At 47.7% G+C, this 143963-nt stretch overlaps 1 protein-coding gene across 1 annotated transcript; it reads left to right on the plus strand.

Annotated features, from left to right (window-relative positions):
* The first annotated feature begins 47074 nt into the window (after positions 1-47074).
* On the plus strand, positions 47075-113841 carry PDIA3 (protein disulfide isomerase family A member 3). The gene is made up of 13 exons (XM_069625174.1): positions 47075-47409; positions 69081-69159; positions 69344-69461; positions 70049-70156; positions 71850-71970; positions 73189-73308; positions 73427-73552; positions 90039-90221; positions 90401-90509; positions 90805-90933; positions 101365-101444; positions 109294-109351; positions 113571-113841. Exons 1-13 carry the CDS (start codon positions 47249-47251, stop codon positions 113679-113681), a joined length of 1503 nt encoding a protein of 500 aa, XP_069481275.1. The 5' UTR covers positions 47075-47248; the 3' UTR covers positions 113682-113841.
* The last annotated feature ends 30122 nt before the right edge of the window (positions 113842-143963 follow it).

The raw sequence follows: 143963 nt of genomic DNA on the forward strand, positions 1-143963 counted from the left end.
ATATTGAATAATAGTTCTATCTGTTCAAATACTTCATTGACAAAATGTGGCCCATTATTGGATCTCAGCACTTCACACACTCCCCATCTTGGAAAGACTTTGCATACTAGAAACTTTGCTACACAAGTGGCATCACGGCGTGTGCACGGACCTGCTCGATCCACCTGGAGAAGGGACACACCGCCACTATCAGATACCTGCATCAATTAAACACCTGCAGCATGTCAACATAATCAATATGTAAATGCTGAAATGGATAATTTAGTTGAGGAATTAACCTCTAATCGTTCTCATTGTATGTCCAGCGGTAAACAATTGACATACGATGCAGTTTACTACATACAATGCAATGTGTTCTAACAAATTTGGAATTAACCAGTCTTCCGCAATCGTTGCAGCAAGACTTTCCCTAGCTAAATGCGCAGGGTAATGCAGCTGCTCAAGCGCGATCTTTAATAATGCTACTGGCATCACTGGCTTTCCAGTGCTGTCCTGTTGCCATAATGATTCTGTGAGGGATAAGGAACACCGCCTTTGCTTCCATAATTCCTGCTCTTCCTGTAATTAAACCCTTCTTGTACTACCATAACTCTAACCACATTCTCTTTTACATTTGGTGTATCAAAGCTTGAAATATCTGGAGAATATGCAACCCTCTTGGCTCCTGCATATGCAGCTTCGTTCCTGCAAGAAAGAGTATGTTCACTTAGTGTGACCTGTGCACTTAATGAACGTTATGGCTACTGGGAGTTGTAGTGTTTTAATAAGCCTGACTAATAAAGATGCTTTCTGCTCTGGAGTGCCATCCGCACATAGGTAGCCCCTCCTTTTACAATGCGCTAGCCCTGTGTGTACGGTTGACGTCACATAGTCGGAGTCACTGTACACGTCACTTCCTGACCTTCATGTTTCTCAAGCGGGACAATGAGCGCTACCAATTCTGCTGCTTGCGCCGAAAAGTGGGACGGTAGTCTTGTACTTGCTATCACTTCAAATTCCCCATTCAGTCTATGCCTTACTACAGCTGCACCAGAATGTCTTTGCCCACTAGTCTGATAAATTTTCAAAGAACCATCAACGAAGAGAATTTCTACTCCAGCCAAAGCATTTTCTTTCAGACAAGGTATATCATCATAGAATTCAACATAATTAGTGCAATCATGCGCATGGTCACCCTCTGTCACTGGCTCAGCTATAAACGTGGCATCATTCACTATTTTACATCTGACAATGTTGATCGTTGGGTTCGAAATCATTACTTCATAGGCAGAAGCTCTCTGGGATGTCAACGTTCCTTTGGGTTTCTCTAAAATGGCAAACAAAGCATGCTCCATGAAGAGAGTCATAGAGCAGCCCATTACAATGCTTGTGGACTTGTCAATTGCGAATGCGGCAGCTGCCAATGACCGTTCACAAGGAAAGTGTCCTTTCATAACTGGGCCTAAAATCCCACTGTAATATGCTAAAGGCTTGTACCCCAATGTGGTCCTCTATGTACGCACTTCTGTCATGACTGTCCCATTCGTACGCGAAAATAAGTAAAACTCCTCAGCATAATTGGGAATCCACAAAACAGGAGCTGGTTAAATCCTTCCTCCATTCTCTCAGTCCATTCTATTGTTACCTTGTCCACTTGTGCCTTCTTTAAAGCCTGCAAAGGGGTATTGTGTACAAACTGTAGTCAAACACCCAGCCACTAACATTATTACATAGTCCCAAAAACTGTTGCATTTGTTTTACTGTGTGCGGTTTTGCGGTTTTAATAATTGCCTCAGCCCTTTCAGGTGTCACCTTCTTTCCATCATATGAAATCAACTGTCCTATCTATAACACCTCTTCCTAACAGTACTGCAGTTTCTCCTTGTCTACCTTGTATCGCTTGTCTGCTAGGATAGTCATTAACAGAATCGAGTCTTATCTGCACTCATCTTCTGTAGTGCTACAAATTAAAATGTCATCTAGGTACTGTATCACTATACTCTTCAAATCAACATTGCTAAATCCATCTGTAGGACTCTGTTGAAGATCGATGGAGACTCACAGTACCCTTGAGGCAAACGGGTATGTTTCAGTCGAGTTTGGTGGAACGTAAATGAAGTCAAGTCCTTGTGCAACGGGATTGAGAAAAATGAATTTTTCAAATCAATCGTGAAATATCAAGCTTCCACTGGGATACTGCATATTATCGTCACTGGATTAGGAACTAAAGAAAACTCTGCCTCTATCATCTGGTTAACCGGCCTCATATCTTGTAAAAATGTCCACGACCCTCCCTTTGATTTTTTAATCGGATACACTGTGGTATTAGACAATGATTCTGATGGTACCAGAATGCCTTTTTTCATCAGTGCTGAAATGGTCTTGAATATACCCTCATCGGCCTTTGAAGACATGGGATACGGTCTTGTTCGAGTTAAAAATTGGCCCTGGCTTCAACTTTATTTTGACTTACCATATCCCTTTTAACAGACCCATGTCATAAAGGCCTACGGTCCAAAGGTTGCTTGGTAATTTGCCTAAGTCTTCTTCAAAAAATGCTGAACGCTTTCTAATTATCGCCATTTGCTGTGGGACTTCCCTCTTCTCTATTCTTATACAGTATGTGATGCTCATAAAGCACACCACTTCGTCGCCTGTTTGGTCCTCTTTAACATTTCATCATCAGTGGCATCAGTCAGTCTGTACCCTTCTTCGAGAGCTATCACTGTCCTTCATGGTCTACCCTTATCATCTGTTACTTCAAGCATTGACATTTCCCTTAGAACTATGCTGCTTCTAGCTCCATAGGGATAGTATATCCTGCTCTTGGTCCATAGGTATCTGTGGTCTAAACAAACATTTGTCAGGTATCCTCACTGTCTTTCCCACTAAGCCAGGTAGCCATGTCAGTAGAATGCTCACCCTATACAAGAAATCCTCCGCCTCTACTGGTACTCCTCGCAGAGCCACTTGCCCTGTGAACGCCAGTATAAACTCACCCACATTTAAATAGTGTAGTCCTGGTGTGGAACACACTATTCCTTTGTCAGTAAATTAAATCGTCATGTTACGTTTTGTCATCAAATCTCTTCCCAAAATGTTAACTAGTGTCGTTGTGAATACAACAAAGGAGCAGATGTCACACACTGTCCTATAGAGGCTGGTAATTCATCAGTAAAATAAACTCGACTCGTAGCTCCAGAGAACCCTTGAGCATTCATGGCAATCCCCGACATTGGATATTTTTCCTCTCTTATACATGAATGAGTAGCCCCAGTGTCTACTAGAAAAGAAAAAGAATTGCCTCCTATCGTCACATCGACTCTTGGTTCCTCTTGTGGGTCTGGTGTTACTGAAAGTACTGAACACTTCAAGTCACCATGTGAGCTGTCTTATTATGGATACATGCATACCCCTGTACCTGTGAAAGGATTCCATCCCAATACAGTGGCATATCCTATTCTGGGTGTCAACACTTGTCCTGTGTTTGCATATTGTTGTGTCTGCATGGGGGCATGTTGCGACTGCCCTTGCAGTGGATTAATTTGCACTTGCTCTGGTTGCTGTGTCTGTTGCATTTGCGGCGCTTGTGTCTGATACACTGTCTGGTCTTCGGCAAACCCTTCCCTTGTGAATTGGCCATTCAGTACATTCCCTTGGCTCCCACATGTGTCCTGTCATCCCACAAGTCCAACATACAGGAGGTGCTCGTCTAACAAGTCCTCCTTGGTTAAATGTTCCCTGTACATTTCGATTCTCATTCTGTGCATTCTGGAACCCACCTTGATTGTTTTGGAATCCACCCCTTCCTCTATGGCCCATACTTCTGCCTCTTGGAATGAACCCATTCCCTCCTTGGTCCATCGGGCACTGATTATTCACCTGTGATGTACCCACTGTCCGCTGCATCCGAAACCCTCCTCCGGGTGTCAATACCGCCCCTTCTATGGCATATTTTGACAATTTCTTCTGAACCAATGTAGCTTCCTCAGTTTTCCTAGTCTCATCTTTCTTCTTGTTTTTCTCCTACAACAGCTGACATTGATGCAATATTGTCAACTGTATCTCAGCCCATGGTTTGGTTTCCATTCCCACCTATTTCTATATTCGTCTCTGTACTGGCTCGGGCAACCCCTGACATAAAATATGGTAAAATAATGCCACTGTTTTTCCCACAGCTCCTTCATTTCAAGTTGCCAACAGTCTTGAATATCCTCAATGTAAGCAATAGGGTCTTCATATTCCTTCATCTTACGTGACATAATTACACCCATATCTGATGGGTAAGGATACTTCACCCTGAGAGCCCTCCATACGTCTGCTCTACAGTTATTAAATGGTGCTCCGTCACGCGCTGTGTTTTGTGCTGTCACACCTGCACACCCTGCTCTCCTCTGTATGTCATCAGCTCTCTCTCCAATAATGGCTGCCAAGAGACCCTTAATGTCCCATATGGCCAATTTATTTCCTCCTGTCATCTTTTCTAACTTGTATATCCATTTCCCAGCACCCGATATCAGACTCAGGAGCTTGCACCTTAAATTATCCTTGTCCATCTGTGGCCAATATACTGTGGTCTTGCTCTCCCTTTTTCCAGTAAGGGAAACTGTGCAAAGCCTAACCTGCAATTTGCTCCCATCGTGAACCTATCCATAGCAGGGACTATCTTTCCTGACCATCTCCTTGAGGGTAGCAATCTAAATCTGCTCACATATGGCGGCAATTCTCCCTTTTCACTATACGACCATCCTCTGCGACGTTCTGGATATGGTATGGGATCTGGCGTCCTATCCTTAGGTTGCTCCAAATCCGACCATCTTACTTCTTTGTCTGACTGCAGGCTGCTATCTGCGGCACATGCATGTCGTTCCTTTCCCCCAATGAAGGATTCTCTTTCTTCATCTGACATTGAGTCCCCAACTAGTGTGACTCTCATCCCCATTACCCTTTTCTAAATTCAGTCTGCTTAAGGACAAGGCTCTATGCTCAAGACAAAACAGATTTTCTTCTTTGTTTCGTGATTGAAATGCTGGGATGCATCCCCTTTCCTGCCACGTTTATAGCTGCTACCTCCCTTTAATTCCTTATATGCCTTATCAATCCTAACCCCAATGCTTCCGATATCAACGTTTCCTTCTTCTAATGTTACTCTAGGTGCCCCTAGCCTTGCTTTCTTTAATAGAAGAAACTCTTCTATTTTGTTCCTTCGTATTGCAGTACATGGCCCTACTGGCTCCTTCCGAAAAAAGGCTAACAGCCTCAAGATCCCGCTGTCTCGTCCTTCGTTCTAATTCTTCATCTAGTTCCCTTCATTTTCTCACCTCCCATCTGATTCTATCTTCCTCCTGCCTTCTTTCTTCCCTTCTCACTCCTTCCCATCGTTCCTCCTCTTCCCTTCTTCTTTGTATTCTTTTGTCCCTTAATATCTGCGCTTCCTCCTCTTCTCTCCTCCTTTCTCTTCTATCCTTATCTTCCATCATTCTCTGGCTATTATCATATTTTCGTTTCTCTTCTGCCCTTGCTTCTTTCTTTTGTTGCTCCTCCTGATACTTCCTTTCTCACTGCTCTCTGCTCTTTCTTTTGTGTTCGCCTTCCTTCAATATTTTTTCTCGTTCTCTATCTTTTCGATCCTGTACGTCTTTGTCTTCCTTTTGCCTTACTTCCCAGATGCTTTTCCCATCTAGCTTCAGTAATATCTGTCCTCCCATCCATTTTTTCTGTACCAGCGTTACCTCGTCAGCTTTATCTTTTTCTCCTTTCCATCCATCTCTTGATCTCTCTTTCTATTTCTGTTGACAAAATTCGATCGCTCACTCTTTTCTTCTTTGTTTTGTATGATCCTAAATATCTCCTCTTTTCTCTTACTCTCCTCTGGACTATTGTCACTGCTATAAGGGGGTGGTTCATATATCGGATTACTATACCCTGCCACCACTTTCAGTTCCTTTAATGGATACAACAAAACTTCTTCTGTATAAACGCCTTTCATTTCAGGCGAGGTAAGGGGAGCTGAGGGCTCAACACCTTCTTCCTTACACTGGCTAAGCATCCACTCCTCGAGTGGCGGATCTTACCTCTCTTCCTGGTACATTTTCCAAAGCTCTAAAATAGCTTATCTTTTCTCTAATATCTTCCCCTTGTACTTTAGAGGAGTGTCTCCCATTGTGACAAGTCTCAATTGACTGTCAATACGTGCCAGATTTTATAAAACGGCTTTCACTGCTTTTTAATACTTTTTAAACAATAAATATGAGCGTGCCAACAGTCTCCGCTCAAGCCTCTAGTCTCGAAATTGCCTATCTATGCCTTTGGATTGGTACCAACCTCTCCACCAAGGTATCACCTTCTGAATTCTTCTCAACAATAATTTCAGTTTCTACTGCCTCACACATATACAAAAAATTTGCTGTGATCACCATTTTTTTCTCCTCGCATCTAATCAATACCCTGTCACAGGATTTAAATAATCTCCTTATATGAACCTGTTCATACGTAGCCTAGTGACTCCAACTAGAGTGTGAGACAACTTCTTCTGAAACACTCTTGAGCCAGGACTCGTTAGGCGCTATCTCTATCTCTTCACACAATTTTCCCGTTACATTAAAATTACCACAATCCCTCCCCCTTAATTTGCCATTCCCCTCAATCTATTCACCAATCAGTCGTTTGACACGTGGCCCTCAGTATCGTCTCCTCTTCCATCCGACCACTTTCGCCTTCCGTCTGCAAAGCGCCTGTGGAAACCAGGTAGGGATTTCGTCAAAGAGGGACCATGCCCACCGTCTCGATTTTCTTGCAAGTTTTCCATTTGGCCACTCTCCACAGGAAACTCTGCGATCTTCTGGCTAAATGGCAGAGGATATCCAATTGTCCAAAAATCTGGAGCTAACAGGTCGATGGGTCCAAACCATCCTCTTCTACCACGTGAATATAAGGTCCTTCATATGTAAAATGTCATGCAGCAGATGGGATGCAGAGTAACTCTTACACCAAATAATCAGATCGACTTAGGAAGGTGGCAAAGTCCAATTTACTGTTTTAATATTAATTGTCTAAAACACGGAGTTACAACAGACGTTGCACAGCAATTTCTCTCAACGCAAATCACATAAACACAGACCTTTATAGCAAAACTTTGTCATAAGTGACGTCATACTACGTGGCAAATAAAAACCTACGGGGGAGTGTGGTGTGCTGAAGGGGAACATCTAAGTTTACTTTCTATAAGAGGTCGGGTTGTGATAGGACATCTACTGTCTTGTGGACAACTTACGACTGCCTCTAGCGCAAATCATCCTCAACACTTATTAAGTACACAGAATACTATTGACTCTAAAACTATAAGGCCCTTAGTTATATGGCTTTCTACAATTGGTTTGCACACTCGTGCCATGTCTGGAACATGTGGCTCTCTAGCAGCATGTGAGCTCAGGCCCAGGTGGCAGGAGGTGGACTTGACTTTACCTCCCCACCCAATTAGCCCAACAACTCTCATCGTCCATGCCTTCTTCATGTAGAACTTGGCCTTGCAGTATACTCTGGTCTCTGGGTATATAAGGGAGTGAGGGCGTGCTCTTATCATAGTTCAAGAATGCATGCCCAACTCTATTTTCATCCTCGACTCAAGTGACAGGAGACTGTACTTCAGCCTGGTTTGCAGCATTTAATTGTTGTCTTAAATGAACAAAACCTGGCACTCATAGTGTTCTTTCTTTGCACCTTAACAAGGAATGATTCCGCTTCTCATGTTTGCTGCCTTTGAGAATACATAACCGGCCTTGGCTTGCTCCAACTTTGATATCAGGCCAAACAGCTTCATTATTTGAGTCTGTGATCTTCAGCTAATTCTTTGCTGAGAAACACAGCTCTTGATCCTTCTTTCTCTGGGGGTCTGAACTTACTAAAGTTTGTGACACTGATGTCCAGCTTCTACATAATGGCGGCTTCGCCTACAGTCTATTCACCACGTATAGCTAGCTTCTAAGATCACTTAGTCTAATCGCGTTGCTGCATCTCATCCTCAATACTTATTAAGTACACAGAATACTCTAAAACTATAATATATATATATATATATATATATATATATTCATTGAACGGCTTGCATTTTCTGCAGTGCGTCACACACACACATGCAATCTTCTTTCGGCATAGGAACGTTCACTCGGTTCCTTATTTCGTCATCAGCTTATATAAGGTCCATACATCTTCTTATTATTTTCTTAGTGCATCACTCTCACTTCTTGTGACGTCACCAGCTTCTCTTTCTCTTTATTTTATATCCCTTCTGGGATCTCTTCCAAGAGATTGTTATCTCTTCGGGCATACATCTTGTATGGATTTCTCAGTGGATACCTTTTCTCGAAGATTCTCTGAGGAAGAGTCAAAACCGCTGGTGTCAAGCATGGCACAATTTCAGGCTTCCAACATATAGGCAGTAGGGGGCGGGACTTACTGCAGAGGCATTTGGCTGCTCCTCTACAGATGCCTCTGTTATAGGCTTAGGAGCAGTACTGCCCCAGGTTAGCGACGGATTAGAACACCCTATCCTATTTGCAAGTCGCAAACTCTTCCCACGTGAATAAAATTACATTGGCCCTCATTACGACCCTGGCGGAGTGGGTTTACGCCAGCGGTATTCGTGGCGGACCCGTCCGCCCTACTACGAGTTCCCGTAGCGCCATGGAGCCTTTCTCCGCCTGGTTTTTCCGGGCGGAGAAATCCATGGCGCTACGGGACCTTGTTAATTACGCCACCGTAGTTTACGGTGGCGTAATTAATGCCTTCCCCACTCCCATTATACCCTATGGGGCAAAAATGGGAATGGGGAAGGGTAAAATGGGGATTGGGGATTTACCGCCCCGCCAAGGTCGGAATGGGGCGGAAAATCCGCCAACCTCCATGGCGCTATCGGCAGCTTTCCGCCGTGCTCCAAGGTGCATTTTGCACCGCGATTTCCGCAAGGGTCGTAATGAGGGCCATTGTGTTCGAATTAGAGTCCCTGGCTATCAAGTGGGCCATTATCCATCTTAGATACTACCTATAAGGAAGAAATTTCACGCTAGTTATAGACAACTCACCCCTAGTTTGGTTTAGCCAATGCAAAGATTCCAAACCTCAGGCTATGTGATGGTTTCTAGGCCTACAACCCTACTGCTTCACTGTGGAACACCGAAAAGGAAAAGACCAGGGGAATGTAGACTTCCTTTCCCGGTTCCCCTGTGAGGCAGATGCGGCTTCATCGCACAGAGGAAGGGTATTTGAGAAACCTAAAGGTGTCTCACCCACTAGTCCCTGGAGATCTATCAACCAGGTGGCCAGGACACAGCCATCGCTATTGGATCCAGTTCCTGGTAGTGGACCACTCGGGGCGGATCACCTGGATGGGGGGTCTTCAGGGAGCAGAAGTAGGGCACCAGCGGTTGAGACGCGGTACCCCCTTCCTTCTAACTCTTTTCCCCTTCCTACCAGGTAGGGGACTTAGAAGTGCTCATTCGAAGGACTTTGTCTGCACCCCTTTTTTTGTGTTGAAACTACAAGTACCAGAAGGCCCTAGGAGAGGGCGGCATGAGGTGTCAGAGTGGTCCTATAAGGGTCACATCAAATCCCTTGTACAATTGAAAGTCTCTGACCCATTGCCAGAGGAAAGCTAAGGGAAGTAAATCCTGCATCGTGAAAAGCAGAGAACTGTGCAATTGGCAAAATGTGAACCCGGTTGAGGGATTCCTGCGAATCGGGGTGATACATGGTATACCCGTGAACATTGCGTTGATATTAAGAGTGAAAGGCCGTAGTGAACTAGATGGAGAGAGGCCCATGTTGAAAGGAAGATCTGAGCCCGGTGGAGGGAGAGTCTAGGGGCGAAGAACAAATGCCCAAGGTGCAAGATCACCGAAGGAACTTTTGTTTGTTTTTTGTTTTGATCCAGCAGGCCGTCAAAGGGAAACTTTGTGGAAAGAGAGTTGGCCCCTGAAGGTTCTGATATCGTTGAATGGAATTGGGAGCCTCGTGCTGGAGAGGCCAAGCAGTGGGCTGTGCTCCGGCGTCCCCCCTTGTCCTATGCTTAAAACGTGGAGAAGGGAGACTCCAGCCATACCATCCTGATTTATCATTTTGTGAACACTTCTTTCTTGTGAGCATTATCCCACACTCTTTTGTAACTTAGTGGTATGGATTGGCAATCATTTTTCTTGTAGTATCGGCCCTTTTTATTTGACAAGACGCCACTAGGCTTGCCTTATTATTATTTGATGGTTGTAGCTTGCTCCATTTTAGCATTAGGTTTAGATTAGGCATTCTTCTCACCCATTCATACAGTGTAAGAAACACCCTTCAACTGTGATCACTTGTGTCTGTCTTTAATGTTGCCACCATGTGTTCCTTACATTACCCACAGTGACATTGTTCAAGTTCCTAATTGGTTTCACAGACAAGGGGGTGTTGGGGGGGTTATTAGATCTTGATAAGGGAGAATGACTGTGGGCAAGGGAGTTTAATTTTGAATAATGTATAAATACCTCAAGGACTTTGTGCTCCTCCCTGGTGTAATACTGCGTCTCACCTGGGGCATTTCCCCAAGCATAACCCCGGGTTCCCCTACCCAGGTGATCCTCCCTCGCTCATCTGCCCCCAGGGCTGGGATCTGAGAGCACCAGTCCTTCCCTGGCCACCTGAATGAGGGATTCTCAAAGTCTACTTGGGAGAATACCCTCAGGTTTCTCATAGCCCTCTCCCAGTAGGAGAATGACCAGGCTTGCTGGAATGAAACCTGTGAAACCGGCGAACCAGCCGTGGGGCGCGAACCGACAATCAGAAGGAGAATAGCCCTTGCAGTCCACCCGGTACTGCAGACGACCACGGTGGTAGCGTGAATCATAGATGCCAGACACCTTAAATTCTGGGCCCGAAACAGTGTCCACAAGAGCGTGACAAGGAAAGGAGTGGCTAAGAAACTGGTCAGGTACATCAGGTTTAAGTAGGGACACATGAAAAACAGGGTAAATCCTGGACCAGGAGGCAAGTAGGTGAAGCATGAAGGCAGCTAGTCCTCTGGTGGCCAAAACCTGAAAGGGTTAAGAAATATCAGTGCACACCAATATTCGGTCACTCAGTATGTATAGGTCAGTCAAACATGGATCCATCTGGATGGAACCCAGTGTGTCTATATTGGATCATGTTTCTACTGTGATATAAATAAATACCTTTTCTAAGAGTCTTCTAGACACCCTCATGCATAAAATCGGGAAACAAGTTTCCGACTGGAATTCCAACATCTAATGTTCAACTGAAAAGTGCCAAGAGAGTATAACCTAAAAACAGAAGGCCCCGCATCAATATGTGAAAAATGTATGGCTTAAGGACAGAATCCAATGGCGATATTCGCTAACATCTTCAAATCCCATCTATGCAATTAATAACGCAATGACCATCGACAATCAACATTCAAGAATGTGGATACGTGCAGATGTAGAGGCACTCACCCCAGCGGCAAAGCCTCATTAAACTTTTCTTATCCGCTCAATTATAGCTCGAGGGGAAACATAATTCTACTTTTTGAAGCAAGATCAAGATGTGCTGTAAGGATTCTCACTGCTTTTCATCTGTAGCTCTGGAAGGGGTAAAATACCTAATGCCAAACCAGTAGCCTAACAGCATGCTACTAGAGGTTCCAAAGTAAACGTAATTTAAAGTGTTAATATAAATTACGTAGTGTCAGTCACCCCCATCTGCTAATGGCCATAGCTTGCTATGTGCTCAATGGCGTCTGTCTCACTGATAACAGCCTGAGCTGTATCAAAGGATTGCCAAACAAAAGGCAGTACTAAAAAAAGTATGTCTACAAGGGCACAATGTAATCCATATGTCCCGTAACATTAGATAGTGTCCCAAAAGTAATTGTAAGAAGTCTAGGAAACAAGTCGTATTGCTTACCTCTATAGTTAGTAGAACGCTCAACAGCGTGCAGAGGCATCAGTAACCAAGGCTAAAGTGAATGCTGCTAGCTGGTCGCGCCCACCATACTGGAAAAGTATAAGTAACTTCAAGTGCTGAAGTTAAGAGGAAGGACTAAGCATAATCACACCTGAATCTAAAATCGGGCTCCATCTTAGAGTGGGGTTTTCAACTGAGCCAAATTCCGCTATGAAGAAGGCAACAGGGCTGCCCCCTCGGTGTGGCTGACACTACAGCATGTATGTCCAGTGAATAAAACCTATGTTTAAAAAGTGAGCTTCAAGTATGTCCACAATCATATAGGAACTTAAGAGCTATTATGCAAACGTGAAAAAAGACGTGATCATGTTTCACAAAGGGCATGTTTTCAATTAATCCCTACAATCCTTCTTCCTGCAGTAACTAAACTATAGGTCACATCAAGTTGGCTCACATGTGCCTAATCACACTGACTCCCATTAATCGACAAGGGTGGTATGGTGCATATTCATCCAATCCATTTGTTACCCAGGTTCATGGCAGTAGAGTCCACCTAATCCACTAGTTGCCCAATTATAGGCATACAATACCATACAAACATTCATCACTAATTTAACAGTGACACGCCTTGACATTAAATGAAGACAAAATGAAAAAGGGGATAACAAAAAGCAATTCAATTAAATCGGGCAGCATTAAATGAAGACAGCATATAGATATTTATTACAAAAAGCAATTCAATCAACATTCCTCGTTCAAACCCTTCGGCTGAATAGTGTCTAACAAGTAAATCCAGTACATCTCCCTTTGTAAAAGCAGGGGGTGCTAGTTGCCCCCTCTCTGTGGACGTTTCACAACCTCTAGTAATTGGAATTTTAAATAAGCAATTGTGTGGTGTTGCTCAGGGAAGTTTCTCGCTACCGGTGATCGATGATTGTTGGATTTGTATTCTGTCCATTGTTCTTTTGCAAATCTCATTCTCTGCCCTATGTGGAGTTTCCCACAAGGACATTTTATCACGTAAAGGACGCCAGTGGTGAGGCAGGTTGCAAAATCCCTCAGTTTAAATTTCTTTCCCGTCGGACCTGTGCGGCCTTGATTCTGCAAAAGACACCGTTCCTTGTGTGATGAGATGTGCATCCGAACTGAAGTGTGTTCTATTATTGGGCCAGATACTAATGGTGAACCTTCAACTCCTTTCACTGGGATGGAGACTTCCTTAGATGTTCGAGGTATGTAATTCTTGCTGGCCCATTGATCATCTATGAAGGCGCCAGCTGGTGAACCTTCAACTCCTTTCACTGGGATGGAGACTTCCTTAGATGTTCGAGGTATGTAATTCTTGCTGGCCCATTGATCATCTATGAAGGCGCCAGCTGCACCGCAATCGACTAATGCAGGTATGTTGTATATCTTGCAGTCAGGGAAGACAAGCCTTATGTTGAGAATAACTATGGAGTCTTGATGAGAACCGATAAGGTCAGGAGATTCATGAGACAAGGAACCAGTCATTTACCCGGATCGTGGCTCCCCCTACAATCGTGAGGAAGCGTTTCCCTGCTGTCTAGAAGGAGCTATGGGACAGTCCCAGACTAAATGATCCTTGGACCCACAATTCATACATAAACCCAAAGATCTGTGGGTTCTTTCATTGGCAGACAATACCCCTAACTGTATGAGCTCCTCAGGGTCCGTCAACCTTGTGGTGGAACGGGAAGGAAGCTCAGATAGTGGTTTAGAAAGTCTGCCAAGCCAGTGGCGTAAACAGGGTAAGGCCTGAGGGGCAAGGTCCACCCAGCGCTGTGTGGGCATTTACAGATATATTTGTCAGTGCAGTGGGCCCAACTACATTAGCTTCAGGCCCCATTTGCTAGACAATCCTGGCTACGCCTCTGTGCCACGCTTCCTTTCCGAATGACGTTCTTGCAGACGGTAATTGAGCTGCATAGTTACTGAAATCATCTCTGCCAAATTGGCCCAACGAGGAACTCTATATATTTCATCCTTTAGTTCCTCCGAAAGACCTCTCTGGAATAGGGCAATCAGAGCATTGTCTGGCAAAGCAGTATCTGCAGCCATTTGTTTGAACTTGGTGAAGTTTGTCAGGATGTCTCGAGATTCCTGTTTAAAGTCCAGGAGATGCTCCTGTGAGGACACAGTTATCCTACGTCTTCAAACATCATGTGGCCTGCCCTGTCCCTAGCAGCGGGAAAGAAGGCATTCTTGAATGCAAACTTGACAGTGCAATCATCTAAATATTCTTTCAACTTATGTGGGTTACCATCGGATTTACTGCCGGCTAGGGGCCCCGAAGGTACCTCAGGGCTCCGTGAGAAGTGCACTAATGAGTAAGAGACTGCCCTGCTGCCACTAATTGCTGCATCTGATCCATAACTGCACTCTTTAAATGGGCGTTGCTAACTGCTCACTGTTATATCAGATTGCAACTAATGCAATATGGCAGAGTGTGACCAACCTGATCAGAGGCCGAATTGCGGACCATGATAAGCTTCCCCAAGGACCCTTGCAACTCTCCTTCCCAGATACACAGAAAGAGGGAAGCAGAGGTCGTAGGCAAACCCTCTGGGGGGAGAAACCCCTATTGCCATGTTCAATGAAGTTTCAGCAGAATTGTAGCCTTTTCTTTCTCTCTTCGAATGCCAAAGTCAGTTCCAAGCCTTCCTATGTGTGTAGTGAGAGTCCCGGTGCCACAGTGGAGCATGGAAGCACTAAATAGACAGCGAGAGAGGAAAGTATACTGCTGCCGAATAATGGTCTTTTCGGCGTATGGAGCGTAGCGTACCAGGAGTCTAGAAGCAGATGGAGTGTGTGTGCAAGGGAAAAGGGCCGTTCTGAGGCATTCCGTTCCTGACGCTAAAGAGAAAAAGAAGATAAGATCAAGGAGTGAGCTGGAAATCCATGAGATCTGTTAGTAGAGAGGATAGAAGAGAGCAAACTTACGAAGCATCTTGGAAAGGAGTAGCAATGCACCACAGACATCCCGCCGGCTGCATATAACTTGTTCTGATACAGGAGGAATGTAGAAGCAGGAAGGAGGCAGCATCGCTGTCAGAAGCTAGACCGGCACACGGCATAGCGGCCGCCATCTTGGAAAAGGGACTGAATATGCCACAAATCCCTTTCCATCTGTGCCAAACAGAGCACTGGCGAAGCCAGGGTGTGACAGCCTGCAGGTGAAATCTGCTCTTCCTTCACTCTGGCGTCCCTTCTGTGGTCACAATCCTAGTGAACTGCCAGCCTCATGCTCTGCTTCTTCATCTGCTACTGATGCCAACCTTCCAGCTCCTGCTCCAGCTTCTTTGTACTGCTCCTTCCTGTTTCAGCCTTTTATGCCCCTCAGGTGGGTTAATTGGCCTCAGGTGCAGGCCTATAATATTAATTGCCTGACCCTGGTAAAGGCTGTTAGGCCTGCTTGCCTGTCCTTTATCTCTGCATTGCTCTTTATCCCTTTTCTTCATCACAGTCCCTGAGGATTCTGGGACTTTTTAAAGAAATTGGATTTTCTTATCTTCCTTGGTTGGCAGAAGGGCAGGGTTACGGGTGAAAGTTAAAAAGGGGTTCCTCACAGTCTTCCTGGTCTGATTCCCCCCATGTGATCCTCCCACATTACACCACCCCCAGGCACATTAGGGGGGTCCCAGAACAGATTCCTGGGGGGAATCCCATAGGATTCTCCACACCGCCCTCCTTGGGCCTCCGGAGGCGCTCCGGCTAGCTCACCCCTCTGATGAAATCGTCTCTCTTGGGCTCACAGGGATCACTGGGAAGTGCGCCTGCCGGCACTAGGACCTGGGAGCAGAGCAGCAGGACTATGATGTCTAACAGCACCAATCTTGTGCGGGAAAAAGGATCACTAACGACTCCTGTGGATTGGTGAACACTTCCTTAGTAGAAAGCAATGACAGTACAAACACAACAGCAACACAAGACACACATTCTGAGATTCCCCGTCCCTCCAAGCCCCCCAGCCTTTATACCCACCAGGGCACATGCTTTCCAATGTAAAGGGTGGTCCCAACAGGTCACGGTTGCACACTAAATTCATCCTGCTAGCAAAGAACAACACCGCATTACATCAGCCTTTGACCCCCGCTGTGCCCTTGCATATAGGTCTGTGTTATCAGTGAGGTCTCCCTGTCGTGACTCAGTCAAGGGGTCCACACTCCTTAAGGATTCCCAAATGCTTTCAGGCGGGCGGGAGCGTTAGCAATATGATGACTTCTGCTCCCCTGTGCCACCTTTCTTAAGAAAGCGGAAGCCTATATCCCACTTGCCTATGCCAAAAGGGAAACACATCGGAAGTTAGAGATGAGAAAGCGAGCATTTCAGCAAACTAGGCGAGAGGTTTTCATTGCCCGCATGTGGCATTAGTTAGAAACACTGTTTAAACATGGGAGGTTACAGGGCCTACTCATTACAGTGCCAGGCACGGGGAGTACATAAAAATGTTAATTTCCCAATCTTCCTCCAAATTTCGAAGTAGCATTTTGTTATGATGTGAAAGGGGGAATTGGGGTTAAACAGATCTGGGATGTGTATATGACATTAGCCATGGACACGTATCATTTTAACTGTAAGCTTGAAGAAACTTAAAAAAAAGATTAACAACCCTGGTGAAGCTAAGGCGATTGGCCAAATACAGTGAATTTGGATCAGCCACAGTATATGAAACTGGCAGGAGGACAGGACCATGCAATATCGGTAAACAACGTGGGTACTCATTGCTAAAGCTAAAACAAACCTTTTTATGAAAAAGGGCACGAGGCCAGACAAGCTCTTAGTAATCGGACTGATGGCTGGAAAAGAAAGGATACACTTGGGCGATCACAGCAAGAGAGGACAATATAACAATAGAGTATTAGGAGTAAGCCACTCCAATGCCAAAATAATACCAGAAGTTGTATTTGGGGGAAGGAATTCTGTGACCTATAATTGCAACAGAAGTCATTGCTCAGGGCCCAAAAGCCTTCACATTGTACTGGACAGCATGTTATAGCAGAAAGGCTTTTTCCAGATCGTATCCGGCAGTTAATTAACTGGCACATTCTATTAACCGCCCGCCTCTCCTATTGCCAGTAAAAGAACCATTCTGTTTTTTTTCTATTTTAAATGCTGGGTAACAAAGTTTCCATGCCGCATAATCGACTTCCTGGTTGGTACAGTTCTTATAAAACAGAGCAAAAAGCACGAGACATGTTTTTGTCTGTCCTTTTTGCTCTGTTGATTGGCTCACTGCCATCTGGATAATTAGCGCTCAGTTATCCTGCAAATTGCTTATCCGGCATCGTTTGGGTCGTAGTGATGCCAGATAACAAAGCTTCTACTATAACTTTCTTAATCTAACTTACTTGATATATCGGCAAAACCCGTGGGATCTGGGCAACTGTTTTTGGGCGACTGCCATGTTATGGCTAAAAAATCTGAGGCCAGAATTTCAGTGAGTATAAAACAAGGAGCGATCTGGCGAACTGTCGCTTCAGTAGCCCTGCAGCACACGCAATACAGCTCTTCTAAAGAAATGTTGACCGGTTTTAATGAACTTTGCCTGTCCTCATAGGCCAAGATCTAACTGGATTCATCGATAGAGACTCAAGCCAACATTTAGAATGGTCAATGTGTAGGCAGCCTCTTGCTCATCGAGTACTGGGGAGGGTGCTGAGAGGAGGGAATCCGATCAGGTGATTCTACTGTTGGGGTTGATAATGTGCAAGTTGGTGGTTAAATCTTCTGCGACCTTTCACCAAATACATCTTCGTATGAGGATTGTAGAGCTGCACCCATGTTCGGTGAATGCAGTCGGCAACGTTACTTTATATGTTGGTAATTGAATAGTTTAATGCAAACTTAGCCTGTTATCCCTTTGTTGAGTTCCCAACTACTTGAGACCTGGTCAAATTTATTTTAATTTGGCGAGTGGAATTAGAGGTATTCACTGTCCCTATGTATTGCGAATCTATGTTATTACTATGTTATTACAATGTTATCACTATGTCGGGATTCCAGATTGTTTGTGCACATCTTTGAAGAATTAATTACACAATTTAAAAATAAAAAAAGAATGTTCAGTGTCTAATGTACAGATTGAAAATGCCAGCATCCGCTGTTTCTCTGCAAGCTGAGGAAGCCTTTCATCGGGTGAACGGGCACCATGGAATGACCGTGATGTTTGTGGTGTATGGCTTGCCTACAACACATGAACTTCTGCCAATTACCATAAGCTTCTAGCGAGAGTACGTGAGAGGGGATTTATTCTGCCACTTTCCTCCTCTGGGGATGAGCAAGGCAGGTACTACCTTCTTTCACCTATGCGCTGCAGCCTCATCATAGAGCCTTGGGATGAACACATCAAGGAAAATAAAAGTAATGCTGGTATTTTGTTAGGCTGTCGGCCTCATAAATTAGGAGTATTTGCAAATAGTGTGCTTTCTAATACAGCAAACGCTGCTGATGTTTTACGAGAGATAGCTACACCATCCTCAGGCTATGAAGGGTTCATCTATAGTTTGATAAATTGGAGGCTGAGGATACTTCTCTAGCTGGGGTCTCCAACTCATAACCCAACTGAGCTGGAGGATTTAGAGAACTGTGAGCGCAAAGAGAAGTTGCCTGAGCCACCATTGTCTGCAGTAACTATTGGTCTGCAGTAACTCTTGGTCTCCAGTAACTCTTGGTCTCCAGTAACTCTTGGTCTCCAGTAACTCTTGGTCTCCAGTAACTCTTGGTCTGCAGTAACTCTTGGTCTGCAGTAACTCTTGGTCTTCAATAACGGTTGGTGTGCAGTAACTCTTGGTCTTCAGTAACTGTTGGCCTGCTGTAACTCTTGGCCTTCAGTAACTGTTTGTGTGCAGTAACTCTTGGTCGCCAGTAACTCTTGGTCTGCAGTAACCTTTGGTCTGCAGTAACTCTTGGTGTGCAGTAACTCTTGGTCTGCAGTAACTCTTGGTCTGCAGTAACCTTTGGTCTGCAGTAACCTTTGGTCTGCAGTAACTCTTGGTCTTCAGTAACTGTTGGTCTGCTGTAACTCTTGGTCTGCAGTAACTCTTGGTCTGCAGTAACTCTTGGTCTGCAGTAACTCTTGGTGTGCAGTAACTCTTGGTCTGCAGTAACGGTTGGTGTGCAGTAACTCTTGGTCTTCAGTAACTGTTGGTCTGCTGTAACTCTTGGCCTTCAGTAACTGTTGGTGTGCAGTAGCTCTTGGTCGTCAGTAACTCTTGGTCTGCAGTAACCTTTGGTCTGCAGTAACTCTTGGTCTGCAGTAACTCTTGGTGTGCAGTAACTCTTGGTCTGCAGTAACTCTTGGTCTTCAGTAACTGTTGGTCTGCTGTAACTCTTGGCCTTCAGTAACTCTTGGTCTGCAGTAACTCTTGGTCTGCAGTAACTCTTGGTCTGCAGCGACTCTTAGTCTTCAGTAACTGCTGGTGTGCAATACCTCTTGGTCTGCAGTAACTCTTGGTTTTGGCACACCTCTGAAGTGCCTGTTACTGCTTCCCATGGGTGCAGTACCCAACTCCCTTCTGCTTCTTCACCAATTTTACTAGACTCTTTAGACACTGGTGCAGGTTTCGATTCACCTATTGTGGTTGATATTACAAGCTCTGACTGTCGGCGCCACATAAAAATCAGGCTAAGAAGAAATAGAAATCTACAATTAAGGCAGCGGCCATCGTGATGAAAATGTCTACGTATTATTGTTAACCGTATTGCTTCTGAAGAGTGTCTCCAGCAGGACTTTCCTATAAATGATGGTGATGAAGATACATCTGCTATTGGCACCAAGTCTAAAAAACGAAAAGAAATAAGAACTTGGGGAGGAAAAGGTCCGCCAATCAAATTCTCTATGTAAAGTCCACTGTTGATGTGGGCAGAGTTACGCATTACTTTAACCCTATCACATTGTCTAAAACATCAGATGAATCTATGGTTGCTCAACTTGATATGTCAATCCTATCTGTAAATTGAGACTGGACACTGAAAGTGATGTTTGTATGCGGGTCAGGATAATATGCATCCTAGTGATGGTCATGGTAGAAGATTCTCACAAAATGACTAATCCTGAACAATCTGGCACTGCTCAACATCTAACCCCCTGAAAATCACGTTTAGAATCACTATTTCCAGCCTCTGAATCTGTCCTTCTCAATAGATATAACGTATTATCTTCATCTAATAACATTTCAGCGCTGCGAATCCTTGACTCTAAGGATATTGCTTTAGTTCAGTTTGTTGATGATGAGCATACTCATCGTGTGTGTTTACATTTTAAGTCTCGAACAGTGGTTTCATTACTGTGGGAACAACTATTCTTTTTATAAATCTTGTTATCAAGTTGCCTAAGGAGTAACCTTGAGTACAACAACCCATACCTTGTCATTGGACATGTACGTTTCAGGGAAAGCAATACATTTCCCTTATCATTCAAAAACACACATTCCTTCATGCTTTCCCACTGTTAAAACCTTTTTTGACATACACTATGCAAAACTCAACATTTCCCCTCAATATTTGCTTCGCTCACCCCTACCTCCCGGTTGCCACCCACCTACTCATGCAAGGGGACCCAACAGGAATGCTCTATAACAGTTCCAACAAGATAAACCATCTCAACCTTTGCAATTGTCTAGTTGTCAATCAGACCCGCAACCAATGGTAAGCACCATATCATTCAAGGGTGGTTCGTTCCACCATCTAGGCAGTCAAGCATGTCCTTTACCGTCATGAGGGTGATCTATTGAGGTCCCATCTGTGTCTGCAATTTCGCCCGCCATTGGTGAGTCAATATGAATAGGTGTACCTCAGAGGATTGCGGTTAAGCTTTCCATGTCATATATGGCATAAGCTTTGAGGAGCCATTCACTGTACGTAGGGAGGACCGCTTGATTCCATTGTATCATTAAACATGTCCTCGCTGCCAGTAGTAGGCTCCTATTTGCATGTGTAAAGTCCATTGTAATTTTCTCCATCGTTGTGTAACCCAAAGAGGATCACTAGGGGTGGGTCAGAGGTCTATCTACCCCATCTATGCCTTTCATCCAGGTCAGTACCTCTTTCCAGTACATCTGCAATTGTGAACAGTCCCACCAAATGTGCCATTATGTTCCAGGATTTCCATATCCCATCCAACACAGCAGGCTCATGCTCGGGAACTATGTACGGGAAATATGTAAAAGGAGACAAAACGTCTCTTGGCTAGCCTCCTGCAGCCTTATTTGATGTTATCAAAAATGAAAAGTTCCAACAGTAAATAATATGCTCCATACCATTAAAAGGGGATGCTCCCCTACCCCTGTTATAGTCACTATGGGTCTAGGTAGTGTGTTTCCTCCTTCTCCAAATTTGGGCCGACGTACAGCCTTTATGTTCTTTTCCTGCCACGGTCTATGTGTCTTTTTACTTCTTAGACAGAAACTTAGTCTCAATAGCTCAAGTGTCAGGAATCCACGTGTCAGAAGTCCCTGCACATCCACCGTCCAGACTCATTCCGCCACCCATGAGATTCCGTCCCCGAATATCGAGGTTAACTAAGCAACGGCTGTGGCGCGGTCATACACCGTTGTGGGCTCCATGGTGGTTGCCCTGGTGACGAGTAAAGCCATTCCGTGCTCGTTGCTATAGCAGCAACAGGGTCACGTTTCCCTGTTCACGTGACAAACACGTGATTCCAGAGAATAAAGACTGCCTCTGTCTAGCAAACAGCACTTCCAATTGAATTTCTTTGTTCTACATTCCTGGTTTTTGCTACAATTCTCATGTATCATTGACCCTGGACAACCTCTTCCTGCTTACTGGATTCCCTGGTCTTGCGTCTGGTACCACGCTGCCTGCTCCATTGATAACCTCTGCCTGCTTACTGGATTCCCTGGTCTTGCGTCTGGTACCACGCTGCCTGCTCCATTGATAACCTCTGCCTGCTTACTGGATTCCCTGGTCTTGTGTCTGGTACTTCACTGCCTGCTCCATTTACAATACTGCCTGTATCAAGGACTGCTCTGCTAGTGTTCAGGACTCTCTGAGTTTCACGCTCAGCCTTGGTTCCACCTCCTTCAGCACCGGACTAGAGCTGCTTGCCGCTTGTAATGTAGTTCTGCCGGCGTCTGAGTGCTGTCAGGATAGGATACTAAGCTGTACGCTAACTGTGTTTGTTTTGCGTCCACAGCCGGTGTGTCGTGGGTTTGTGCCCTATCTTCCGACTTTTTCATGTCTTTATATTTCTCACTTCAAAGGGGTTTATTCCCATTTCAGTGTACAGCAGCCTTGGTTGACTTGCTCGCCAACCACTGCCTTTGTAATTGCCGACCATGTTCCCCCCTTCCCAGCCAGCCTTGGTAAGCACTTACCTTTTAGAGCTTCCTCTAGGACTCTGGTTGGTCTTCACAGTCGCTATTCTTTATTCCGTGTTCGTCATGTTGTCTGTCCCGTCGTCTGCGTTTCTGTAGCTGACAGCTGTTTTCACTTGCTTCCCGCTGCAAGCCTGGTGTGCCTCTTTTCTATTGGGCAAGCGTCCACATTCTGCCTATGGTCCATCAAAGCGGCACTCCTCTTTTGATCTCCTGGATGGCTCTCAACTTCTCGCCCTTGGTACCTCTGCCTTCAGCCTTGTGCCTCAGCTCTGCCACGCCAGTTCGGGGTCCGCGGTTTCAGAGCTAGTGTGTTGTCCCTCTCACAGTCGGATTGTGTGATCTGATACTGTCTTCTTGCCGGCCAATTTTCTCGCAGATTTTCTGTTTGCTGGGATCTGGTTTCCCCTTCTGTTTCATACAGTATGAGCTCCTTCTGCACTCTGATCTTCCAACACAGGTTTCTTTCATCCCAACTGCTTTTTAGACTTCTCTGCTTTTCTCGTGTCCCAGTGCCACTGCTTCTACTACAACCACTGCTGCTGCTACTACTGTGTGTTTGTCTTTGCCCTTTGTTTCTTTTTATTCTCTGGCCGGTCTCCCTGATAGCAGAACAACTAGAACGTTTATGACAGTTCTCACAAGCATTCCAGGCCTCCCCATGGGGCCTCATTGTCCCCGTTAAACTACCATTGCTCACTAGATGGTCTTTGTTGTTTTTCCTTATCACAGTCATGCCCATATGGGTAATGGGTTCCAGTTTATCCAGGGAAAAATGAACAAATGTGGGGGACTTTCATAACATACTGCTTTTTCCAATTCTATAAGAAGGGTTTCTACCATCAGAAAAAGGGGCGAGATCGTCAGATTCGTCACACATCTTATATTGCATTGATACAGAGGCCATCCAAGTTTATCTATAAATAGCCTGCCAGGGGCCCTTATCATCCTGGCGAACAAGCTCCCTTACCTATTACTGTTTGGTTTTCTGCACCTCTTCATCCTTTGCTTCTATAAATGCCAGGTTGAGTTTTGAAATGAGGGCCCTAGACCTTACATGTGTGTTCAAGACTTGCCCAAATGTCGTCAACTGGCAACTCAGATAATCACTCCAGCAATGTTACATTAAAACTCCAGTTCTTCATCAAGGTTTGGTTTAGAAATAAACTTTCCATCCCTCCATAGCTATCCAACTTGTGTCAGACCGCTCTCATAAAAGGGAAGGACTTTTAACATAGGGTTATGATTTAATTTACTTCAACGAGAGAAGGGAAAACAAAGAGACATACTGTTACTCTAGCTCAATCGAAGCAGTCTAATCTGCAAATGTCTTGTCCTATACAAACGTCGATGAAGCGTACGGTCCATTTCTAGCGGGGCTCCAAAGTAGGTATATAATCCTCAGATGAATGGTCATGGCTTTTGGCTGCACTTGTTTCTTATTGTTCAGTCTCACGACCAACCTATCAAACTTTTTAACGCACGTGATTTATTGATAACATCTTAGAATTCAAAAGGGCACAATAAGTTATTTACCTCAAATAGGCTATGTTCTGAGCTTATCTCTTATCTCTGAGCTTATCTCTTATCATATTACTACAGAAGTGTGGCCTACTATCTGGCCTCTATTGAATGGCTTCTCTTCCTTACTTCATTCTGCTAAGACAGATCTGAAGGATAGAACGGCCGTTGACCTCCTGATCTTGTTTGAAAAGATTCTGTTCAATAATTTTGAAAGATTGCCATCCACTAATCCTGGAATATTGGCAATAAGTGCAAAGTCTGTTAGTTTAGGTCCCTTTCAACATATCTTAATAATAAACCTATATACCTCGACAGGAACTGGATTACTTTTTGGTTGATTTTTCTGATATACTCTCGTTATGGGTTGAACGAGGGAATCCTGATAATGGGCCTCATTACGAGTCTGGCGGTAACCGCGGCGGTAAAACTGCCTGGTTACCGCCGGACTCGTATTACCATTCCACCTCTGTGATTCCCGGAATTACCGGGGCATTACAACCCTGGTTTTCCGGGAATCACGGACGCGGAATGGTGTTAATCCCCATTCCCATCGAGTCCTATGGGACTCAATGGGAATGGGGATCATGGAAACACCGGCAGCATCTCGTAATGCTGCCGGTGTTTCCTTGTCCGCCTGCAGGCGGGCGGTGTTAAACCCGCCAGGTCAGACCTGGCGGGAACATCACCTCCCGCCTGCAGGAGTTGTGATCGCCCAGCATGGAAACAACAGTGGCGGCGGGTTTACCGCCACCGTTGTTTCCATACCGGGCGATTTGCAATGAGGCCCAATGTCTTAGTTGGAGGAGATCTTGATCGTTACTGTTCAGAACCAGAGGCAAAAATGTGGTTGGGAAAATCTAAGCTACTATCTAGTAACTCAAAGAGTCTAATGGCGATTGGTTCCAAGTGGGTCAATTTCTTCAAAACCTGGAGACTGATCAAAATGAATGAAAATATGCTAGGAGACATACCTCCTGCTCCTACTGGCACAATCAGTGTTCTTATTCATATATAGATCATGTCTTGGTCTCCCAGAGTGTCTGTGTATGATGTTTGTACTCACTTTTGCATAAGCCCCATGGTTCTGAGTGATCATAATTTCCTTCAGAGACTTTCATTTGGCTGTAAGTCCCATTATGGCATCCAATACCTTTCAAGTTTCAGCCCAGGGCAATAAGTTGTTTCAGAATTTTAGAAATATCAGGGATCTTAACACAAGGTTGAGTTATTTCCTGAATGTGGAAAATGAGACAGCAGCTAACGATCTTTAACATCCTGCTCAATTTCATTGCCTTATTGAAGATAATACTCAACCATTCATATCATCAGACAAGAGGGGCAGCTCTGTTTATCAACAATGCAAAGAGATTGCACCAATATGATGCTGCTATGGAGCATTAAACAGGAATTCTGCTGGCTTCTCCGAGGAGACAGAGAGTCTCTGCTGGTGTGAGTGATTCTGGATATCTAAACTCTACATGTTGCCTCATGCAGCAGCATAGGAACTGGCTAAAATATCATAGATGGGCATCTTTAAAACAGAGAGCCAATGTATGCTCTATTCACTGGCATTGTCTTGGGAGGATAGCACAGGTGCAACGTGCTTGCCTTGGAAGCAAGACAACACAAAGCGCCACAGGTTCGAGCCCCAGGTCCGCGCTTAGAAACCTGTGGGTATTAAGCGCGTTATAAATATCATATCATATCACATCATATCATCAAATAATCCTGCAGAATTCTGGAAACGTGCAAATCTTGAGACTGAGATACAACAGACAGCACAGGTCAATCTAATTTATGAGGGTTTTTGGTGCAGTCACTTTTCCCAATTGTATGGCCCCCCTTGAGATGATGTGCAGGTACCATTGCCACTGAAGTGGTCCCTGCTGGCAGATGTAGAACTGATTGAGCTGTTCATTGCTAAATCAAAGGATTCTAGGGCACTGGATCCTTAGTTATGAAGGCTGTCCTCGGGGTGTGGTCTAAGATTCTTAGCTCCTTATTCTTTAATACAATACGATCAAAACAACTCCCACCTCTTGGCCAGAAGCCTTCATAGTGCCTATATATAGAAAAGGCAATAGACTCCTGCCTTCGAACTACCATCTGACTGCACTATTTGATTCTTGTAGTAAGTATTTTATGTCATTACTCTTCTTGTGTGAATTGGAAGCTTGGGTGGTTAACACTGGCAGACTTGAGAAATGTCAAACAGGATTCTTTTTGAAACATTGGGACTCAGCTCAATGGCTATATTCTGTTGTGCCTCCAAAGTAAAGTTTTTGGAAGGAAAAATCCAGAGGACACAAGTTACAAAAGTAGAAAAGTTGTTTATTTAATTAATTTTGAATATTGAGTAAATCAAGAACAAATCAAAAGTCTATAATTCAATGCACGAAAACGAAAATAAAGGTTTTATAAACAATTATTACTCACATTCACACTGGGCAATGAGCCCGAGTCTCATTCACTCTATAAAACACACACCTAAATGACTACTATTGTAAAACCATCACAAAAGTATTGACTTTTTTTTTAAAGTTATGTTTTCTCTCCTGGAATGGATATTAATTCCTTTTCGTAGTCCCATTTCCAGGCATTTGAACAGGACCGACCGGCTTCAACGTATTTGCACAATTAAACCACGTCTTCATGAGGGCACATATAATAATCCTAAAAAGATTACATATAAAATCAGACATTAACCTACAGGCAACGTATATTGCAGTGACATTTGGCACACTTGGATGTCAATTATCACCCTTATTAATTACACCATGTGCTCGGGAACAAACAGTATATTCCAGAAAGTCCCTGAGAAGCCCAACGTGCCATACCACCAAGCCGTGATCCGCAAGGCAAAGCCGAAACACCACAATGTGACTCACAACACCATTTTTCAGTTATTGGCCAAAGTGCCAGTGCTTATACAAAAAAGGAAGAGGGTTTACCCAGCATGTTTGCCAACGGTCCTTGACTTATAGGGCTTAGCTGGAGCAATGTATCTACAGCCACCTGACAAGAGAAACAGTGGAAAAATGATCCGTCACCATTGGCCGCTTGTAGTGCGTCAGCTGCTCAGAACAAGATGCATTCCTGCGCAGGCAAAGGATCTCAATTCCAAGAGACAATATGAAAAATATGTGCTCACCACAAGCTAATTGTTTGTGGCATAACTATTTTTAAAAAAGGGTACCAGGCACTCCTCTCCAGAAAGAACATGGCATGACAACCTGTTCTGAGATGAGAGTTTGCAGCACACACTTTTTGCTCACTGTACCTTTCACAGATGGGAAATATCCATTTGCATATCAGTCTTTGTCCCACCCACATGGGCAGTCCAGCACCAAAATGCTATGGCAATTCCTCTCTGAACAAGAGTACGAACAGCAACCCCATACACGTGTTTCAGCCTTGTTGGGCCTCATCAGTGAGGTGAAGCTGTGCCTCTCTGAGCACAGTGAGCAGGGAGTCCACGTCTGGTTGCCTATTTTCCTGAAGTAGCCAGGGAATGCATCTGTGTTTTCCTCTGCTCTGTCAAATCACTGTGCCACCACTAGACTTCGCGTGTGGAAGATAATAAGTTTAACCGCCATACTCTCAAGTGAAAAGGAAAACCGTAACTTATTACATGTATATGTTGACCGCTAAATGGAGGACATTAAGGTTGCCCAAAGGTTTCATAAAACAAACTGTATGCTTTATAACTCATAAAAAGCTAATTGTCGCTCATGTTATGCAGCCGCCTTCGTGGCGAGTCATTGCCCTACGGGCACCCTAAAGAAACACTTCTTAGTTCATTGTTTACAGCACAGCATATCACCCAGTGTGCTTACTTTACAAATGTATGATGCTCAGAGACTGCTCTCAGGGAGTCCAAGGGATGCACTAGAATGTGCGTCTGCACAGTCCATCTTTTGCTGTGTAAATGGGTATCAGTATATTTAACCGTGTAAGTCACACGCTCGTGCAGATCACATGACCTTTCTGAGATCAATGCATAGGCATGATGTGATATGGCATTTCTAACGCGCCTATACACAAGTGTTCCAAGGCGCGACGAGGCAAGGGATGGGGAACATAGGGAAGACAGAGAACGATCTTACTAGGCCAGGTGACATTGAGATCGTGCAAGTGCAGGGGAGGGAGAAAGGGAAAAGTGCAAGGGGAAAAGGGGGGTGGCAGTGCAGTACATGGGATCACACAGTAAAACAAATAAAAAACAAATACATACAAATAAATAAATAAAAAGGGAGGCCAGCTGGTGGCAAGTGCAAGGGTAAGTGCAGACATCAAGTGTCAAGTGCTGGTAGGGGACTGTAGGGATAGAGAAACAGACCCCGAGTGCAAAGGTTGCCAGGGGGGCAACCAGTGCAGGAGTGCAACTGGCAGGGACGGGACCTGGTCCCGAGATCAGAGGGTAACCAGGTGACCAGTGCAGTTTCAGTTTCAACCAGGAGTTCAGCAGGGGAGAGGAGGAGAGAAAGCAGAAGCAAGGAAGAAGGTCTTGAGGTGCTTCCGGAACCGGAGATGGTTCTCCCCATTTTCAGAGAGGCAGGGAGGCTGTTCCAGAGGGAGGCTCCAGCAGAAGAAAGAGATCTACCACCAGCTCGCTGCTTGGAGAAGCACCTAACCCTGAGGGAGTTGGAGGTGGATGGTTGAAGAGCTTGAGAAGGAAGATATTTAGGAAGAGAGAGTTGAAGGTATTGAAGCCCCAGCCCTCCGAAGGCCTTGGGCAGTAGTCTAATAAGCCCATTCAGTTCACAGAAAGGTAAATATATGTAGTGGCCATGTTGGTATTCCCAACAAACAGAAAAAAACAAGATTGCTCCCCAATCTTGTTCTAAAGCCCAAGCTGTACAAGGATCAATTGGACAGGTCTGGCCTATATTGTTAAACCTTACGTTTATTTTAGATTACTTTTGAGTTTATAGAAGGTCTACTGGGGTCAGTGTTCCTAATCGTAATGCCAGACAACAAATGAATTACCATAGACGTGTATCACTCTGATAATAAAACATAGGTTTACACAATGGTGTACACGAAAGTTGCTAAATGAACTTGTTTTAGCAAGCATTACATGCTGAAGTTAAAAAGGGGCTGAAGCCAACTTAACTAATTAATTACCAGGTTAGGCTCCAATTCTACTAACCAGGAGGTGGATTTTTATGTAGGCAGAGCTATGTTCTGAAGTTCCACTCTTCCATGGAATTTAAACCTTTCTAAAAAAAAAAGTCTTGAGGTTAAATATCCATAGCTCTTCTTTATAGGCCAATGTTTGGGCTTCTTGAATCATTGAGCCCTCTTGGATTTTATCCACACAGAACCAGTGCCTCCAAAATAAAGCATGGCAGAAAAAGGCAAACGGCATGTTTGTGGCAACTACAGACCTGTGCTCTGTTTTTGATTTAGTAAAGAAAAAAGACTATAGAACACATTGGCTGTCTGGGGTCTTCCCTTAGGTCTGTTGGATTTAATAATAAAGCTACACACCAACTCTTCTATAAGATCAAGGTTAGCTCATTAAGGGAGATTATCTGACTTGATTCCAACACTGCGAGGTGTGAGGCAGAGGCGTTACTAGGGGATGCCGGAGGGGGTTATAGCCCCAGATCTTTTGGTTGTAGCCCTGGGTAGTTTAGGGGCTACAACCCCCAGTCCCAAAAGTCCGAACATCAGCGGAGCCCCAGATCTTTTCCAGGCCTAGCAACGCTGCTTGTGTGAGGCATGACTCTTCAATTTACACATCTCTGATCTGAGCCAGGCATTTTTGAAAATCAGAACATTCTCCTGAAATGTCACGATATGTAATCCCAGGTGAACTTATACCTGTGCCACAGAGCACCAGTCAGAGAGAGTGTTGGAGAACTCTGTGGACGGTTATTGGGATCAAAGGTGGAACAGGAACACACTACGTCGGGTGACGGTAGCTGAATGGCAAAGGACAATATTATGACCAGATTTACCAACCCCCCCCCCCTCATCTTGGTCTCAATAGTGGATATCAAATGTATCCCCAAGACACCCCCACCTGCCTAGTACACCAAGATGGTAATCCGGAACCAGTGAAGCACCAATCCTGGATAGGGCTCAGGTGGATCTACCAGGGCGCAGTGTAATGGCTGGATGCAAACCAGGTGCAAAGCAAATCAAACCAGTCTGTGCATGCAAGAAGATTAGTTCAGGGGATAGCAGGGAGTGAGACCAGAAGCAATCCAAAAAAAGAAACCAAGTTCAGATATCAACTTGCGAGAGTCCATAATGGAAAAATCCAAAGCAATCCAAAACGTGCTGGACCGGGATCCAAGAGCCAAGTTCCATATCAGTCCACCAAAACACATGAGGATCATCCAGAAGCAGTCCAGTACAATAAACCAGGCGTCCAAAAACTAATGTTCACATCAGTTCGCCAGGAAGATGATGTAAAAAAGGTAGCCAGGAGTCCAAAAAGCCAAAGTAGCCGATCCAGAAGTATAGAAGTAAAGAACAAGCTAACAGCAACAAGACCGTTGAGAAGCGATGATGTTAAAGTGCCATGTTCTTTTATGCCGGAAGTGTCTTGCTGTTGCTGGATCATGTGACTGGTCCAGTGATGCTTGCTGCCGTGCGGAAGTGCTGACGTACAACTATATCAGCCCAGTGCTGTGGCAACCTCCACGAATGGCGCAGCCCCCGAAACGCCAAAGGAAAAACACAGGGTTGCCGTAAATTGCACCCATGTCATCTCCCAGCCCCCTGGTGTGAAGCAACAAGGCGCAGCCTGGCCCGGAGTGGCAAGGAAGGAGCAGGACGCCAGCGGAACTGGAGCGGTAAGCGTCGCATCACATGAACTTAGCTGACCAGCATATCCAGTGGATTGTCTATGTTAATGACATTCTGTTATTCAATCAAACTGCAGTGGGACTTACAGCGAGCCCCAAATGCCTTCCATCTCTTAGAAAATGAATTGGTGATCAATGCAGAGGAAGTGAAAATATTCCACTGCACCAGCACTAGAAGGCACGCGAGCTTCGAGCGCTTGCTGGAAGGAAGACATATTGAAAGGTGAAACACTTGAAATAACTGGGCTCACATATTTTTGATAAGCTGTATGGTTTTATTCATGGTATTATTTGCATCTCATTTGCGTAGACTCCAGTTTAGGTTCTGTTGCTTCTCATGTTTACCTTTCATTAATTACTATCAGGGAAACAGTGTGCCTAGTATTACCTTTGGGTTGCAGCTTTGGCACTTGGTAGAATGGCTCTATTCAGCAAGATCACAGGACCTATTACGGAGGAAGTCATTATTGCTTCCCAACTCGGTGCCAATAGCTGTCATCAGGCACAAATTGGGCATAATTTCTTTACAATCTCGAGATCAGTGACATTTGATATGCCTATATCTTAAAATCATTGCCCCTTTGAGGGGCTCTATGTTTGAGGTCCTACATAAAGCAATGTCCTCTGGGCATTCCAACATGCTAACAATACTTTCCGAGAAGTGTGAACAGATGTTGGAAACTCCGAACACTGATAATTATCTTTTGACTGACAACCCATTAACGGTCAAGAAAAGGTTGCGGGAGTATGACTGGATAGACATCATGAAAGAATTTCTAAGTATAAACTATGTAAAGATTGTGGACCAGAGCATAAAAAATTTGTGATCTTACCCGAGTATCTGCTGAGATTTCCCTAGGCTGCCTTCCAAAATACCCTTTTCAGGCTCAGATTCTATAAAATACTGATTGGAGGGATGTTATTTATAATAGCTAAGACGCAGTCTCATCCTCATGTGGTAATGACGCAGTCTCACCCTCATGTGGTAATGACGCAGTCTCACCCTCATGTGGTAATGACGCAGTCTCATCCTCATGTGGTAATGAGGTACAAGCGGAATCTTGGAAGCGTTTGTCGGGGGATTGCACAGGCACTTTAAGTATACACTCTTTGCATGTTAGTTCTTTTGTTGGATCTTGTGATATGTTGCACTGTCATATTTTTTGGAATCGCCTATCTGTAGGGTTTCAGACCTCTCCGACAATTGCAGTAGTTTGTGTAATTAGTAGTATTCTAAAACTCATGATCCAGGGTGGTACTATGCATTATAAACTTGATATTCGAATATTGCTGCTATGATGTTGAGCTTAGATGATTTTATGTAATATATTTTGTTATTATATGTTTCTGAGATTTGTATTTGGATGAAATGCGTGTGAACTTTGAATTCAGCAGGAATATTTAATGGTATTTATCTTAGTTTATATGAGCAGATGTACCTTCTCATTACTCATGATCTTTTTAAGTCTACACTGTAATTAATTGCATTGATGCTACTGTATCCTGGGAAAAGATCTACAAAATGTTCTGTTTTTAGTTATTCTGTGAGTATGAAAAGTTTCTTTCTTGTAAACTATAACACACTATAATAAATACATTTTAAAAAGACTGCTTTGTATTTAAACAGGCACAGTGACATAAGTCGTAACACTTGAAAATGTAAATTCAGAATTTCAACACTATCCTTACTGAAAGTCATAATTCTATTAAAGATACAGAGGCGAAGGATTATGCTTTCTCCAAACTTTACTCCTCAAGCAGCCATTTAACAAACACAACAATAACATATCTAACAAATGTGAGACAGGCATGGTATCAAGCGAGACACAGACCCAAAGATGATTGGTCCGAAAACCTTTATTTACTAAGGTCCCCGGGTTGGTGGAATGCCTAACCGGCCCTATAACTTTAAGGGATGGTTCCCTTAACTGATGTTTCTAAGGGCTGTCAAAGTCTTAAGTCCACAATAAAAATTCTGCCTGTGTCTAAACCTATGCTTACCCTCACGCTGACAAAAATGGTCTTCTCACCAGATGTAGGTTGGTCAGATTCACAAGAATTAGTTCAATCAAAACAAGGCTGTTCAAAAGACCTTCTCCACAGTTCTTGCAGTAGTCACAAACACTTTCAATGTGTTAAGTTGGGGTTCCCTTCCCTAAGATTTAACTCTTCCAAGTTCAAAACGTAACCAAAAAAATAAATATACACAGTTCCTCTTCAAGCTTCTCTGGGTTCCCTTTCCGAAGCCTTAACTCCTTCAGCATGAAACCAATAAGTAATCAACTTTAGCCTCTCAGGGTTCCCTTCCCCAAGCTTAAATCCTTTCAACACTACAAAACAATAAGTCTCCAACTTGGTTAGGCCTCTCAGGGTTCCCTTCCCCAAGCTCAGGACCCTTTCTGTTTCCAACACAAATTCAGTTTTGCTTTCTTTTTTAGGCCTCTCGGGGTTCCCTTCTCCAAGCTTAGGCCCCTTTTTGGCTTCAAATACTAGTTCAATCAACGTGTTAGGATGTACCTTTCATTTTAAACAGTTCTTTAATACACACTTCACTTGTAGGGCACAATCAGAGTATTTCGAAACCACCTGGTTCTTTGCTCCTCCTAGGCGTGACCATTCCGATCTGTAACCTCGCTCTTTATTCCTTGCTCTTCCTTCTTAAGCCTTTCACCTTCAGGTGCTTCCTGCACCCCTTCTTGTTCTCCTTTGTTTCTTTTGCGTTCTTTCTTGTGCACACTTACACCCTCCTTCCTTTCTTGTACACACCTGTACACTTCTTGCTTCTTTGTGCCCACTTGCACTCTCTCTCGCTGGCTTTCACCTTTTCCTGTGCACCTGGCACCTTCCTTTTCCTTCCCGTGCCTCTTGAACATTTCTCTTGCTCTTTCGGGGCTCACTTGCACCCTCCTTTTCGTTGTGGGTTACTTGCACGCTTTTCCTTCACCTTTCTGTCCTCCAGGTGGTGTTCATTTGCACCTTTCTTTTTCTTTCCGCTCTCTCAGCACATACACTTTCTCCTTTTCACTTTCATGTCTTTCGCACTCTTTTCCAATTGCTTTCAGCTTCAAAACCTTTTTTACTTCTGTTGTTTGCTTTTCGCTATGTGCCGCTTTACATTCTGTGCCTTTCTCCCGCTCTGCTACAGTCACATGCATGCTCCTGAGTTTCATTTTCACTACTTTCACGAAACTCACTGAGCAGTGTTGCGTTGACTGATGGTCGCTTCAGGATACATGGGGTTGAGGTCAGGGTCTCACCATTCGCCCCTCAGACACCCTTGGGGCCGGCACAGGTCCCAAGGGAACGAGCACTTTCCTGGGTGCCATCAGCAGGTTTCAGGCAGCCTCACTCCGGCTCCTTGGAGACAGGGCTTCCTCGCCACGCTACAGCGCCTTACAAACACCGGGCCAGTGTATCATCAGCACGTCCTTCTCGCCCAGCCCTCAGCTCCTGTCAGTCTTTGCTGCTTGGCTCCTTTGGTCCAGACAGCATCCCCAGCTCCCTCACTCTCTCGAAAAAGACCACACCTTTTATAGTTGTGAAAACAGCCAACTGCAGTCAGGGGCGAGTGATAATTAGTAAATGCCTGACTCTGCCTGACTCTATCAGTGAGACAGTTTAAATTCTTACCATAGTCGGTTTCCCTTGCACTCCCCATGTTGTTCCTATGTGAAATCTTTATTACTCCCGGTCGCCTCTTTCTCGTCCCAGTAATGGTTGGAAATGGGCAGGAGGAGATGGAATGGAATTGGAAATACCCTATGGAAGCTGAGCGAGAGGACTGTAAAGTGAAATTGGATTGGAGGTTAGATTGAGTTCCTTTTATTTCTTTAGGGAGTGGGCATTGAATGTAGTAAAATCTTTTAACCTTATCTTTACTTAAGGGAATGGGTACCCCTTCCTTATGTCTGCGGATTGATTATACAAATAGGGGTCTTATTGGTATGCCTTGCAACCTGGACATGTAGAGGATGAACTGGTCCCAAAACAAGAACGTTGTCCTTGTTTCAGTAGGGTCTTCCTTCTCCCCTCTCTTGGATAACTGACTCCTTTCTTTCTCCCTCTTGGGTTATGACTGATGGAACTGGACTCAAAGGCCCTGACACCTGGATATGAGCGGCGGGAGCCAACATATCCCATGAAAGCATCTGGGACTTTCTCTTCTTCCTCTATTGTCACGTCAGAGTACTGCATCTCGCCTGGGGTACTCCCCCTAAAACCACCCCCGCCTGGGGTATTCCCCCTACGACCACCCCGGGCTCCCCTACCCTGGTGATCCTCCCTCGCTCGTATGCCCCCAGGGTTGGGATCCAAAAGCGATGGCCTCCGCTGGCCACCTGAATAGAGGATTATCGGGGTCTGAATGGGGGAATAACCCTAGGATTCCCACACAAAGCACAAAACTAAAAATCCCATCAGATTTGGACTTTTGGTAGTCCACATTTCATTGGTGTGTATAAAAACATGTGGCATCCATGAACCAATCCCTGTGAGTCACGTCCAATAAACAGTGTCTTTCCTGTCACAACGTCCTCTTTCTCTCGCTGATTCTAACTCTCAACTTTCGCGCCTCAACCTGTTGACGCTAACAGGTGATTAACCTCCCTTCACTGCCTCAGGAACAGGCTGGCTTGTTATCCACATTAGAATCAAGAAAAAAATAAAACATATCTCAATCCTTTAAACTACCTGGGTGGGCAATCGTGACATCACGTTACATACAACATTACATACCATTGATCATACATTTAATTTATTACCATAAGTCATTGTCACACGTGGACCTGCGCGTGCTCCACTACCCGTGTATGCACGAGGGGTTTCACTGCAGCCCCACAGCTATCTTCTATGTGTTAGCACGTCTCTGTGGAAGAAATGGAGGTTGCTTTGGAAACTAGCAACAAAGGCAAACCTCCCGTGTCATGTGGGTCGCAGATGTCCTTTGCGGAAGCTCGCTCCCGTTCAGACTCTGCCTCTGCAGGAATTATAAAATCAGTTCCTTCCTGCATTTTGGTGCTTCTATTTAGCGTTACCTTTGCTGTGCCCGCTATTCAGGCATACTAATTTTTCGTCGATCCCAGAAGCTCTCTCTTCAGTCCAACTTCCACTGCTCCTGACTACAGAGCGTATACCTACCTTGATCTGCCAACCAATTCTGTTTTGGTTTTGATTATCTCTGGTTAACGAAACACGGACTGTCCTGACTCTGCCTTGTCTGCCAATTCCACTACGGTGCTGCATTTCTCCTCTTCTGGCCCATTTAACTCAGGTTACCAGGCCTCACGAGAACAGAGTACTCGCCCAGGGAAAGACTCTTGTGTCAGCCTCTGCGTTCTCCGGAAATCCCGCTAAGGAACGCCTCCTGTGTCAACCTCTGCGTTCATACGGATTCCTGCAAACCTGTTTTCTTTGGTTTCAGGAACTATCCTGGCTCCACTCTGTGCCTACTTTCTCCATCATAATAAACTCCAACCCTACCTGTGCTGTTGAACTTCTACTCCAACCCTACCTGTGCTTATGAAACGCCTACTCCAACCCTAACTGTGCTTATGAAACGTCTATTCCAACCCTACCTTGCTTTTGAATCATCAGTCATCCATTGAAGTACTGTACCACAAAACCTCCTGGTCCTTTACGTGCTGCCAGTGCACCACCCCGTACCCAGTGCATCCCTCATGCCGCAAGGGGTAGTTGTCTGATACTTAGATACCCGTTTGTTGTTTTCTCCTGTCATTGTGTCTGTGGTACTGAGGTCGACTTCCTCCTACTCTGGTGGTAAGAATAAGTCCTTTTATAAGGGGTATATGTCAGAATCCCAACACCGATCCTAGTAGTTATTGTTGATCCTTCCTTTTAGGTTCAGACCTCCTGATCATAGCAAGATTAACAAAGCAAGATAACCAACAAGGTATCCCTCTATCTTAGGCTGCTGGATCTTGGTACTATGTTTCTTTGATGTCACTAATGCTTGTCCTTTCTTTACAGCATTGGTATAAGAGTTGCCCATGTTCCCCGCTCTTTTGTGGGATCAACTCCTCTGTCTTCTATAAACAGCAGAGGGGTGAATCGTAAAAAAGAGTACCCTCAAGTTGAGGAGGCCTGTATTTCAGGAGGTCGTTGTGACAGGCTTGCAGTCGAGATCTTATCTGCTCCTAGACTCTTCACCTATCCCGGGACGACTTTGCCCCTGACTGCTGTGAAGGTGCGGTAGCAGTCATCATTATGTAATAGCATCATACATACACGATTGATAGGATTGGATAATCATTTGCCTCAATGGGCCTCATTATAACTCGCCCGGTATGGAAACAACGGTGGCGGTAAACCCGCCGCCACCGTTGTTTCCATGCCGGGCGATCACAACTCCTGCAGGCGGAGCCGTCAAACCCGCCAGGTCTGACCTGGCGGGTTTAACACTGCCCGCTTGCAGACAGACAAGGAAACACCGGCACCATCACAAGATGGTACCGGAATTTCCATGATCCCCATCCCCATTGAGTCCTATAGGACTCAATGGGAATGGGGATTAACACCATTCCGCCTCCGGAATTCCCGGGACACTGGGGTTGTAATGCCCCGGTAATTCCGGGAGTCACGGAGGCAGAATGGTAATACGAGTCTGGCGGTAACCAGGCGGTTTTACCGCCTCGGTTACCGCCGGACTCGTAATGAGGCCCTATGTCTTTAATATAATTATGACTTTCAGTAACGATAGTGTTGAAAATCTGAATTCTATGTCAAGACCGGAGGTTCAGATTATGCTTGTTCAAAGCTTATCTACCACCAACGTTGCTATTTTGTCAATAGGCTTGAAACTGAAACTTTTAAACGTCGATTTGTTCGACCAATCTGCTGCCTTAAGGATGTCCTCCAGGAGTGCCGCTATGTTAAACACTTTAGAGGCCCTAGCGCCCCTCACAGAGTGTGCTCACCCATCTCGCCAGGGTTGCAGGGGTTACTGCCCCAAAGGGCTTACACAACGCAATAAGAAGTTGAGTCACTCCTGCAGGACTCAGGTTCTCTGTCATGTTCTCATACGCCACCAGGCAATGAACCGGATAGAGTTTTCGGCTAACCTGGAAAGGCATCATATGAAAATGGCCTCAATAATCCAGTCTTAGTTCTTCTCGTGATCGCAAAGGTCACACCCGTCGGCAACACCGCCTTCCTAGTAACCTCTAAAGCTCTCACATTTGACACTATTTTATATGATAAAAGGCACAAAAGAGTTGACAGCTTGGCCTCAAGTGCTTTGCTGGATAGATCGGAGTTGTCATGCCACCGCACAAACATCCTCAGCACCTTACCAACATCCCAAGGTTGAGTATAATTCGTGTCGGAGGCTTCAACAATTGTATACCTCTCAACAGTCTACAAATCAATGGGTGTTGTCATGTGGCAATCCCTTTGACATGCGGATGACATGCTGAAATAGCTGAACAAGCCGTATTGATTGATCTATACACTTTCCATTGGTCTGCCATCTGGGCAAGGAAATTTGCTACATGCACTGCATCTGTTCCAGCGGAATGCACGTTCCTCTCCATACACCAGCTATGCCACCATGACCATGCTGATCCATATGTCTTTCTAGTTCCTGGGGCCCATGACTCCTCAATGATGTGTTCAGCCTCACCCGAAAGTCCTGGCCTAGTCCAGGATCCCTGGAAATTGCCCACGCCATCAGGTTGAGGTTGCACCCTTGTACCAATGCGTGAATGTTCCCTGTAGTCCTCGTATGATTGGGTCCCATCTCGGGAGTATCACTAGAGCGTTGAGTGCCATCTCCAGAAGTGTGAGGTACCATGCTTGCCCTTTCCAATCTGGTGTCACAAACATTAACAAGGATCTCTGCTTCTTTGCTTGAGCTAGCGTCCTCACGATCATTGCAAATGGAGGGAAATCAGACTCGGTGTCCGGTCCACAAGCCTGGAGAAATGCATCCTTTGCTACCACTTCTAGATCCAGTCTCCAGCTGAAAAATCGAGGTAACTGGTTGCTCATCCCTCAAAGCAAAGATATCGGTCTGGCAGGGACCCCATTGTGCTGATAACATTTGAAATACCTTTGTATGTATTCAGGTTCCGATTGCTGGCATCCCTGAGGTATCTGGAGTTCCAGTCTGCTACCTCATTCTGTGGATCCAGCAAATACTCTACCGTCACGGACACATTTCTCTAAAGGCAAAAATGGCAAAAGTCCTTTGCTAATTCTGCTAACGTCCTGGATCTCGTTCGGCCCAGGTGACTGATATACCTGACAGCGGACACGTTGTCCATCTTGAGTAGAATGCAGCATTGCACTCTCTCTTCGGTCTAAACATTTCACCGAAAAGTACTTTGCTAGCAACTCTAGACAGTTGATGTGGAGATCAAGTTCTCGACTTGACAATCTGCCCCCCTTCGCCATCTCTCCGCAATGGGCTCTGCAGCCCCATTGGCTGGCATTGGACTCTATTATTAGGTCCGGGGATGAGCCAAATATTGTTCTCTTGTTCCAAGCCTCCATAAACTGGAACCACCACTACAATTCTACTCTCGCTTCCAGCGACAACGGTACTCTTTGTTCGTATGATAGCCCTTTCTTGGGATGCTGACTCTTCAGTCGCTTCAGGGCCCTGAAATGGAGTGGACCCAAGAAAAAAAGCTTGAATGGATGAGGCCAGATGTCCCACTATTCTGGTTAACTCCCTCAAAGATATTTGGCCTCATTACGAGTCCGGCGGTAACCGAGGCGGTAAAACCGCCTGGTTACCGCCGGACTCGTATTACCATTCCGCCTCCGTGATTCCCGGAATTACCGGAGCATTACAACCCCAGTTTTCCGGGAATCACGGAGGCGGAATGGTGTTAATCCCCATTCCCATTGAGTCCTATGGGACTCGATGGGAATGGGGATCATGGAAACACCGGCAGCATCTCGTAATGCTGCCGGTGTTTCCTCGGCCGCCTGCAGGCGGGTGGAGTTAAACCCGCCGGGTCAGACCTGGCGGGAACATCCCCTTCCACCTGCAGGAGTCGGGATCAGGCGGTCCGGAAACAACGGTGGCGGTGGGTTTACCTCCACCGTTATTTCCGGACCGCCTGAGTTGTAATGAGGCTCATTGTCTCCTTCGCCAGTGTGGCTCTTACCTATTTCTGGATGGTGTTTACCTTCTGAAGCGGTAAACTGAAAGTCCCTTGTTTTGAGTCCACTATGAAACCCAGAAACTCCATGGATTGCTCCGGCTGAGTCTCAGATTTCTCTAATTTCACCAGGAATCCTAGACTCTGAAGCAGGTTGATTGCAAAGGCCACCTGTTCCAGGAGTAGGTCTTTGTCCTGGCACATTATACATACCAACATCTGCCTCAAACTCCCCATCACTATAACTAAACACTGCTGGTTACACCCCCCCCCCCCCAGCCAGGCGTTCTCCTCAGGCACAACGCAGCCACAATCGGTCTGGATAAATCCTGCCAGAACGAACACATACTATTGACCTCTCAACCACCACACCTACCGCTAAGAAGCAGCTATTTCACGAATGCCACACCAGCTGCACACATATCCGGTGCTCACATGCACCTTTGACTCTCTCTACTCTCTCTACTGAGTTGAACTTCGGTTCCCAAGGGCGTTCAACGTACCAGCGCCTTCAGACCATACCAATGGTACATTAGGCGCTATATAAATGCAAAGTAACATAACATAACATAACATATGTCATCCAGGTAAATTATCACAGGATACCCCATTCTCATAGCCAGCTCACCACAGGCTTCATCAGCTGGGTGGAGCACCAAGGCACCGTTGCTAGCCCAAAGGGCAGACAGGTGAATTCCCAAAATCTGCCCTTTCCAGCAGAATGGAAGGAACTTCCGGTACTCTGTTGCAATGGGAACCATTAGATATGCGTCCCTGAGATCGACCCTGGCCAACCAATCCTACTGTTGCAATATGTCTCTTAGCAGATGTCTGCCCTCCATCTTGAAGTGCATGTACACTATGAAATAGTTCAACTCTCTGAGGTTGATTACTGGCCTCATCTGGTGCTTGCCCTTGACCAGAAACATGTTGATTATGAACCCTTTTTCTGTGCCTGCTGTAATGGCTTGCTTTTGTGCTAGTGTTCTTATCTATGCGTCCATAAACTGCTGGTCTCCTTAACCCAGCAGAATCAGCCTCTGTAATTCTACCTGCACTGGACGGTGATAAAACTCTAAATGCAAACCCTGGACTGTATCCAGAACCCAAGCATCTCTGGATATCAACCTCCAGTAGTCTATGTGACGAGCTACTTTCCCGCCTACTACAGGAATGTCTTTGCTTCTTGCCTGCAAGTGTTGTCCTGGCTGAGCGGCCCCTTCCTCTGCCATCTCGTTCACAAATGTGCCTGACGAACATCGTCTTAAGGGACCCCTGGGCTTTAGCTAAGGCAGTATGTATGTTAGCTAACCTGGACATTGCCTTAATGAAGGAATCACGTAATAATTTCCCTTTGGCTGCCTCCGATGTTGCCAGTTTGCTCAGTTTATGGTCAATCTTTACTAAGATGAACTTCTCCTTTCCGTTGCAATTGCACTGTTGGCATTACCCTGCAGGCAAATGGCCCTCTGAGTCCATCCGTCACCACCGCCGGCTCAATGCTCTCTCCTTTCTCCTTCGCCAACTGGAGAATTTGTGTAAGTGGACCCACCACATCCAGTAATTTATCTTGGCATGAGCGCCACAATCTAGTAAGTCCTTTCTTGATGTCCTTACAATATCTGCCCATGAATGTAATAATTCTCTCATCTATTCTGGGCGTTTCCGCAATAGCATCTGATAGATGCAGTCTTGGGCACTCTGCCCTTAATTTGCTTCTGGCTTCTATAGCCAGTGGGGTTCTCAATCTCTTTATACGATATGCTGCTATTTTAGCTTGCGGTTCCCATTCCGCCCACCTTGGATGAATGAGTGAGTTCGGGTCAAAGTCATCCCCTTCATCGTCCCGATTCTCCTTGGTCTTTCTTTTCTTAGGAGCTCTTTCTTCATTGTCTTCAGTGGAAGATGGTAGCGTTTTCACCTCTTCCTCTCTGGACTGCTCTCGCCAGCTTTCCTCATCAGAGCTGGCCAAGAACACTTCTTGCCACCTACTTTCCTTCACTTGCGAACTCACTGCCTTTCTCTTGCCACCTTTTTCCTTCCGTAGCATGGCTGATGTAGTCTGGCATCGCATGCCCTGCAGGCCTTCTTTCTTCCCCCACTCTCCCCAGCTCACCCAAGCCTTTGATCTCCTTGATGCTGTGGGAGAATTGTACCCAGTCCTCCATTAGGGACAGCTGCTGCGATCCGTGCCCCAAACTTGCACCCAGCGCCTTCTGGGTGACTTGCCCCCTAGTAGGCTGATTCCTTTTTTGACTTATCTGGGGCATACCCTCTCCACTGGAACTGCTCATCTTGTCGTGCTCAGTGAATGATAGGAGAAGTATTCAAAGGAAACCTGGGCCTGCACCCGTCACAATAGACTATTTCAGTCAGTATTTTATACTCAGTGGGTCAGGGTATTAATTTTTCACAATGAATCAGGTTTTGCCTGGGACTCTGCCCGTCAGTTTGCTTATTTCACTTATTCACCAGCAGGGGTCACTTCAACAGTCACAAGTTCGCTCCCTAAGCTAATCGTGTGAGTCCCACACAGCGAACCAGGGCAAGAACTGACAACCAAATGCTCTGTTAATATAATCAAAAAAGCAACTGCTCCATGAAGCGCACTCTCTCTGACTCCCCAATCAACCCAGAAACATGTCTCTCCAGCACCGGAACCCCCGGGTCCCGTCGCGCTGCTAGAGTGCGTCCTCCTGCCTCTGCCCCCTACTGGGCTCCAGCCAGTCACCGACGCAGGAGCTGACACCCCATTGTGTCAAGTCTGCGGAAACGCTCCGTCAACGCTGCACTCCCTGTCAAGTCAACAAAATGTCTAGAGCGAGTGCTGCACGGGTACACAATTCAACAAGACTGACACAATAACAGTATAAATATTGAAAATGAAATGGAATACTTATCTGCTGCTCGAGCAGCAAAGAAAGAGGGTGTTGTGACAGGGAAGGCACAGTTTATCAGACATGAATCGCAGGGATTGGTTAATGGATGTCACATGATTTTATACACACCAATGAAATATGGACTACCAATGGCCGAAATCTAATGGGATTTGTAGTTTTCTGCTTTGTTAGATATAACGTGGCGTTAACCCCCCATTCCAAGGGCTGGAATGGTGGAATGGCCCAGCAACACAAGTTAATGGTCCCAGCGAAGCGAGGGCAGTTACAAGCGCTGCGGGCCGTTACCCCCCATTCCAGCACTTGGAGCGTGGGGGTTTCAGGCCATTAGCACCCGGGTTACCAAAGTGGTAACCCGAGTTGCTAAAACAAAGTATGTTCTTTAATTGAACGGGACGCCACGCGCGTTCTGTTCAATGAATGAAAAAACTGATCCAAAATGGCCACAAATGATCATAGAAGGCGGGGCTACGCACAGAGCCCCTCTTCTATCACCATGGTGGCCGGAAAAGGGAAGCTGCGGTGGCGGTGAATTTGGTTTCACGCAGCATGTCAGCAGGCCCACTCATATTAAAGGGAGGATTCTGGATTGGGTACTGACTCAAAATATTGCCATTGAGAACATAAACAATAATCAATGCCCCTGGACTAATCAGCATGTGTTGGAATGGTCTAAATCCATACCTATTCCTCCTAAAATCATCCATGGGAAATGTTGTGTCTCTTATATAGACCTCAATAAGATCACACCGGTTGCCTTGGATCTGTTTATCTCAACCATTGTCCAAAATCTGCATAATGTACATTCGGCTGAGGATTTGGCAGTGGCTTATCGGCACACACTGGAAAAAGCTGTCAATAGTGTGGCTCCTATGAAATCCCAGTTGCTTAAAAAGCAACCAGATAAGAAATGATGTTCAGCCGATATAAACAATCTGAAAAGGGATAAAAACCAGGCCCTAACACGATGGGACTAATCCATTTCCATGGAAGATAAAAGCCTCTACTCCCTCACTGTTAAGACTCAAAACATGGTCATTATTTAAGCCAAACTGAGTTTTTATGTCCAAATAATTTCTGGAGCAGCTTCCAGTACTAGGGAGCTTTTCAGAATTCTTAAAGATTTGGAGGCTCCTTGTCCATCTGCCCGTCACATTGTGAAAGACTCAAATTGGAGTAAGACCGTCCAGGATACATTAATTAATAAAGTCAAAAACATTTTTTAAAAAATCTTGGCTGGAAGCAGTACTGATGTCTGAGGTCGGAGTATTAGAGTCCCTGCAATAAACAAGAAAGTTTTTCCCAAATTCAATATCCATCCGATATCAGAGCCTGACCTCGTAGACATTTTAGAGAAGCTCAAACCCACAAATTGCAAAGGGGGCCTCTGCCCTGCCGTTGCAGTTAAAGCCTGTGCTTCACAGCTAGTACCATTAATTGCTATGTTTATGAATGCCTCTTTTAGAGAGAATTGTGTCCCTGGGGTAATTAAACAGGCATGGATTTCGCCCCTTATCAAAAAAACCTCTTTGGACCCTAGCATTACCAGCCTAATACGAACTTGCCATATCTACTTAAAATCTTGGATAAAGTAGCGCAGGTTCAGATTGAGGCGTTTCTTTTTTAACACGATATTCTTGGACATAAATAGTCGAGTTTCAGACGGGGTCATAGCACTGAGTCAACCCTATTAGATCTCAAGAACAACATCTTCAAGATTATGGAGAAAGGGATGACATCTTTGCTGGTGCTGCTGGATTTGTCCGCCGCCTTTGATTTGGTGGACCATACCATAATGGCGGCAGACTGGGCAGCACAGCACACTTCTCCCTCTGAGCCATAGAATGGCTGAAGCCCTTTCAGCAGATCGCAAGGCGGGTTCTTCTTCGGTGAGGCCAGGGCTGTTTCAAAAGCTGGATGAAGCCGGTGTTGTATATGCCAACTATGCAGACAACACGCCATGCTTACTGCCTCTCACAAAACTATGCCAAGGATGCCATCAATTTGAATTCCATCTATGATTTGTGTCAACAGTGGATGCGAGATAATAAGCTTGCACTTAATGATGCAAAAACGGAAATGATGGTGATGGGTACCTACGCACAACTGTGGAAACTTAGCCCAGTATATAGCTCCTTTGAGCTGGCGGGCTGTGCTATTGTCTCCCAGTCTAAGGTTAAGATCTGGGGGTCTAATTTGATGAAGAGCTCCCCATGAAGCCCAAGACAACATTCTGGTCTCAGGCACAGCCTACTATCTTAAATTACTGACCCAGCTCCCCCCTTTCTTGAATGTTACTAGCTGTGCATCTATTGCACGTGCAATTGAAGGGGCCAAATTGGATTATTGTGCAAGTCTCCTTCTAGGTATTACAAAAGGAGACATCACCTGGCTCCAGATGATACAAAACAGCGCAGTCCGTGCAGTGGAGGGGTTAGGTAGGTTTGATCATGTGACTGCTGCGAGGAAAGTATTACATTGGCTTCCTGTCGCTAGCAGGATTATGTTTTCAGTGAAATTAATTACACACAGTTGTCTTTATGCCCAGTGCCCAAGATACCTTTCTGTGTTTCTTGGTTACCTGTTCATAGAACCCTGAGGTCTAATAATACCTGCTTATTGGAAACTCCATGGACTGGACTTGTGAGCGTTGCCCATCTCTTTCCTGCATGCCGCCCCAAAAATCTGGAATGCACTACCTCCGGACCTGAGAGCTTGCTTGGCTGTCCCCACTTTGAAACGAGGACTGAAAACAGTTCTGGTCTCTTAAACTTCTTGGGTCCCTGTTCCGGTACTTTCTCTTCTGATGTACTGTATGTGTTATTGTTAGTTTTGTTGTAAGCAGGATTATGCCTTAGGGCTTTATTAAGCACTCTATAAATTAAAACAAATTTTAAAAAATTAAAAATCATGTAAGTGTGGATGGGGCGGGAGGTTGGGGATCTTTAAATAAAATAGTAATAAAGATATGGGAGGGATAGATGGAAGGTGTCTGCCTGCGATGGGGAGGGAGTTTGTGGGTTCCATGGAATGCCGGCTGAGTTTATAGGTTTCAGCCTGCGAGCCGAGGATCCTGATTCATACATGCCAACCCTCCCGATTTAAGCGGGAGACTCATGATTTTTTCATTAAAAATAGTGATATTTTTTACTATCTCACAACTAAAATAAGTATATCCCCCATGCAATCCTATGGGAAAAATGCATTCTCCCGATTTCTGTGGTGCAATCTCCCTCTGAGGGGCTACAGAATGTTGGCATGTCTGCTGATTGGCTGCAGACACTCCTGCACCCTCACAGGATTGGGATTCCAGTCTGTGTTGTGCTGAGTTGTCTTGCTTCCAAGACAAAAGCGTTGCCCTGAGCTACCCCCACTCCTCCCCCCTCACACTATGCATAGCTCCCAACCATTTGTGTCGCAAAGGCGGGTGAAATCACCCGATTTTGTTTTTAGCGAGTGAGACGCCCATTGGAATGAATGGGCGTCCAGGAGGATGGGCGGGTGAGTCAGCCCTTTACAAGGCGGGTGACACCCACCAAAAGCGTGTGAGTTGAGAGCTATGCACTATGTTATTGTTGTGTTTGTCATAGCTCTCAACCATTTGAGTCACAAAAGCGGTTGAGAAAACACCCGATTTTGTTTTTGGCGGCTGAGAGGCCCATTGAAACGAATGGGCTTGCAGGAGGCTTGGCGGGTGAGTCCGCTCTTTACAAGGTGGGTGACACCCACCAAAAGCGTGTGAGTTGAGGGCTATGGTTTGTTAAATTGCTGCTTGCAGGCTGGACTGGCCTAGAGGGAACTGTGGAGATTTCCCGATAGGCCTATGTACCCTCGGTCAGTTTTGTGTGGTAAATTCATTAATTCCACATTTTCTCATAGGAGAATGCTTGGGCTTGCTGAAAAAGTGTAATATGGGGCCACTTGGAAAATAATTTGCAGGGTCTCTCTTGGTTCCCAGTCCAACCCTGGCTGCTTCAGGAGTAAAGTTTGGAAAAAGCATAATCCCAGACTGCTGGCTTGACATAGAATCCTATTTTTGAAATGAGCATGAATAATAAGGTCAGAATAATTGAATTCATATTTATTGAGCAGTTCATGAAGTACTTCCTTTTTGATCACGTGTTCCAGTTAGAGTGAAAGAAAAGTTACCCGTTTCATGATGTCTGCGACGTTGCGACGTGTAGTTACTGTCCTTCTTCTATTTCTACTTTATAACAAGTGTCCTTTCGGTTCAGAGAGATCCTCTGTATCGTTTATAGTTTAATGCCGCCATGTAACGCCCAAAGACCCTACTATCCAATCAGTTTTCGCAACGCGTGCCTTGCTTCTCCCCCATTGGGTGATGGGTGTGGAGCTGTGGCGTACCTCGCTGCGTGGGTCCAATCGGCGTCGGGCCGCTGTCGTCGGCGGCTTCCATTGGTGGAGCGCGGGCGGAGGTTGGCATGACGTGCGCAGGCGGCAGCCAATGGGCGCCTGCCACACTCTGAGTCCGGGTGTGTGAGGGGATACTTCCGGCGCTGGGCGGCCGCTGCTTTCCTCCTTCCGCAGAGGTCTGAAGTGCGGCAGCAGCGGTGACAGCAGGACCCGTGTCAGCTCCAGCGCCACCACCGCCAGACATGGCCCCCCAGGTGCCTCTGCTCCCGGTCGCCGCCGCCGCGCTGCTGCTCCTGCTCGGAGCCGCCGCCGCCGCCTCTGACGTCATCGACCTGACGGACGACAACTTCGAGACCACCACCAAGCAGTACAGCCTCATGCTGGTGGAGTTCTTCGCGCCCTGGTGAGGGCCGGCCTCCTCCTGGGAAGGGGTGAGGGGGGGGGGGTGGATGCCAGGGAGAGGCTCGGCAGGGAGGGGTGGGATGCCTGGGAGGCTGGGGCAGAGGGGGGTGAGATGCCTGGGAGGCTGGGCACGGGGGGTGAGATGCCTGGGAGACTGGGGCAGGGGGGGTGGGATGCCTGGGAGAGACTGGGGCAGGGGGGGGGAGTGAGATGCCTGGGAGACTGGGGCAGGGGGGAGTGAGATTCCTGGGAGACTGGGGCAAGGGGGGGGAGTGAGATGCCTGGGAGACTGGGGCAAGGGGGGGGAGTGAGATGCCTGGGAGAGGCTGGGCAGGAAGTGAGATGCCTGGGAGACTGGGGCAGGGGGGAGTGAGATTCCTGGGAGGCTGGGGCAGGGGGGGGGAGTGAGATGCCTGGGAGGCTGGGGCAGGGGGGGGGAGTGAGATGCCTGGGAGACTGGGGCAGAGGGGGGGAGTGAGATGCCTGGGAGACTGGGGCAGGGGGGGGGAGTGAGATGCCTGGGAGACTGGGGCAGGGGGGGGTGAGATGCCTGGGAGGCTGGGCACGGGGGGTGAGATGCCTGGGAGACTGGGGCAGGGGGGGTGGGATGCCTGGGAGAGACTGGGGCAGGGGGGGGGAGTGAGATGCCTGGGAGACTGGGGCAGGGGGGAGTGAGATTCCTGGGAGACTGGGGCAAGGGGGGGGAGTGAGATGCCTGGGAGACTGGGGCAAGGGGGGGGAGTGAGATGCCTGGGAGAGGCTGGGCAGGAAGTGAGATGCCTGGGAGACTGGGGCAGGGGGGAGTGAGATTCCTGGGAGGCTGGGGCAGGGGGGGGGAGTGAGATGCCTGGGAGGCTGGGGCAGGGGGGGGGAGTGAGATGCCTGGGAGACTGGGGCAGAGGGGGGGAGTGAGATGCCTGGGAGACTGGGGCAGGGGGGGGGAGTGAGATGCCTGGGAGACTGGGGCAGGGGGGGGGAGTGAGATGCCTGGGAGACTGGGGCAGGGGGGGGGAGTGAGATGCCTGGGAGACTGGGGCAGGGGGGGGGAGTGAGATGCCTGGGAGACTGGGGCAGGGGGGGGAGTGAGATGCCTGGGAGACTGGGGCAGGGGGGGAGTGAGATGCCTGGGAGAGACTGGGGCAGGGGGGGGGAGTGAGATGCCTGGGAGAGACTGGGGCAGGGGGGGGTGAGATGCCTGGGGGAGACTGGGGCAGGGGGGGGGTGAGATGCCTGGGGGAGACTGGGGCAGAGGGGGGGTGAGATGCCTGGGAGAGACTGGGGCAGGGGGGAGTGAGATGCCTGGGAGAGACTGGGGCAGGGGGGAGTGAGATGCCTGGGAGACTGGGGCAGGGGGGAGTGAGATGCCTGGGAGACTGGGGCAAGGGGGGGGAGTGAGATGCCTGGGAGACTGGGGCAAGGGGGGGGGAGTGAGATTCCTGGGAGACTGGGGCAAGGGGGGGGGAGTGAGATTCCTGGGAGACTGGGGCAAGGGGGGGGAGTGAGATGCCTGGGAGACTGGGGCAAGGGGGGGGGGGGTGAGATGCCTGGGAGACTGGGGCAAGGGGGGGGGGAGTGAGATGCCTGGGAGAGACTGGGGCAGAGGGGGGGTGAGATGCCTGGGAGACTGGGGCAGGGGGGAGTGAGATTCCTGGGAGACTGGGGCAAGGGGGGGGAGTGAGATGCCTGGGAGAGACTGGGGCAGAGGGGGGGTGAGATGCCTGGGAGAGACTGGGGCAGAGGGGGGGGGGTGAGATGCCTGGGAGAGACTGGGGCAGAGGGGGGGTGAGATGCCTGGGAGAGACTGGGGCAGAGGGGGGGTGAGATGCCTGGGAGAGACTGGGGCAGAGGGGGGGTGAGATGCCTGGGAGAGACTGGGGCAGGGGGGAGTGAGATGCCTGGGAGACTGGGGCAGGGGGGAGTGAGATTCCTGGGAGACTGGGGCAAGGGGGGGGAGTGAGATGCCTGGGAGACTGGGGCAAGGGGGGGGGAGTGAGATGCCTGGGAGAGACTGGGGCAGAGGGGGAGTGAGATGCCTGGGAGAGACTGGGGCAGAGGGGGGGTGAGATGCCTGGGAGAGACTGGGGCAGAGGGGGGGTGAGATGCCTGGGAGAGACTGGGGCAGAGGGGGGGTGAGATGCCTGGGAGGCTGGGCAGGAAGTGAGATGCCTGGGAGAGACTGGGGCAGGGGGGGTGGGATGCCTGGGAGAGACTGGGGCAGGGGGGGGTGAGATGCCTGGGAGACTGGGGCGGGGGGGAGTGAGATGCCTGGGAGACTGGGGCGGGGGGGAGTGAGATGCCTGGGAGACTGGGGCGGGGGGGGGGAGTGAGATGCCTGGGAGACTGGGGGAGTGAGATGCCTGGGAGACTGGGGCGGGGGGGGGGAGTGAGATGCCTAGGAGACTGGGGCAGGGGTGGTGCAGGAAGAGCTCTGGGTGCTGTGAAGGGGGATGCCAGGGAGACTGGGCAGGGGGGGTGAGATGGCAGTGGGACAGGCAGAGGTCTGGGTGCTGTGAAGGGAGCTGTGCTCTGTGTGGGAGATGCCTAGTCCCAGGAGACTTGACGGAGGGAGGGAGGGGGGGGGCAGGCAGAGGTCTGGATGCTGTGAAGGGGGAAATGCCTAGTCTCAGCCATCGATCAAAATGGAGATTTGATTAGCAGGAGCTAAAGGCAGATTTGTATTGGCCATCACCCGGTGGGCAGGCGCTATCTCTGCTGGAGAACCAGGAGGGAGTTGGTATAAGGTGTGACACAAATCTAGCATTGGCGTGAGATGCAACATGATGTATGTACCATTCTGGCTTGGATGTGTCCTTTAATCGCCTTTTATTCATATTACCAAACTAAAAGATTTTAGATCACTTGTATTGTGTGTATGGCTCGTGGACTTGGAAGTAGCTCCTGGTAACCGTTGGTTTCGAGCCAACTAGGCTCTCCTGTGCAATTTTGAACACTGGTCTGTGGATATTAAAGAACAGGTTTGGTGGGGGGCTGGTGGAGGATATAGATGAGGGGAATTAGCTAATAGACGCATTCTGTACAGGTGAAAAAACGTGGTATGACGGGGGACTGTTGTGGTAGTAGGGATCCATGTTTAACTGTGATTAGTTATAGTAGGGGCGAGAAATAGAATAGTTTGTTTTTCATGTTGGCCTCTAAGAGCGGTACCAGGAATCAACCCCTTGCTGGAGCTGCCATGTTATCAAGATGAGCGGGCTGCAGTCCTCCCTGCCCTCTTCAGGCCCGCTTCACGCAAAGGATCCGCTGTGTGGCCCACGTGTAGACTCTGAGGTGCGTGGCACTAGATGTGGCTGTGTGCTGGACTTGAGATATGCGCCAGCGGGCCCTGGTAGCAGGCAGTCTTGCATCGCTGTAACCAGGAGGAGATCTGGCGGCTTAATGATGGAAGAGCCCAGAGGAAGATGTAATCCTGGTGGAAAGGGTCGCTGGCAGCAGGGGCCCCGGCATCCCTGGGAGGATAACCTGAGCCTGACCCCTTAAGCCACGGCCACGCGTGTCCTACCCATGCGCTTCCCAGGGAACCAGTGCCGGATTACCCATTAGGCCAAGTGGCCACCGGCCTATGATCCCCACTCCTTTTAGGGGATCTACAATAGATGGGGGCGCAAATTTCACTGCCTGTGGGGGCACCGAGGGGTGTCGAGTCCTTGTAAGCCCCTGGGGTTTGCAGGCAGACCTGCATGCCTTTGGATGGGTGATGCTTGTATGCCCGTTGGGATCTCCTCGTGTGTTCTGCTTCCTACACACTAAATGGCAATCACGCCACTGCCCTTTGCATGTTGTGGTGAAGGGTGCTCTGCCTTCCAGCTCGCAGGGGTTGACATTTCAGGTGCCAGCCTTTCGCCACTACTCGTCAAGACTCGATGGGTTAGTAGCCAATGGCGGGTGCAAATGACTGTTTGTTCCTGGTAGCGTGCACACAGGAAGGATGTTGGTGCGTGCATGTATGAACAACCTTCCGGGGGGTGCAACTTTGCTTACCCGCACAAGCAGCATTGTTGGCCTAACGGTTACACAGCTCTACTGCTACCAGCTGTCTGCAGCGGAGGGCATTCAGAGTCCTCTGTGGGCAGCTCCAAAGGGAGCCCCAAGGAGTAAGGGAGGTGCCTGGGGAATGTGAGAGCAGTACCAGTAGGAAATCGCCCACACGGGGAGGGCCACTGGCCCATTACAGGGGTACAGGCATGACCGGGTTTGAGCTGAAGCCGGTGTCTCGGTGACGAGCGGGGCCAGAGACTGCCCGCGCCTTACTAGTGCCACTCGCAGCCACCCCCAATGCATGTGTGGCCGGTCTAGAACCTGCAGCCCTCCACATCTCTGGGCCTTACTAGTGCCACTCGCAGCCACCCCCAATGCATGTGTGGCCGGTCTAGAACCTGCGGCCCTCCACATCTCTGGGCCTTACTAGTGCCACTCGCAGCCACCCCCAATGCATGTGTGGCAGGTCTAGAACCTGCGGCCCTCCACATCTCTTGGCCTTACTGGTGCCACTCGCAGCCACCCCCAATGCATGTGTGGCCGGTCTAGGGCCGGGTCTAGAACCTGCGGCCCTCCACATCTCTGGGCCTTACTAGTGCCACTCGCAGCCACCCCAATGCATGTGTGGCCGGTCTAGGGCCGGGTCTAGAACCTGCGGCCCTCCACATCTCTGGGCCTTACTAGTGCCACTCGCAGCCACCCCAATGCATGTGTGGCCGGGTCTAGAACCTGCGGCCCTCCACATCTCTGGGCCTTACTAGTGCCACTCGCAGCCACCCCAATGCATGTGTGGCCGGTCTAGAACCTGCAGCCCTCCACATCTCTGGGCCTTACTAGTGCCACTCGCAGCCACCCCCAATGCATGTGTGGCCGGTCTAGAACCTGCGGCCCTCCACATCTCTGGGCCTTACTAGTGCCACTCGCAGCCACCCCCAATGCATGTGTGGCAGGTCTAGAACCTGCGGCCCTCCACATCTCTGGGCCTTACTGGTGCCACTCGCAGCCACCCCCAATGCATGTGTGGCCGGTCTAGGGCCGGGTCTAGAACCTGCGGCCCTCCACATCTCTGGGCCTTACTAGTGCCACTCGCAGCCACCCCAATGCATGTGTGGCCGGTCTAGGGCCGGGTCTAGAACCTGCGGCCCTCCACATCTCTGGGCCTTACTAGTGCCACTCGCAGCCACCCCAATGCATGTGTGGCCGGGTCTAGAACCTGCGGCCCTCCACATCTCTGGGCCTTACTAGTGCCACTCGCAGCCACCCCAATGCATGTGTGGCCGGTCTAGAACCTGCAGTCCTCCACATCTCTGGCCCTTGCTCCTGGCGCGGTGTAAGGCCTTGGGGCTGGCGTGAAGCAATGGTGGTCTTTTCAGTGCAGTCTACACACACTTGCTACATAGATGTTGGGCCCTCTGTGTTATTTGCATAGTGCTGATGCTGCCGACCCCAGCTTCGAGGCGCTTGGTGTCCTCGGTCAAGAGCCGCGCATGCCTCCTTCTGTTGGTGTGGAGTTAGCACTTGCGTTTCTGCAGCATGGCCTAGTAGCCTGTTGGAGCTCGGAGGGGGCTCTTGGGCCGCATGTTGGAATGGGGGGGGTAGCTATCTTTAGTGCACCCTAGAGGACACGTCATGTTTGAACCCGGAAATCCTGTTTTATGTCGTGTCCACGGTGCCTCCTCCTTCTGGGTGGGTGTGCTGCCTGCATGCCGGAGGCTGGCAGGTGGTTTGGTGGCTCTCTGCGATTGGCTTTGGGAAGGTGCCACGTTAGTTGGTGCATCCGCGTTTGCGCAGCCCCGGGGAGCGTTACTGCGCGCACACTGCGGGGGGGGGGGTGGGGGGGTTAGTTGCATCGGATGCTCACTGAATGCGTATCTTATGTTGCCCCCTAGCTGGAATCACCACACCTCTGGCTGATGTGACCCTGCATTCCCCGCGCGCGTTCCGCAGAGCCACCTGTTCAGTGTCCTCGTCTCTTTCCAAGTCGCTGTTCCCATTCGGGGGGGGGGGCACTCGGCGACTACATTGCCCCCACACTGGGCCCCTCGCTACTTTTCTGCCCATCCTCCAGCTTTGCCTTTTGCACTGTTCTGAAGGTTGGTAACATGGGGACTGTTTAAGTGTCAAGGGTCAGTGACCCCTAAACACGCGATGGCGATATGCCTTCTGCATCAAAGAGTCTGAAATGCACTGGTGGCATGTTTGTCAGGTGGCATGTGCACGCAGTCATTTCGTTTCGTTCTTCGGGGGCGATGGCTTAACGTTCCACTTTCGATATGAATGCAGGTGGTTTTTTGTTTGTTTTTTTAGCCCTTTCACTTCTACTTTCCTACATATAAGGATTGGCCACAAGGCAATTTGGTTAATCTGGGCCACTCGTGTGTGGCATGTTTATCTAATGTTGCTTGAAGTGCAACTTCTTAACTGCTCTTTATACGTTATGCTTCCGGTTTCCAGCACCGCAGTGTTTGACTTCGCCTTCTTCTCCCAAGGTTTAGATGAATACTTGAATGCTCGACATGTCCGATCCCCTCCGCCTGCACATTCTCGTGTGGTCTAGTGAAAAGGCCTACAAAGCTCTGGGGACCGGTTTTAATTGCGAATATAGGCATTTGTGGCTTGGTGGCGCCGGAAACTTTATTTTTTATTGAAAGGTGAGGCAGAATGGCTCGGCATCGAAAAAGCTTGGAGATCACTGTTCTAGAGGAAGGTGTTGTCTAAGCTGCTTTGGGGAGAAACGTTCTCCATGCCACTTCGGGGATCTTGGGACTAGGGGTGTCACGGTATTAGTTTTATGACGATACAATAACCTTCTTGCCAAATGACGGTATATCATGGTTATCGCGGTATAGCAGGTGGAGTGAACTAATCTTAACAAATATTTTCTAAAAAGGTCAGATTTATCATCACAAACAAAACCAGGCACTAAGGGCCAGAATTGGGCTTTTCAGCATACTTTCCACTGAAATGCCACCCCTTGCTTCCACCAAACACACGTGTGGAAGAGGAGGAGGGGGGGGAGCCCTTCTGCGACTGGCAAAGCAAACTGAATAGCTCTTCTTAAGTGGTCATTTAGGCTATTAGCTCCCCCACTGGCTACTTGTGAAGATGAACATGTTGCCATCTTGATAATCTGCATGCCACAGATCATTGGAGCCTGATGGTAGTATACGCTTGTGCGCATACACACACTCTCTTTACGTTACAGCCTTTAGTTTACTTGCGGGCCAAAAGGTGATCAGTAATCACGGACATGTTATCCTTTGGTATGGCAGCAGGGAATACCCACAGAGATGAGTGAATTCTGCGGTGTGACTTATATGTAAATTCAATGATGGAACCAGGGAAATCCCCCATTGTCATATGTTTAGCAAACATTATCCATTATAAATATATAAACTCCAAAGCCGCCATCCCAAAGTAAACCCTTTTCCTTCTTGGCACTGTATTTATTCTTCCTATTGCTAATATATTGATTTTATGTCAGGCACGTGTAGTTTATGGAATGGCATTAAAAACTGCTCCAACTGAAACTACTTGGCAGACGGCACATCCAACAGTGCAAGACCAAGACAGTGCAGCACTTGCTTACTGCAGCCTTTCCAAATCAGATTGAAAAGCACACTTAACGGTATGAACGGTATACCGGTATAAACAATGTGACGGTTATTATTGTTCAATTAAGTGGTTCACGGTATCTTTAACGGTATACCGTTACATCTCTACTTGGGACCCGTAGGCTTGGCTTTTGCCATGTGCTGCTTGAGGCAGGTAGATTACAGCAGTGGTCATGCTGTTTCTCTTTAAGGTGCTGGGGCATGCCCTAGGTCGGTGTACACTAGGCCGTGCATAGTGGACACAGTGACTCATTGTGTTCCCCGAGCATGAGCACAGCGTGGCTGCTTCTACTGCAGCTAATATATATCAAGATACACCCAGGCCCATGCACTGCTCCTAATGGCACTTGGATCAATATTCAAATGTAATACGGTCAAACTCTTAACAGCCAAAACGTGTTTCAGACACTTCTTGGCCTTCCTCGGGGCTGTCTCGCATATATTTTGGGAGAAAGCATAATGCACCTTTGTCAGACATATATTTGGAACAGTCAAAAAAAATGTTCAAGGAACATTTTTGTCCAGAAAAGTAAAAAAAAAGGTGCAATGCATTCCCAAGTACAGAAGACGCAATAAATAACCCATTTAATCACGTACCATAATTTACACATCCAAATAATTGAGGACTTTGATTTTAAATAGAAATATTGTACATTCACAGCGACATTTGGAATCCGGCCCCAAATGTTCACAATAAAGTTTCATACGTGTCAAAGAAGTAGTCGTAGAGAAGAGAAACAGGAAATAAATGATCAAAGAAGGAAAAGCGAATTCAAAATGTTTGGTTAAACCAATGTGTTTCTCAAAAGAAATGGTTTTACTTTTTTTTTTTTTTGTACAACTGCTTAACATGAGTGCAATGGTGTACGTTTTCAGTCCATGGCGCTTGTGAAATCTGAGTCCAGCATTCATTACACCTCATACCACTGTGTCACACCAAGACCCTTCTATTGTGCACCCTTCAAATTCTCATTACACCTCACCCTAAATCCACACCCAGTGGTGTTACACAACCTATTTCCACCACGAGAAAAATGCTCAAGACAAACCTGTTCAACGTGATCCTATTCACGTGATTCAATTGGTTCAAACCCAATACGCTTGCACTACTTCACAATCAGTAGTCTCTGGTGTATGCACTAAAGATACAGTTGGGGGTACTAGTTCATCAACTAAAACTATTCACACTGATGCCTGCACACCATGTACAATGTTGAGTAGTCGCACTTGGTTATGTGATGGAGTAATGCCACTGCTGCAGGCTACTCATAATCTGTTTCCTTGAAACAGAAATAAAACCTAATATTTGTATGAATCTTGTTGTAAAGACATTAGTAATTTAAGAGACTAAGGCTGAGCTGTAACCGAAGCCATACACATGTACTGGAGAAACTTTGGTTGAAAGGATATTCTGCTTGTATGTAGCACGTGACATAAACACATATGCCACTTAGGGGACCCAAAAGAACCATGACTCTGCTCCCAGTGTGCCCGGCTTATGCCTCCATACATGGCGCTCATACAGTGTATGACCGACAAACGGCAGAGCAATGCTAGTAGTGACCCAGACTGCATGGGTTATTTTTGGTTTGAGGCAAATGATGGCACTAATTAACTTTTTTTTTTTCTCGAGCATTCTCTCCCCCCCCCCCCCACCCCCCATGCCAACGAGCAGAACTTGAGGGCGTCCTGAGCAGTAGATGTTTCAGATACTTTGGAAACAGTAACTAATGATGGTCTGTGCTTCTTGGTCTGCTTTGCAACCATAAAATCCCTTCCGTCTGCATAAGTGTAGCTAGGGTGAGGAATTTTTAAATTGTGCTTTGTCATAGAAAGTGAATATATCCGAAAGTGAAATATGTGAACTTAATTTAATGTCTTTCCCAATTGTGGTTCACAGAGCGAATGAGCATTTGCCAAGACGGCAGTTTTTCCAATAACAATGGTCTAGTACAAAATGGTGCGCCCCCTTTATACTAACATGTCCTGTATTTTCCAGATCATGTTCTTGTGTCTAACCTCGGTCACAGGACCTGGGTTTGAATCGCAACTGCGCACGGTTTACTTTCACTGGGTACAGCAAATCATTATTTTGGAATGGCTTGAAAACGCACATTAGTGAAGGCTCAGAAATCCGTCCACCTCTCGGCTTGTGTCCTGCAGAGCTTGCTCTTTGATGTTCCTGGCAGTTTGGCTGCGTATTTGCCAACTGACATGAAAGCGGTCACTGCGTTTATACTGGTCCTCTGACAACTTTCATGGTACTTCTTTGATTGGGATGTCCATATTCTTTAAGGCTCTTGTGATACAAACTGGTATTTTTTTTAAAAAAAAATGTTTGTTTTAATCTTCTGTGAAAGCGTCTTGAAAATGGGTAGAGCCCATTATCAATGGCTGCGCTTGCCATTGGTATTAAAACAAACATTTAATGCGTGGAATGGAAAATGGCCGGGTGGCATGTGCTTGCCGGAAGCGGCTCCCATGTCCAATTGCAGCTCTGATTCTCAAGAGAATAAAATAATCAAGAAGGTATGCATTAGTGGTGCTGAAGGCGCTGCCTGTAAGCCACAGTGAATGTAGAAGTGGTGAGAAGAGGGAGAGGGGCACATCCGGTGGGTGTTCGGGTATGTCCACCCATGTACTGACTCCTTCCCCTTAGACCTTTCAGCCTAGCTCTGTGCTTTCTGAACAGCTTACCGCAAGGTAATGGTTTAATTCTAGCTATAAACCAGCTCCAGATGCAGCCTGCTATTTAAGCAGTGCATGTGTCTTTGACTAGTCATGCATCGGTACACCCCTAGTTTTGCCTCTTATGTATTGGTTGGCCATTTGTCAGACACTGCGACTTGCCAGCTGTTGCCATCTTAATGCCAGGTAGTGCTACCATGCTGGTACCCTAAACGTTCAGATTCCATGCCTACAGAAGCAGACACTGTTGTCTTTGTCAGCGTTTGTATGGCTATGGCTCAGACCACCCGTTGACTATTCTGCTGTACATTCCCATGGTTTAACTTTCTCCATAGCTACTTGTTATGAAAATGCGGTTTGAAAGGCACACATGCCACCTTGGTCAAAATTGAGATTTTAGGAACTAAAACTAGCTCCTACAATCCCTGATGCTTTAAATGTCTCGGGGATCTCTCTAATGCCTTTTTATAAACCTTCCAAAATACAGACATTTAATGTCACATAGGTATGTTAATATGGCACCAGACGGCCCTGGTGGCCAAAATTGGCGCTAACATGGCTCTCCAGGGCAAGAAGCAGGCACTAAATGTCTCTCGGCAATTTTGAACCCTGCATGACACGTCTCTGTTGAAGTGGTCTTGCGGCATGCAGCAGATGTGCTTGCAAGATTTTCTTCTATTTAGTCTTTGCATGTTTCTTGGTCGAACTCTGATTTAGCCACACATGGTGTGCAATAGCTGGTGACGTCCATTGGAAAACTGCAGATCAAAAACTTGCTACTAGAGTAGTGCAGGAGGTTACCAGAATACTATGCAGGCATTCCGCTTTCTGTCTTTTTGTTTGTAGTGCAGGTTTGTTTTGTGCTCCAGCTGTAGCGACTTAAAATGTGCAGCTTGGGGGTACGTGTTTCCAGGTGCCACAAGACAACAAATGGGGGTGGGGGGGGTGGGGATGGGTGGGCATAGGAAAACAGTTATAGTGGCTATGTGACAATCCTACCGTGCGATGACAGAGGTGATAAAAGTGCAGGGGGTGGAAATAGGGGCCAGGAGGGGGAGAAGTGCGGGAGTCGGGGGGGGGGGGGGGGCAAGGGGATGAGCAAGTGCCTGGGAAGGGAACACTAGTGCGATGGACAAAGTGGACCAGATTAATGCTAGTCTGGGGAAGGGTGCCCGATGGCAAGGGATGTAGGGGGAGACTGGTCGGTGATGGTCTGGTCCCTGTATGACTCAGAAGGGACCAGTCGCAACGGGTGAGGGATAGTTTGCACGGGAGGGGGAAGGAAGAGGAGAAAAGGAGTCTTGAGCAGTTTCCTGAATTTAGGAAGATCCGGCTCCAGTCTGAGGATGGCAGGGAGGCTGTACAGAGGGAGGAGCCTGCTGAGGAAAGGGATCTACGTCGCACTCTACTTGGAGAAATGTCTGACTTGTAGAGTTGGAGCTAGAGGACCGAAGAACTCTAGCAGTGAGGTGTTTAGGGAAAGAAATCTGGATGTAGAGGTCCCAGGCCCTAGACAGCCTTGTGGATGATGCAAATGGTCTTGAATTTGATTCTTGCGGTCACCGGGAGCTAGTGGGGAAATTTTAGGACTGGAGAGATGCAGTCCCTGGGCTTGAGGCCAAGGATGGGTCTTACATCCCTATTATGGATTAGTTGGCGAAAGGAGGAAAGGGGCAGATTGAGGAAGAGGCTGTTGCAGTAATCCAGCCTAGAGGACCAGAGCTCTGTAGACATTGAGCTTCTGGGGGAATGTGAGGAAAGGGAGAATGCCTCTGAGGGTTGAAGCTGATGGTTGGACTTCTCATCAAGGTCTGTGAGGGGAGAAGAGACTTAAGGCAGAGCTCGTTTGCAGATCACCACGCCTGAATAGCGGTCTGTCTGGTATGAGCGGAAGGAGAGGAGGTAGATGGGAGCTTAGAGGGACGTCTCGGGTAGAGGAAGATCGGAAAGGGCCCAAATGACTTGTGAGGTTAGGGTCAGCCCCCCAGTGCCTGTTCTGTGATGCAATTGGTATCCGAGAGACGATTTATCAGGATGGTATGATTGACCGTCTTAAAGGCAGAAGAAAGATCTAGAAGGATCAGCACGAAGGGAGAGTTTGAATCCAAGTTTGAGGGCAGGTGTTAAGCAGGAGAGCAATTTCTGTGCCTCTGGATGCTCTGGCCGTGAAGGCAGCCAGCAGATTCAGTGTGATGGGTCAGTTGCAGGGATGAACAACTTCTCCAAGAGTTTGCCCAAGAAAGGATTGATGGAGGTAGGGCTGTAGTTAGCCTGGCAAGAAGGGTCTGCAGATGCATTTTTTTTACGAGAGGGTGCGCCAGAGTGCTTGAGGGGTTGTGGCAAAGGAATGGTTTCAATAGGCAGCCAAGGAAGGGGCGCAGAAGAGAATGTTGTCCTTCATAGTTCTGGAAGAGCAGAGGAGCACCTGTTTTGGAGGAGCCTTTCATTGAGCAAACTATTCTAGCGACCACATCTGGTGCAATGGGATTGAGGATAGTATGAGGGTTTTGGGGGGGCTGCAATAGGGGATTGTTGAGGACAAGATGTCCTGATTTTTGGTGGGGAAGTGGGAGGCCAGTGCAAAGGGCCTGGGTGGGAGACTGCAGAATATTGACAAGTTCGTTGCAGATTTTGAAAAGGTGGCACCAGAGATGCAGGCTTGGACACGAGCGCTCTTCTTAGAGTGGATGGTGAGATGATATTGCCTTTGGAGTAGGTGGCAGGCCACTTTTATCAGAGGATGATCCTGAGCTCTGCCACTTAGCCCAGCAGCTTTGCACTTTCGTTTCAAAGCTACCAAGCTGAAGTCATTCCAAGAGTTGCATTTGGAGGCAGGCTCCATGCAGATCCTCATGACCGGGGCAAGGATGTCCAGGGTATTGGAGATGGAGAGATTGAGGTTTAACATCTGATAGCGAGAGCAATGATGGTCTGTCGCTCACAATTCTGAGGTGGGACATTCTGTAAAGAAAGCTGTGAATGTCCTCTCAATAGCTGCCTCATGAACCAACCACGCAGAGGGTGGAATGGGGAGTCGTATGGGAATTCTATTAAAACAATGCCACCCCCTCCTCTTGGGGGGGGGGGGGGGGGGCGGGGGGAGGAGGAGTATTTGGAAGAAGAAAAGGTCCGCTGTTACAATCTCGTAGGAGTTATGAATTCAATGACATGCCAGTGGGGCACATCCAGGCCCAGATCTGCACTAGCCACTGGCTGGTGAGAGGTAGGTTTCTGTGTGCATGTGCAGAATTGAGGGGGCGATTGGCTTTGTGTACCCGATTAGTAGCTTGCACCTTGCAATGTTGACCCCCCGAATCGTGCAGAAAGGGAAACTGGTGCTAATGACTTCTTTGGAAGTCCTACAGAAGATGGACACTAGGCTTCGCATCCCGGGAGATACTAGAACTCGCATGGCTTCTCCTCTGCTAGTTTGCAGGATGACACGGGGTGCTTTTCTGACAGTCAATTGATGTGAATCTACACTGGTTGCTGTTTGCCTGGATACCTTCCAAGCCTGGTTTAAGCATCACTTTTGTTCCCCCTTGTTAGGAAAGATTTCGTAATTGTGGGTAATTTTCCTTCCATGTGGCAACCCCTAAACTTTTTGCTGTTGTTTTTCACCATGATCTAGACTTTGCCAGAGAAGTGCAGCCTTCTGCCGCACTCCTCTGGGCTTTCGCTCCATTCTTACGGGGAAACTGACATGCCCTTACCGGGAAACGCTGTTTTCCGTAGTTTCTCTTATCATGTTGAGGCTTTCGTGCAACATGACACAAGAGGGCACTGTAAGCTAAGTTACTGCTCTCTTGGGTCTCTAGCCTTCTACAGGCCCTAGATCCTCTTTTAGGATTGTAACTGATAGGTGCAAGTGATTCACGGACGGGAATGGTGGCAGCGATCGTTTCTTGTGTTTTGAGCTCCTTTTGGCGTTTTAAGCTCGTTTCTCACGCTTAGCCCAAAATGGTGGCCTGGCTCCCAAAATGGCCAGACCACGAGGCTCCTTTGTCCTGTCCGCTGATCGTCTTGCTCCCTTCACCTTCCCCAGGTCGAGCCGACCCAGGGCCTTCCTTATTTGGGCATGTACTTTCCCACGAAACACGGATGCTTTCGTGGGCTTCTACATGCCTGGTGTGTGCCTCCAGGATGTGGGCTGGGATGTCTGGTCCCAATACACATCCTGGGTCCCAGAGAGTCTAGGGTGGTGTGAATGCCTGGGACCACCGTGGTCCGTGATAGGTCCACGTATGGTGTGAGTGTTGATGAGCGGATCTCCCATTGGGTCCCCTCCGTTTTGGCGCGAAGGGAACCGTGGCTAAGAGGGGGCTGGAAACACCACTACCATGTCGATCTCCTGAGTTCTCACGAACAAAGGAATACAGGAGCCAAGTATCCTGCAACCAAGAGGCGGAACTGAGGAATCGCTGGTGACCCGCTGAAGGACTGCTCCTCTGCACTGCTGTCGCCTTGTGAAACCCTTTTCACCTTTGATCGAACCAGAAGCCCTGTACTGGTACTTCGACCCTTGAATAGCGGGAACAGCTATTCTCAGCATCTTCACCATCTCCTGCTCGTAAGCCTTCGGAAGTGTCTCTGGACCATCCAGCAGACTGACCAGCCTACACAGGAGTCTTGCTCTGTAACCGCCGCCAGGTTGTGTAGTATTTCGAGTCCTTGTCACTCTCACACGCTTCGTACACTTGGCGTTCCCAGGTCTGAAGTGAGTAGTGTACATTTGGCTCAGATACGCACGGCCGCTCTGTTGCCCTGCTGTGGTAACAAACTGTGCGGGTTCACTTCGTTTGGGACATCTTCAACTCTGCTGCTGCAGACTCAACACAACGACGAGAAGTCCCCTGCTCTCCTGACCCTGCCAGCGACTGAAACTGAAGCAGAGAAGCCTGGGTCTGCTTGCATCGGGGACCGGTGAGTAGCATAGCTAGGAACTGGTCACCCTCCTGCAGGAGCCCATAGCTTTTCCCCGCTGTGTCAAAACAGCACGCCTGTCCGTACTCGCGCTCTGCTTCTGCCCACAGTGGAGGCTGCGCTTGAGTCGCGGAACTCTGTTCTTCATTCGTGCACTAAACTGAACTGCCTGATTTCCCTCGAAGAGACTCCCCTTTTGCCCGTTGGCACCCGCGTGTGCAGGTACTTTTGAGCACTAGGCTCCACTCTTCGTAGGGCTCGGACTTCCTTTTAGTTAGCTGCCTCTGAAGGCGGACTGGGTCTAAGCATTATTTCGCACTGCCTGTTTTCCTTACCTTTCAGGTGGACTACACATTTCGTGCATCTAATGCTTGAGACTTGTTTGTATTTGTATATATATTGTATTGGTATGGTATGTGTTGGTTTACCAGAGTTGTATTGTGATTTCTCGCTACAGTCATTGTTTTAAAGGCCTTGGAATAAATGTGTATATAGTTTTAATATAACACCTGTTTGGAGTAGTTTGTAAGTGTCCTTGCTTTGTGTGCTCATTGCGGGCTTTCAGTCACCCTCACCCCTCTTGAGACCTAGTCTTGACCGCCGCGATCGCTACCCTGATTGGTCTGGCTTGTCCAGAGGTTACCCTGTTCCAAGTAATTAGGTTGGCCTTCTGAACTTCTGCGCCACCAGGACAGAGTTCAGAAATCCGTCTTAACACTTGTATGCAACATTTACGCGTTCTGTATTTTAGAATGTTACTTGAAAGCTAGTCCAGCAGCAGGTAAGCAGGCATGCCCCACAAAGGACATGTCTCTTGGCACTTATGTAGCTGAGGTGGAGAATACATTACGCTTTTTTGAACGTTTCAGAGAAGATAGTTCTCGCTTACAAACACATTGGTACATAATTGACATGTTGCACACAACCTGCAAAGGAATAAACGCAAACTTGCTTAACGGAAGGATCGCCAGGAGGAATGTTACTTGCCAGTACCTCTCTGGTCATGGTCTCTCGCGCCCTCCATTCTCCCCATAAGCACATCGCAAGAGCTAGGGAAGACTGCACATTCGGAGGCCTAGTGGAACATGAAACATGCATATTTGACGCCAATGCATAATGTAGGCGGAACTGCTCTAGTCCAAGGATTGGGGTCTGTTGGTCCCCCCCGATGCCGCTCTTTTCAGCTAGTGGTTTTAGCTGTTGCACCTTAAGCTTGCTTCCTTTTGTGTAGTCCTTGCGATCTTCCTCCCTTTTGGACTCTCATAACCTCATGAAAGCTTTTTCCTTGGGCACTGCTGACTACCTCTGCAGGCTATGATAGGTTATTTATAACGCGCTTAATACCCAGAGGTTTCTAAGCGCGGGCCCGGGGATGCAACATGTGGTACTCCGTCCAAGGCGAGCACGTTGCAGTGCTCAGCTTCAGTACGTGTTTGCCACATAAAATCATAAGGCTGGAGACTTCTCTGCCTGCACCTCACGATGGAGGGAGAGCACACAGTGGTGACTAGCCGTGGGAGCTGGAGCTACAAATCAGACAATGATGTTGGCACATGCTGTGGTACCCGCTGCTTAGTACTGCAGCTTGGCAGCCATTGCAATACATTCTGGGGGAGTGGATCCCCAGATCGCATGGAGCTGGCATTTCGGGGCTGCCTACGTTTATTTCCGCCTATTGTGGCAGCTTGTGTGTCCTTCGAGTAGTGTGGAGAAGAAACCCTTCCATGGGGAGGTGTATTGTGTAGAAGGAGGGAGTGGAATGAACATCTCTCCACCCTAATTCTCCAAACTCCCCTAACTAGCACGTGTCCCCTCTGTTGCTTCCCATCTCGGGTGACGCTTTATGAAATCCATGCACCTGAGATGGCCGGTGACGCGCAGACACATCAAAGTGGCTCGATTATTCAGAACTAGAACTACGAGGGAACTGTTATGGGTTTCACTTTATATTTGTATGATGGGTGCACTTGTAGTTTCTGAGCCTTTCACCTGCAACACCCTGCCGTATAAAAAAACCTTTCCAGACTTACTCGCATGTGTACATTTAAAGTAACCTCTCCTTGTACCTTGTCACTACTTTAACATGAAGTAAAACGCTCTGCACTTTCTCGCCCAAGTTTCTGCTTCTGCTATGTAAATCGTTGTTAAGACTAACAACCGGGACGTCAAAGATGATCACACGTCATTGATGACATCACAAATCTGGGCCACTTGTTTTTGTTCACTGAAATATCTAGGCCAGGTGATTTTAATTCAAAAGGTGCTGTATATCTAGACGTAAATCTTGTCATGTGTTCCTAAAGTACTTTCCTTAGGGTTTGGTCTCAGCGCGTGGTGCACGTACATGTGCGTTTGAGGCCTGCCTATTGCCCCAATTCATTTGTTAACATGAAGATAAACTTTAATGCTATTATTTTCTGATGATGCGGTTTCTTTCTTCCTTAATTTAGTTTCCCTGAATGTGCCTCTTGATTTGTGTATGCCTTCTCGGTCTTCATATAGCAAGTCTTGCATTTTTAGCTAGTTATTACATGTTTAACATCATAATCACGCCTGACATGTAACCAACATTATAAACGCACACCCCTGCAGGGACTTCATCAAAATTATTTTCTCATGTGATGTCATCAGTGATATGACATTTGTGATGCATCTTTGTCCTGGGTGTTAGTCTAAGCAGTGCACGGTGATGGCACGAGTGCATGGTGATGGCACGAGTTATGGTTGCTTAGCTTAATTTCTGAGGCTTTCGGTTTTTCTTGTAACCTAAGGTCCCTTTAACAAAGATTTTTCATTTAATTTCATAGGCTTTTATTAGTGCAATGTAACCATAACGTCTCTTTTACAAAGTGTTTATTTTTTTCCGGAGAATTCCATGCGTTTTTACCATTGCATGCTATTTTCCTACAACTGACTAATCATACTTGCCCCGATATAGCAATGTTTTGTCCAATTTACGCTTCACCTTAAAATTCTGCCATGCCCCCCTTCTAGCATCATGTTTAACACTTCTATACTTTTTACACTGATCATTGTGTGCCTTCCAGACAGTGCCACGTGCCCACGCTCTTGCACGCAGCATGACATGTCCATGAATGCGTTTGCACTTCGCGTCCGGGTCCTTGCTTTGAGGACAGTTCGGAACAGCATTTTCTACTGATCTTGGAACTTTCAAGCTCAAAATGTACCCTTGCACCGCTCCTGCGCCTATTCTTACTCATTATCCATTAACAATCTAGTACAAAGCACATACTTGGAAGAAAAGTAGCAAAACTATTTATCTTAAATGGCATCCGCTATTTCCATCCCTCCTCCCCAAGAGCCGCCACCAGCTTGAGGACCCACACAACAAAAAAAGTGCAGTAATTTCAAAGACAATGAAGAGGACCAAGAAGATGAGGAAGTGCCTAACTCTACCTCTAGGTGTGGCAGTTCTTTAACACTGTGGGAATGTACCAGAGGCTAAAGGTACAAAAGTGAAATGCACAGAGTGCACTCTGTCGCGGATTACCTGGACACTAGTCCTACGGGACCACCTCCATGCGCCGCTATACCAAATCCAACTACCGCAATGCTCTCACAAAGATTGTTCCTTTCTTAGCAAGTAGTAGGCTATCTTCCTCAACCAATACTGTAACCACACAGCCTAATTCTCTGGGACATAAAATCCCACCAGCTACCTTGCAAGCAATAAAAGAGGCTGTTGATTCATATCTTGGAAGTCCTCTGTATATACGGCAACACACTACTCTTCAGATGGAAGCAATTTCAATGGAAGCTCTAATCGAGGGAGCATGAGAAACACCCACTACCTTAGAAGTAACACACTTGCAACATCTTCCCCTGTCCACCTGCCCCTCCATATTAATGCTTACGTTCTGACCTCTCCTGCAAATGTATATATTTTTTAAAGAGGTTCATTTAGGAACCACCTTTTGCAGTTAAATAGAACAAAAAAAATCTTAGACTCTCTACTTTACATTTCTCAGTAAAGTACATAGACTCAATACTCGATACATTTTGTTTTTCCAACATTTCCATTAGCATATTGTGTCATGCTAATTGGAATAATGTGAAGGCGGCAGCCCAAGTTATTGGCCCAAGCCAAGTGTCTGTGTGCCCTGATGCCTGCTGGCTTTAGGGTGCTTCGGACCATTATCCTCCACTGCAGCCCATGCAATCGGGGATTAAGGTCATTGGCACCACTGGTTCCCAAAGCGGGAACCCAGGGTGGTACAAAATGGATTTCTCTTCCTACAGCGGGGCGCTGCTTCCAAGATGGCCAGGATGCAAAGAGAAGGCGGGGTTTCCTTACAGAACCCCCTCTTCCCTTTCTATGGAAGCCTGTTGAAGTCAGAACCATATTACAAGCACTTTTATTTATTTATCCCCCCCCCCCCCCTTTCAAACCTATCCTACTGTCAAATGACTTTACCACATAGCTGGTCCCAGGTGGACATGGCCACTTTTAACACTTTTTCATCCCTTGCAGTCATGGCCAGTAGCCAGATTATCTGGTCAGGACCTTGTACCATGACCCGGACAATCGGACTACTGCCCATGGCCACAGATTATACATCAGTCACCAAAGGTATAGCGCTATAAAACACTGGCACATTTGCAAAACCATGCTTTAAGGTCCTTGCCAAAGTTCCTTCTACAAGTTGCCTTGAAATCCACTTTTTTTTTTCTTTTCCAAAAGTGTCAAAATGTATGTATACAATGTTCATATAACTTAGCCCCAATTGACAAAATCCATTCAGTCTTTACACAAACTTGATGGTTGGGTCTACAATCTTTCTGAAAACGTTTGTCCACATTCGTCAAACAGCAACAAAGTTATAAGCCATCTAAAAATGACTCCCCTCTAATTTAGCCCCCCTCTTGAGAAAATCCCACCACTTCACAAAAACATTTATATCTAGATTTAAAATTGTTTTGCAAACCTTTGTGCAGATTCGGCAAATGGCACCACATTTATAAGACTTTACAATATTTTGGGACCTCTCTCTAAATAAAACAGGGCCACACTTTTCAGAACCAAGTCCAGAATAAAATGCAAAAATTTCATGCAGTTTCTTTGAGTGGCGCCAGTTTCACCAACCCTGTAATGCAGAAATGGGCATAGATGTCCCCGAACATGAGCATTTGCAGACTTCGGTGGTGAAAAACACATTTTTTTTTTTTTTTTTTTTTTTGCTTCTTACGGCCATAGCCCATCCTAATAACCCCTCACTTCCCCAGAGAGAGATGTTTCACAAGTCCAAAAATCTGACACACTTAAACTTTTCACCATCCAATCAGTGGGCGCGTCCAATGTCCGTAGACAATCACGCCACCCTCCAGGCCATTCGGGTGCCTATCCATGGAACAGGGAAATGGGTCTCTGGACCAAACCCAGATATCCCTTTTTTGGACCTACTCTTTGGTCGTTTAAAAGACTGGATGGATTTATACCCAATTTACAAAGGCGCGCTTTTGGGACCAAGCCGCTGCTCCTGGCGCATATTTGGTGAAAATCCGTCCAGCAGTTTGGGCTGCAGGCGTGAGAAAAATTTGTTTCCAATATGTCTATTGGAAAAAAAGAAATGTGGGATCCCCCTCAATGAAACCCCACCGAACTTGCTAAAAAAATTCTTAACAGGCCATGTACTTTAAGTTTAAGGATTCGCCTTGGGGGAGCAAAGTTATAAACTGCCGAAGTGTGAGTATGAGTTGAGCAACCTAACCATAACTACATGGCCGCTAAAGCAGACCGTGTAATGTCTGTGTCTTATATATTTTGTATATCTTGCATACATTTTTCTGGTTATGTCAGACCTGTTTTGTCCAAGGAATTCAGCCATGTTATCACTTTACTTTTTGGGGATGTTAGCTTACTTTGTTTTTCCATGAAGCTTAACTGGCTGCTCCAAAATAGGCCAGACAAAGTTTCTCTGGGGGTGCTCTGGCCACTGCAACGATGGGTTTAACTTTAGTGATATATATTCAGGTTGTGTATATATATATATATCATCTACATTAGGACACATGTAAATGATCTTTAAAGCGTTAGGGGTCATAAAAAATGAATACCATGGATTTGCAGAATGCTATGTACTAGCACCTTGTTCCCCAGTGGTAGCTGCTAGTCATTGGATATTGCTGGAGACCATGGAGTTTTTAGCTCCTGCTTAGCCAATCTTAATTTCGAGCCTTGCATGTGACAACACTTTTTACTTGTGATGGGATTTGCGCTTATTGAGTCACGTGGTGGTTGGAGTGTTTTCCTCTTTTATTTCTTACTCCAGTAGACTGTATGCACGTGCAAATGGAGCCATTGGCAATTCACTCTTGGCAAGTAAGCTCTGGTTTGCTGTGTGCATGCAGAGAACGAAGGGTGACAGTGATGCGTGCCTGGCTGTTGCCTGATCTTCTCTGAAACGGCTTGCATTGGTTCTTTCTCCTGCAGGTGTGGACACTGCAAGCGCCTCGCACCCGAGTATGAATCCGCTGCTACAAGGCTCAAAGGAACTGTCTCTCTTGCAAAGGTCAGATTTGGGTGAACCCGTGGTATCAAATCAGCCAACGGGTTAATATTCTTAACGCTGTGATTACTGTAGTTACATAATTGTGATGGCCAAGGTGGCTTACCGCTCTACAATCCACGTAAAGCCATGCACAAAGGCTCACGGTGGCTGTTCTTCTTATTTTGCACGTTTTATGCGTTTTCAGGTGGACTGTACGGCTAACTCCAACATATGTAACAAATTTGGAGTCAGCGGATACCCTACATTAAAGATTTTCAGAGATGGTGAAGAATCGGGTGCATATGATGGACCTAGAACAGCTGGTGAGTGAAGATGTACTGTCTGGGGGGTATGGGTTATGGTTCCAGGGGTAGGCAAGGAATGCGTGTCTCTTGTCTGATCAGAGTTCCTGACCACCTTCTTTGTTGGTTCCTGCAAGGTCTGTGTTCTTGCTGTGTGCATTCCTTTAGCTTGGTCTTAATGGACGGTCTTTCTCCATTTGGACACCCACTCCATGTTTCCCACTCTCCTTCAGGGTGACAGCCTGCACTGATTATTTTTTTTGAATGTTGTGTCCAATTTTTAAATGTTTTCTTTTTTTATGGTCCCTGTTAGAAGCACACTAAGGTATGTTTCTACCTTTCCCTTTGCAACAGAGGACTCTGCAAAGTCCTGGTCTTGCAGTGTCTTGGTGTGAAAGCTGGAACGCAACGTAGGGCAAACCTCTAGAGGGCCTTCTAGCGTTCTGCAAGTGTCATTGCTTGCCAGGAACCATGTCGAACGCAACTACAATCAGAAATTAGGTTTGGCCTTCGTTTATCTGAGTGTAAGCTTTTTCTGAAATAAAATCACTGTTCCGTTTTACTGCTGCCAGATGTGTTCGCTTTCTAGAACATTGTTTTTCTTGCAGATGGCATCGTTAGCACCCTTAAGAAGCAAGCGGGTCCAGCCTCTGTAGATCTCCGCTCAGTGGAGGACTTTGAGAAGTTTGTTGCTGATAAAGATGCTTCCGTTGTAGGTGAGTGGAGTTTAGCCAGATAGGGATGGTAGGACTGGAGAAGGGTCCTGCCAGCTTGCTTTCTTTTGGGTCTATTTCTGTGCCCCTTTTCCTGCAAGCAAGGTCCTCTGGGTATGTCTTGAGGCACAGGGCACTCCTGCAACAGGCTTTCTTTGGACAATCCTCTATGGTGTTTGTGCATTTAGGGGGGGGGGGGGCTTTATTCTTCTTTTCATCTCTTAACTTCCACAAGGGATACAGTCTATCCCAGAGTTTACTCCCTAACCACCCTGAGGGAACACCAGTGACTCACTTGTACCGGTACTCTTATCACTGGTGCTGAACACCCGTGTAGGTGCCAGCCAAGCTCCCTGGGGTGAGTGTCGGGACTCTCCTTATGCTGCAGCGATGCAGAACCCAGGACATGACTCCTGGCTTCCACCCCCCTGCATCTCGACAGCCATGAGCTGGTTTTACCTCCTGCTCGTTGAACCTTCATTTCGATCCCTAATGTTGCCGCAAGAAGCGCTGGAGTCCTCCTTGACCTCGATGATACATACCCGCTTGCTTGACGCCCAAGCAGTCTCTGCATCTGAGACCCCTCAGACTTCTAGCATCCCAAGCTTGACCGTTGCCTACTCGCCAGCTTATTTGTACTGTCTGTGCCCATCTATCTACCAAAGTCAAGTCTGCTTCTCCACAAGAGAAGTTGCAGAATCTTCCAGCACCACCACCCTGACGCCCACCATTCCCTTAATCTTTGACCCGCAGGCTGACTCTGCTGCACAACCGCATTGCGACTTGTTGCTGCCACTCTGACACCTGAGCCCCAGAGCATCACAAAGTGCCCAGAGTTTCATGGCGACAGCCTGTTTCTACTGTGTTAAACCCCAAAAGCAAGAACTAGGGTACTTAAAGAGGCCCTGGTCAACACTTTGCGTCCATGGTGACTTTTATGGCCCCACCCCCAATCCTCCTTTTAACAGCAATCTTGAACATTGACTTTGTGTCAATTTAGTACCTGAACAGCTCCACTCGTCTTCAGAGTGACCTTCTACAGCCAGCTCCATTGCCTGCATTTCTTTACTGGATGGGTATTTGCTGGTGTTTTTAGTTGATTGCATTTTTATTGTTCAAAATGTAGAGCCTTGATTGGCCATTAGTCTTTGGAATGAAGTTGTTTGAATTGGGACTTAATCGACTCGGGCATCTGAAGATCTAGCCTGTTATCCCAAGGCGTGGTGGAGGGCTGCCGCTCTGGCTGGGCCTCTTTCACCTTATGATTTTCTGGGGCAGAGCAGAGGGTTTAGCCACCGCTTTTTTGTACTCCTAAGAGCCACAGCTTAAAAATCAATTTTAATTGACTGTCCTCAGTCTGCTACAAATCCATAATGCATATCCTCTAGTGAGGTCCTCATAGAACATGATACATTACACACCTATTTAGCGCATTTGGGGGGGTGAAACGAATAAAGTGCTTCAGTTGACATCTCATCTCTGCAGTTATTCACCCCACTTTTGTGTTTTTATTTTTTTTTTGTCCAGATTTCGAAAATGTTTGTTTCGCATCTTTACCTGTTCACTTTTCCCAGCTTCAGATGTTTGGGTAAAAGACTATGAATAGTGGTGACGCGTGACTCCTCACAAGATGTGCTAGAGTGTTTAGAATTTGCACTATTGACCATTGAGCTGCTCTTCTCCCTTCCCTCCTCAGGCTTCTTTAAAGAATTGTATGGTACAGAGCATTCAGAGTTCCTGAAAGTAGCAAACTCTCTGCGGGAAAACTACCGCTTTGCTCATTCAGATGAGGATGTGCTTGTAGAGAAATATGGCAAGTAAGTGATGTGGTTAAGTGGCCTCGTGGGATGGGAGTGGTCATCTGCACTAGTTGGCCATGTGAGTTTCCCCATGCGTTACCTGGCCTGAATAAAGTTTGCCTTTCTAATGAGACCTGCCAAGTGGCGGTTGCTTTCACCCACATCTGCTGTGCTGATAACCAGCTGCCACTGAGCTTGAATCTATCTCTTGGTCATCCATGTTCACACATGCTGTAATCTTCATGCGGGGAGGGGGGGGGGGTGTCATGTGATGCACCATCCTGGGGTCTGCTGAATTCCGCTTTGCATGAACTAGGTAAACTTTCTACTGTAAGTCAAATTGCCCGAATCCTGCTTATATCCTCTCATAATGGCTTCTAGGTAGTTTTCCCAAGAAGTTTTCACCCCTCCCCCAAACCCTTCCTGCCTGCGGTTGTGCGTTTCATATTGCAATATTCTAGTGTTGGGTAACAGGACTGCGGGTTGTCTTTGATATGATATGGCATTTATAACGCGCCTATACACAAGTGTTTCAAGGCGCGATTTGCTTGAACAAACATTAAAACAATTGAAGGCCTATTTTTTTGGAGACAGGATTGTGGGGCGAATAGAATGTAAATCTTCCTCTGATACCCACAGATGACCATGGCCATGCAAACCTAAGCAATGTTGTAAAAGTGTTTTCTTTTTTTCCGGTTATAAATGCATAAACGGGGATTTACAGGTTGGGTAACATCTTGGTCATTGAGTTAAGTGGTGACTGGCACCATGTGCCAGCTACAAAGTTTGATTTAAATCATGAGCACTTACTTTGCTGAGTAAGAATGACTTTGTGCCCAGGCTCTAATATGCTGCAACTTTTGTCTTGAAGATTGCTAAGCATAGAAACTGCATTTCTAGGAAACTGCAAGCCATGGTAGTGTCCAAGCCCACATTCTCTGTTTCAAACTCTGAATGCAAGCTCTGTAGCCCTTCTTCCATGCCTTGCTTCTGGCCACGTCTGGTGTAGTTTAACATCCCTTTGTATGGTGCGGGAATTACAACTATATTGTGTGCAACTGAACTGGTTTTACTGGTTTCCACTTTGTGGAACATCTATTGACTGCATTTAGTCGTGTGTATCCCACATTCTGAAACGAGGTGTTGCTCACTGGTAACCTTGTTGTGTTCCTTTGCTAGTTTCATGTTTCCTTAGTTTGCAATGTGAGTAATTATCGTTTTTCTTTTCTTCCTCAGGGCAGCTATAGTCTTATTTCGCCCTCAACATCTAGCTAATAAGTTTGAGGATAGCACTGTCTCCTACTCGGAAGACAAAATAAGCAGCAATAAGATCAAGAAATTCCTGCAGGATAACATGTGAGTTTGGCCATCATTCTGCGTTTGGCATGTTGCTAAAGACTGTGTCCTTGCGCTCCAGTATTGACTCTCTTGCACCGCGCAGCTTTTAATTGCCATTAACCTCTTTCTTGAACAGCTTTGGTATCTGCCCTCATATGACGGAAGATAATAAGGAACTGATCCAAGGGAAGGACCTGCTGGTTGCCTATTACGATGTGGACTATGAGAAGAATGCCAAGGGGTCCAACTACTGGCGGAACAGGTATTCAGCCCTCCCCACCTCCTCCTAGTCTTACTATTTGAGCTGGGGATGTCGAGTTGCAATGCAGTGCACTGCTGTTTGATATCTGCAGTTAGCAGTTGTACAGGAGGGCAGAGCGACCTCCGACGGGCCCATGGGATCAGAGCTCGCCCTCGAGTACTTTAAGAGATAGCTGCCCCTTGAGGTGGATGGGGTGCGGGATTCCCTTACTCCAACACCAGTCAATAAGGACAACTCAAATGGTTTGGCAAAGAGAAGTCTGTTTAATGACAAGTACAAAAAACGGAGAAACATTAGGAAACCCTCAGTGATGCAATCGCCTGTCTCGCTTCAACTTCCAAAATCTTCATTCAAACAGCAATTCTTATAGGCAAAATTCGTCATCATTGACATGTAACCCTCAAAAGTTTGTCATGCAATTCTATTGGTTAAAAAAAAAGTATAGGTGCTATTTGTATATGGTAACAGTGTGAGGATTGGCTGCTTCTTATCGGGTGGGCGTTTACGCCCCTCCCTCTACATCATTCGTGTCAGGCGTCACTGAAAGTACAACGTCTAATTGCTTCTAGCTATAGGACCCTAGATTACTTGTCCTATTGTGATTGGGTGGGTTACACCCCTAGGGATAAATCTCCACTTTAATTATCAGCATGCAGAATTACCCAGATGCGGCATGCCCCAAGATTCACCCTGCCTCCTTCCCATCAATCAGTACTTTAGGGCTATGTGTCAATTAGTTGGCTGTGGATGGCCTTGAAACTGTAGTTTCTTATCAGAAGCTGTGACATCCTCTGGTTTTGGGTGACATCAGATGTTGGTACCTCTTCACTCTTGGCTGGTCACGTGTCAGTACACCGTGAATCTGCTTCATTTTCCCTCTATTTGTGTATTTGATTCTCCCTTTGGCCTTGCTACCTGCCTGGGCCGCCTTAGCTCTACCTTCACTGGCTGGCTGCTATGCTCTGAAGTTTCGATTCTTCGAAGTTGCCGCTCTTCTCACTTCCTTAGGTTGACCTCCAGGCATGAGCTGTTTCAAGTTTCGATTCCGCTCTTTGGCTTTGTGCTGGTATATGAATCCTGGCCTGTTTGACCCCTACCATCCTGGGCTTAATTCTGCATTCGTGTAGAGTGGACTGTACTACAATGTGCTTCATTGAGGTGTGTATGTATTTATATAGTTGGCGCTTGCCATGCTCTATTCTACTACGCGTAGCCATGTCTGGGACCTCCTCTACACAGTTTAAGGACGATGTATGAATGTTGTAACAGCAGAAATAAACTAGTAATTCCTAGGTCCTTGCAGAGCATCTAAGCTGTTGCAGATCCCCTCTGAATGGGGAGTGTTGGTGTCCTACAGTGGCCCTAAAAGCAGAGTTATTTCAAATGGCCCTTCTTGCATTTGATGATGCAACTTCCTTCATAGAGTTCTGTAGTCGATGGGCTTTTTGTAAAAACCCTCATGCTTCTTCGTACCTGCTGAAGCGTACATTACATCCACTGCGATAGAAGATTGGGAGGTCTGAAGAGGGGTTCTTGTGTGATTCATGTGGGGAGTATGTAGTGATAAACAGTACCCGCACCTCCCTGGGATCCAGCCCTTTGTGCAAAGTAAATCACTCCTAATTACCTTCCCACACAAATAAGGTTTAAGAAGCACGATGAACTCAGTCTGGAAAAAAGCCAATCACACAGAATATGATGCTTGCATTTATTATCTACAATGACTAATGAAAACTAAGCAGCAATTTATAATAATGTGGAAATAGAGAGTGCAAGCTATATGATGCCAATTATCAATCACAGATGAATATGCAATTATTTGGTCTTACGCTCCTAATGAAATGTAGATGAAGATACGATCTGATCACATCCAGGACCCTCGCCGCTATCTGGTGCCCGGCACTCCTCAGCAGAGGAGGGGAGGACTGGCCAAGCCCCCACAGTCCTACACCAGAGCAGGGATGTGATGTTAGGAGCCTCGGCCCTGATAGCGCACAGCTGGTCGTCCAGGCACTGTCCTTGATACGCACGTCTTTCCAACAGTCCAGGATGAGTCCCCCCTCCCTGGTCCAAGTATAGTTCTCTTATTAGGAGCTGCACGTCAATCATCATGACGTGTCAGCTCTTCGAGAAGCTTCTAGGCTCTTCCCTCCTGGCAGTAAACATGTTTTTTGCTTGGAAAGTTACAAGACTGGAAACAGCCAGTCTTGGCTCCCAGGCTTCGGGCACTGTTTCTTTGCATTCTTGTCTTATCAGTGCACCTGACTTGCAGAGCGAAGACGGGCAAAGCAATGCCTGGCTCCCACGAACTGCATGGAGCCTCTTGCTAAAGCACGATGTTTTATGTCTTCAAAAAAGGCCTTTGCAATTAACCCCTTGCAAGCATGCAGGCTCACCCAGTTTGAGAGTCCTGGTTGATGTCAGCATTTTCCTCCACGCTTCGAATAGGCTCTAATACACACAAGATAGCTCAGTGGGTTAGTGCAAATGCAGGTTACTGCAAGCGCCTAGCAGCTTATCACTACATTCCACCCCTTTCGAAGTGAGGCCTGAAAATGCTGACTCAGTTCCATGATCTGGAAGCATGCACAGTGTGCTGTAGGCCAATTAAGCGTTTCTCTAGCGCAGACATTCTAGTATAAAGGAAAGACATTCTGCGCAAGAGTCCAATGAAGACGATAAGTATGAATATTAGGGAAATCAGCAACCACAGCAATGGGTGCAGTATTATATTAAGCAGTTTAGTGGAGGAGGGAGACCATCCAGTGAATATATCCCACCAGTGGTGAGTAGTAACAGATTGCAGATGGTCAGCAGTTTTGATTAATTGGTTTCTGTCTATTATTAGCTTGTACTCTGCAGAAATAACTGAGGTAGCTAGCGTCTGGAAATCTTTCCAAGCAGTTTGAGCAAATTGTCTAATAGCTTGAAGCCGGGCAGTAATCACTCCATAGGATAGAGTCCAGTTAAGCAAATGCGTGAGCTCAGCATGCAGAGTAGTGTGAGACCACTGGGTTAGAGAATATAGGGTATGAGTAACAATGTCTAGGATAGTCACAACTTGATCTACACAAAATACTTGAGGATTCCCTAATAACCTATAATTGTTAATAAGCAAGGAATGATTAGTAACTACGCAAGCTGTATGCTGATCTATCTGAAAGATGTCAGTCCCATTTATGTGGTATTGCATCCAGGTGCACTCCCCTGCTACGGGATGTATACATGGGTCCGGAACCCTCCCAGTTAGGGGACACACCCACCCCTGATCCCAGGGCATGCAGGTGTGACTGTGGATGGTGTAGTTTTGGCTGTCTAACCATTCCCCTCGTATTTGCGGAACCCACCAGGAACCATTGATTTTCATAGGCAGTACTATAAAAGGGCACCATATTTCTAGAGCATAAGCGGTCCTACTCACTTGCATTAACGCATGGCAGGTGTTATTCATGCAATCAAAAGCAAGCGGCTTAATCCATATGTCTGCTGGTAACTGTAGCTCTGTGTGCCAGTGGGTTGAAGATAGTCGCCCCCATTCGGAGCGGAAAGCTAACACCTGCTGATTTAGCAAAGTTTGCCATAAAATACACCGTGTGTCTTTAGCAGTTTTGTTGACCTGTCCTATGGCAGAGAAAATGTCTTCATAGCTGAAATTCTGCCACTTCCAATGGTTGCCAATACTTGTAGCAGTGTTGCGCAGGGTAGGACTTATCAATGGGCCCCACTGAGCCAGAAGTTTTATAGCGCCGCTGGCATCAGAACCCATAGTGGCTAACTTGTTGCGCACAGTTTCTATGTCAAAAGCATTTAAAGCCCCCGTTCCCACTCCCGCTGCACCCGCAATCAAGGAATCTAAACCCCTAGCTACGCGCAATTTGGTGATGGGCCATAGAAATTGACTCCATTTATAGCAGCTTGGTAGTACTAAGGAGACATTGCCCCGTGACAAGTCTATGTCTAAGTGTACCTCTGAAATAATGGAAGCGTGCATCACATGTCTGCAATTTAAATGTTGTCTTACTATTGGAAAATCTAGCAGTTTTACCAACTCCTCTTTGTGAGATTTGAAAAACACCATCCTCCAAGTGGGATGCCTACCAAGTACAATATTGGTTTTTGATACAAACACCATACTACCATCTGGTATAGGCTGTTTCAACGTACAATTATATGAAGAACATGTGGCTAAGTTATAGTCCAGAAAATCTTGGCGAGTACACTCGTTGCAGTTCTTGGGACAAAAGAAACATGAAACATCAAACAAATTATTTGATCCATTCACTGAAACTTTTGGACCTAAAATCTCGTAGGCGCCAGTCATATGAGTTAGTGATAAAAGGTGTCCAACAATGTGCCAATCTAGAACTCTTGCAGTTCCATGTGGATACTCATTTGTAACACTTTTCTCACAGGTTACGGTGCGGTTGTAGTTATCACGCAGGACTGGAGCATCAGGTGTAGTGCATGCGATTCTCAGAGTCCATGTAGTGTCTTGCAATAACCCACTCTTTACAGAGAAAGCGTTGGTTTGGCAGGCCAGGAGCACCCACAGCAAGGCAAGTCCCATCCCCTTCATACTGCTCTACGTTCGTGGTGTGAGCCTAGTAGCGGGAATATAAACAGGCACATCAGAATTATGCAAAAGTACAACATAAGTACTTCCAACACCTTGACTTAACACTTCCCCAGCCTCAGGCTTTTTGTTAGTATGGTGCACCCACACCTTTTTTCCTGTGCTACCGAAGCCTCCTTCCCCCCTCAATGTAGTGTCTGGAGATTGCTTGCTTTCTACTACTAGGGGGACAACTGCTTGTTCACAAATCAATTGTGCAATTCGGTCATATTTGGTTAATGGTACTGCAGATGCACCAGCATTATGTAAAAGTACCGAAACAGTCCCTCTATAATCAGGATCAATCACACCTCCTAATATGTCAATGCCTTGTTTTGCCAGGCTGGATCGTGCAGCAATGCGTCCATAAGTGCCAGCCGGCAATTTGATGCCAATACCCAGCGAGATGGATTTGGTTTGCCCCGCCGGTATAACACCATCTTCACAGGTAGATAGATCAAGTCCAATGCTGCCTGCAGTGGCTTGTACAGGCAGCTTAGCTTCTTTGTCAGTTTTCCACACAACAAGAGTCTTTGTAGATTCCACTTTCTCACTTGTCAGTCTCACAAAGGGTGTCTGGCGATTTCCCAGTGGACGATTGTTCAGTTCAAACAGTGCATGTGCCAGATGTTTGGACCACCCCTTGAGAGTGTGAGTCTTAGTCAGCTTCTTTATTTGTTGCTTGAGCAGCCCATTGCTACGTTCCACCAGAGCAGAGGATTCTGGGTATCGGCTGATGTGCAGTGTCCACTTTATGCCTTGCTCTAGTGCCCAGTCTTGCACATTGTGTCCAGCAAAATGGCTGCCTTGGTCTGATTGGATTTCATCCGGGATGCCATAGTGTCTGATGAGGTATTCCATGCCTTGCAAGGTAGCCCTTTGATCTGCATGGGCGGCTGGATAAGCTAATAACAGTCCAGAGTATGTGTCTACCATGGTCAACACATAATGCTTTCCATTCTCGGGCGGTAAAGGGCCAATGTAGTCAACTTGCCATACGCTAGCAGCTCTTTCACCTCTTCTCAAAGGGCCTTGTGGCTTCCTCTCCAGAGGGTAGTGCTTCACTTCACTGCACACGGAACATTGGGAGGCAGCTTGTCTGGCTTGATCCATGGTAATGGGCAATTGTCTCTTTTTTGCCCATTGATAAGTTCCTGTTTGCCCTAGATGCCCTGAGGTTTGGTGTGCCCAATCCGCCATCCCTTGCAGCACCTCAGCTTCTTGCGGTGTTGTCACTGGGCGAATCTTTGCCATTTGATCCACTTCATTGTTGAACAGGGCAGCCAGTGAGGTGTCAGGGGGCATGTGTGCATCGACATGCCCAATGCAGATTTTGCACCTCTCACCTTTGCACCACATCTCTTCCCAGATGTCTGGCCCTCCCCAGATCGGCGTGTTCTTGATTTGCCAACCATCTCTTCTCCATGCCGGTGCCCAATGTGTCAGGCCTTGATATGTGGCCCAACTGTCTGTGTATATGTATGCAGTCTCTGTTTCCTTCACCTGTTCAATCACGGAGGCCACTGCTTGCAGTTCAGCATACTGACTTGATCCTCCCACACCTTCCCTCATTAGCAGTGTTTCTCGATGGGGCTGGAATGCGACAGCTTGCCAGTGTCTTTGCCCTTTATCATACTTTGCCGTGCCGTCCGTGAACCATGCAGACTTTTGTTCTTCTTCTGTCAATGTATCATAGGCTGGTGCGACTTTGAAGGGAGATTCTGGCAACGCCACATGGGTGTTTGGTTCAGGCATCGCATCCAGATCTACTGCCTCCAGCATTTGTTCTTGCAGTCTGGAAACCCCTGTGCGGCCAGCTTTCGCACGTTGCTGTAAATACCATTTCCATTTGACATGAGTGGCGTCTTGTGCTCTGCCACTTTTCCCATTTGCAGCAGTGTCACGCACCCAGCCCATGATTGGAATTTCTGTGCAAATTGTCACTGGTTGCTCGCCTGTGATTCTTTCAGTTTCAACTAGAGCCCAGTACACTGCAGCAACTTGTTTCTCAAGAGGAGTGTATCTTGTCATAGGATCTGTGAGTTTCCTTGACCAGAACCCCTGTGGCATTCTTTTATGTCCTTGCTTTTGCCACAAGCTCCACACAGCCACGTCATTGTAGACAAGAATTTCCAATTCAAAAGGATCAGTTTTTGTCAGGGGCCCCAGCGTGATGTAATTTTGCAATGCATCTTTAGCCTGTTGGAAGGAAGTCTGTTGCTCTAGGCCCCATGTAAAGTCATGTTTCTTTCTGGTGACTTTGTAAATGGGTTTCAGTATCAGGCTTAAATGAGGTATGTGATTTCTCCAAAACCCCATTAACCCAATGAATCTTTGTGCCTCTTTTTTATCTGCTGGTGGAGCCATCTGCTGAACCATATCAATTACCGGGTCGGGAATTTTCTTAACTGACCCAGACCAGATTGCACCTAGAAATTTCACCTCTTGAGCAGGCCCCTGTACCTTTTTGGGATTTATGGCCCACCCCCGATTTTGCATGTGTGTGATCAACTTTTCAGCAGCATTTTCTACATGTTCTTTCTCAACACTAGTCAGCATGATGTCATCAATGTAATGAGCAATAAATACATTATCCAATTGCACCATCTTTAAGTCTCTGGCAATCAATCCATGACACAGAGTGGGACTATGCACATACCCCTGGGGCAATTTAGTAAAGGTAAATTGTCTGTCTCCCCAAGTGATAGCAAATTGGTCTTGTGATTCAGTGTCAATATCAATGGAGAAAAATGCATTGGCCAGGTCAAGGACCACATGCCATTCACCCACTTCTCTCGTAAGGTTTTCAATCAGGGTAATGATGTCTGGCACCGCCGTAGCTAAGGGCGGCACCTTCTTGTTCAAAATGCGGTAATCAATTGTCAGACGCCATGCCCCATCCGGGCGGCGGACAGGCCAGATCGGCGAGTTGAATGGACTGACTGCCGGCCTCATTATGCCAGCTTTCACCAATGACTCAATAGTTTCACCAATCTCTTTATGTCCTCCTGGCAACCGGTACTGTTTCACACACACTGGGTCAGCAGGAGGAGGTAAATGCAAGGGGGACCATTTGGCATGCCCAACCACAACAGGGTTAACAACTCTCACATGGATTTTCCGATTGCCAAAAACAAATTCGCCTAAATCTGTAGTCACACTTTTGCCCAACAACACATCCATGCCAAGGATGTACTCTGGTATATCTGCAATCAAAACATTTGCTGTGAAAGGCAATCCCTCACCAATTGACATTTTTACATTAAAGGCTTTTGCAACAGTTTCTGCTCCCCCATAACCATTGACCAAAACTCTGGGACCAGACAATTTACTGGGATTGCCATTCAGAATGGTTACCTCAGCTCCTGTGTCTAATAGAGCCAAAACATGTTTTACTTTCTCATCCAAGTACAAGGTAAGTGGCACAAAAGGGCGTCTGTCTCTGGGGCTAGTTCTCTTTATTAACCGTACCTCAAAGACAGAGCCAGCCCTTCAATCAAAAATGGGGTCTGGGACCTCCCACTTGTTCTTTGCCAAATCAGGGTAACCCTTTGCTCGCACTTTGGGCTTTAACACCTCCTCTTCAGAGGGTGCAGAGGGCTTAGTTTTTTCCCGTCCCTGTCTTTTAATTTTTTTCCATTTCTCAAGCAGCTCAGATGTGGGTTTACCATCTATCTCATCTCTTGGAATTCCTGCCTTTAGCAGGTCCACCCACATTTGTTTGCGTGTGATCTCAACAGTATCAGCTTTCTCTTTATACTTTACATTTTTACCACGCTTTTTTTCTGAATCATTGTTTGCAGCCACTAGACGTGCTGCTTTGCGTACATCCAGCCCTTCTAGTTGCCCTAACAGAAGTGCCACTTCACCAATGGCTTTGCCCTGCGCTGGACCCAGCAATGAAAGCAATGCGCCCTTCATGTGACTCGGTGCATTTCTTAACAAACGTGCGCGCATGCCAGCTGTAAACAACTCCATGTCAGGCCCTGCAAAATTTGCACTGTACAGTGCACACTGCAAACCCATCTCTCTAAGCTGGTTTGTTGCTTCAGTTAGTGACTGCCAACAGCCCCAACTCTCTTCCATATCCATTGGACTCCCATACAGATTCATTAGGGCAGTCTGAAGCCAATTAAACAAGGAATGAGAACCTTGCTGTCCGAGCGCACCGCGCACTATCTGTCCCAACATCACATTAGTAGTGAGTGAACCCATCTTTAACAGTTCCTCTGGGGTTAAGAAGATACTATCGGCACCCGTGTCCCAGATGCGAAGGAACCAAGTCAAAAGTGCTTCACCTAGCTTCTGTCTAAATAACTTAGCAATCTCTAAAAGCTCTGTCTGTGTATAATCACGGACAATCCTTGTATTTTGAATATTTGCACCGCCAGCTTGGCCCTTTGATTTGTTAGTGATTAATGGCCGTGCTGGATAAACACATTTCTCTGGAACACATTCCAGCTCTTCTCCATCAGACCAATTTAATTCAGCAAGTCTAATCTCAACAGACTCATTCCAGTCATGTGCTTGCTCAGTTTCACTATCACTGACTTCACCCGACCATAAATTTGGGTCCCAGTTATCTTTCCTAATTAGCGCGCGAATCCTTATCTTTGATGGATTGCCCCGCTGCTGTCTGCGCTTGTGCGTGGCTACACGCACAGCTAAAGAGGCACACCTGTCCTCCATCTGATCAGCCCGTTTAACGGACGATTCAAGGGTCTCTCTCATAATAATTTGTTGCTCTTGGAGCAGGGATATCTCGTCTGTTAATTTACTAATTTTAGCATCTTTAAGCAATTCATTCTCATGCACCTTTCTGAGCGCCTGCAGGAATAACCAGCCTATATTTCCTGCTGCCTTGAGCTCCTTTCTGCATTTCTCAAGCGGTAAACTCTCCAAGCACTTACTAATTACCGCCGGGGAAACATCATTTTCAAGCATGTCCCATGCCATCGGTGCCGAGTACCGATGCAAAATATCTGCCACACCCGACCAAGCATTTGATGCCGGCCATCCTGGAATGTGACAGAGTGCACTATCTTCCCCATTGCATTCATCTTTTGTATTTCTTTTCCAGAAGGGCATCGTGCTCGAAACCCAAACTCACAGCGCCAAATGTAGTGATAAACAGTACCCGCACCTCCCTGGGATCCAGCCCTTTGTGCAAAGTAAATCACTCCTAATTACCTTCCCACACAAATAAGGTTTAAGAAGCACGATGAACTCAGTCTGGAAAAAAGCCAATCACACAGAATATGATGCTTGCATTTATTATCTACAATGACTAATGAAAACTAAGCAGCAATTTATAATAATGTGGAAATAGAGAGTGCAAGCTATATGATGCCAATTATCAATCACAGATGAATATGCAATTATTTGGTCTTACGCTCCTAATGAAATGTAGATGAAGATACGATCTGATCACATCCAGGACCCTCGCCGCTATCTGGTGCCCGGCACTCCTCAGCAGAGGAGGGGAGGACTGGCCAAGCCCCCACAGTCCTACACCAGAGCAGGGATGTGATGTTAGGAGCCTCGGCCCTGATAGCGCACAGCTGGTCGTCCAGGCACTGTCCTTGATACGCACGTCTTTCCAACAGTCCAGGATGAGTCCCCCCTCCCTGGTCCAAGTATAGTTCTCTTATTAGGAGCTGCACGTCAATCATCATGACGTGTCAGCTCTTCGAGAAGCTTCTAGGCTCTTCCCTCCTGGCAGTAAACATGTTTTTTGCTTGGAAAGTTACAAGACTGGAAACAGCCAGTCTTGGCTCCCAGGCTTCGGGCACTGTTTCTTTGCATTCTTGTCTTATCAGTGCACCTGACTTGCAGAGCGAAGACGGGCAAAGCAATGCCTGGCTCCCACGAACTGCATGGAGCCTCTTGCTAAAGCACGATGTTTTATGTCTTCAAAAAAGGCCTTTGCAATTAACCCCTTGCAAGCATGCAGGCTCACCCAGTTTGAGCGTCCTGGTTGATGTCAGCATTTTCCTCCACGCTTCGAATAGGCTCTAATACACACAAGATAGCTCAGTGGGTTAGTGCAAATGCAGGTTACTGCAAGCGCCTAGCAGCTTATCACTACAGAGTAGGACAGAGAATGGCGACGATAATGGCATGTTGTGTTCGTGCGTGGCAAAATGGGTGAAGCCTGTTGCACAGTAGTGGCTGGCATTGGTTATAAGCCTGGCTGAGTGAGGAAGGAACACTGAATGGAAGATCACGCCACATGAGAACTGGCAAGTGGAGTAGGTAAGACACGGTTGGGGCGACAGTTTGGTGCTTTGGCTTGATCTGAAATGGTTAGTTATTGCAGCCAAGTTAAGAAATGGACCTGCTACGATCTGGTGTGAGGGGGCTGGAGACCTTGATGCTGGGGGTGTCTGGTATGAGGGGGCTGGAGACATTGATGCTGGTGTGAGGGGGCTGGAGACATTGATGCTGGTGTGCGGGGGCTGGAGACCTTGATGCCGGGGTGTCTGGTGTGCGGGGGCTGGAGACCTTGATGCTGGGGGTGTCTGGTGTGCGGGGGCTGGAGACATTGATGCTGGTGTGAGGGGGCTGGAGACCTTGATGCCGGGGTGTCTGGTGTGAGGGGGCTGGAGACCTTGATGCCGGGGTGTCTGGTGTGAGGGAGCTGGAGACCTTGATGCTGGGGTGTCTGGTGTGCGGGGGCTGGAGACCTTGATGCTGAGGTGTCTGGTGTGAGGGGGCTGGAGACAAATTATGCTGGGGTGTCTGGTATGCGGGGGCTGGAGACCTTGATGCTGGGGTGTCTGGTGTGCGGGGGCTGGAGACCTTGATGCTGGGGTGTCTGGTGTGCGGGGGCTGGAGACCTTGATGCTGGGGTGTCTGGTGTGCGGGGGCTGGAGACCTTGATGCTGGTGTGCGGGGGCTGGAGACCTTGATGTTGGTGTGCGGGGGCTGGAGACCTTGATGCCGGGGTGTCTGGTGTGCGGGGGCTGGAGACCTTGATGCTGGGGGTGTCTGGTGTGCGGGGGGCTGGAGACATTGATGCTGGTGTGAGGGGGCTGGAGACCTTGATGCCGGGGTGTCTGGTGTGAGGGAGCTGGAGACCTTGATGCTGGGGTGTCTGGTGTGCGGGGGCTGGAGACCTTGATGCTGAGGTGTCTGGTGTGAGGGGGCTGGAGACAAATTATGCTGGGGTGTCTGGTGTGCGGGGGCTGGAGACCTTGATGCTGGGGTGTCTGGTGTGCGGGGGCTGGAGACCTTGATGCTGGGGTGTCTGGTGTGCGGGGGCTGGAGACCTTGATGCTGGTGTGCGGGGCTGGAGACCTTGATGCTGGTGTGCGGGGGCTGGAGACCTTGATGCTGGTGTGCGGGGGCTGGAGACCTTGATGCTGGTGTGCGGGGGCTGGAGACCTTGATGCTGGTGTGCGGGGGCTGGAGACCTTGATGCTGGTGTGCGGGGGCTGGAGACCTTGATGCTGGTGTGCGGGGGCTGGAGACCTTGATGCTGGTGTGCGGGGGCTGGAGACCTTGATGCTGGTGTGCGGGGGCTGGAGACCTTGATGCTGGTGTGCGGGGGCTGGAGACCTTGATGCTGGTGTGTCTGGTGTGTGGGGGCTGGAGACCTTGATGCTGGTGTGTCTGGTGTGTGGGGGCTGGAGACTTTGATGCTGGGGTGTCTGGTGTGTGGGGGCTGGAGACTTTGATGCTGGGGTGTCTGGTGTGTGGGGGCTGGAGACTTTGATGCTGGGGTGTCTGGTGTGTGGGGGCTGGAGACTTTGATGCTGGGGTGTCTGGTGTGTGGGGGCTGGAGACTTTGATGCTGGGGTGTCTGGTGTGTGGGGGCTGGAGACTTTGATGCGGGGGTGTCTGGTGTGCGGGGGCTGGAGACCTTGATGCGGGGGTGTCTGGTGTGCGGGGGCTGGAGACATTGATGCTGGGGTGAAGGGGCTGGAGACCTTGATGCTGGTGTGTGGGGGCTGGAGACCTTGATGCTGGTGTGTGGGGGCTGGAGACCTTGATGCTGGGGTGTCTGGTGTGCGGGGGCTGGAGACCTTGATGCTGGGGTGTCTGGTGTGCGGGGGCTGGAGACCTTGATGCTGGGGGTGTCTGGTGTGCGGGGGCTGGAGACATTGATGCTGGTGTGAGGGGGCTGGAGACCTTGATGCCGGGGTGTCTGGTGTGAGGGAGCTGGAGACCTTGATGCCGGGGTGTCTGGTGTGCGGGGGCTGGAGACCTTGATGCTGAGGTGTCTGGTGTGAGGGGGCTGGAGACAAATTATGCTGGGGTGTCTGGTGTGCGGGGGCTGGAGACCTTGATGCTGGGGTGTCTGGTGTGCGGGGGCTGGAGACCTTGATGCTGGGGTGTCTGGTGTGCGGGGGCTGGAGACCTTGATGCTGGTGTGCGGGGGCTGGAGACCTTGATGTTGGTGTGCGGGGGCTGGAGACCTTGATGCCGGGGTGTCTGGTGTGCGGGGGCTGGAGACCTTGATGCTGGGGGTGTCTGGTGTGCGGGGGGGCTGGAGACATTGATGCTGGTGTGAGGGGGCTGGAGACCTTGATGCCGGGGTGTCTGGTGTGAGGGAGCTGGAGACCTTGATGCCGGGGTGTCTGGTGTGAGGGAGCTGGAGACCTTGATGCCGGGGTGTCTGGTGTGAGGGAGCTGGAGACCTTGATGCTGGGGTGTCTGGTGTGCGGGGGCTGGAGACCTTGATGCTGAGGTGTCTGGTGTGAGGGGGCTGGAGACAAATTATGCTGGGGTGTCTGGTGTGCGGGGGCTGGAGACCTTGATGCTGGGGTGTCTGGTGTGCGGGGGCTGGAGACCTTGATGCTGGGGTGTCTGGTGTGCGGGGGCTGGAGACCTTGATGCTGGTGTGCGGGGGCTGGAGACCTTGATGCTGGTGTGCGGGGGCTGGAGACCTTGATGCTGGTGTGCGGGGGCTGGAGACCTTGATGCTGGTGTGAGGGGGCTGGAGACCTTGATGCCGGGGTGTCTGGTGTGAGGGAGCTGGAGACCTTGATGCTGGGGTGTCTGGTGTGCGGGGGCTGGAGACCTTGATGCTGAGGTGTCTGGTGTGAGGGGGCTGGAGACAAATTATGCTGGGGTGTCTGGTGTGCGGGGGCTGGAGACCTTGATGCTGGGGTGTCTGGTGTGCGGGGGCTGGAGACCTTGATGCTGGGCTGTCTGGTGTGCGGGGGCTGGAGACCTTGATGCTGGTGTGCGGGGGCTGGAGACCTTGATGCTGGTGTGCGGGGGCTGGAGACCTTGATGCTGGTGTGCGGGGGCTGGAGACCTTGATGCTGGTGTGCGGGGGCTGGAGACCTTGATGCTGGTGTGCGGGGGCTGGAGACCTTGATGCTGGTGTGCGGGGGCTGGAGACCTTGATGCTGGTGTGCGGGGGCTGGAGACCTTGATGCTGGTGTGCGGGGGCTGGAGACTTTGATGCTGGGGTGTCTGGTGTGTGGGGGCTGGAGACTTTGATGCTGGGGTGTCTGGTGTGTGGGGGCTGGAGACTTTGATGCTGGGGTGTCTGGTGTGTGGGGGCTGGAGACTTTGATGCTGGGGTGAAGGGGCTGGAGACCTTGATGCTGGTGTGAGGGGGCTGGAGACCTTGATGCTGGTGTGAGGGTGCTGGAGACCTTGATGCTGGGGTGTCTGGTGTGCGGGGGCTGGAGACCTTGATGCTGGGGTGTCTGGTGTGCGGGGGCTGGAGACCTTGATGCTGGGGTGTCTGGTGTGCGGGGGCTGGAGACCTTGATGCTGGGGTGTCTGGTGTGCGGGGGCTGGAGACCTTGATGCTGGGTGATACTGAGTAAAATGCCCATGTGTATAACGGGACTCTAGGAAAATGAGACTTCATGAAGACAATCGTTGAGGCAGTTCAGACCCAAACACATGGAACCAACCTGCTGGATTGAAAGACTGCGTACAGTGTGATTGGCGCTGCTTGGTGAAGTGGTGAGCCTGCAGGTGGACACCTGCTAGCGGAGGTAGTCGTTGGTGGAAAGGAGTGAGTTCAGTTGGGAGAAGCAGCCCTACAAGTGAGCTGTGTCCCTGCCCTCTCTACTCGCTATTAGTCCCAACAACGGGAGCAAAATTCTGAGGCTGGGCCCCCCAACCCCTTCCCCCTCGTGGGGAGGGCTCGCTGCGTCCACCTACACGGCTCTATGGGCCGGTTTGGAATCGGTGGTACCAGCTGAGCAGTGTTGCAGGGAGAAGTTGTAATGGTGTTAACGCCTCATCAGAGGAGGGACTTCTCTTCCTAGGTGCTACAAGATCTGGATAATGGACATCTATTTTACTTCCCAAAAAACTTCCCTTGCTAATGTGATGTGCCTTTGCTCCCAAAAAGACACCCACTTCTAATGAAGGCTTAAGAGTCCTATTGGGCACGAGCACATGAGAAAATCTGTGTTGCAGAAATCATCAAAAAATGGCCTGTCTGCACGAGTATTAAAACAACTGAGCAAAATGAGAACTAGGTCAAATTGGACCAACCGTGTTTTGGTCACGTCAGTTCTTCAGGGCACCTTTTACTTGCCCGTATGTAAAGAAAACTTTTAAAGGTTAACTGGAGCCCTTGCCCAGAAGTCTGTAGATTAAAAACCCTCCTAAATGCTGGCTCGGAAAGATCCCTTTTCCCCATAATGTGCACATTAAGTAATGGACTTTTTATTTTCAGTGCCATATTCAACAGATGAGGCTTGGTAACACTTGCCCTTTTATTAACTTGGTGCCAAGGGAAAATTCACATTATCACGGAATAGTGATAACCAGACCGGTATCAGCCAAATAGTACTAAGAAAAATGAGCCCTCGTCCATGGCTCGAAAAGAGACCGCCTTTTCATTCTTCTGAAGTGAAGACTTCCTAAACCATCTGTCTTGCCAAAACCAATGTATTAATCCTTTTGGTAGAAATGGAGTATCTGCGCTTAAATTGCATTGCAGTTGACCAACGAGCTAATGTCTGACTTTTCTCAAGTGGTTTAATATTCTGCCGGGCCTCCAACCGGCATGGAGGGTTTGTACAGTGCAGCATCACTTTGGCCTCAGTTTGGAGGGTATCTTCAACTTTACATTGCCCAGCGTTGCTTACATGTGCGGTTTAGCTGTTGGTGAGCAGGCTGCTGGGACCAGTTGATGCTTGGTGTAAGTAAATCGCACATGTGGATGTGTGCAATTGGTTGCCACGTCATCGCGTTTCTCTGCTGGAGTAGGGGCGGGAAGCATTACTTCAGCTTGACTCCAAAATAAATACTGCATTTGGTGGTAGGTTTGTTTGTTACTGCAAATGTTGCCTTAGTGATAATGTTTGAGTACTGATAACACGTACTTTTCGTGGTCGCCAAGTTAATAAATGAATAGTATTTGGAAGCTTACACGGATGATTTCTTTATTTTTTTTTGTCCATATGTTACTTAATTTTGGGCATGTTCTGGGCCCAGCGTGGATATTGCACTCTTCCAGGGTTCTCTTCCCTGTTCATTAGTGGACTCCATTTTTAATTGTTCTGTTTATCATCTGCTAATGCACTGATCTCTCCAGATTGGTCATAGGACCAATTTTTCTAAAGGTGGTTATCGGGTGGTGTTTAGTCTCTCTGAGCTGGAAGGCTATTCCAGTCTCTTTCAGCTCAATTTCTCCTTGGTGATGCATTGAGCACGCCTACAGTTGCAAAATGCCAAGTGTCTGTTCAGGAGCCGATTTATTTTTTTATTTTTTGGGGGATAGTTTTGCCTGTGCTACAGAGTTCTAACTCTGAAGGTGTGGCATAATTAAGACTACATCCTGAACAAGCATGTTTGTGTATCGCCCTAATAAAGGGTAATTTGTGCCTGAAGGCACTTTTTTCAAATGCATGTCTACACTTGGTAACTGATTCCTCCTTTTTTTTCTCCCAGGGTGATGCTGGTTGCGAAGAAATTTCTGGACAATGGACACCAGCTAAATTTTGCTGTTGCCAGTCGTAAAGCTTTTGGTCATGAAGTTTCTGAGTTTGGTTTGGACGGCAGCAGTGGTGAACTCCCTGTGGTTGGCATCAAAACTGCCAAAGGCGAGAAATTTGTCATGCAGGAGGAATTCTCGTAAGTGACTGGTTTTATCGGTCGAAAATTACAAGTGACCTGCTTTAACTTTTTGTAATTTCTAGGATTGCCCCATGGAGGTTGGTCTTGAGTGTTGCAAAAGCTCTGGCGTCCTGTGTGCGCTTTCAGGTCTTGCTTGATGTGTGCTCACAAGGTTCTGTTTTTGTTTTAACTGATAGCCGTGATGGGAAAGCTTTGGAAAGATTTCTCCAGGATTACTTTGATGGCACTCTAAAGAAATATCTGAAATCCGAACCCGTCCCAGAGAGTAACGATGGTCCTGTCAAGGTAAGATTGCCACTGATTGTTAGTGTATCAAAGCCAATGCTAGGTTCCTAGCACGTGGGTAGTGGGAGGGACTGTTGTGTTGTGGTACAATCTTCAATGCCATGCGAATAAGCAAAGGATACTGCTGATGGTCTGTAATCGAGCCAACATAGGCACACAAATGTTAAGCAACCACATAACAATGTCTATTCAAGTTTCACCAGGCGTGGCTCCAATCTAGTTTTTATATTCCAATGCCACACGACCCAGTACCTGCATGATACCTTGACTTGTGTATTTTTTTTTCTCTTCCTAGGTGGTTGTCGCTGAGAATTTTGATGAAATTGTCAACGATGATAGCAAAGATGTTTTGATTGAATTCTATGCTCCCTGGTGTGGACACTGCAAGAACCTGGAACCCAAGTACAAGGAGCTGGGAGAAAAGGTACAGTCCCTGCAGCTTTCTGGTTGTCCTGCAATGGTTGGCACAGTTTGTTTTGTAACCATTTATGTGATGGATAGCTTCACCCACCATGTTAAAGCCTGGTAAATGGGAGCTGCCGTATGGTGGGGAATCGGTGGGTGAAGTGTGCCATACTATTGTGTAGAATTGACTGAAAGCCGATTGGGATGAAGGGGAGACTAATGCATCCCAGTCAATAGTGCTGCAGTTGTTTTCAGCCTTGTAGTATACTTGCCTCTGTGAGTACAGGAATGTACTCCTCCCTACTCTTACATCCCGTCCCATTTCCTCCATACTGTAAGGGCGTCCCATCCAAGGGATGGGAGCCCGAAAAATTTGTTTTCTTTCCCCTTTAAATTTAGAGGCACATGGGGGTGCGGCCCAGGGAGCATGCGCTGCCCTGACTCCACCCTCTGGCGCCACACCTCAGTCCCCTTTTCCGCGTCTACAGGAACGGGCCGAATTCACCAGCGCTCCTGGGTATGGCTTCGGCCATGTAATTCCACGCGCGGATACTATATTTTTGGTCTTATCTATCCTTCAGGTACTCGGTCCTACGACTTCTACAGGGTCCTTCCTGCAACTGGCTCTTCCCAACTTCAGACCCCCCCTCCCCCACGCCCTCTGCCTACATTGCCTTGGCCCAGACCACGGTTGGCAATCATGTTCGGCGTGTAACTGCTGTCCTCGAAGGTGCTGAAGAACAGACTAGCCAGGTGGAGGGAGCTCTTCCAGAAGTCTCCTCCAGAGGATCTCAAGAACTTCTTGAAGCATTGAACCAGGCCCAAGGTAGGGCTGATATTTTCCCGCGCACCCCGCAAGGGATACTCCTTCCCAGGTCCTCTCCCGTGTGGGACCGGCCAGGTCCTTCTATCGGCACGTGCAATGAGGCTGCTTCAGCTACTGGCGTTCGGGTCGAGGGATTCTCCCGGGCACAGTGTCGAGGGACCGCAAGGTTCTTTCACTGGGTTTACCCCCGAGGAGCTACACCCTTTTACCTGCACCATGGCCGAGGGGCTACGCCCTATTACCGGCAACATGTCCGAGGGGACGCCTAAATGCAGCTCTATCGACCCCCGGGTCGAGGGTGTCGCACCTATCGGGCTGAGGAGTAGGGTAGGTCTCGTGATCCACACACGACGAGGCTGGGCCCATCTGGCTGAGCACCACATCGCAGGCACATGGTAGGCTGCTCCAAAATGGCTGCTGCGCCAGAAAGAGGCACCCGTCCGACACCATTCCAGGAATTGGGCAAAGAACGATATGTGGCCTATAATCTACCCCTCAGTTGCACAGGGCAGCTTTCCGTGGCATCCATATGGACCGGGGATGCAGCGGCACCAGCAGCTCCTTGCTACTGCGTCGGCACCCCCGTGGCCGGTGAGGAGGTGCTCTTAGTTCCTAGGCATCATGAAGTCACCTCAGATGGGGGGTGGGGGGGCTATCATCAAGGACGCCATCGGGAAAGTAATTCCCTCCATGCTAGCAGCACCACAGACTCCTCCATCAGGCAGCCAGGCCCTGGTGCAGCCGCCTCCTTAGCCTCTGGCTGCAGTCTCTGTACCCCAGCCTCCGGCGCCAACTACTCCTCCACAAGATCCTCAAGATACGCAGGATACTGATGTAGGGGAGGATCTGGACACGCTATCCACAGCCATGGCCTTCACTAATGTCTTGCTGGCTTGACGGAGTACCTGGGCCTTTCCCAACCCGAGGTCTAGCAGCAGGCAGAGGAGGTTCTGACTGAAGACCTCACGCAACACCCCTCTGCCAAATCGGGGATTCCTATGCAGGCCGATGTAGTCTCCCTGGCCAAGAAAGGCTGGCTCAAACCCGGCCCAGCCGGTCAATCGACGCCTGGATGCAAAGTACAGGCAGGTGGAGGGGGATACACTCTTGCTTTTGGCCCATCCTCAGCCACACTCTTCGGTGATTGCTGCGGCATCACTATACTCCAACCGCTAGTCGTCCTCTGCCTCTTCCTCTGCTGCTAGGCAAGGAGGAGATTATCTTGGAGGCATATGGCAAGAAACTATTCGAACGCCTCTTTACACCTACGTCAAGACAACGCCGATGCCATGCTGACTGCCGCCAACCATAGATTATGGTGGGAAATTGCGGACTTCTCCCAGTGGCAATCCCGCTTTAAGGCAGGGCTAGCTGAGGCCAAGCTGGTGGCTCATGGCTTCATGGAATCCAGTGGCTCATATCGATACCTCGGGCCGTGCCCTCTGTATTGCCACGAACATGAGAAGGACGGCCTGGCTCCGGGCAACAAACTTCAACCTGGATGTGCAGGAGTGCATTCTAGATCTACCGTTCGAGGGAGGTGGGGCGGGACCTCTTCCACTCCTCTACGGACGAGGAGCTGGACAAAAAGAAACAGCTCACAAACGCCAGTCTTTATCCATTCTTACAAAGACCATGCCCAAATCGTACACCCAATCTCTGCAGCGCTTGGAAAGGGGTCGTACATATGGATGGTTCTGTGGCTTCCAGGCGTGCAGATCCAGGCAGCCGGACTGCTCGCCGTCTCGGAGCCAGCGCAAACAGAAAAAGGGGGCGAGGGGGCTTTTCCAGTCCCCCACCCTCCCCCCGCCTCCTCGGCATCAGCTTCCAAGGCAAAGAAAGCATGACTCGCCCCTTCGGGTCCACGTGTCTCCGGTGGGGTGGCCAGGCTTTCTCTCCATGCACATTTCTGGGACCAGAATTTCGCGGACCCCTGGATTCTCTGTAGTATCCACGGGGTACCGCCTTCCTATCCCAGCCTCTCCTCCCACAGGTTTGGACAGCAACTCTTTTGGCAGAGATCCAGTCGCTCGTAGAGAGCCAGGCAGTGTCCCAGCCTCCCAGCAAAGCTTTGGCTTTTACTCCATGATACAGGCGGGCCTGAGAGTTGTGCTGGACCTTTCCACCCTCTCCCTGCAAAAAATTCAAGATGGTTACACCAGCTTTTATAGTGGAGACATTGGACAAGGGAGACTGGATGTGCTCCCTGGACCTGAAGGACTCGTACCTGCATGTCCTGATTTGGCAGCCCCATTGTTCTATCCTACGGTTCAGGATCATGGGCTTCCATTTTCAACAAAAGGTCCTTCCTTTTGGCCTCAACTCTGCTTCCAGGGTCTTTAGCAGACTTGTGAATGCCGTGGTGGCACTCTTCTGAGAGGAGGGCCTCCACATCTAACCATACCTCGATGACTGGCTCGTCAGGGGTACATCTCCAGAAGCGGTTCACCACTCTTCCCATGCCCTTATGAACACACTGCCCGATCAGGGCTTCTCGCTCGATCGCAGGAAGTCACAGCTGCAGCCTATGCAGAATGATATTCCTGGGCCTCATCTGGGACACATGCTCCGAGAAGGTCTTCCTATTGGACATCATCATTTCGGCCATCAAGAGGGCCACCGTACACTTCCTCAGCAGAGAGGTGACCTTGGCATGGTGGTACCAACATCTGGGTCTACTAGCAGCGGTCCATTAGCCGTCCTGAACGCAAGACTAAGGATGAGGAGGATTTAGCTGCCCTTCGCAGCCTCGTGGAATTGGGAGCGGGGCTCGCAATTGGAGACGATCAACGTCCCTCATCTCTCCACCCGGACCTAACGTGGTGGTCTAGGGACTGCAACCTACGGACAGGCAAGCCCTTTCGGCCGTCCTCTCCTCAGGCCACCATCACCAGACTCCTCGCTCTAGGGCTGGGGAGCCACACTGGACGATCTCGAAAGGAGCAGGAGTACCATATCAATTGGTTGGAGCTGAACGCCATCTGGCTAGCGCTCGGAGCATTCCTACCACTTCTCAGGGGGATTGTTGTCCTCATCCAGACAGCCAACTCGACCAGCATGTACTAAGTCAACAAGCAGGGAGGCACCATATCCCCTCCTCTGTGCAGACTGGCGATCCACATGTGGGAGTGGGCCCTGGAGAACTACCTCTACCTCACGGCAGTCCACTTCTGGGGGAATCCAACCTGGAAGCGGACAGGCTCAGCAGGCTGGGAGCGGCCATTACGAGTGGCAGCTGAACAACCTTGTTGTTCAGGAGACCTTCAACAGGTGGGGTCACCCCCACGTGGATCTCTTTGCCACCTTGCACAAGTGTTCTGAGTTCTCATCCTGGCAAGGGCAGGGTCCCGGCTCTCTGGGTGACCTATTTCACCTACAGTGGACCGGCATGAAGGCCTATGCCTTTCCGCCCACTTCCTGATCCACGGGGTAATTTGCAAGATCAAGGAGTCGCGCACAGACTCCATTTTGATAGCTCCATGGTGGCCGGCCAGGGCATGGTTTTCGGAGCTCCTCAGCCTCTTGGCGGTGCCCCGATTCACCTGACGGGCCCAGCATATCTTCTGCCACAGCAGGTGGTAGTCATCCACCCTTCACCAGGGAAACTAGCCCTCACACCGTGGTACCTGAGCAGGTAACGCTTCGGCACCTTGGCCTCTCCCAGCCCAATTGGAGAACACGGATGCCAGTACAAAAGCAAATGGACCAGATTCTGCCACTGGGCAGACTCCAAGTGCTTTGACCCCTTGGCGTGCATTTTGGACGTGCTCTCCTTTTTGGCGCACATCACTCAATTCTGGCGTGCAAGTGGACACCTGCTGCACATACCTTGCAGCCATTGCGGTTTACAGGAACTTGGAGGGGAGTTTTCGCCTCCAACCATATAGTCAAACATCTGACGGGGCTCTCAAGACTAACCGCACCCTGTGTGGGACCTTAACATAGTCTTGGGTGCCCTGGCGCACAAACCATTCGAGCCAATGGAGTCCGTGGACGTCAGGCTGGTCGCCATCAAGACTGCTTTACTAGCCGGTCTTGCCTTGACGCAGAGTTAGCGAGATCCAGGCGCTGGTCGCCTCTGAACCATATGCCACCTTACACAAGGACAAGGTAGTCATGTGGACGCACCCGGCATTTCTGGCCAAGGTTCCATCTGCGTTCCACTTGAACAAGGAAATGGTCCTTCCTGCGTTATTTCCTGAGGACGAAGCACAGAGTGCTGTGCTGCACTGCCTGGATGCCAAGCGTGCCCTAAAATTCTACTTGGACAGGACCAAGGGCTTCCGCAAGTCAGACTCCCTGTTTAACACTTTCGGCACCTCGATGCCAGGCTATCAGGCCTCTCTTCCATATCTCGCTGGATAGTCTGCCATCAAGGAAGCGTATGAGGGTCGGCACAAGCCACTTCGGCCAACATGCATGCCCACGCAGTCAGGGCTAAAGCAACAGTCATCGCATTACAGCGCCATGTCCCTTAGCAAGTCATAAGCAGGGCGGCCACTTGGGCCTTTTCTCGTCTTTCTGTAATTATTACTGTTTGGATGCCGGCTCTAGATCTGATGCGGCCTTTGGCCCGGCGGTTCTCGGGAACCTGTTTGCTTAAGGAGGGTCTCCTCTCCACCCTGGGGCTACATTTTAGTTGTAATCGCCCATACAGTATGGAGGAAAGGTGATGGGACGTAAGAGTAATTGGAAGTTGTCACTGTAGTGACTAACATATAGTCCCCTTTTCTCCATACGTCCCACCAACCTCCCCCCACCCCTAATACTGGTGTCATTAGGCAATGTTAAATCTATTGGCTACGCGTCAATGGGGACTGAGGTGTGGCGGCGGAGACAGGTCGGCGCATGCTCCCTGGGCCGCACCCCCGCGTGCCCCTAAATTTAAAGGTTTTTTCTGGTGAAAAAACGGTTTTCAGTTCCTGTCCCTTGGAACGGACAACCTTAAAGTATGGAGGAAAGGGGACTATGGATTAAAAGTACATTAGTCTCGCACACCATCTGTTCACAATGTTTCAGACGAATGCTCTTGTTCAGACAAAACCTTCCAAGTTCCATTCGGCCAGTGCCCCACAGCACCAGTATTCGTCACTCGACCAGTGGGTCCTAGTGATGGTATCTGTTAAGATTGGACAGATTTTAGGAGGCCCCCTTGGTTATAGGGAGCAGGGAACCCCAATCGAGGTACACAGAGGGCAGTCCAGGCTAGTCTCAGGAGTGTGACTGCCCTCAATGGGTCTACACAATATGATGCACAATATTTTCAATTTAGACAGGAGTGCACATTTATTCTAGGCCTTCAGCCCCCACTGAAAATGAGACGAGCAGATATTATTGCACAATACTCCATAATAAACCTACATCACGTTCTTTAAATACATTCAAATGTCTTATTCCTGGAGGTAGGTAAATAATGCAGTAAGGCTGGAAGCAAGTCATCACAAAGAGTCCGATTCCCTAAGAGGAATGGGGCTTTGTGCCCAAAAAGTCACAGGAGCCACAATGCTTCCCCCAGGATGAAGTCTGTAGGCAAGTTCTAATTTACTTGTGTTGGTGATAGTTCAAAGAAGATATTCAACAAGGTCACATAAGGCAAGAAATGTGTTGTTATTCAGAAAATACTGCCCAGGTTTGATTACCAAAAGGCAGTGGAATAGAAGGTTTAGGAAACAAATGCTTATTCCTAATGTTATCCTATGGAGGAAGGGGAAAAGATGCGCCCCAACTCCCCACCCTCGCTGTAGGTTGGCTCTCCACATGCTGCTGCCAGTGAGGGGTGCAAGATCGGGTTCTGATGCAACACCTGGCGATTATATGCAAAATTCACCAATGCAGTCCTCTTCAGGTGGGGTGGCATGTTCCAGCGACTGCCACCACCTTCACAGACTGACGGGCGTCCTTATAGTTGTGGTTAAAGCTTCTGTGGGACAGGATCCCTTCACACTGGGACGCTGACATTTGGAGGTAAGGTGACTTGTACCACAGGCTGGTGACTCTTCTGCCGAGGTAATCAACGAGAAGGCTAGGTAACCAACGATGGGGCTAATCGGTCCACTGGTTGGACCGTTGACTCCTCCGGCGGCTCAGGACGACTGTATCCTCGGTTTGGTCCCACTAGGCCATGGGCTGAAGCACCATGCATGGCCTTTGGAGATGTAGTCATTTAGGGCTTCACTGGACCATGCGCAGGAAGAGATGCTGGGCCTTTTCAGGAGTCCTCTTTGGATCTTCAGTCATCTACAAAGGATTCTTGACTCAAACGCTGATCTCAAATGGCTGCAGAGTCCTTATCCAGAATTCATGCTGGAGGAAAGTCAAAGCCCACCAATGTTAAGGGTTGGCAACATTCAAACCGCCAGTAGTTGTCCAATTGGGGATAACTACTGGTGTCACTAATGTCCCACACCTAGACTCTCTGGCTCTGTGGGTGTGGAATGGGACCAGACCGCTGCAAAGCCAAACTACAATATGGCCAAAGAATAAGTGAATCTGGTGGCACATCAGTGTGAGACTGGGATTGGTCCTGAATTGTGCAGTCCCCATGTCAGCTTCTTTGAGGATTCTGGGAGATGAATCTAGTCTGGAGGAGCTCACCTTTGGCAAGACCACTTGGTTGCTCCGGGCATGCATGGTCGCAGAGAGCATGATCTTGAGGTCCTGGAAGTGGAGCAGCTACTTCAGTATTGATGAGTTGATGGATGAGCTGCTCACAATATCAACCTATGAGAAAGCCATCTACAAGAATGCTGGTGAAGTTTGAGGACATGGCTACGGTTAATGTAGACCCTTTATTTGGGCCGCTGAGTTTCTGTAATTGCTGATTTCATTGCTAACTTGTTTATATTTTCTGGTTTGTATTGTTGGCATACAACCTTATTATTTGGTTAGATCTATATATATATTATTGAATTTTTTTTTTTCCCCTTACTTTGAGATCTTTTGTGACTATTGGGTATTTTACCCTTGTTAAGCTCTATTGGATTCATTTTGTTTTACTTTAACTGTTTGAATTATAGTATTCTGTATGTTATTAAAATTAATAAAAACCTGTTAATCACCCATTTTAGGGCACTAGCAACACATGGTAAATTAATAGTAATGCAAACATTGCAATAAACTGTTGCCACCAGCTTGTCTTTAGGCACTTATAAAAAACCAAAAATCCCAAGAGTAAAAAAAAAGGATGATTTAAAAATTCTCCCCATTGCACTGCATGGAAAGATGCTGTGTACAATGTTAGTCACAGTAACAAATTGGCAAAAGGGTAGTGACTTGCTTTGCCCTCTTCGGAACAGTTTCAAACATCAAGCAAAAAGATTGGGGGGGGGGGGTGGCCCATGAACATGGATGCAAAGTTGCCAAAAGAGAAATGTTCCCTGGCGATATCCAGGGGGATTCTGGAGGGGCCGTTATGCACTGCCACTCAGGAATCTTGGCCCTATTAAACATGTGCAGGCTTGATGGCAATCAGTTGGGATATTTTCTGAAAGCCCTTTTCCAAAGGAAGACTGGGGTATGAACATGAATCTAGAACACTCTTTGAGGCGCTGGATCGCATAGTCTGACTTTGCTCAATGGATGGGAGAAGGTTGGCTGGGTGATTAAAAGGTCAAAAGGTATTCTCAATGGGCTATGCGAGAAGTACACTACACAGGTATACTTTAATTCATATTTGACCTTTCCTTCTAGTGACTTGTTAAACTCAGTTTACGAGCCCACTTGCAAGTTAAAATGGCCTCCCACGATTGTGCACCTGTGACCAACACTGGAAAGTACAATTTTTCTCTGAGGGGGGAGGGGGGGTTGGTTTCAACCAGGTTTTAGTTCAATACATCTTTCAGTCATTTGTAGATCGATCTGGCCTTCCCACAAGGGCAGCCCACTATGCACCTGTTCGAGCAACCCCAGACACTCCTTTTAGGGTTATCCTTCAGAGTGCGTCGTCCAATAACCCGTTCTTTTTGATGATTGTAGTTGCTATACTAATTTTCACACAAATATCCTTTTTGGCTAAAGTGGAGTGTTTGGGTTTCACCCCATGTTAGAAGCGTGACCCCCTTGCCCACAGTAAGACGGTTTCACCTCTGACTCTCCAAAGCATAGAAATGTCTGGGCTTGCTGTGCCACTAGCATTTCTCTGCTGGACTATCCTTTGGGCAGGAAGATATGCTCTATGAAGGGTACAGTGAGTCAACATGATTATACACCTGACCAAAAGGGCAAGATATTTGGCTGTGTTCTCTCCGTAGTGGGGCGCTTCAAATGTGCCTAAATTCTGAGTGGTTATGTCCTGGAATGCATCAATTTTTAAGAAAGATAGGATGGAAAGCCATACTTATCCAGTCATGGTCACTTTGAATGATTTAATGTGACAATTACTTGTATAAATGGTTCGTGGTGGAGGTCCGGCTGAGCTCCCATAGATTAGCTAAAGGGGTGGCAATGGAGCTTCCGTTAAAGTCCTTCTGGCCAAAATCATTTTAGGTCCGATCCAGGAAAACCAAAAAGTGGTTTGCAAAATGAGGAAATCCATATGCTTTGCCTTCCTGCTGCTTTGCCTTCCTGCAAGTGCAGTTCCAAAAGTAGACCTTTGGCGTGAGGTTGTTCATACTCGAGCACTTCTTTGTAGTGTTTGGGATAAAGTCCTCCTTTCTGTTGGTCTAATGGTCTAAGGGGCCATACTCTGTGTAAAAGTCTTGTGTAATTGGGCCCCGCTGGACCATGGCAAGCAATAATTCACTCCTGTTGAGTGCGAGTGAAACGGCATGTTGGTTGCATGTGGAGGACATGTGACTTCTATTCCTGGCCAGGAGCTTGGGGCACTGTTTTTCCCCTGCTGTAATTTTAGTCCTGTAGTAAGGTTCTCCCGAGATTTGTAAAACGGAGAGCAATGTAATGCTGCGTAATCCTTTATTTGAACCAGAAACTCTCTGGGGAAAATACTAGCCACACTGCAGTCTTACCTCCTCCAGGCTCCACGCCAGTAAGCCTCAGTGTTTTGCCTTTCTAACTCTTCCCTCACTAAAGAAGAGCATAAAGTCATACTACTCACTGACCACCCGCTGCAGGCGCAGTCTTCCTTCTCCTGTATTGGATGTTTTGGTTGTTATACCCCTCGCTTTGGCTCCTTTCCAGCTCTGTCCCATGTACCACGGTTCACCCAAGTGCAACCATGTGCAGCTACATGACCTCACTACCTGGATACAAGAAATCGGCTGTAGAGTAAATGCAGAGCACCGAACAGACATGCAAGGAATGCGCACTAGACGACATTGATAGCCATGCAAATGTGCATTTATTACGTGTCGCCCCACATCCACGTCAAATTGGTCAATCTTGAATTCATGAAGCGACAATGGAATCCGTTGCATGTAAACCTGCCCTTTCTCCTCTTGCAAAACGAGAAGCCTGCATTGTGGCGATCCTGATGTTCTGTTCAGCCAGACCCTAGTCAGACTGGGTAGTTTCGCTTAACCCTTTCCACATCGCATGTTGGGGCTCAACTGTATTTGTATGGGGGGGGTTCAGGGCCGTTGTGGTTTTGGGCTAGCTATAGGGAGATGCTTCTGTTGAGCAGACTCAGACTTCAAGGAAATAGTCTTCTAAACAATATGCTCTTTACAGGTTTCTTCGGATCCAAATATTGTTATTGCCAAGATGGATGCCACAGCCAACGATGTGCCTTCGCCGTATGAAGTCAGGGGGTAAGAAATGCAGTGTGCTTTGTAAACTGATTTTATTAGAAAAATGTAATTGCCTGCCTATTCCATGAAGGTCTTTTTCCGTTTATTCATTTTCACAACGGGGGAAACGCACGAGCACATTCACAAATGCAGATGGCACCCGTCCTGCAGTCAGTCTAGCGAGCGTCCCCAACTCTCGCCCACATCCAATGTGGCCCGTGCTAGTGCAGGGGGCTTTTATTGCTGGCGGGCCTGCATGCAGCATGGGAGTATGGCCAAAACACGGCCTGAACGGTGCATAATGAGTGACGAGGAGCAGGTAGGAGTGTCCAGTAAAGCGCCACCAGCTTGTGCGATGCTTATTACATCTCTGGCCTCTGCCATGTGCTTTACTGCTGTGAAGTATAGATGTATCTGGGCGTGCAGAAGAAATTGTCGATGACTGGTGAGAAAGTGTTCCCATGCTAAGCAATAACAAGCCGCCTGATCTTTGGAACTGTGTGTGTCGTACACTACAATGTTCATCATTTCCTTCACTGAGTCTTGGATGTTTGGCAGATCTACTGTTCTCCATGAAGGGAGAATGATCGTTTTGGCTGTCGGCAATACAGTAACTACCCATCGGCTCATGTGCCTCCCCTACCCCCCCCAGATCCACAAGTAGATCCACATGATGCGCACCACGTCTCGTCTCCTGATACTAGGGTGCACTTTTGCATTGTGCAACTTGCTATGGTGCAGTACCAGTCATGTAGGAGTTTGAATTGTGTTCGCTTTTGTTGGGCCTACCTTATACCCCCAGCTATTGTGTCTGCTGTCTCCATATAGAGCGCAGTTGCAACTGGAGCTTGTCGGGGAATATGTTCTGTCAGCAGAAGTGAAGACTAGCATGGTGTTCCAGAAACTGGGCTGTGGGGATGGCTTGGGAGTCTCCTGTATAAGGTCTGGGTTCATAATCCTCCTCGTGCAGCTTCAGTTTCTGATTGGGAGGCAGGTTGAAACATTGCACTGTGACGTGTTTTTCACTAATTTGTTCCAGATACTGGCCTCCTGGTGTAGGAACAGGTGAACTTTGAAAACTTGTGCTTTCACCCAGGTGGGGCATTTATCTGAAATAGTGTGCTTACATTTCGAAGGGGGCTTGAGGTGGGTAATCTGATCTTCCTGTGTCTTAGCTGGACAAAGGGGAGTTCTCCAGCATGGGGTCTGGCATGGATTCACATGCTCATGAATATTCTCCGTCATCAGGCTGGGAATCCTCGGTAAAGAAAAGTTTCAGTTTCACTTCTGAACTGTCCTCCTAACAACCAATCGCTGGTCTCTGGGGTCATACTCCCCCCAGCCAATGACTGCCCTCTACCTAAGCCCCTTCTCTGGCAGCCACCTTCTGATTTTTACCGCACATTCAAGATTTGGGTGTACTCAAGCTAACTGCGCTTAGTGTTTTTTTTTCTTTTTTTTCTTTTTTCAGTCAATCGAGCCTCAAACTCCCATCCGATCAACAGAGACCCATTTCTGGATTCTTCATCACCCCTCAACGGCGGATTTTCGTTGCGTTTCTTCTTGGAGGATTCCAAAAGCTTCTTCGAGGCCTACACCGCGTGTCATAGCAGAGGAGAAAGACTCAGCGCCTGTCTTCAAGGATTGCCCCGGGTGCAACCTACGAACGTCTTTTCGGACGATGACATTCCCTGTGCCTCTACTGCCTGCATTCGGACTAGTCGCATGTGAAGGACGAATGTGTGGCTTGTCTGGCGATGGTGCTGCGCATGCGGACCGACGCAAGCGCCTCAATGAGTAGCTGCAGGCCAAGGCCCCTGCTCTGGGCGAGTCTCGGCAGCATGCCTGCCCTGCCCAGAAGAAAGTGTAGCGGGCTTCTAAGACCTTTTTGAGGGCACCTCTCCCGCGGGGGCCCAACACAAGGCTAAGCACTGGAAGTCCACTGCCTCCGGGAGTGCAGTTGCAACAGGCTCCTCAGCGGCCAGGGCAGGTTCAGCGTCTCCAGCACCGTCTACCACGAGCTAACGCCCAAGTTCTTCAAAGAGGAAGTCTGACCACCTGGGTACGTTTTTGGGAGAAGACCCAGACCGGCCTGATGGAGAAGAGCAAAGGGAACCCCTCCCTCAGCCCCCCCAAGGTGAAGGCTGCGGACTCTGCCAAGACCGCAAAGGCCCAAGTGCATTAGGCGAAGGCCCACACTTCCATCGAAGTAGTAGCAGCGTCCCTCGCCGCCGATGTGGATTCGCAGGGCATAGCCCCAAAGGCGAGCGTATCCCTGCCTGGCAGGAGGGAGTCCTCTTTCAAGCCCATCAAAAAGACCCCAGTGCAGTTGACACCCATAATTTCACTGAAACGTCTCCCTTAGTCGCAGAGAAGGGCGGGTGGGGGCGCGGTAGTCCTCCAGGGCAAGCACATTTCCTCAGAGGAAGAGCTCACCAGCCTTCCGGTCCTCCAGGGGGGGGGGGGGGTGCATTGAGAGCAGGCCCTATGCGGGGATCCCGACGAGAGCAACTAGCAAAAGGGCGGTGATGACGGGACGGACCAGCCTAAGCTGCAAACACCCCAGTCCCCTTCACATCCACCCCAGCAGCCTCCTGGGGATATCTCTGTGGACATTCTTACAGCTCTGCCTCTTGCGCTGGCGGCCCCGCCCACGACGCCGAGCCCATCGGAGGAACCACCATCCAAGAGGAGAGTTCACCCTCCCACCCGCCCCTCCCCCCTCAGCAAGGGATGACACGGAGCCGACGGGCACGACGGCGGCAGCCTGGGGAATCTCCCCTCTCCTCTGGCCAGATCTTCCCCACCCGACGAGATTGGCTCGTTCCATGATCTCCAGGGCCTCAGCTCTTCCGGCTTATGTCGGAGGAGGGCGGCTTCCTTTACCAATGCCAGGAGGTGAAGAGGAAGACTGCTTTCGATCCCTTATGACATTTGGGATGAGGGGGTGTCCCTCATGAAGAACCATTCATCGGCTCCGGCGAAACAGGATCGCTACTTGAAGAAAGAGTGCCGGACTCTGCATGCCTACGGTCCCAGCCATCCCGAGACTCTGGTTTCCGTGGCGGCCTAGAAGTCCTCGGGGTCATACTCGGCGGCCTAGTTCACCCACTCCTCCCACCTCCGCCACCCCAGACAGTGAGGGGGAGAAGTTGGATGCCATGGGGCGAAGAGTGATCACGTCGGCAGCAACGACCATCAAGGCCGCTAACGCACTCTCCATCGTGGCCTACTTTGGTTCAAGATGGCCATCCTCCTGGACTTCCTGACGACAAGAGGGCTGAGGCTTTGGAGATCCTACAGGAAGGCGAGATTGCTTTGGACCACACCATTATGGTGGCCTCGGACATTGCCGACACAGGTTTCCGTCAAATGGGCAATGGCCTTTGCCTTCATCCGCGTGGCTGGCTGAGGGCCACCAATTTCCGCCAGGATGTCCAGTCAAAGGTGTTGGACATGCCCTTTGACGGGGACAATTTTGTTTGGAAAGACTGTGACGAGTCTCTACAGGCCATCAAGGCAGCGACGGCGTGTGCCCTGGGCACGCTTCGGCCGTACTTTCAGACTTCTGGAGGGAAATCCCAAAGTTCCTCTAGAGGATTAAGAGGAGGTGCTTTGTCCTAATGCTAGCCCTCTCGCTCGTCTACCAGGACGCCTACAGGGGCCGCACCATGTCTGGAGATGGAGGTCCCCAAGGCGGCGCTTCGACGGCAAAGCAAAAATGAACCGGCCATGGAGTTGGGCCTCCACCCATGCACCCCGGTGGGAGGCTGGCTGGCGAACTTCGTCAGTGTGTGGAAGACCATCTCCACCGACCATTGGGTGCTGGACACTCACCCACGGACACATCCTAGAGCTCCAACGGAAGTGTCCACGGATACCACCAGTGGCCCGTCAGGAAAAACTATTGCTGCTGGAGATTTGGGCCATGCTAAAGGGGGTGATGGAGCTCGTCCCAAAGAGGCTCTGGTGCTCCCAGTGTACTATCTTTTCTCGTCAGAAAGACCACCAGCGTTTGGAGGCCCATCCTGGACCTCTGCTGTGTAAACAAATACATCCAGTCCCAAAGTTTTGGATGGTGACTTGGAAGATGCCTACTTTCACATCCCCATACTTTGGGGCACCGCAAGTACCTATGCTTCGTGGTTCAAGGACAACATTACTAGTTCAAGGCCCTTCCCTTTGAAGTCGGCGCCACAAGTGTTCACCAAGTGCCTGGCCCCGGTGGCGGCGACCACACGACAGACGGTACAACTTCTGATGGACTTGGGGTTCTCGATAAACTTTGCAGAGTCCTGCTTGACTCCTTGCAGGACGCACTGTTTCTAGTAGCCTGACTCAACTTGTGCCTGGTGTCTGTCGGAGCAGAGGATCGTGGCCATCCTGGGCAAGGTCGGCTGTTCAACCTGAAGGTTGCAAAGGTGAGGTCCATCAAGTCCCTATTCGGCATGTCGTGCATATCCCTCATTCGGCTGTGCAGGCTACGGATGCGTCCGCTGCAGGAGTTCCGCCCGTTGGATACAAGTGGCAGGGAATTTCAAGGACAAGATCACTTGACAAGATTTTCTGTCAAGCGATACGCCGGGGAGTGCGTGCACATATGGCCGCAGATGTGGATTTCCAGACCCCACCTCATCAGGAGAGGCTCACGACCGACTCATCCCTGGAAGAATGTGGAGCGCACTCAGAAGTCTTCATGCAAGAGGCCTGTGGCTGGTGGAGGAAAAGTCGTTGCACATCAACGTGTTGGAGCTGCGGGCAGTGTTTTGGGCCCAAGTCCTTCCATCCCTCGAGGGCAAGGTCGTACGGGTCTTCACGGACACCACCACCATGTTCTACATCTGGCAGCAGGGGGAACCAGATCCCTGGCGATCTCCAAAGAGGTGCAGGACTTTTGGCACTGGGCCGTATTTCATCTAGCAAGAGTGAACACCACTGCAGACCCTCTCAGCAGGGAGCTATGCTCTTGCCATGAGTGGGAACTTGGGCAGGACCAAGTGGATCACCTGTTACGCAGATGGGGCAATCCCCAGATCGACTAACACCAGTGCTGGAGGTTCGTCAGCAGGTTTCCCCAGTCGGGGAGCATGGGGAACGCATTCTTTCCCCTGGGATGTCCTGTCCCGCCATTGCTTCTTCGACTAGTAAATCAACTCTGGTCGCGGTGCAGGATGATCCTCGTCGCTCCGGCGTGGCCCGAGACCGATATGGTACCCGGACCTTCTGGACATGTCGGCCTCCCCTCCAGTCAAGCGTCGGCGGTTGCAGATCTTCTCGCCAGGGAAGGAGGTGAGGTTCTGCACCACGACCCAGGATCTCTGAACCTGAAGGCCTGGCTCCTGCAGCACTAGGGCTTGGGGGCTACGATGTCCCGGCAGATTGTAAGGAGGTGCTCACCAAGGCCAGAGCTTCATCTACTCTCGGATGCTGCAGGCACAAGTGGAAGAGGTTTGCTGTTTGGTGTCGAACTCAGATCGACCCTCTGAGTCGCCTCCGTATTTGTTGTTGGCCAAGGCAGAACTGGCCCCTGCTTCCATCTGGCGGCTATTGCACCCAGATCTCCTGGACGATCATCCTTATGGTTGCAATGTTTGGTCAAGGAGTTTGTCAAAGGACTATTTCGCTCGTTCCCGCCGTTGAAGGCTCTGGCGTAGGAGCTCAATGTGGTGCTTGGTGTTCGAGCCTATGCATGCGGCACCACTGAAATATTTCTCGTGGAAAAGTGTTTCTTGTGGCCATCTCCTCTGCAGGACGAGTGGTGAGAGATCGGGCCCTCACCTTGCTTGAAATTCCACGAGACTCGGGTGGTGCTGCAGACGCACCCCTGCTTCATGCCCAATGCGCCGTCGGACTTTCATCTAAACGAGCCCTTGGGGTTACCTGTATGCTTCCCAACACCTTCGTTGCCGGCTGAGAGGACTTTGCATTGGCTAGATGTGGCTAGAGCCTTGAAGTTCTATGTGGACTGCAGAGTTTTCAGAAGACGTCACAACTTTTTGTGAACTTTGGCCCTGTGAACCAAGGGAAGGCCCTCTCCAAGGCTTCCATTTCCAGGTGGCTCTCCGGCTGCATCACCCATGCCAGTGGTTGGCAAACCGACTGTTGCGTGGCTGTCGGAGCCCATTCGACCAGAGTGATCGCTGCAACTACGGCGTTCCTTTCTGGTGTCTCTGCAGATGTCTGCAGGGCTGCTACGTGGAGGTCGACGCACACCTTCACAAAGTTCTACTGCGTCGACAGGGAGTCCAGAGTCGGCCAAGCAGTGCTGCGCAACCTAAGAGATGCTTAATGTTGAGCCTTGCCACCTCCCGTGGTTGTGCATGTGTGTACTGCTATCTAGTCTTTATTCATGAGCATGTGAATCCATGCCAGACTCCATGCTGGAGAAGGAACAAGTTGCTTGCCTTTAACTGTTCTCCAGCATGGGTCTGGCATGGATTCACATGCGAACCCTCCCGCCTACCCCTCTGCGGCTCTTCTCTTGGTCCTACTGCCACTTTACGTGCTACCAAATCTGAAGATGGCTGCCGGAGAGCCTTTGGTAGAGGGCAGTCATTGGCGGGGGCCCTATGACCGAAAGACCAGTGATTGGTTGTTAGGAGAAAGACTTCAGTAGTGAAACTAATTTTCTTTACCGAGGACTTTCAGCCTGACGGGGAATATTCATGAGCATGTGAATCCATGCCAGACCCATGCTGGAGAACAGTTACAGGTAAGTAACTTGTTCCTTGAAATATTGACTAGCTCCAATGCAAGTAAATGGGGAGGCGGATACTATGCAAGGATACTTGGCTCGCCTCCAAACGTAGTGAGACACCCTTGGAAGTTGAATCAGTGGGGCAACAGGGCTCCTTGAAGGCCTAGTTGCTGAGGGTTTGAGGCTTCCACGGCTTGTTTTTATGACTTTTCAAAAAACGCTGGTTTTAAGTAGCATGGGACGACCCTCTAAGAGCTGCAAACGCTGTTGCACAAGAATGCGTTGATTGGCCCCTGGAGCTGCATGATCCGGGTTCCAGTAGTCCAGCCCCACCACCCTGTTGAGTGCACAGCTCAAAACTTACTAGCAAAATACAAATGTCTCCCCCACGTATTCTATTCAAGGGGACTTGCACTGCAGGAACTGAGCAGTGCACCCCAATCGTGGCAAACCCACCACCCAAAATCAGATGTGATCCAGACAAAAAAAAACGGATCTTTTTCCAAACTCAAAAGTTGCCACAAGGCTCTGTCCTATGAGGACAGAGTAGGATCTCTCGCCTGCAGTCTTTGAAGTTGCCTCTTATGACCTGTGCATCCTGCGATATGAAAGGCTCCAGTCCCAGCACAATGTCTGCTATGCGTGTACCTGCAGGCTCTTGGTGCCTCTGAGCTAATAGACACCCCGCAGAAATATCTACACCACAAAGCTTTGGGTTTAAAGAAAGGAGGGAATAACGCGAGTTTAAGCCTAGAAGGTCTTTTTGGGCAGTATTGCAGGGTGTGGCATGCCCGCATTCTTTTGAAGCCACAATGGACTTTGATGCTGCTTGCTGTACTGTTAAAGTGGGTTCATGGCAGTTCATTTTTGTTTACTTCATGTATGTCTAGTATTGTAATGTGTATTGCTTTTTGCAAAATGGTTCCACAGTGAGGGTGTGAATTCTAGTACTTGGCTGGTTTGTATTTGGTCAGAATATTTGTACTGCTGCACAGGGCAGGAGTACATTGGAGGCTGTTCTTATCAGGATGCCTTTACAAAGGGTCCCGGATTTGTTGATGCTCGTGGGCCGGACCAGGAGAAACATGGGTGCAAAAGAATGTTTTGTAGTGAGTGTTTTGTTTTGTCCATGCACCAAATATTCTACATTTTATCTATTTATTTTTATTTCAGATTCCCAACAATTTTCTTTTCACCCGCTGGTCAAAAACAAAATCCCAAAAAGTATGAGGTAAGTGTGAAAAGGCTAATGACATGTAGTTATTGCAGTGCGCTGTATGTTGCTTGTTAAAATACTAGTCTGACGGATTTGAATGATGTAATGAATCTGTAAAATAGAGCATGAACGGGTGGAGGTGCAAATATCCTACCTGTGACCAGCTGCTAAAGTAGGTCCCAAAAGCAAAGCTGTCTGCTGGCCACTTTGACTCTTCTCATATGGAATCAGGCTGCCCTAGGACAAAGAGGCTTTTGTTCATCGGCTACATTTTCTTATTTTTTTTTTTTATTCCATCTGTGAACCTCCTGCATTTCACTATGGTGCCTCCATTTTTAAAAACCGGATTTGGGTGTGTTCATCCTGCATTGTTTTGCTGCTAGTTCGAATTTAGGTGTGCACATCCTGAATTTTCTTGGCACTACTTTGACTGTTTACTCCCTTTGCCCACTGTTCTGTTTTCTGTTCCCTCACCTCTTAGTTCCTATGGTTTCATCCCAGTCCTGCTGTCTTCTTGTGCGCCTGCTCCCTCCTTGCCTTCTTCCTCCCAAGTACCTCAGCTGCTCCGCCTGGTTTGTATACCACATTCTGTGCCCCTCACTATGGCGCTTTCTATCTCCTATCCTTCTCTTCTCACTAAGTTTGGCAGGAAGAAACTCAAGGATACACTGGGCTCCAACCCAGGCCTGTTTTATCGCGGACACTTAGTCAGTGCTTCCGCTCGAGACTCTAACCGACATCCTGGTCTTTCTCCCGACCTATGGGACTCTTCATAGCTCTGCGCTCTCCTTACTCTTCCTCACACATTAATGGTGGCACTCACTGGGAGGTCCTTCTTGCCTTCTCCACCTCCAGGGTCATCATAAATGGCTATCAAAATGGTACCATCCTGGTACTAGGGCCTCAACCCAACCGCTTACTGTGGCACCTCCTACACTGGCTCCTTTGCCATCTACTATGATCCTGGCTCTTTTGCCTACACTCCCCTCACCGACCTCCTTGTCAGCCTCGGCTTGCTCATATGCACTTTCCTACCTCGATCTCTCGGGCACTCTTGCTGGCCACTGTCGACCAATAACCCTTGTACACCCCAGCCCCCCCCCACCCCCGTTGTCTTTGAAAAACAGTTTTGGCATACTTCGCCCTGAAGGCTACAAGAGACTATGTGCCCAGGCCACCAGGCCAGGAAGGGGAGTAGCCCTGATCTTTCCTCAGTGGATCCATCATTCCCACTCGGGTCTACTCTTCCTTTGAATTTCTGGGCTGCAGGCGCTCTCTCCTGTCTCCTCTTGCTCTGGCCACCTATCGGCTGCCGGGCCAGCTCACCCTCTTCCCTCTCTGAATGGGCTGACCTGGCCTCTTCTTTCCTCCTCCCAACTGCTCCTGGTGGGGGGGGGGGTGCGCTTAACATCCATCTTGATTCTTCTGACTCCTCGGGTCATTTCCACAACCTATGCGACTTTCTCTCTCCATTCTATCTTCTGGCCCGACGCGCACTGCTGGCCACACCTTAGATTTCCATTGACATCCCCCTCACTACCTCAACTCTCCTGCACTGATTTTCTTCTCTGTTGCCACATGAAGCTCTCTTCTCTAGCACTGGCACACCCTTCTCTGCCTCCTGCCTTCAAGGTCACCCGACCCATGAAAATAGTGACAGTGGCTGCCTTTGCCTCCACCTACTCTCCTGCTGTGGCCTACTCCCACCCTGACACTGCCCTCTCAAAATGTTCACCTCTCCATCCCAACACACTTGCCGCCGTCAGGAAGATCTGTTTGAATCCTTCCAAAAAGTGAAACTCATGACTCCGAGCTGGCTGCCCTTAAACAGAAGTGCAGAGCAGCGGAACAGAAATGGGGTTTTCAGGTGCACCATCTGACAAAGTGGCCTGCCGCCGCCTTCAAAGGCAATATAGACTCTGCAGCCGTTCCAAGAAAAGAAGCCTGCCTTTCAGCGGCATCTAACACTGCTCTTCAAAGTCTGCAAGGAACTGGCCAATCTCCTCATCCTCTACTGCTCACCCAGGCCCTTTGTTCAGCCCCGGCTGGTCATGTCCCTGCCAAAACAGAGGATGTCTGTCCTCTTTCCCGCACCTTTGCCTGCACCCACATCTCTTGGGCCCCATGGCCCCTCCCCCACTACCTCTTCTCTCCTCCCTCTCCACTGTCACACCTGAGGAGGTCTCTAGACAACTACGGTCCATTAAAGCTGTTGACCCATGCCCTCCTAAAACATCCAGGACAACATTGATTCTCTTGCTCCAGCCTTGGCCGACCTCGGCAACCACTGAGTTTTCCCTGCTTCTTTCAAGCACTCTTGTGCACCCTCTGCTCAAAAAACCCTCATCTGACCCTTCTATCCCAACAAACTATTGCCCGATCTGTTGGTAGTCTCCATGACCATCAGTCTGGCTTTAGAGCATCCAGAAGCTCGGAAAACTGCTGCTGAACACCTGTAAAGACCTGCACTTAAATGACTCGGCTCTGCCTCTGTCCTCATTCTTCTCAATCGCTCTTCTGCCTTCGACAACATCCTGATTTCCCGCCTCCATGATACCAGGGCATTGCAGATCTGGCCCTGGCGTGACTTGCCTCCTTTCTCTGACTGTCCTTCCCAGGTCGAACTTGGGTCCTTTCTCTCCTCTATCACTCTCTAATTGTGGAGTCCCTCCCGGCCCCCCATGGATCTGACCTATCCCCTTGGTTCGTGTCTACATGACCCCTCTGGCCCACAGGATCTCTACCTTCACCTCTAACTTTCAGTGTTATGCAGATGACACACAGCTCTCCTTCAGGCTACCCTTGACCTCTTCCTCTGCCTCGCTGGTTCCTGACTGTCCTCAACTCGCTCTTGGTGTGCTGTTAACGATCTCTGCCTCAATACCAGTAAGACGGAGGTCGTCTTCATTGGGACCCATGCCCCCGCTTTCCCAATTTTGCACTGGCTGGCCTCCCTTTGCCCTGCTCCCCACCTGCTAGTGAGGCAAAATAATCTGGGGGTCATTTTCAACTCCACTCTGCTTCTTTTCTCACATCTCAGACCTCTCCAAAAAGTCCCACTATCAGCTGCACCTCCTCAGAGGTATTCTTTTTCTCACCTTCCCCCAAAGGCTCGCCGTCTTCACAGCCCTGGTTCTCTATGCTGGTCTACTGCAACAGCCTTTCTTGATCGTCCTACTTCTACTCTCAGTCCGCTACAACTCATCCAGAACAGAACCGCAAGACTTATCCTTGGCCTCAAGCCCAGGGACTGCATCTTCGACTCTGAAATCCCTCTACTGGCTCCCCAGGGCTGCTAGAATCAAGTTCAAGACCCTCTGCATAGTCCACAAGGCTTACTATCTACAACGCTCTCTTCCTAAATACTCTCCTTCAGCGCTCCGCTCGGCTTCCAACTCTCTGCGGGTGAGCTGCTTTCAGAGATTTTGGGGGGGGGGGGAGATCTTTATCCTCTCCAGGTGCCTCCCTCTGGAACAGCCTCCCTGCCTCTCTCTGCCTTGAGCTGGAGCTCCTTTAGTTCTGGAAACTCCTCAAGGCCTTCCCCTTCTCTTCCTCTCTCCCTTGCTAACCTCCTCACTCTCCCCTAACTCCTCAGCTTCTGCTGACTCGCAGCCTGGCTCACCTCCAGAGCCTCACTGGTCCCAGGCTCCCCCGCGCCAATCTTTGCACTTTCCTCCAGGCCTGCACTAATGCACTTTAGCATATGTTCCATGAGAGGGGTAACCTCTCCACTTAACTCGGGGCCCTGCTGGCCTGGGTGCACGTGTTCCCCCCCTTCCGTCTCCCCTCCCTAATCTGGTTGTGCCGGATGCACTTCATGCACTTGCACCAGGAGAAATGCCGTCAGACCTAGTACGCTAGGATCAATTGAAACCTCAAGGCCTAGGGGTGACTACTGTATTCCCTTGCTCCCTGCCCGCTTTGAAGCACTTCACTTGTGTATAAGCGCTGTACAAATAAACCATTTCAATATGTGATCACCTTCAGTTTTGAGGGCAGGCATTTAGGAGTATACAAGCAATCTCCTACTTTTGAGGACAATGCTATCGCTTCAATGCTTGGTTGAAACTCCACGAGTCTTAAACCTGAAAGCGGGGAGAGCCCATATGCAAAAGGTATCATTGTAATGGCGTCCTAATGGGCATATGTGCCTTGAGAATCAGAGGATTTTGCACTGAATGCTATGCAAGGCGTGGATAAAGCAATCTTGAACGCTAATCCTTTGTGTTTTTAGGGTGGAAGGGAAATTAGTGATTTCATCAGTTATCTGAAGAAGGAAGCCACAAACCCACCAAATATCCAGGAAGATGAAAAGCCCAAGAAGAAAAAGAAGGAAGAGTTGTAAAGAAGCAAGCAACCAAAGCACTATTTTTTATTAAAGTGAATGTGTTGGGGTACACCTTGGCTGGTAGGGGCCCCTGGAAATGTGAAATCCTGGGAGGAGTGGACCCCATCTGGCATAAGAGTCGAGACTCATCCAGTGTAATTAAACATGTCTCATTTTACTTTGTGGATACATTTTCTTACATGCACTGTTTTCGAGATTATTCACGGACTAGGACCAGTCTGTTTTTGGCGGGGGAGGGTGTTTAAATCCTTTTAAGGGCAGAGCGGGTGGGGGGGAGGGGGAGAAGCAGGGTGGTAATTATTTCTTTTTGTACATTTGGAACAATCCAACAATAAATACAACCCGCCTTTAAACCAAGGCCTCGTCTGGTGTTTTTAGTACACTGTTGCTCACACTTCTGCCAGGCAGTTCCAGCTATTTGCCAGTACTAATGCCAGTGACCTATCTGCTTTCTTATTTCAAATCCTGCCGTGCCTTCCACTGGCTAAATTCAGCCGCATACGTCGAGTAAACAGATGCCTTGGAGACTTCTCAAGCATAGCCCCTTGGTCTTTATTTGTACTTGGCTGCACACCACCAATTGACCTGGCACAATATTACTGTATGTTTCCATACTAATGGACCCCCTTCAGCAGGTTTTCTCGCTTGTGCACCCTGCCACAATCTCCAACGTGATCTGCACATCGGTGACAAAAAAATTCTTTAAGGGACGCTCTGGTCCAGTTGCTCCAATAAAAGCCTTTCAAATTGAATGGGGAAAAAAGTTGTTTTTTTTTTTTTTTTTTTTTTTGGGCTGCAACCATCACATCCCTTTAACAAAGATTCGGAAGGTATGGTAAGCTGTGGAACCATAACTCGTGCCCCTGCCATGACTACTCAGATTAACACCAGGACACCAAGATGACCTTGCAGTTGGCTGCAAGCAACATTTTGTTCCCATTAAGTCTATCAGGATTTCTTTTTTTGGACCCTCCTGCAGCTTTCAGTCTCCACCTCCCGCCTGCTTCCTTGATGAAACCGCACCAAACTTTGTAAAAATATTCAGTTTCATGTGGATTCATCAAACGGAGCCAAAGTTATAAGGCCCCCAAAAACAGCACCCCCTCCCCCCCTCCAACAAGCCTTCTGGACCATGCCAGCCGTAGTGCTGGCCCTCCATTTGTACAGCACACACGCATTACGTGGCTCGTAGGAGCGACGTCGTGTGTGTTGAGCCAATGAGGGCCAGTGTTTTGGCCGACAAAAGAGCATGGCGGGCCGCAACTGGCCCGCGGGCCGTATGTTGTGCACCCATGTTCTAGGGGAACACCATCTTCTAGCAGATGTCCTCGGCAGAAATTTTAAACTTTCCGTAAAACGTCTTCACAGAATGGGGTCCACCAGATATCAATCTCTTCCCAAAACACTGGAGAATGTGTAATGCTCAGACTTTGCCTCCATGTAATCCCAGACAAATATAAAGGGGAAACGCCCTATGGATCAATTGGTCAGGGAGATTTGATTACCCTCTGGGCTAGTCTTCAATTCACCTAAGAGAATCTAGCTGATCTTTCTGATTACACCACCTCTCAAGACTTTCTTGCTAACAAATACCCGTCATTAAAGCCTTTATGGAAGGGGTCAAATGGCTACACCCTCCAATTTCAAATCCAACTCCTGGATGGGACTTGAATGTAGTCCTTAAAATGGGCCCTCCTTTTGAGCCAATGTATAAAACCAGCCTCTGGTGTCATCTTTAAGACTGCTTTTCTTGTAGCCATTATGATATAAGACGTTTATAACGTGCCTATACACAAGTGTTTCAAGGTGTGATGAGGCAATGGAGGGGGAAAAGAGGGAAGACCGACAACGATCCTACTAGGCCAGGTGTCATTGGGATCGCGCAAGGGAAGGGTGGAAGTGCAGGGGAAGGGGGAGTGGGCAGTGCAGTACATGGGATAATAGAATAACAATAGTAAAGTAAGGCCAGCAGTTGGAAAGGGTAGAGTAAGTGCAGGTGTCAAGTGCAGATAGTGGGACTGTAGGGAAACAGTCCCCAAGTGCAGGGGTTGCCAGGAAGGCAGCGCATGTGTGCGACTGGCCTGGGCCCGAGATCAGAGGGTGGCCAGGTAACCAGTCAGTTTCATTTTCAGCCAGAATAACAGCAGGGGAGAGGAGGAGAAAAGGCAGAAGCAAAGGGGTTTTGAGGTGCTTCTGGAGATGGTTCTCCAAGTTGCAGGGGGGGGGGGGGCGCAGGGAGGCTGTTCCAGAAGGAGGCCCCAGCCAAAGAAAGGGATCTACCACCAGCTTGTTGCTTGGAGAAGCGACTGACCCTGAGGGAGTTGGAGTTGGATGAGTGAAGGGCTTGAAGAAAGATATTTAGGAAGAGTTGAAGGTATTGAGGGCCCAGAAGGCCTTGTGGACAATGCAGAGGGTTTTGAACTTAATCCTCGCAGCCACTTGGAGCCAGTGCAGAGAGTTCAGTCCTGCAGGTATACGATCCCTGGCCTTGAGACCAAGGACAAGTCTCGCAGTTCTGTTTTGGATGAGTTGCAGAGGGCGTAGCGTAGAAGCAGGCAGGTTTAGAAAGAAGCTGTTGGAATAGTCCAGCCTAGAGAGAACCAGAGCTCTGGAGACCGTGAGCTACTGGGGGGAAGGAAGAATACCTCTAAGGAGGTGCAGCTGGTAGTGGGACTTCTTAGAGACGTTGGAGATGTGAGAAAGTGACGGAGATGTGAGGAAGTGTGGAGTCGAAGATGACCCCAAGGGGTTTAGCCTCACAGGTTGGAGCAGGGAGAGGGCCAAGAGAGGCCGGCCAGAGAGTGAAAGGAAGGCGTTTGTGTGCCAATGAGGAGAATATCGGTCTTACTGGCATTAAGGCAGAGATCCTTGGCGGCGCACCGCTCCTGCATGGCGGACAGTTGGAGATGAGAGAGGCAGAAGAGGTGGCTGAGGGTAGCCTGAAAATGTGCTGAGTCGTCCGCATAGCACTGGAAGTTTGGGCCGAGCGCGGCAATGCGGTGGGCAAGAAGTGCCAGGTATTGGTTCAACAGCCAGGGGGAGAGGTTTTACACCCCTGCGTAACACGACCGGTAGAGATGGAGTAAGGACCCAAGTTGAACTTGGGAGGGTCGATCACCGAGAAAAGAAGTCGGCCAGGCCAGAGCCTGACCAGTGATTCCCAGGTTATCGCAGAGACTGTTGAGCAAGATGACATGGTTGACCGTGTTGAAGTCGGAAGAGAGGTCAAGAAAGATGAGGACACTGGGTGTGTTGGAATCAAGGTTGGAGAGCAGGTCTTCACGGATATTCAGGAGAGCAGTTTCTGTGCTTCTGGCAGCTCTGAAGCCAGAATGATGATCTTGGAGACAACCAACAGATTCAGTGTAAAGATTGAGCTGGGAGATGGCCAGCTTTACCAAGAGTTTGCCCAGGAAAGGGCAAGTTGCGTCTAGAAGGGCAAGCCAACTGCAGGCGCTCAGTTCAAGATCCATTTATCACCATTCACAAGAACAAAGTGTTTCTGTGAACACATCCATGCTTCTGTCGTAAATTAATCTCTCAAGTTCCAAGTCAGTCTATCCAATTTATGTTATACCAAAACCATATATATTCAGCGGAGAGAAGCTTCCATACATTAGATGTCAGAAGAGCTGTAATGTATTACCTAAATAAAACGAAACCACTACGGAAAACAGACCAGGTCTTTGTTGCCATAGCCACTGGAAGAGAAGGGATCCTGTCTGGCGGCTATTGCATAATGGAATTTTGACATACAGATGTTTGAAAGAGAAATGTACTTTTATGCCCAGAGCACACTCTAGGCACAGGGGCTACTTTACCTTTCATTGCAAATGTACTGTTGGATGCCATTTGCAAAGCAGCTACGTGAGGTCTATTCACAGCATTACTGCTTAGATACAAGCGATTCACAGGTACATCGGGTGGTGTCAAGACATTGTTTTGCCGCTGTACCTTCTAACATCCCCATCACCAAACTGCTAGCCTATGCGCAGCATGTGATTCTAAGCTGAGCCACAAGCCTCAGAAGACATGCATTACTTACTGTAATCATATTTCTAATGCTTGCTTAGATTCACATGTGCCTGCCCTTGGTACATAAGACTTCTTACACCTTAATCTTCTATACTCGCGCATTACTTCATCCTCCCGTCAGAAACAAGAGTCAGAGGGACCTTGACGTTTGTAGGATCATGGGTAAAATACCGGTCACAGGGATAGTGTTACAAGCATGCCCAGTCGATTACTCTTTTCTAAACTCAAACAATGCAATAATGCACCTGCCACTAGATGTCGGCCTATGCACAGCATTTGAATCTAAGCAGATAATTGGATGTGATTATGGCAAATAATGTAGGATATATATTTTTGTGGCTTGTCTATCTGCTTGGAATTGTATGCTATGCAAAGGTTGACATCTAGTGGTCGTTGCAGAGTATTGCCTGAGTTGTATTCGAAAAGGGACGTAACCCGGGCATCTTTGTAATACTAGCCCTTGTGTGACATGTACTGTACCCCCTGCTCCTTCACGTGTTGGAGGTCCCTCAGATTGTTTTTTTCACCATCGTAGTCGATCGCTGTTTGCAGAGTTTCTTGGCTAACACTATATATGTTCTTCAGTGGCTTTCAACTAATGGCTCCAGATCTGAACCTTTTGGAAATCTCCTCTCAGCATTAGTTGACTTTGGCCTATACCAGGCCCGGACCTTTTACAGAAGGGACAGTGGGGGCTGTCCTACTCTTGCACACAAAGAATGTCTTTTCCTTTATCTCCCCCTTCCCTTTCCATTTATTGTTGCGATGCCTTTTACACTAATAATGGAAAACTCACCATTTAAATGTTGCCTGTCCTGCAATTGTAAATACCCTTTGAAGCACATGCACTGTGTGCGCAATCATTGCCTTCCCAGAGATCACAGAGAAACCCTGTACCTTGTGTAAACTCTGCCTAAAAGGACTGGCATACTAAGCGTAGGGCGGCCAGTGCCACGCGGGCTGTGGTGTCCATTGTGTCCCAGCAGGTGCCGAAGACTAACAAGGCAGCTACAGCACACATAGTGACGCCGAAGATGACATGGTTTCATAGAATCCCTAGTGCCAGTCCCCGCCTCCGATAAGCAGGCCGGCGACCCCATGATGGAGACCACACTCGGCGACAAAGGCACACATGGCCACCGCACTAAACGCAACCCCTTGACGTTTGTCTAAATTGTCAGACAAACGCTGCCACTGTTACAAGTGGGAAAACCCTTTCTAGCTCAAAGCGTCCTTTTTCCTCTGTGCCCTTGTCCACTCTATCACAGCATGACAAATCCTCAAAACATGTGCCAAGCAAAGTAAGACACTATCTACCTTATCAGAAGCTCCACACTCTGGGCAAGGATCCCACAGATCCTTTTCAGTTTCAAGATGTCCCCAGCTCTAGTCAGTGGACTAGTGAAGTTTGAAAGTACCATGAAAAGAATTTCATGTTTTTGTTGACTGAAGAGGCACCCTGACCAATTTACAGACCCGCAGGGGAGAGGGGAACTGCCTGCTAAAACGCAAAGGTTGCACTCATTACACCCCCTGACATATCTTCAACTCGAACTGCCCCTACATGGTCAGAAAAGCAGAAATGAGAAACGCATTACCCATCTCTCCGCCTTAATTACTCACTGGTGACAACTCTTAAACCACCTTTTAGCATTTGGCTTGATTTTTCATATATCTCTGCCACGAGACACACAAACATTTTATTTATGCCTTTTTATATATATCTCAAAATGGGCAATAGAATCTTAACACACAATACTTTCAACACAAATGAGGTGGTAGCAAGGCTGTTATGTTATGCTCTCCAGATGTAATCACAAGAGCTACTTAGAATTTTTCATAAACGGTGAGGACTAAATGAAGTTTGGATGATGTCTTGATGCTTGCGAGCTTTGGCACGTTACAAGTATAAATAAATGTCCAATAACATTTCACAGAGCGATTTTAACTTCTGGTCAAAACAGAGCTGACTTTCAGAATAGTCAGATACATATAGTGGACATGTTTCGGGCTCAAAATTAACATTAGATATCATCTCTATCTTTTCAGAATTGAACGGCCTTCAGGACAGGATCATTTCTTTGGATGGTGCATTTGTCTTGACTACCCCTCTGGTACAAGTTCGTAATAACACTACAAAAACAATAAAAACAATATTTCAATAAAAAAGCCATTTGTCCTGTGGCGGGATGAATAATTAATGGTGGTGACATGAGTCATCCATTACATTTTTTATAGGAGTGGTATAGGTTTACTCTATCCCAACCATATTAATCAATAGAGAGAATGGAAACTGGTGTAGTAATTTCAGAGCTTAGGCATGAGCTTTTTTTTAAATTTTTTTTTTTTTTACACCAAATGGGTGAAATGTTATTTTTAAGAGCTAAAGGGAGAGAAAGGATGCTTCATCACCCTCAGTGCCCCTTCGAACCCCAATATAATTTTGCCGACACAAATGGTTGGATTCCTTTTTGATTGTGAACACGTAATTCATCATACTAGTTGTTAGTCATCTACCTGCTATTTGCGGTGTTGTGTAATCTCTTCTGATTCGTCTCACAACTGAGCTTTTCCAAGAGTATTGATTGCAGAGGAAACTGAAAAAGCAGGGGGCAAAATAATTACCCAATAGTTGATAGATTTTTGTTATTTCTGATTATACTTTCCTATCTGCCTGGATATTCGGGCGGACTTCTTTGCACATTGGGAAGAGTTTATTGAAAATCCAAGGATAAGATGTGCTGTATGATGTTCCTTTACAACATCTATTAATCGACTCTTCGCGGAAGAATTTTATAAACCGTTTTCATAGAATTCATGAACGCTATGCAGTGGTTAGTTACACCACGATGTCACCGGAAGAGCAAAGGCTGTCTAGGACTTAACAAATATAAGTTGTTGGGCTTGTGTTTTCACATCTTGGTGAGCACACTAAAACATCTGATCCTTGTCTCGTATTTTTCAAAGTGGACTCGCAAAGACGCGGCGATAGACGTGTTTCTGATGTGGGAATCGGGTAAATACTCGCCCAATAATGCAACGCTATTGTTAGTCTCAGGACGTAGCCTTATGGAAACCACCTCAGAGGGCCCTGACCCATAATTTCTTCGCGTGACATCGTGGTGCAACTAACCACTGCATAGAGTTGGTGAAGTCTATGAAAAAGGTTTCGAAAAATCTTCTGCGATGAGTCGATGGGACCTCATACAGCAACCTCTTAGCCTTGAATTTTCAATAAACTCTTCCCAATGTGGAAAGAAGTCTGCCCAAATATCCAGGCAGACAGGACCAGTATAATCAGAAAAAACTACAGCACTGTAAAAACTATCAACTATTGGGTAATTATTTTGCCCCCTGCTTTTTCAGAGTTTCCTCTGCAATCAGTACTCTTGGAAAAGCTCAGTTGTGTGACAAATCAGAAGAGATTCACCCATTTGTTGTAAAGATAAACCCAAAAGCTCACGCCTAGTCTGTTAATTTACCACACGGGTTTCCATTCTCTCTATTAATACGGTTGGGATAGAGTATACATATACCACTCGTATAAAAATTTCATGCATGACTCATGTCACCACCATTAATTATTCATCCCCGCCACGGGACAAATGGCTTTTCATTGAAATATTGTTTGGATTGTTTTTCTATTGTCGCTCTTGTACTAGAGGGCTAATCAAGACAAATACACCATCCAAAGAGATGATCCTGTCCTGAAGAAGGAAGTCCAATCAATTTGAAAAGATATTAGAGATCTCTAATGTTCATTTTGAGGCTGAAACATGTCGACTATGTGACTATTCTGAAAGTCAGCTCTGTTTTGACTAGAGATTTAAGTTCATTCGCTCTGTGAAGAAAGTCTTAGTGATTGGACATTATCATCCAAACTTAATTTAGTCCTCACTGTTTCTTACGAAAAATTCTAAGTAGCTCTTGTGATTACATTTGGACAGCATAACATAACAGCCTTGCTAACACCCCATTTATGTTGAAATATTTACTTGTTGTATTGAAAGTCTATTGTGTGTTCAAATTCTATTGCCCATTTTGTTTGAAAAATATATGTAAAGGTATAAATAACATGTATTTTTTTCTTCATACATGATCTTCTGTGTGTCGTGGCAGAGATAAATGAAAAATCGCCCCAAATTCTAAAAGGTGGTTCAAGAGTGGTCACCAGTGAGTAATTAAGGCGGAGAGAGGGGTAATCAATTTCCCTTTCTGCTCATTCCCCTTTTCCCCGTTTGGAAACTGATCCCCCAAAAACAGAGGGAAAATACCCAATTCTGCAGTCCTATAGAGTCAGGACACATCAGATGACGTATACATCATTGATCACCAACAGGTTGACCAATATTCATGATGATCAATTCACACAGGATCCGTATTAAGACTACGAGGACTCCGACATTTTTGTCATAACATCACCAGATGACAAAGATCAACACATTGCTAATTCCTCTATAGATCACGAACTACGTAAGGCAGCAGAGCATTTTAAAATTGTCACACAAAGCCCCGCAGGACAGACTTTGAGGATGACATTGTAGGGGTAAAGGGTAGTCGCACAGTATATACCTTTTTACTAGAGTCAGTACAGAGACGTATCCAATCATTGCTAACTCCATCAACTAGTGATGTTAACCCTAGGATCACACTGTTAAGCCTGCCCCTACAGATGCCCTCTGCATTAGGGGACAACCTAAACCAAATTCCTTGGTTATAACAGCCACAAGAAAGTGGGTACCTCGCTAGCATCTGCTTAAGCACCCCCTGAAAGAGTAAAATAAAAAAACTATACACACTAGGCAGAAAAGTGGCTACATCTGCAGCCTACCAGATACGCATTGTGTACGATACCACCTTATTGGCAAGCTATAACTGCCACCTATGGCACACTGTCCAACAAAAACTTTCTTCATTTCCTGAGCCCTGAAAATCCTAGATTTTAAAATCTGTCTCTGCAGGCAAACAAGTAGCCAACTGCATTCTCAAAAATAACTTTGATGCAGCAGACCATGCTAGCCACATTATTGCTGAAGGTGCTCTTTTCACTTTTGGCTATGTTAATCGGGGTTCAAACTAGAGACAAGGGGCTACTTTGCTAAATATGCCCATTACGACCAATGTTCATTTTTAGAAAAGTACTTGATGATGCACTGGTGTGCAACAGAACATGAGGCCCTAAACTTCAGGTCAAATAGCAAACCCTACATACAACAAAGGGTTTTTAACACATGCCATTCCTTTTGTGGGCAGGGATGTCCATGCACACAGGGTTGCAATAGAGGACAGTCTTCTTGGGTCAACCCACAGAGCATATCCACCCCTTACCATTCAAACGTTCAAAGGGGCTATAGAAGGGCTTGAGGTAGACCCACCCCCTGCTAGAGGTGCCTCCGTCTCAAAGCAATGACATTCCAGCCCCAGTTACATCTGGTACCTCTGCAGTAGGGCGCATTTGCCTATTAACACACGCATGGGAGGGAAACTCATCAGATCAGTGAGTGTTATCTGCAGTGGCAGGGGGTGCTCCATTGTTTCTGGAGAAACCCAACATCCTCCACCAAGACACAGGAAGAGGTCTTCACAGCATCAAAACAATCCTACAAGAAGAAATCTAATCTCCTTCAAAAAGGTTCAATGGAGCAAGTTCCAGCTTACCATATAACATGGGTCTCTATTCAGTGTACTTCCTAGTGCTAAAGAAAGATCCAGCTCACCAGGTAAACACGGGTCTCTATTCAGTGTACTTCCTAGTGCTAAAGAAAGATCCAGCTCACCAGGTAAACACGGGTCTCTATTCAGTGTACTTCCTAGTGCTAAAGAAAGATCCAGCTCACCAGGTAAACACGGGTATCTATTCAGTGTACTTCCTAGTGCTAAAGAAAGATCCAGCTCACCAGGTAAACACGGGTCTCTATTCAGTGTACTTCCTAGTGCTAAAGAAAGATACAGCTCACCAGGTAAACACGGGTCTCTATTCCGTGTACTTCCTAGTGCTAAAGAAAGATCCAGCTCACCAGACAAACACGGGTATCTATTCAGTGTACTTCCTAGTGCTAAAGAATGATCCAGCTCACCAGGTAAACACGGGTCTCTATTCCGTGTACTTCCTAGTGCTAAAGAAAGATCCAGCTCACCAGGTAAACACGGGTCTCTATTCAGTGTACTTCCTAGTGCTAAAGAAAGATCCAGCTCACCAGGTAAACACGGGTCTCTATTCCGTGTACTTCCTAGTGCTAAAGAAAGATCCAGCTCACCAGACAAACACGGGTATCTATTCAGTGTACTTCCTAGTGCTAAAGAAAGATCCAGCTCACCAGGTAAACACGGGTCTCTATTCCGTGTACTTCCTAGTGCTAAAGAAAGATCCAGCTCACCAGGTAAACACGGGTCTCTATTCAGTGTACTTCCTAGTGCTAAAGAAAGATCCAGCTCACCAGGTAAACACGGGTCTCTATTCAGTGTACTTCCTAGTGCTAAAGAAAGATCCAGCTCACCAGGTAAACACGGGTCTCTATTCAGTGTACTTCCTAGTGCTAAAGAAAGATCCAGCTCACCAGGTAAACACGGGTATCTATTCAGTGTACTTCCTAGTGCTAAAGAAAGATCCAGCTCACCAGGTAAACACGGGTCTCTATTCAGTGTACTTCCTAGTGCTAAAGAAAGATCCAGCTCACCAGGTAAACACGGGTCTCTATTCCGTGTACTTCCTAGTGCTAAAGAAAGATCCAGCTCACCAGACAAACACGGGTATCTATTCAGTGTACTTCCTAGTGCTAAAGAATGATCCAGCTCACCAGGTAAACACGGGTCTCTATTCCGTGTACTTCCTAGTGCTAAAGAAAGATCCAGCTCACCAGGTAAACACGGGTCTCTATTCAGTGTACTTCCTAGTGCTAAAGAAAGATCCAGCTCACCAGGTAAACACGGGTCTCTATTCCGTGTACTTCCTAGTGCTAAAGAAAGATCCAGCTCACCAGACAAACACGGGTATCTATTCAGTGTACTTCCTAGTGCTAAAGAAAGATCCAGCTCACCAGGTAAACACGGGTCTCTATTCCGTGTACTTCCTAGTGCTAAAGAAAGATCCAGCTCACCAGGTAAACACGGGTCTCTATTCAGTGTACTTCCTAGTGCTAAAGAAAGATCCAGCTCACCAGGTAAACACGGGTCTCTATTCCGTGTACTTCCTAGTGCTAAAGAATGATCCAGCTCACCAGGTAAACACGGGTATCTATTCCGTGTACTTTCTAGTGCTAAAGATTTAAATATGTTCCCTGTGTCAGACCTGTGTCCAGCCAACATGTGAGAACCCAAAGGTTTTGAATGACAACACTGCAAGAGGTAATTCCACCCCCTCTTAAAACGGGGGTATTACATGGCAACATGGAACATGAATACTTCAATATTTCAATGCTACCAGCGTACTGAATGGTCTTGCGCTTCCAACTAAGAAATACCCACTGTCAGTTCAAGGTGCTCCCCTGTGGCATTTCATCAGCACCAAGGGTACTCACAGTGCTAGCAGTGGTAGCGGCACGCCTGTGAAGGCAATCCATCCCAGTGTACACTTATCTAGACTGGCTCATAATCGGTGAACCCCCACAAGTGTGTTGCAGCAATCAATCTATTGTCCCAAGTACCGTCAAACTATTCCTGGTGGCAGTAATAAAAACACAAGAGGGCTTTGTTTTTCCCTCAAACGAAAGAGTCTGCAACATGCTGTTCAAAGTACCTAATTAAGTGGCTGGTTGTCGGATAACTGTGTGCAAGGCAACGCGCCTGCTCTGGATGATGGTGTCTTGCATAGATCCTGTCCCGTCCCAGACGGATGTCTGCGCATGCGTCTGATGCTAGAGTGGCTAGCGAAGCAATGGTCTTGTGCAAGCGGTCAGTGGGATAATCTAGTGGTCATTTCGCAGTCCTTGGGACAGGCTCTACTCTGGTGGTTCAGAGAAAATATTTTCAAAGTGAAACCCTTTCGCAACCCACCAGTGCAGGCCACTCTCACAACATACGCCTCGCTGTCAGAATGGGGATCATATACCTTCATCACACTGCATGTTGTGTTGACACAATCAACAGCAAAAAATCACATCAACCTACTAGAATTGCTAGCGGTCCTCAAAGCCCTCAGCATTTCAACATCCCGTTGCAAGACAAACCGTTCTAGTCCTCATACAGTACCACTGCCATGTTCTATCTCCAACAAACGGTGGGCTAAGTCTGTCCAGATTAACCCAAAAGATTTGGAAATGGTCTCGCAAACACATTGGGAGCACAATTCACTAGCCGACACTTTATGCAGAAATCTCCAGCTTCCTGCAGAAGACGCGTGGCAAATTCACGAAGATATATTACACACCATTTTGCCCAATCGAGGCATCTACATCTAGATCTGTTTGCAACATAGCAAAATGCACAATGCCCTGACTTCACATCCAGGACTCCCCAACCAAAGTCCAAGGGAATGCCCCGTTGAAGAGCTGGTCAGGGAAATGGTCTTGCGCTTTTTCCGACACCTCTCAAGAAGATAGTGCACAACAGGAACATGTCCCTTATCCCAACAGCTCCAGTGTGGGCTCGGCAACCATGGTTTCCACACCGACTTAAACTGGCGATGTGCAAACCAATCAAACTTCTGTGTCCATGCAACATGCTGTCCCAATGCATGGACGACACTACATCCATACTCTGATTCTGAACGTGGCAGCTTGGCTCCAGAAGTCCGAGTTTGGACATTTAAACCTTCCACAAAGGTGTATGGAAATCCTGAAAGAAGCAATCCTAATACAAGACGCCATTTTAACAAATGGAATAGATGTCATTTTTGTGGATCATGCAACATTAATGCAATGGATGGTTCCCCTTCACATATAACGCACTATATGCTATACCTTCAAAACTCTGCCTAGTCTTCAATTCTCTCACGGTGCATGTAGCAGTACTATCTGCTTACACTACATCTCAAAACAGTTTCCTGGTGGAAAGTTCCAGTAATCGAAGCTTTCATGGAAGGAATTAAGATATTATACTACCTTCCCATCATGCATCCAGCTACTGGGTGAGACCTAAATGTGCTCACAACTCATGGGTCCACCTTCTGAACCAATGCACAAAGCTAGTCTTATATGTTAGATGTCTAAGACTGCTTTCTTTGTGATCTTCACTTTTATAAGACAAGTCGGTGAACTTCAAGCACTCAAAGGCCAAGATCCATTTGTTACTATTCACAAAAACAAGGCGTTTCTCAGAACCCATCCTAGTTTTTCACAAAATTCATCCATGTTAACCAGTCCATTGAACTTGCAGCTTTTTTCAGAAAACCAACTAATTTGCAAGAAAGAAGCCTCCCTACTCTAGATTTAAGGACAGCGGTCCTGTACTACCTAAACAAGACTAAACCACTACGGAAAACAGATCAGCTTTGTTTCGATAGCAACTGGTAGAGAAGAAGCTCATGTCTCGAAGTCTATCTCAAAATGGGTTGTCAAATGCATCAATGTTTGTTACTCACTATCTAACATATCCTCACCTTTCACACTAACCGCTCCCTCTACTCGAGGTACAGTGGCTACTCTGACTTTCATTGCAAATTTTTAATAAGATGGATTTTTGCAAAGCAGCTGCTTGGCAGTCCATTCACACATTTACACAACACTACTCCTTAGATACACTCTGAACAGATTCACAAGTGGGTCAAGACATCCATTTGCTGCTGTACCTTCAATCAACCCACCTCCTTCTCCAGGTACTGCTTGCTAATCTATGCATAGCATGTGATTATAAGCAGATCCACAAACCTCAGAAGGCATACATTACTCGCCATATCTGCTGAGATTTACATGCGCCCACCCTTCCTCCCATTTTGGAGTTGAAGGTGCATATCTGTAGTTTACCTTTCTTTTCTACTTTGACTTTTTTACTTGCGCAAACACTTCATGATCCCTCATGTCAGAAACAAAACAATCTGCGGAACCCCGATGCATGAAGGACCATGGGTACAGTACACGTTGTACAAGGGATATTTCAAATGTGCTCCGTCAATGTCCTTGTTTTGAATTTTGAAAACAAGTCTTGCAATACTCTGACTACCACTAGATGTCGGCCTATGGGTAGCATGTGAATTTAAGCATATACAAGTATGACATTTACCATGTAATGTATGCCATATCTATCTTTGAACATCTGTCAAGTTCACGAACATCACAGCAATATCCCTGAACATCTGAGATGTTCGCGGACACATTTACTTTCATTTGCAGTGTATGGGTGCAGTTTGTGGATTCATCATTGCATCTGCTTAAAGTTTTGACGCACCTCACTTTTCTCAATTGACCAATCTGCGCCTTTGTGTGATGTCCCTGAATGTTGCACAGCTTCCTGATTGGTCCAGTGGTGTCTGGACACCGAATCATGAAGTGCATCCACAGACTGAACCGTGATATTGCTTTTTTTTAACCTACATTTTTGGGCATGTAAAAAGAAAAAGAATCTACTGGGCGGATGACCACAATTTACCTAAGCACGCTTTCTAGATTAGACCACTGTTTCCTGTGTAAGTTTGGTGTAACTCTGTCCAGTTGTTCGTTCGGCTGTAGCCGCAAACATTTTCTCCCCAATCAGGTCTATCCAGATTGTGAAAATTCTGGGACTCTGCCCCCACCCTCTGCAACTTTGCACAGGGTGTGGTGTGTATTGAGGGGTCCTGGGAGGTTGATGTGCAGTCTGATTCTAAAATGGTGGTTCCCCCCTACTGTACTGGTGGGTTTGCAGGATTGTTGAGCAGCTGCTTGGTCCAGCAGTGTGCTTTGCAATTATTACCCCTCATGGTTTGCATGGATCCTCAGTGGTGAAAGGGTTTGCCGAGTATTTACTCGGCAGCCCTTGGACAGTGACCAAATTAAGTTGGCATTGAGGTGTACTATTTTATTCACATTTATAAAGTGAACAAAGCAGCCCTCGTGCATAGTGGCGCTGTTACAAGCAAGGCTTACTTAATTACAAAAACAGAAGGAAGGAAACCCTGAAAAGACAGCCTGTCTGTGCTTTGTGGTTACATTGAACCAAATACCAGACAGGTAATGGTTAACCATGCAATGTACCTTAAGGGTGGGGGGGACTCTCCAGTTCAGAGGTTACAGGGGAACCGGATAGAACTGATATATGGATCAGAACTCTGGGTGTACCTAATGGTGTAATGAGGGCTAGTTAAAGAGCCTTGTTTTGAGGGCTTTCTGGAAGGACATGCGAGGTCCCCTTCCTGCAGGTATTTGGGGGGGGGGGGGGGCATTCCATTGTTTTGGAGCAATGAAAGGGAAGCTGGCGCCCCCTGCTTTGGCCCTTTTGATGGCAAGGATGTTCAGCTGGTTGGAGTAATGCGATCGCTTGGGTCTGGAAGAACTGGCTCCGACAACCTTTTCAGAGGGATAGGAAGGGGCTGTAAGCGCAAGTCACTTGTGGGTTATGGCTAGAGTCTTGAATATGATGCGTTCTTTAACAGGGAGCCAGTGTGCAGCACGCCTAGCATGGGAGATATTCTTTGTCATGAATGGTCCGCAGCAGTTCTGAGCGCATTATTTTGAATAATTTGAAGTCTGTTGAGATTTTTGGCTAAGGTGCCAGCAAAGAGAACATTGCAGTAGTCCGTTTTGCCCCAATAGTGGCTTTGGCTATTGAGAGACAGTTCTGCTTAGACAGGTATGGCTTAACTGCATTAATCAGTTTTGCTGTGAGTGAGGCTGAGGAGGCAATGGCGCTTACCTGTCGTGTCATGGAGAGTGTGGAGTAGAGGAACACCCCCAGAGTCTTTACTGAGGGTGAGTCCGTGATTGTTATCTATAGTGAAGGCTCTGTGCCGACAAGGAAAATTTATGTTTTGTCCCCGTTGAGGCAGAGCCTGTTAGCTGCCACCCAGGCTTGGATGGCGGCATAAATCTTTTGCAGTGCCTTCACATCTTTTTCGTATGAGCTAGAGAGTGGGAGTAGGACCTGCGGGTCGTCTGCATAGTTTGTGTAAGCTATGCCGAGAGCGTCCAGCTTGTCGAAGAGCGGTTTGGTAAATATATTGTATAGGGTGGGCAAAGTGCAGGAACCCTGTGGGACTCCACAGTTGATGGTGGTGGGTGCCGCGCTGGCATGGTCTGAGAAAACCTTTGTGGCGCTCCCTTCAAGGAAGGAGGTGATCCAAGTAGTGGCTTTAGGATTGAATTGGGCTGAATTTGTGAGATGTCTGCAGAGGGTCTTATGGTCAAGGTCAAAAGCCGCAGATGAATCAAGGAGGAGAAAAGCAGGTTTGCCTTCGTCCATTATTCAGCTAGTTGTTTTTTTAGCTCCAGTAAATCAGATTCAGTTCCGTGGCCCGGGCGGAAACCGGATTGCCCCTTTCCTAAAATGCCGTTGGAGTCAAGGAAATGATGGATTTGGGTGTATGCCTCTTTGTTGAGGATTCTTTGCAGACATGGTACTGTGGTGATTGGTCAGGAGTTGTGGGGGGGTGGGAGGGAGGTCCCTGAGATGTTTCTTTCAGGAGAGTGCGTACCTAGGCTTCTTAAAGGCATGGTGGGACAATGCCTGATGCAGATGTACTCCGGAATGGTGCAAGGGTGTCGGGGCATTCTTTGATATTGGCCGGGCAGATATCACCCTTGCAGTTGGAAGGTTGTATGTGTTTGAGGAGGGCTAGTACTTCAGTTTCTGAGACCTCTCTGAAAGAGAAGAGGGTGTTATCCTGGCAGAGGGTGTTTTTTGTAGGTGTGTTGTGGGGGAGGTCAGACCTGGTCAAGGCATGGTGGCAGCATATTTTGTTCTGCAGGAGTTCTTATTTTATTGAGTACATCTGTTTGGATGCTCGAGCACCAGACTTCATCTTTTAACAATGTCTTGGGCACTAGTGGTGGGGGTAGCTAGTTCCCTGAATATGGCGAACATTTCTTTGGAATTGGTTATTCTGGTGTTGTAGGTGTTGGCTTTGGCTCGGATAATGGCTTTTTTGCATTGGGTAGACATGTTTTTTTAATTCTTCCTTCATGGAGTCTTGGGGATTAGTTTGCAATTTGATCAGCGCGATACGTTAGAGGGTGCATAATTCCTGGAGTTCAGATGTGTACCAGGAGTTGGCGTGCTTCGACACTTAGGCTTTCTTTAGTTCTAGCGGAGCTATGGAGTCCGCTGCTTTTTTTGAGTGTGCGGTTGTATAGTTCTGCTAAGATCAACGGGTCATTGGAGAATGGTGGCTTGAGGACTGGAACCTCCAAGAAATGTAGGAGCTTGTCTTTGGTTAGTTTGTGTGCGCTCCTAGCTAGTGCTGGTGGTGAGGGAGGGGTGGGGTTCATGGTTGTAGAGGTAGGGATTTGAGAAGTGAATGAGGTGGTGGTCAGTCCAAGGGCATGGGGTGTTGGAGCTGATGGTGGCGGAACAGTTATGGTCAGCAACCCAATCTAGGATGCGTGTTTTAGAGTGTATGGGGTTAATGACTCCTTGCAAGAATCCTAATTCCTGAAGTTCCTTGGCAGTGATTTGGTTTGCTTGTCTTTGGGGTCATTAAGGCCAAGGTTTAGGTCACCCAATAGAATGGTTTTAGTGGTTGTTTTTAGGTGCTCACCTAGGAGATGGAGTAGGTTTTCCTGAAACTCTGTGGACTGGCTTGGGGGTCGGTAGACAGAGTGAATGGTAATTGTGCAGTTAGGGGAGAGGGTGAGTTTAACAGCGATGGCGCCTGCGTCGTCTTCCAGTGGGAAGTTTACTTGTCTGAGGGACAAAGATTCTTTTGCTATGATTGCTACTTCGCCCGCATTCATATGCTGTCTGTCCTGCCGGTGGATGGTGTAGCCTGGTGGAAGTGCTAGGGAGATAGCAGGTCCAGCTGCTTCATAAAGCCACGATTCTGTAATGGCGAGAAGGTCCAGGTTGAGGTGAGTGAGAAGGTCACGGATCTCTGTAGTGTGGGCAGGCAGCGAGCATGCGTTTGAGGGCACATTGGAGTGGGGTGGGGGAGTGCTTGGCTTGGCGGTGAGTGTGCCATAGGGTGACTTTAGTTGAGTGCTGGTGGCTACTAGCGGGATAGTGGGGATCGTGTGGTTGATGGGGTGGGGTGAGAGACTTGAGACTGGCGTGATTGCTATCAGTGGATGGCATGGGCCCAGAGGGGAGAATTTGTGTAGATAACTTGGGGGAAGTAGGGAGCTGGAGGTTGAAGATTGGAACGCATTTCGGGGGGGAGCCCGTTTGCATGGGGGCTGAAGTACGTGAAGAGCGCCAGCCCAGAACCCTAAGCTCAGTTTTTATTGGTGGGGTTCTGGGAGAGACCTCAGCACAGTTAATCTGCAGACTAAGGAATGAGGGGGGCTGGCTTTGGCATGAACAATCAGAGTGTGTGCTTATTTGGGAGGGCTGGAGGAGGGTACGAAGGAGTTGGGGCGTGAGGTGTCCTCTGAATTGGGGAAACGTGGGCTCCATGTCCGAGGGATAGTGTGGGGAATGAGTGACATTAAGCTGTGGAGGATTCTTTGTTTGGTTTATTCACTTATAATGCGCACCAAACCCGAAGGTAACCGGGCGCAACAGTACAGAATATGCAAGGCTTGAAGTTACATGGTTACAGATAACAAGCAAAACGGAATATATACAGGCAATAGAAGGTCAGTTACAGATTAAAAGCGAGACAGTATATACGGGCAGTATAAGGTCACAACTGGACAAAAGGGAAAATGTACAAATGGGCAGCAGGATGGTGAGTGTATGTATGTGTGTGTGTGTGTGTGTATATATATATATATATATACACATACATACAAGGTGGTATCAGGAATCTTGTGAGAGCTGGTGAGCAACTAGTCATCGGCAGACTTCAACAGATTGATATAGTTGGATCTGAATTTGAGATAGGAGTGCTCATCACATAGGGAATGTGGCAATGAATTCCATAATTGTGCCGCTCGGACAGGGAAGCTGCCGCCCCCAGCTTTACCCAGTCTGAATCTCGGTATGATCAGGCTATTGACATTGGTGGTTCTTGCCGGTTGCGTGGAGCTTCTCTTTAGGAATCTGTCCGTGAGATAGCTAGGTGCGGCATTATTCAAAGCTTTGTGAATAAGGTATGCTGCTTTTAAATGGATTTTGTTTTGGGTAGACAGCCAGTTGTTTTGGCGCCTCATCTTATATATGTGCGATCATTTGGACATGCCAAGAGCTGCTCTCAAGACATTGTTTTGTAGAATTTGAATTCTGTGGATGATAGATTTGTTGGCACTGATGTTATAGGGCATTGCAATAGTCGAGCCTAGACGGAATCAGGGCTCTAGCTCAGATAATGCAGTTGTCATCTGAGAGAAAGTGTTTACCTGCTGTAATGAGCTAACATGTGTGAGCTGTGGCAGATGCCATGGATTTCAGCTGATCAAAGGAGAGGGTGGAATCCAGATAAAAGCCAAGTGTCTTCACCTCCTTGGACAACTTGATGATATTGCCATCAATCTCAAAGGAGGTGTAGTCTTGGCCTAATTTGTTAAGATTGGAGTGAGTACCCAGGATGATTAGCTTGGTTTTATCATCATTCAGGCATAGACCGTGGGTTGCCATCCATGCCTGAATGAGATACACCCTACTTACCAAGGATAAATCCTTGTTGTAATCCCCGGAAAGTGGGAGGAGAATCTGGGTATCGTCTGCATAATTAGTGCAGGTGATACCAAGAAGGTCCAGATCATCAAAAAGGGGCTTAGTAAATATGTTGTATAGGGTGGGGAAACGCAAGAGCCCTGGGGAACTCCGCACAGAATGGGGATCGGGTCTGCCGCTGCCGAAGGGAAGAACACCCTCATAGTCCTGTTGCTATGGAAAGACTCAATCCAGGTTATTGCTCCCTTGGAGAAATGTGCAGCGCAGTTTAGGTGGCTGCAAAAAACCTTGTGGTTGACGAGGTCGAATGCAGCCAATAGGTCTAGCAACAGGATAAGGGCTGTTTTACCTTTGTCACGTAGTTAATCTATTTGTGCTTTCAAATCATGCCATGTTGGGGTTGGAATCCTGATCGACGTGCTCCTAAGTGCTTATGTTGATCCAAGAATTTTTTTATTTGGTTGTAAGCAATCTTGTCCAGGATTTTTAGCAAAAATGGGACTGTCGTGATGGGACGGTAGTTTTTAGGTATAAGTGGGTCTAGGGTTTGCTTTTTAAGCAAAGGCAGTACCCAAGATTGTTTCAAATTGGTAGGCACAGTGCCCAACACGAATGAGGCGTTGATAAGTTTAGATACAAATGGGGAGAGATGTCTGGCAGCGTCTTTTATAAGCTGGGCAGGGCAGAGGTCGCCTTGGCAGTTGGATGGCTCGAGAGAGAGGATGACATTTTCTACCTCAAGGATAGAGGTTTCTGAGAATATGAATTGCACAGCTGTGTCCTGTTCCTTTGAAGGGGGGTTGGTATTCAGATTATTAGTCTGGTACGGTTGATTGAGAGAGGCTTTTTTCTTAGCTATTTTATTTTGAAGCATAGTTACTTTGTTAGTGCTTTTTGTATATGTGAGCACCATGTTTTATCTTTGGAGCATGTGTCCGGAATAGGGATAGGTGACTCTAATTCCTTGAGGATGGTGAACAGTTCCCTCATACTGGAATTAACATTAGATATACGCTTGTTATGAGTTTCGCTTGGCCAGGTGGATTTCCTTTTTGTAGTGGGAGGAGAATTCCATTAGTTTATTTTTGTGGTCTTCTGAGGGGGATTAGCCTCCATGAGGTTTCACAACTCCTCTTAAGTTGTTGTAAATCCTTTAGTTCGGGGATGAACCGTTTATTTAGATGGGATTTGGGTTTACTCTGTCTGAGTTTTAGAGGGGCAATGTTGAGTGTAGGTAACATAATTTTGTTGTACTCGTCAACCAGCATTTCCAGGTCTAAGTGATCCGCTAGAGTGGGTTAAGAGTGGGTAGGATAGCAGGAACCACTTTATTCTTGATGATACTCGTTTTATTGCTTCTTGGACATGGCGGCCATGGTGGGAACTAGAGAGAGCGGTCTAGAGGTGGAGAGTTCAAAGGACAAGAGGAAGTGTTCTGTCTAAAGTTGTGGGGAGATGGATTTGATGTTGGTAGTACAGTTGTGATCTGCCAGCCAATCAAGAATTCTCCCTTTGTTATGAGTGGGTTCGAGAATTTTTTGAGTTATGCCCAGTTCGTAGAGACTGTTGGCAATGGTGGTGGCGTATTTGTCTAGGGGGTCATTGTTTCCCAGATTAAAATCCCCTAGGACAAGTAATTGTGTGGATATTTTAAGGTTATTGGAGAGTAGGCTGTAGATATCCTCCTCGAATGTTCCTATGGATCCAGATGGTCTGTGGATAGTCAATGTCTTGGAGTAAAGTAGAGGAAGTTTGATAGTGAGCACTTCACATGAATCAGAAACTAGGGTGGGAGTAGTTCTCATGCCTAGGCTAGTTTTAGCGATGATGGCAATGCCACCGCCTCGCATTTTAGTTCTGTCTTGTCTCAGTATGGTATAACCATCCGGGATTGCTAAGGACAGTAGGGGTCCTGCTGCGTCGTGCAGCCAAGACTCTGATATAGCAAGGAAGTCCAGATTATTGGCAGATATCAGGTCGCAGATATCCCGGGCATGCGCAGTCAGGCATCTGGCATTTATTAGTGCTCCTTTAAGAGGGGGGGGGGGCACTACAGTGGATTGGGTAGGTTTTATTTTAGTGGGAGTAGTTACAGGCTTAAGGATATTGAGGTGGTTGATATTACCTTCTGGTTATTGGATCTTTTGTTGGCGGGGGGTAGGGTTCTAGTCAGAGGCTCGTGGAGTCTCGTACGTCTCGCTCAGAGTCTAGAGTTTCTGAAGGGTAGACTACATGGATTACTTTGAGGTCGGCTTGAGGGGCTCGGATCAGGGTGATCCGTAGTGGTGGGGGTAGCTAAAAATATGTTGGTTGAATTCTGTAGAGCTCTTGGTGGTAGGGTGACTACTGCGCGATGTCTGGTGGATAATGAGCTGTAAACCTATATGGGTTAAGAGGCTGCGGGCTATAATGCTCTTGGATGTGATATTGCATAGGAGGCGGCTCCTTCTAAGTAGTGGCATATGATTAAACTAGACTAGTCTTATAGTTTGGAGTACGAAGGTGTACGAGGGTCGCTGGAGGCAGTTATAAAGAATGAGGGTCTACCCTGGTCACTAAAGTGGAAGTGCGGATAGGCTAGTTCGCTTTCTGTCAAAGGGTATGCTAAACATAAATGCAGTAGTGCAAGAATTGCTAAATAGGCTAGTTGCTTATCAATGGGCTTCTCATCAATGAGCAAGCTAAGCATAAATGCTGTTATGCAGGTAAATCGCGCAAAGGGCTAGTTCACTTTCTGTCACTAGAAATTAGACTTTGCAGTGGGATCACAGTAGGCTATGGGCATGGGGATCACAGTAGGCTATAGGCACGGTAAGGCACTGAGTTAAGCACAGGGTCAAACACCAGATTGTACTAGTAGCCTGATGCTCAGTTAGTCCTTGAGTGGGTTGTAATAAAATGCTAGGGTGAGGCCGCAACCGGCCATGCTCTACTCCCCAGCTACTCTGGTTTCTTTAGGGATTGATGCAGAGGAATGTCTTTGAAGCAGCAGCTGCACACCAATAGTGACGTGTTTCCCCAGATGCTTAACAGACTGGCACTTATTTGATGTCGCTGTGTGTAAAATGTGTGAATATCAAAAATCATGCCAAGAGCGTCAGGGGACCACTCCGATGGTGATAGTGCCACGGTACAAATATCCTTTAACATAACATGCCCAGGTTGCAGGCAGAATTTAATGGAGGGGGGTGGGGAGTAGGGGAGAGGAAGAAGACAATTACTTGTACACATAAATAACACATTTTTGTTTTGGAGATTTTAAGTTGAAATTAATATGTAGGAAACTAGGTTTGGGTTGTGGAAGGGCTGCAGTGACTCAACCTATAAAAGTTTTTACGGGTCAGCGGTATAGACGTGACTAGATACAATTCAAAACTACTGAAGTGAGCTGGGGTGGGGGGGGGGGCCTGAAGGACCAATTATTGAACCTTGAGGGACACAATACAAGAGGAGGATTGCCCTATAGGATGGGTCTGGCCAGAAAGATGAAACCAGTGCAGAAGAGAATGAACCGTCTCAGGACTCGGCAGCTAATGAAGATTGCTCTTCTTGACTAGCAGATGGAAGCGAATACGGAGCACAACGAGTAGTAGAATTGGTAATTGTGCTGTCATTTGCGCTAAACCCTTAGAATAGAAAAGTCCTTTTGCAAATTAACAATCATGACTTGTAAGTGCAAATTCAAGATGTTTTTTAATTCTTGTGCTCAGGAACAGCCGACATGTGTTTCGACCTCAGGTCGTCCTCTAGGCTGTACAGTCTAAATTCCCATTGCATGATAAGTGAATACATATATTAACATACATAGGATGTGTCCCATGTAAATACAGTCCATAATACAAACCCATGATCGGTAGACATACCGGGTGGAGGAGAAAACAGATGAAGGGTAATATTAGCCGATTGCCACAGAATTACATATACATTCGTATTTTAGATGGTCAAAGATACTGTATCACAATGTTTCCCTTGGTTACTCCATAAATAGGGGGGTTCATGCCCCTTGGGCTGGTTGCACCACGCCCCAAAAGAACATGCCAGTGTAGATTGCATTTAACAGAAATGTGCCTGATGCCGTGAAAACAGTGAACATGCTTGTGGGAAACAAGCTTGACACACCCCATAACCGTGACACAGTGGCTGGCTAGCCATCTGTTCACAAATGGTGTACTTTGTATGAAAATAATCTTGCCAATTCTTTAACTTGGAATCCGGTCTGTAAGTAAGGGAAAACCATTCAGATTCTAAGTCATTTAGAATTTATCAAGCCTGCAATTTTGCCAATTGTGCCCTTTAGGATAGTGCTGTGAACATTAGCTTGTGCCCTCTAGGATAGTACTGTGATTGTTAGCTTGTGCCCTCTAGGATAGTACTGTGATATAGCCCACACCCCCTAGTATTTTACTGTGATTATTGCCTTGTTCCTTAGGATAATACTGTGATAGTTAGACTGTGCTCTACCCTTAGTCACTTGCACACATTGACCCGATTCACATCTAGAAAGCACCACTATAGAATAGCGCTGTGATTATTAGCTTGTGCCCTCTAGAATAGTACTGTGATTATTAGCTTGTGCCTTCAGGGATAGTATTATAGTACTCAATCACTCTTGTCCGTTCTTTTTGAGCCTTTCGTGCTTATCGAAAGCTATGTAAACTAATTGAACAATAACACTTGTGGTTTTCTGAAATAAACTCTTTTGTTCAGAACCGTAGCTTGCTGTCCTCTGGGATAGCACTGTGATTATTAGCTTGTGCCCTCGGGGATAGTACTGTGATTATTAGCTTGTGCCCTCAGGGATAGTACTGTGATTATTAGCTTGTGCCCTCTAGGTTAATACTGTGATTAGCTTATGCCCTCTAGGATAGTACTGTGATTATTAGCTTGTGCCCTCTAGGATAGTGCTGTTATTATTAGCTTGTGCCCTCTAGGTTAATACTGTGATTAGCTTATGCCCTCTAGGATAGTACTGTGATTATTAGCGTGTGCCCTCTAGGATAGTGCTGTGATTATTAGCTTGTGCCCTCTAGGATAGTGCTGTGATTATTAGCTTGTGCCCTCTAGGTTAATACTGTGATTAGCTTATGCCCTCTAGGATAGTACTGTGATTATTAGCTTATGCCCTCTAGGATAGTACTGTGATTATTAGATTGCGCCCCCTAAGATAGTTCTGCAATTATTGGCTTGTCCCTCAGGATAATACTGTGATTAATTATTAGACTGCGCACTACCCTTAGAGCTCAGCACTCATTGACCTATTTCACTTCTAGAAAGCACCCCCATAGAATACTACATGGAGCATTAGCTTGTGCCCTCTAGGATAGCACCGTGATGAGTTTGTGTCCTCTAGGATAGTACTGTGATTAGCTTGTGCCCTCTAGGATGCATCGGGATGATCAGTTTGTGTCCGCTAGGATAGCACTGTGATGAGTTTGTGTCCTCTAGGATAGTACTGTGATCATTAGCTTGTGCCCTCTAGGATAGCATTGTGATGTGTGTATCATCTAGGATAGTACTGTGAATATTAGCTTGTGCCCTCTAGGATAGCATTGTGATGAGTTTGTGTCCTCTAGAATAGTACTGTGATCATTAGCTTGCACCTTCTGGACAATTCTGTGATTAGCAGCGTGTACCCTCCAGGAAAGTACTGTGATCATTAGCGTGTGCCCTCTAGACTAGTTCTGTGATTATTAGCTTGTGCCACCTAGGACAATATTGAGATTGTTAGACTGCACTCTGCCCTTAGAGATTAGCACTTATTGACCTGATTCACATCTAGAAAGCACCACTAGAGCATAGCACTGTGATTATTAGCTTGTGCCCTCTAGGATATGATATGGCATTTATAACGCACCTATACACAAGTGTTTCAAGGCGTGACGAGGAAGGGAGGCGGAACAGAGGGAAGACGGACAACGATCTTACTAGGCCAGGTGTCAATCAGATCGCGCAAGTGCAAGGAAGGGGAAGAGGGGGGGAGGAAAAGTGCAAGGGGAGGGGAAGGAGAAAGTGCAGTACATGGGATAATAAATAACAAGATAAAAGAACATCTAGCTGGTGGCAAGTGCAGGGTGAGTGCAGGCATAAGTGCTGGTGGGGGACTGTAGGGATACAGAAAACAATCCCCAGGTGCAGGGGTTGCCAGGGAGGCAGTGCAGGTGTGCAACTGGCAGGGATTGGGCCAGAGAACAGAAGGGTGGCCAGGTAACCAGTGAAGTCTCAGTATCAGCAGGGGAGAGGGGGAGAGAAAGCGGAAGCTAAGAGGAAGGTTTTCAGGTGCTTCCGGAAACAAAGATGGTTCTCTGCAAGTTTCAGGGAGGCAGGGAGGCTGTTCCAGAGGCAGGCCCCAGCCGAAGAGTAGATCTATCACCAACTTGTTGCTTGGAGAAGCGACTGACACTGAGTGAGTTGGAGGCGGATGAGCGAAGAGCTTGAGAGTAAATATATTTAGGAAGAAGGTATTGAGGCCCCAGAGGGCCTTGCATACCATGCAGGGGGCTTTGAACTTAATCCTCACAGCCACTGGGAGCCAGTGCAGAGATTTCAGTCTTGGAGAGATACAATCCCAGGGCTTGAGGCCAAGGACAGGTCTTGCAGTCCTGTTCTGGATAAGTTGCAAAGGGCGGAGAATCGTAGCAGGTAGCTTTAGAAAGAGGCTGTTGCAATAATCCAACCTAGAGAGAACCAGGGCTTGAGAGACAGTAAGCTTCTGGGGGAAGGAGGGGGAAGGAAAGGAAGAATGCCTCTGAGGAAGTGCAGCTGGTAGAGGCAACAAAGAGTGTGGAGTCAAAGATGACCCCAAGGTTTTTAGCCTTGCAGGTGGGAGCAGGAAGAGGGCCAAGAGAGGCCGGCCAGAGAGCTACAGGAAAGGAGGGAGTGGGTGTGCCGATGAGAATCTGTCTTACTGGCTTTAAGGCAGAGGTCATTGGCGGAACACCACTCCTAGATAGCAGACAGTCCGAGATGAGGGACGAAGAAGAGGTGGCCGAAGGTAGCCTGAAAATGAGCTGAGTGTCTTCCGCATAGCACTGACGGTTGGGGCAGAGAGCGCCAATGAGGTGGGCAAGGAGTGCCAGGTATTGTTTGAACAGCCAGGGAGAGAGGTTAGACCCCTGGGGCACACCACCGGTAGAGAAGAAGATAGCAGAGAGGAAGGATCCAACTTGGACCTTGGAGAGTCGGTCAGAGAGGAAGGAAGTCAGCCCCACCAGGGCCTCACCGGTGATACCAAGGTTATCACAGAGACAATTTAGCAGGATGACATGGTTGACAGTATCAAAGGCAGAAGAGAGATCAAGCAAGATGAGGACACGGGGTGTTGGAATCAAGGTTGGAGAGCAGGTCTTCATGGATGTTCAGGAGAACAGTTTCCGTGCTTCTGGCAGCTCTGAAGCCAGACTGATGGTCATGAAGACAACCAACAGATTCAGTGTGGAGATTAAGCTGCGAGATGGCCAGTTTCTTCAGGAGCTTGCCCAGGAAGGGAGTGATGGAGATTGGGCGATAGTTATCTGGGCAGGAGGGATCAGCAGAGGGTTTCTTAAGAAAAGGGTGCACAAAGGAGTGCTTCAGGGGGGATGGGAAGACTCCAGTGGCAAAGAAGTGGTTGCAGAAGTCAGCCAGGGCGGGAGCAAGGGTGTCAATGTGGTCCTTGATGGTTTTGGGGAACAGGGGTGAACCTGTTTTGACGAGACTTTCATAGATCAGACTTGTCTAGAAACCTTGTCTGTGGAGAACAGGAAAGGCAGAGAAGGAGGGAGGAGAGGTGGCTTCAGAGGGGCCAGAGGAAGAGCAGGGAGTATAGGGAGTGGAGATGAGGAGAGTGAGGACAGGATGTCCTGGGTTTTAGAGATGAAGTGAGAAGCCAGTGTTGTGCAGAGGGCCTGGGAAGTGACAGGAGAGGTAGAGACTGCGGCAGGATTGGCCAGTTCCTTGCAGATTTTAAAGATTTCAGCTGAGTCGTTGGATGCTGCCGAGACGCGAGCTTGGATATGAGCTCTCTTCTTGGGGAGGATAGAGAGCCGGTATTGCCTTTGGAGCAGGCGGCAGGCCAGTTTGTCAGAGGATGTACAAGAAGCGCGCCATTTCCTCTCGGCCACCCTGCACTTGCGTTTAAGGGTGACAAGAGCTCAGTACCAGGAGTTGCACTTGGCTTTGGGCTTCAGGCGGATCCTCATGACCGGGGCAAGGATATCAAGAATATATGATATAGCAAAGTGGAGTGTGGAGCGGGCTGTGTCAGGGTGAGAGTCAGCAAAGGGGGGGGGTGAGAAAGTGTCGGCGAAAGCCTCAACTGATAAGCGATTCATGAGTCGGATGACCGAGAAGGTGGGTGGCAGTGATGGAAGTGGCTTGGCCTGTGGGGTAGAGAGGGTAAGATGGGAGGAAAGGAGAAAGTGATCACTCCAGGAGAGGGGAGTGGTGAGAGGGACAGAAAGGCACTGTGATTATTAGATTGCGCCCCCTAGGATAGTACTGCAATTATTGTCTTCTTCCTCAGGATAATACTGTGATTAATTATTAGACTGCGCACTACCCTTAGAGCTCAGTACTCATTGACCTATTTCACTTCTAGAAAACACCTCTATAGAATAGTACTGTGATTATTAGTGTGTGACCTCTAGGATAGCACCGGGATTATCAGTTTGTGCCCTTTCGGATAATACTGTGGTTGTTAGCTGTACCCTGCTTCACACCACAGAGATTTTGTTTATTGCTGTAACACTCTTCCAGGGAGACCCACATTAGGGGCAGCCACTGGAATACCCCATCGATATAACCCTAGTAGAACTCCCCAACTGGACAACCCTAACTCGTGACCGCAAACTGAACTACCCCAGCGATATCACCTGACTAGGTGACCCCAACAAACAGAGCCCAAGCTTGTATCAGACAAATCCCCCACACCCAGTCTAACACCACAAAACAGCCGGACCAAAAACACAAAGACCAACTCTGCAACAACAAACCGAAGAAAAACAAACCAAAAAAACCCTTGTGCTCAAAATGCCATGGACCAAAGGAAAGAGAAAGAGCAGAAAGAACAAACCCAACTAAACACCACCGAAGACTCACAACTCCAGAACATACTCCCACGGACAAGAACAACAACAGAATCAGCGCCGAGAGAAGAGAGCAATCCCGTTACCTAACTCCAAACCTCGCAAATAACCACTCACCAGAACAAGCCAACCCTACGTACAAATCAACCACAACCATCAACTAAACATAACCACGCAGAAGAAGAATGGACAAAACTAGAAATAACATAATTGCCCTAACCCCTTACATCAACAAAACAAGAGGACCCTCTGCTCGACAGCCACAAAACTTGGAAGAGGAGCCTGATGAAAACAAAAACCCAAGACTGAACCTAGAAGAGCTTTTCGATGACAGACAGAACTGTACCGACACCTCAACTAGAGATCGACCTGGAAGGAAACCTGAACACCAGTCAGAAGGCAACACTGACAATAAAGCACAAACCAAACTACACCTTTAGAATCTACTGCAACCTAATAAACATAAGATCCATATCAAAACACTCAACCGAGATCTTTGACCTTCTCTGCGACAACGGCATTGACATCCTATTCATCACAAAAACATGGCTGGATGACAACTACAAAAATCACACTCCAAAGCTGCCTCCCCACCAACCTTAAATGCCTTCAGGTAAAGAGGAAAACTAAAAAAGGAGGCCTCGCAATAGCATTCAAAGAACTGAAAGTAAAAACGGACGAACCGCTCATCAACTGCGACACCATGGTCATACATCTATCAGCGAAATCAAAAACAAAACATCAAAATTATACTGGTTTATAGACCACCGACATACAAGGAAAACTTTGTCGACAACTTCTAGAAGCCATCACCAACATAGCCATCGAGCACGAACATCTAATAATCCTGGGGGACTTCAACATTTGGTTCAAAGAAAAACACGCCAACTCTCAAAACTCACTAATTTGGCAGCTAACTACCATTAAATTACAACAGTTGGTCAAAGGGGCAACACACTCCAGGACACACCCTTGACGCAATCCTTGCAAAGAAAAAACGTATCACCACCGCACCACCAATACAAATTCTTTGGAGCGACCATCTCATCATTCCATTCGTGATCACACTACCAACTCAAGTCAGCATCCAGCCCCTCAAGCTCTCAACCACCACAAAAAGAAAGTGGAAAACCATTAAAGCAAGCAACCTAATGGAACAACTGGGGATGACCAAACCTTCAGCAGCATAACTAGATCTGGCTGACCTAGACGGAAAAGTGGAGCAACTCTGCAAATGAATTGCTGATGCAATCGAAAACATCGCCCCGGAGAAACCATTTACCCCCTCAAGAAAGAGCAATGGCAAAATGGTTCACCCCACTAAACACCATGAAAAAGAACAAGAAGTTGGAATTCGAATGGAGGAAAGAATACAACCAGGATAAGAAAAGCCAATTCCAGAAACAAATCCGATCATACAAGAAGGAAATTCAAAAGGCAAAGAGAAGGCATTATGATGAAAGAATTACCAATGCCACCAAAACACAAAAAGAAATGTTCAACATCATAAAATAAATGAGAAACCCACCTGGTTGCACCAACACTCCAACCCCCTTGGAGAAAC

Source organism: Ambystoma mexicanum, chromosome 11, assembly GCF_040938575.1.
Source record: "Ambystoma mexicanum isolate Mex_15411 chromosome 11, UKY_AmexF1_1, whole genome shotgun sequence".
Taxonomy (NCBI): domain Eukaryota; kingdom Metazoa; phylum Chordata; class Amphibia; order Caudata; family Ambystomatidae; genus Ambystoma; species Ambystoma mexicanum.

Excerpts from the sequence above, each read along its gene's own strand:
- PDIA3 (XM_069625174.1), top strand. The coding sequence starts at position 47,249 with ATGGCCCCCCAGGTGCCTCTGCTCCCGGTCGCCGCCGCCGCGCTGCTG. Across the intron at positions 73,309-73,426 it reads AAATTCCTGCAGGATAACAT|CTTTGGTATCTGCCCTCATA; the intron begins GTGAGTTTGGCC and ends TTTCTTGAACAG. Across the intron at positions 90,934-101,364 it reads ACAAGGAGCTGGGAGAAAAG|GTTTCTTCGGATCCAAATAT; the intron begins GTACAGTCCCTG and ends TGCTCTTTACAG.